Source organism: Arachis ipaensis, chromosome B2 (assembly GCF_059453495.1).
Source record: "Arachis ipaensis isolate K30076 ecotype BB chromosome B2, ASM5945349v1, whole genome shotgun sequence".
Classification (NCBI taxonomy): Eukaryota; Viridiplantae; Streptophyta; class Magnoliopsida; order Fabales; family Fabaceae; genus Arachis; species Arachis ipaensis.
This window is the reverse complement of record NC_142437.1, coordinates 119,091,830-119,219,273: the sequence shown is the minus strand read 5'-3', so window position 1 is coordinate 119,219,273 and position 127,444 is coordinate 119,091,830. Positions and strand designations below refer to the sequence as shown.

General features: G+C 30.9%; 9 protein-coding genes and 3 pseudogenes across 12 annotated transcripts; 5 read left to right on the top strand and 7 right to left on the bottom strand.

The window, feature by feature from the left end:
• Nucleotides 1-17,321: 17,321 nt before the first annotated feature.
• Nucleotides 17,322-19,694, top strand: LOC110269318 (uncharacterized; annotated as a pseudogene).
• Nucleotides 19,695-19,727: 33 nt separating this feature from the next.
• Nucleotides 19,728-21,662, top strand: LOC148575391 (uncharacterized; annotated as a pseudogene).
• Nucleotides 21,663-32,005: 10,343 nt separating this feature from the next.
• LOC107626079 (gibberellin 20 oxidase 2-like) lies at nt 32,006-33,856 on the top strand. Its single transcript, XM_088504034.1, has 3 exons — nt 32,006-32,633; nt 32,922-33,240; nt 33,390-33,856. The coding sequence occupies exons 1-3, from the start codon at nt 32,107-32,109 to the stop codon at nt 33,660-33,662; spliced, it is 1,119 nt and encodes a 372-aa protein (XP_088360160.1). The 5' UTR covers nt 32,006-32,106; the 3' UTR covers nt 33,663-33,856.
• A 4,253-nt stretch (nt 33,857-38,109) lies between these two features.
• On the bottom strand, nt 38,110-38,944 carry LOC107627914 (BES1/BZR1 homolog protein 2 pseudogene; annotated as a pseudogene).
• Nucleotides 38,945-45,472: 6,528 nt separating this feature from the next.
• Nucleotides 45,473-47,806, bottom strand: LOC107626077 (transcription initiation factor TFIID subunit 11-like). Its single transcript, XM_016328858.3, has 5 exons — nt 47,570-47,806; nt 47,015-47,408; nt 46,817-46,904; nt 46,348-46,447; nt 45,473-46,199 (listed from the first exon to the last, which is right to left on the bottom strand). Exons 2-5 carry the CDS (start codon nt 47,401-47,403, stop codon nt 46,072-46,074), a joined length of 705 nt encoding a protein of 234 aa, XP_016184344.1. The 5' UTR covers nt 47,404-47,408; nt 47,570-47,806; the 3' UTR covers nt 45,473-46,071.
• Nucleotides 47,807-48,114: 308 nt separating this feature from the next.
• LOC107626075 (CLP protease regulatory subunit CLPX2, mitochondrial) lies at nt 48,115-52,776 on the top strand. The gene is made up of 13 exons (XM_016328854.3): nt 48,115-48,825; nt 49,674-49,803; nt 49,928-50,007; nt 50,097-50,147; nt 50,278-50,352; nt 50,430-50,507; nt 51,069-51,125; nt 51,339-51,409; nt 51,494-51,593; nt 51,717-51,821; nt 52,036-52,098; nt 52,220-52,342; nt 52,438-52,776. Exons 1-13 carry the CDS (start codon nt 48,214-48,216, stop codon nt 52,591-52,593), a joined length of 1,701 nt encoding a protein of 566 aa, XP_016184340.1. The 5' UTR covers nt 48,115-48,213; the 3' UTR covers nt 52,594-52,776.
• Nucleotides 52,777-52,832: 56 nt separating this feature from the next.
• On the bottom strand, nt 52,833-58,629 carry LOC107626073 (putative disease resistance protein At4g11170). 3 transcript variants are annotated; one of them, XR_015904946.1, is made up of 8 exons: nt 57,959-58,629; nt 56,694-57,780; nt 56,288-56,593; nt 54,411-56,188; nt 54,062-54,144; nt 53,665-53,871; nt 53,424-53,523; nt 52,833-53,294 (listed from the first exon to the last, which is right to left on the bottom strand). XR_015904946.1 is itself a non-coding variant. In XM_021116432.2 (4 exons), exons 1-4 carry the CDS (start codon nt 58,456-58,458, stop codon nt 54,542-54,544), a joined length of 3,540 nt encoding a protein of 1,179 aa, XP_020972091.1. In that variant the 5' UTR covers nt 58,459-58,629; the 3' UTR covers nt 52,956-54,541. The 3 variants fall into 3 exon arrangements, 1 of the variants encoding a protein (XP_020972091.1); XR_002358059.2 differs by lacking the exons at nt 52,833-53,294; nt 53,424-53,523 and having other exon boundaries at nt 53,642-53,871; nt 54,062-54,124; XM_021116432.2 differs by having other exon boundaries at nt 52,956-56,188.
• A 7,607-nt stretch (nt 58,630-66,236) lies between these two features.
• Nucleotides 66,237-68,961, bottom strand: LOC107626072 (DUF4378 domain protein). The gene is made up of 3 exons (XM_016328852.3): nt 67,999-68,961; nt 67,118-67,223; nt 66,237-66,964 (listed from the first exon to the last, which is right to left on the bottom strand). Exons 1-3 carry the CDS (start codon nt 68,725-68,727, stop codon nt 66,462-66,464), a joined length of 1,338 nt encoding a protein of 445 aa, XP_016184338.1. The 5' UTR covers nt 68,728-68,961; the 3' UTR covers nt 66,237-66,461.
• Nucleotides 68,962-80,873: 11,912 nt separating this feature from the next.
• On the top strand, nt 80,874-84,553 carry LOC107627911 (two-component response regulator ORR26). The gene is made up of 6 exons (XM_021116431.2): nt 80,874-80,991; nt 82,069-82,215; nt 82,511-82,858; nt 83,144-83,217; nt 83,589-84,190; nt 84,299-84,553. Exons 1-5 carry the CDS (start codon nt 80,874-80,876, stop codon nt 84,183-84,185), a joined length of 1,284 nt encoding a protein of 427 aa, XP_020972090.2. The 3' UTR covers nt 84,186-84,190; nt 84,299-84,553.
• Nucleotides 84,554-84,657: 104 nt separating this feature from the next.
• Nucleotides 84,658-87,586, bottom strand: LOC107626071 (Protein kinase superfamily protein). 2 transcript variants are annotated; one of them, XM_016328849.3, is made up of 9 exons: nt 87,287-87,586; nt 86,658-86,817; nt 86,419-86,509; nt 86,255-86,329; nt 86,096-86,184; nt 85,808-85,926; nt 85,316-85,456; nt 85,046-85,122; nt 84,658-84,862 (listed from the first exon to the last, which is right to left on the bottom strand). In XM_016328849.3, exons 1-9 carry the CDS (start codon nt 87,381-87,383, stop codon nt 84,716-84,718), a joined length of 996 nt encoding a protein of 331 aa, XP_016184335.1. In that variant the 5' UTR covers nt 87,384-87,586; the 3' UTR covers nt 84,658-84,715. The 2 variants fall into 2 exon arrangements, with proteins under 2 accessions (XP_016184335.1, XP_016184336.1); XM_016328850.3 differs by lacking the exon at nt 87,287-87,586 and adding an exon at nt 87,128-87,284.
• Nucleotides 87,587-92,599: 5,013 nt separating this feature from the next.
• LOC107628568 (RING-H2 finger protein ATL5) lies at nt 92,600-94,552 on the bottom strand. The gene is made up of 3 exons (XM_016331201.2): nt 94,147-94,552; nt 93,901-93,998; nt 92,600-92,973 (listed from the first exon to the last, which is right to left on the bottom strand). Exons 1-3 carry the CDS (start codon nt 94,324-94,326, stop codon nt 92,646-92,648), a joined length of 606 nt encoding a protein of 201 aa, XP_016186687.1. The 5' UTR covers nt 94,327-94,552; the 3' UTR covers nt 92,600-92,645.
• Nucleotides 94,553-119,792: 25,240 nt separating this feature from the next.
• On the bottom strand, nt 119,793-120,960 carry LOC107628567 (putative xyloglucan endotransglucosylase/hydrolase protein). The gene is made up of 2 exons (XM_021114034.2): nt 120,690-120,960; nt 119,793-120,175 (listed from the first exon to the last, which is right to left on the bottom strand). Exons 1-2 carry the CDS (start codon nt 120,958-120,960, stop codon nt 119,793-119,795), a joined length of 654 nt encoding a protein of 217 aa, XP_020969693.1.
• Between the last annotated feature and the right edge of the window lie 6,484 nt (nt 120,961-127,444).

The following is a 127,444-nucleotide window of genomic DNA, read 5'->3' as shown; positions in this document are numbered from 1 at the left end:
CGGTGGAGTTTCTACACACCATAGATTAAGGTGTGGAGCTCTGCTGTTCTTCATGAATTAATACAAAGTACTATTATTTTTCTATTCAACTCAAGTCTATTTCTTCTCCAAGATATTCATTCGTTCTTCAAATTGATGAATGTGATGATCCGTGACACTCATCATCATTCTCACCTATGAACATGTGCCTGACAACCACCTCTGTTCTACTAGCAATGGCTTGAATGCGTATCTCTTGGGTTTCTAATCTAAGATTGGAACCTTCGTGGTATAGGCTAGAATTATTGGCGGCCATTCCTGAGATCCGGAAAGTCTAAACCTTGTCTGTGGTATTCCGAGTAGGATCTGGGAAGGGATGACTGTGACGAGCTTCAAACTCGCGATTGTGGGGCGTGTGACAGACGCAAAAGGATCAATGGATCCTATTTCGACATGATCGAGAACCGACAGCTGATTAGCCGATGTTGTGACAGAGCATCAGGACCATTTTCACTGAGAGGACGGGATGTAGCCATTGACAACGGTGATGCCCAACATAAAGCTTGACATGGAAAGGAGTATGAATGATTGGAAGAAGGCAATAGGAAAGCAGAGGTTCAAGGGGAACAAAGCATCTTCATACGCTTATCTGAAATCCACCAATGAATTACATAAGTATCTCTATCTTTATTTTATGTTTATTTTCATCACTTTAAACTCCATAACCATTTGAATCCGCCTGATTGAGATTTACAAGATGACCATAACTTGCTTCAAGCCGACAATCTCCGTGGGATCGACCCTTACTCACGTAAGGTATTACTTGGACGACCCAGTACACTTGCTGGTTAGTTGTGCGGAATTGTGACAAAGTGTGATTCACGTTTGAGAGCTCCAAGTCCTTTAGCGCCATTGTTGATGATCACAATTTCGTGCACCAACATCATACGAAGAACCCAGGGACGAGGTGGTGGTGGATGAAGGGCGAGGAACAAAGAAACTTGCTAAGACGGGTAGGAGAAGAGGCAAAGTGGGATATGAATGGAAGCGCGGAGGAGATGTGGAGGGAGATGGCAGAAGTTATTAGAAAAATAGCAAAAGAAAGTTTTGGTAAATCTAAAGGGACAGGACCAAGAGACAAGGAGTCCTGGTGGTAGAATGCGAGTGTACAAGAGAAGATAAAGATAAAAAGGGAGTGTTTTAAAGAATGGTATTTGTGCCGCAATGCGGATAATTGGGAAAAATATAAGGCGGCTAAGAAAAAGACAAAAGTGACTGTAAGTGAAGCAAGAACAAGAGCATATGAGGGTTTATACCAGTCTTTAGGCATGAAAGATGGAGAAAAAGGTATATATAGAATCGCAAAGAGTCGTGAAAGAAGAACGAGAGATTTGGACCAGGTTAAGTGCATAAAGGATAAAGACGGAGAGGTATTGGCTCAAGAGGAGAAGATTAATGAAAGGTGGAAGAGCTACTTCTACGAGTTATTTAATGAAGGACATAAGACTCTTCTGAGCCTTGGTCGATTATACACAAGGGAAGAAGATCAAAACTTTGACTACTATCAAAGGATTCGAGAATTCGAGTTAAAAGAGGCTCTAAAGCAGATGAAGAATGGGAGGACAGTGGGACCTGATAATATCCCGATTGAAGTTTGGAAGGGCTTTGGCGGAACAGGGTATCAATTGGTTAACCAAGCTTTTTAATGAGATTTTAAGGTCGAAGATACCTGATAAGTGGAGAAAGAGCACCTTGGTACCTATCTACAAGAATAAGGGGGATATACAAAGTTGCAAAAACTATAGAGGGATCAAGCTCATGAGCCACACCATGAAATTATGGGAAATAGTGATAGAACGGAGGTTGAGAAAAAGAGACACAAGTAACAGATAACCAATTTACTTTTATGCCAGACAGATCCACCACCGATGCGATATACCTGTTAAGACGAATAATGGAGAGGTATCGTAGTAATAAAAGAGATCTACATATAGTGTTTATTGATATGGAAAAGCGTACGATAGGGTGCCAATGGAGGTCTTATGAAAAGTTTTAGAAAAAAAGAGAGTAAGGATCGCATATATTCTTGCAATTAAAGACATGTATGATGGGGCCACAACTAGTGTGAAGACTCAAGGTGGGGTGACAGAGGAATTACCTATTGGTATAAAATTACACCAAGGATCATCCTTAAGTCCTTATCTTTTCATATTAGTCTTGAAAGTACTCACAGAGCACATCCAAGAACCTGTGCCATAGTGCTAGCTTTTTACCGATAATATCGTCCTTATGGGAGAGTCAAGAGAAGACTTAAATAAAAAGTTGGACTTATGGAGAGAAGCTTTAGAAGTGTATGGCCTGCACATAAGCCGTAGTATAAGACGGAGTATATGGAATGTAAATTCGGTTTGCGAAGAGAAAATCCTAATATAGAGGTGAAGTTCGGAAAAAACATCCTACGAAAAATTAAAAGTTTTAATTATAATGGATGTATCATACAGAATAATGGAGAGATTGAACATGACGTCAAAAAATAGACAAATTAGTGCTTGATTCTGGTTTGTTTCAACAAACTTCGTTTCTTTTTCAGAGTTTTTTTTTTTTTTCTATTTTTCTGTCTCTTCTTTAAATTGAATTTTAGTAATTTCTTCATATTATTTTGGTGCGATATCCCAATTTCTATCCTGGTCTCCCAACTTGTATTTCTTTCTCAACTTGTTGCTTTTTTATAAACTTTTTCTCTTCTTTAAATTGTTTGGGATATTTTTTATTATCTCCTTAACATCTGTTTTGACTAAGAAAAATCACCGTATTGACAAAACAAATATAAAAGATGCGAGTAACAGAATTTTTGTCTAAAGATAGCAGGTTTTTGACTTAGTTTAACAAAATGAATCAAATGTTAACTCATCACTATGAAATTTAACATAATTGTATAAGATTAATAGTCAAATTTGCTTTTAAAAAATTACTCATTATTTAAATTAATTTCCAAAAAATTAAATTAATCATATTAGTCTCTGAAAGATAAAACATAAGTCAAATTGATCTTTTCATTAGTTAGTTAGATTATGATGTGTCATGTTAAGTGCCACGTGACAAGGTAACGTGGTAGGTTAATGCCACGTATTACATAATGATTAGATGATATGTCAGGTAAGTGACACATGACATATTAGGTATTATATAACACACATAAGTCATTTTTATTTTTAAAATTTTAAAAATTATTCAAATTAATCCTTATATAATTTTTTCTTAATTTTTTTTATAATATTAAATTTTTAATATTTTTAATCCTACTAATTTTAATCTCATTTTTTACATCTTAATAAACAAATTTTTTTATATACAATAATAAAAAAAATCAAATTATTACAAAATTATTTTTTCATTTGTATTTTAGATTTTATATTTTCCAATTCTAGTCTTTTTGTAGTGGAATTTTTTTATATAAGAAATTGTATGATCAACTTATTATTAATTATATATTAAAAATTTTAATCTTTTAGATTTTACTAAATAAATATAATAATTATTTTAAAATTTTAATCTTTTGAATCTCGACCAAAATTTAGTCTAATCTATTACTTAGTTGTCCTTTTCATCTTTCTGTATCTATTTTAGTTCAAAATTCATTTTAACAAATTAATTTTTTAAAAAAAAATATAACAATTGAAAAGACATATAGAAATGACAATAACTATATATATATAAGTAGTAATAATATTTTAAAAAAATTACATTAAGATATTAAGATTCAACGTGATGTCACAAATCAGTTTTTTAATTAGGAGTTCTACCACATAAATTTAAACAATAAACAAATTATAAATTAAAAACAAAAAAAATTAAATTTTAAAATAACTATTATATTTATTTAGTAAAATTTAAAAAATTAAATTTTTAAGTATATAGTTAATAATGATTTGATAAAATTATCTAAATAAAAAATTTCACTAAAAACTAAAATTTGAAAAGACTTAAATTTTAAAATACAAATAATAAAATAATTTTATAATAATTTAATTATTTCTATTATTTTGTATAATGAGAATTTTGTTTATTAAGGTTTAGAAACTGATATTAAAATTAGTAGTATTAAAAAATATTAGAAATTTAATATTATGAAAAAAAAAGATTTATATAAGATTAATTTGATTAATTTTTTTAAATTTTAGAGATAAAAATAATTTATGTGTGTATTTTTAGGGACTAATTTGATTCTAAATAAATTTATGGCACATCAGATAACATATGATATGTTACTTGTCACTGACCTGACATATCAACTAATTATCTTGTCATATGTAATATTAATTTATTATGTCATCTTGTCAAATGATACTTAATATAATACGTCATCATCTAACTAATGAAACAACTAGTTTAACTTACTTTTAATCTTAGCTAATTTAATCTTTTAAAAATTAATTTAAAAAATAGATAATCTTTTAAAAATAAATTTGACCGTTGATCTTAATTGCATGTGTGGTGTGGCATGTTAATTGCTCACATAAAACATATATTATATAAAATCATGAATTTAACCTTTTGTTAAATAATTGCAAATGATTTATGCAATGATCCAAAAAATTTTCATTTTATGACCCATGATGGTGCAACAACATTTATAAACCTGAATCTCGCCTCTTCATTTTCATTGAAATATAAAAATATATTTAGTTGATTATTTTAATATTATTTTCAGTAAAAATATTTTTAAAAAAATATAAAATTAAAAATGATATTTTTTCGTTTTGAACTTTTTAATTAAAAAACAATTATATTTATTTTAGAAATTATGACAATAGTAAATTATTTATTCCATAAATAGTAGTTATTTTCTGTTAAAATAGTATTTTCACTTGGATGAATGTAATAAGAATTGGTTAGATCCTGAGCTAAATTGAAAGATTGATTATTCATTGTGAAAGGAGATTAAAAAAAAAAGCATGATAATTTTTCACCAAAAAAATGATAATTTCTATATCCTTCTCAAAGAGAGATACCATGATTTTGATATCATAATAAAATTATAAAAAATATAAAATAAAATAAAATTTTTTATTATATGTTATTATTGTATGGGAGAATAATGCTACATATTTATACTAATTACTAAACTGATTTTAAATTTTAAAATAAGTTAAGAGTTAAAACAATCTAAAATATTTCTAATTTAAAATACGACATTTTTCGATGAGAATCCATGATTTACCGTATTCGATCTTTCACCATTCTTTTTATATCTAACCTACTAAGATTAAATACTCACCTACTTATAGTAAAAAATACTAAGTCAGTGCCTCCAACTCTTTTTTCACTCTCTTTTACTGGTTCTTTTAACTCCTATAGTTCTTTTTCATCTCATTCTCTTCTATTCATTAAAAATAAAAAATTTCTTTCAAGTTTTCTTTTGTTGTTTATCTGAAGATTTTTGCTAATATTTTTTTTAAGGTGAATTTTAATATGGTATAAAATTTGAGTTCTAAAATTAGCATTTTTATCTCCTCTTTCAATTTCTACTTATGTTAACAATTGTCCTCTATTAATTATCTACTTATCGCTAACTCTCTTCTATTCAACGGTAGGTCTTCAAAATTTTGTTTAGCTGTACTTTTCTATTATTTTTGTAAATTAAATTGAAATATTAAATAATATAAAATTTGAGTTTTACTTTTTTTAGTATAATTACAATTAAATCTTTGAAGATATTGATTTTAAAATAATTTATTCTTAAAGAAAAAAAAAGTACCAATTAGGTCTTTTAAATAGTAAACGGTAGACATGTATGTCCTTTTATCAATAAATAGTACAAAACAAAACTGAATTGTGTATTTGTTATTTACAGTGGTACATGTCTTATTACTATCACATGAGAGAAAAAAGCGATATAATTTTGGATATTGAAGTAATTATTATCATTAAATTTTCATATATTTTTTTATCAACTGTTGTCTATTTATTATAAATTCTATTAAAACAAGTGAAGTTTTACTTCAAAAATTGTTGTTTACATTACTATCTTTTATAGATATACATATCAGAATAATTAACAGTATATATAAGTATCACTGGTTAGATTTTAGTTGATGAATTGATAGAAGGACATAATGTGTCTACGTTTATTATTTTAGAGAACCAAATTAATACTTTTTTTTAAAGACTAATTTGTTTGAAGTCAAAATCTTCAAAAGACCTAATAGTTACTCTACTTTTTTTTCTTATTACATTGAGGTATTTTTTTTAATTCCAATTTCATTTTTGTCTTCAATATCTTTTTTGTGGGTGTATTTTTTATTTTATATGAAGCTGGTGAATTTTTTGTTGTATTTCTTATTGTGAGCACGAAAATAATTGACAGGCGAAGATTTTAATATGAAGACTCATTTATTTTTTATCCAATATAATTTTTTTCAACCGTACTTCTATTTTAGAAACTAAATTCAAACGTATTCTCATTTAGTATGTTTTACTTATTTTGTATCTGTATCTTATATTTATATAATTTATTTTAAATATTTTTTATTTTATAATTTTTTTTACATTATTTTTTCAGATGACATGACCGTCTTTTGTTTAACAAAATAAAAAAATATTGTTTTAAAAATAATTTGTTTAATCAATAATTTAATAATAAAGTACCAGTCAATACAAAATAAAAGAATAAAAAAACTTTAAAAAAATCCTGATAAACTTTTTTTTAACTTTTTTTTATTTTTACAATGTATTCATTATTTTTAATAATTTATTTTTTATTAAAAAATATTTAAATAAAAATATATTTGCATATCAATTTTATAAAAATTAATGTTAATTTAATAAAAATTAAATAACTAAAATTATAATTGAATAAAAATATAATTTTAAAATTTAAAATATTAAAAATACATTTTGAAACTAAACTAACCATATATACATTTACTATTTTCAACTTTTGAAAATCAATTCTCTTTTCACAAATCAATTACTTTTTTTAAAATGTAAATATTAAAAATAAAAATCATTTTTAGAAAATAAAAATTAAAAATAAAAACAAAAAATATTTTCACAAACCAATCGATTTTTATTATTTCACCGAGATGATGCATTTGTTTAGAGGTAATAAGGTAGGATATTCATTCCATTTGGTCTTTTATTAAAGACCACGAATAAACTGCAACCCATCCCACCAAAGAAAAAATTAGCTTAAGGAAAAGGTTAAAAATTGATTTGTTTGGTAATTTTTATTTTAGTTTCAATAAAAATAAAAATAATTTTTTTATAAAAAATAAAAAAAAAATAAAAAATAAAAATATATTTAATGGAGTATTTTAATATTATTTTTAATAAAAATATTTTAATAAATAAATATAAAATTAAAAATAATATAAGACTGATTAGTTTGTAAAATTTTTTTATTTTTATTTTGAGAAAATAATTTTTATTTTCAACTTTTTTTTTATATTTTAAAAAATATGATTGGTTTGTGAAAAAAAATTTATTTTTAAGTATCGTCAATAATAAAAATATGTTTAGTTAATTCATTTTAAAAATATTTTTTTAAATATTTTTAAAATCATAAAATTATATTTTAATATTTTATTAAATTAACAATTAATTTTTATATAGTATCAATATGAAATAAATTATTATCTTAATATGTTATTTTAAAAAAACTTAGTATCTTTTATATATATATATATATATATATATATATATATATATATATATAGTTAGTTTTATACTTTTTATGACACTATATAATAATAAAAAATATCAATTAAAACAGAAAATTACAACTAAAATTAGTTTTACATTAAACAAATCAATTAATTAATATTAAAATTTATTAATATATATAAACATATTTTTAAACAAATAATTTATTACTAAAATAATGAATAAATAAATATTAAAGTTAAAAAATTTTAGAATAAAAGCAACTTTTTTTTTGTCAATATTTTCAAGTTTTTATGTATTCTTTTAGCTTTTATTATTGATACTTTTATCATTGGTTGTCGATTTAAAAATTATTTTTATAACAAAATTATTTTTTTAAAGGAGATAGTCTTGCTTCAGAATTTAGAGGGTACGTACTATATAAAATAAAAAACTCAATAAATATATATTTAATTTTAATTAGAGCTTCACTTTTTTTTAATTATCTCATTTATATAGCCAAAAAATTCAAAAAAAAAAAGCCTAAAATAAAAAAATAAAAAATTTAAATAAAATAAAAAAATAAAAAAATCATATTTTCAAGTGATTTAGGTATAAATTAAAGATAAATAAGAAATACCTTCAATTAACAACAAAACATGTAGAGAAGGGAAGAGTTGCGTCAATGTGACATGAGAAAAAAAATCTATAGAAAGGAGTAGAAGATGTTATAATGTTTATCTCAAAACAAAAAATACCGTATTTTGAATTTAAAACATTCTCAAGTTAAAAGAGAAAATAATGAAAACATGAAAATAGAGTTTTTTTATTTTGTTCTATTTTTTTAAATGTTTTTCTTCAAAATATTTTTAAAATGTCTAATAAATCATATTTTTATGTCTTATTTTTATTTTTGATGAAAATAAAAACAAAAACACTTAAATCAGTCTCATATTTTTTTCGTTTTCAGCTTTTTCAATTAAAAATAATAAAAATATTTCTAATTTAAAATACCGTGTTTGATCCTTCACTTTTTTTTTTTTTATATCTCACCCACTAATATTATACCATTTCTCTGTCCTATCGTGAAAAACACAAGCAGCCAGTGCCTCCAACTCTTTCTACTCTCTTCCATTGGTTTTTGGTTCTTTCAACTCTGGTAACTTTTTTTATTGGCATTTTTCAAACTTCTTACGGATCCGACTCACGGATCCCGCATATCCGGTTACTCGGGGACAACTCGTTTCGACCTGAAGGCCCAAAACCGACCCTTCAAAGCTCCTAACCAACTTTCGGATCCAAATATCTCTCTTATCTTAGCCAAATAAGATAAGATAAGATATTCACCATCACCTATAAATAAAGGACCCAGGTCCCTCCAGGTATTCATTCCTCACACTTTCTACCTCTTAGATCCATTCTGACTTGAGTGTCGGAGTGTCTTTGCAGGTACCACCCCCCATCGCTCCAGTCAAGCAATCCGGTTCCAGCCTTGCCCGCGGGTTCCCGATCCACCCTTCGATCCGTACCGGAGACATCTCGTACATTGGTGCCGTCTGGGGCGTGTAATTAGAGAATTTGCCTATTCTCGGTGGTCGGCTGGTCGGCCTGGGGTGGTTCCGTTGATTCTCTTTGGGTGTTGGGTTATGGTGAGAAGCCGAGTTGCCGCGTTGGGTGTTGCCGTGCTGCCGCTTGTTGGCTGCGACGACCTGGCTGACTTCTTCGTCGTTGATGTAGTCTTTGGCGACGTTCTGGATCTCATGCATGGTCCATACCGGTCTGGTGGTGAGGTGTTTGCGGAAATCTTCGTTCATTAGCCCATTGGTCAGGCAAAGGCTTGCGACGGAATCCGTGAGTCCGTCGACCGTTAGGCATTCGTCGTTGAAGCGGTCAAGGTATTTTCTTGTGGATTCCTCTTGTTTTTGTGTGACCCCTAGTAAGCTGATGGGGTGTTTGGCTTTAGTGATCCTAGTAGTGAACTGGGCCATGAACTTTCGTGTAATATCGTGGAAATTGGCTATGGATCCGTTTGGGAGGGCGTTGAACCATTTGATCGCTGGCCCGGCGAGGGTTACCGGGAAGGCTCTGCATCGGACCGCGTCGACCGCTCCTTCTAGGTTCATTCTGGCTTCAAAAGTCGTTAGATGTTCTTGGGGATCCTTAGTTCCATCGTACTTCATATCGGTAGGTTTGTCGAAGCCTTTGGGGAGTTTTGCTCTTAGGATTTTTTCTGTAAAGGGTGTAGCTCCCATTATTATATGGTCGTTTCTTGTGCGTTTGGTGTTTCGGTCCCTCCGATCTTCGTCTGAGTAGTGTTGATAACTCAGATCTCGAGAAGCGCTGCGGTTATGTTTCTTGTTGTATCGCCGTTCTGGCGATTTCTCGTGTCTGTGGTTGCGTGAGGAGCTGCGACCGTCTCTTCTGTCGTGTCGTCGGGTTGGCGACCTACCGCGGCGAGATCTTGATCTGGAGGTTGCCTGGCTTCCGTGTTCGTTGTTGTGTTTTTCTTTATTGGTTATCTTGCCTTCGAGTTCCTGAACCCGGAGGCAGAGATCCTGGATGATCTGCGCCGCTTTGTCCCTGGCTTTCTCAGGATGCCGTCGGTTCGTGACGTCGTGGTCGTTCGCTTTTTGGATAGTACTCGCTATTCTCGCTGGGTTTGTGACCTCTCGGTGCTCGGGGGTTAGGTTAATCGGTTGAGAGTCATCTTGGCTTGAAGGGGGTTTCCTCCAGGACGTCCCCCATCGGGCCCAGCTGGCGCAGGGTCCCCACAGACAGCGCCAATGTACGAGATGTCTCCGGTACGGATCGAAGGGTGAATCGGGAACCCGCGGGCAAGGCTGGAACTGGATTGCTTGACTGGAGCGATGGGGGGTGGTACCTGCAAAGACACTCCGACGCTCAAGTCAGAATGGATCTAAGAGGTAGAAAGTGTGAGGAATGAATACCTGGAAGGACCTGGGTCCTTTATTTATAGGTGATGGTGAATATCTTATCTTATCTTATTTGGCTAAGATAAGAGAGATATTTGGGTCCGAGAGATATTTGGGTCCGAAAATTGGTTAAGAGCTTTGAAGGGCCGGTTTTGGGCCTTCAGATCGAAACGGGTTGTCCCCAAGTAACCGGGTATGTGGGATCCGTGTCGGATCCGTAACAATACTCTCATTGTCGTTCAAAGGTAAAAGACTTGTTTTAAATTTTTTATTGTTTGGTTGAAAATTTCTGCTATATTCTTTTAACTTGAATTTTAATATGGCGTCAAATTTAAGTTCTAAAATCAGTGTTTCCATTTCTTTCTTCTGCTAGAATTGTCAATTCGTCTTCTAGCCGCTTGCTCCCTTTCCTGTGCTTCTACTGATATTTTTCATTCTCTCCCTTTTATTTAAAGATAAGATAGCTTTTTAATTTTTTTTTTAATTTAGATTCTTTAAATTTTAAATTTTTATTTTAGAGAATAAAGTAAGTTTTTTTTTTTTAATTTCAAGATCTTCCCATTCTCTATTTTAAATATTTTTTTGAAATTTTGTACTAGTTTATTTTTTAATTTGATAGAAATATGATAATTTTTCTACTAGTATATGATAGTACATTTTTTTATGTTTTTTCTTTAATTCAAAATTCCAAAAAAATTTCTACTAGTATATATTTTTTTTTATAATTTTGTTATAGGAAGAAACTTTTTTTTATGTTTCTTCGACAATATTGACAACAACCATAAAAATTCATTTGTATTTATATTCAATATAAAGATTCATTGGTATTCTTATTTAATATAATTCTCTATTTTTCAACCGTACTCTTATTTTTAAAATCAAATTCAATTTGTATTCTTGTCTTATTTGTTTTATTTATTCTGTACTTGAACGGTATCTTTTAATATTAATATAATATATTTTTTATTTAAAAATATTTTTTCGCATTATTTTTTCAAATTCTATCATTGACTCTTCTTTAAAAAAATAAAAAAAAAGTTGTTATGAAAATAATTTATTTAATCAACAATTAACTAATAAAATACTAATAAATAAAAATTAAAAGAATATTTTTTTTTAAATATTAATAAAAAAATTGTTTTTTTTTTCTTAAATTTTTTTTATTTTAACAATTTATTCATTATTTTTTTAATAATTTATTTGTTATAAAAAATATATTTAGAGTACAAATTTTAATATTATATTTTTATATTTTTTATTTTTTAGTATATTTTAAGTACTCTTGATAAATTTATTTTATTATATTCTATTTTATATATGCATATATCTTTCATTATTTAATTAAATAAAAAATATGTTTTTAATAAGAAAAATTAACAACCAAACTAATAATTATGTATAGTATAGTCACCAAAAAAATAATTATGTATAGTATAATGAATCAATAGCCAATTTTCATATGTGTAACTAGTGATTTTACTGATTTAAATTTGTATATACATGTACTACTTGGGTTTAGAACTTTTTTTTACATGGTTTATAGTCGTTGAGATATACCTTTTATAAAATGAAATAATATAACTTTCGATAACTTTGTATGTTTTGCATTATAAATAATATTTTTTATTATGCATGCAATTAACAATTTTAAGATAGTAATTTATTTTATATTTGATACTATATAAAAATTAATGTTAACTTAATAAAAAAAATTAAATAATTAAATTATAATTGAATAAAAATATAATTTTAAATTTTAAAATATTAAAATACATTTTAAAAATATGCTCACCAAATATATTTTTATTATTTTCAATGTTTTAAAATAAATTATCTTATAAATAATTTTATTATGCGGGTTCAATTTGTTACTAAAACTTAATTCTATTCTATTCGTGGGTGGAGAACAATCCAACCCTACCCTAATTCTACTTGTGGTCAACCCGCGAGTATCTGATCCTACATGCGGATTTTCACAAATATGTAATATTATTATATAATCTAATGAGTATGTAAATTAAAAATTCAATACAAATAATATAATCGTCTCATAAACAACATAACCATCAAATATTCAATTTTACATAAAAGTATTTACTTAACTTAATAACACAAACACAAATAAAATGTGATATAATGTTGTATTTATATATCATTAAAATAAAATTGATTTTTATATAAACAAAAGTGTTAAATTATTCATTAATGATCTTGACTCAATGATAAAGACTTTTTACACTAAGGTAATATTTGTTCTGAGGTATTAGGATGGAAATTGAAAGATTGGGACTCAATATCATGTTTATTGGCTAGAAATTGATACTAAAATTTCAGTCTCTGTCCCAAAATTTTAGTATTTCGGTACTTTTAAAAAGTAGAGACATAGAAGATTGAAATTTTTAGAGACGAAGACTGAAATTTTAATAACATTTTATACTTAAATACTCTTATTTCTATTAATTAATTCCAACTTTACTCTTTGTACAAATTAAATTAGAGTTTCATTCTTATTTTAATCTGTCTCCCACTTTACACCAAACACAATACTAATACTTATTTCAGTCTCAGTCTTTCAGTCTCAATTTTTCAATCTCCATCGCTCATCCAAATATAACTTAAGTGAGAGGTCATTGGTTCAACACCTACCTCTAACATATTTTTATAACATATACATATTGTTGTTATTATTGTTACAAATTCATTTAGCCACTAATGACAATGTAGATGAATACAATTTTATTTTTATTTTATGAAAATATTTTGTATTTTAAAAAACATTTTTTATTAGAATATCATATAAAAATATTTTATTAAAAATTATTGTAAATATATATTTTTTACATTTCCAAAACATTAAACAAATAAAAAAGTTCAAAGTATTTCTATTATTATATTTTTAAAATATCTTCTTAAAATATAAGATAACTAATTTTTTTTCAATTTTATTTTACCTTTTCAAAAGAAGTCATTTTTTTCATTTATAACTTTTATCATATATGATTTATTATTGGATTGTCTTAAAATATATTATGTACAAAGTTTTGTCAATAGATATAATTTTAGAATTTTGGATAATTTTTAGGATTTAAATAATTTTATTGATAGAAGTTTATCTTTTATAAATATAAAATTATTTTTATTTTTTCAACAGGTAGATTTATTATCATTTTGAATATTTATAAATAAAAATAAATTATTATTTTTAGTACCCTTAATAAATTCTGGAAATTATTGCTATTGATTGTTTTGTAGTGGCTTTTATAACCATATTCTCTTTCTCAATTAATTATTGAATTCGTCACTTTTTTTTTTCAATGCAAGTTTGCAACCGCTAGTCCGCTACATATTATTCTCTCTCTTCATTAAATTTGTGCATAGCAAAACATTTGAGGAACTTGAATAGTATTACACATTCATGAATCATGACAATTCATTTTTCTTTTTGATGAGCTGAATCATGACAATTCTGATGAATCTGTGCTGAGTCATCATTTTATCCGATTCGTTTTATTTGCTAAGTATCTTTTCACTTATTACCTTTTTTTATAAAAATTGGAAAAATCTTGGGTCAGCAACTTTGTTAAATTTTGGCCAACATGTAATTAATAAAAAAAGTGAGTTATTGAATAAAATTTCATACCAATCTCACACCATTAAAACCATCATTAATGACTATTTAATGACTACAAATCACAAAAGTTGTTAACCCCTAACAATTCTCATAAAGATTTATTGGATTCTCCCGAAGATTTAACTAATATGTATATAAGACTACTATTAATAAAATTTTTTATATTATACTTTTATTTTCATAGACATCATATATAAAGTATTTTATTTATTTTTTATGAATGTATGTTCTAATCTTTTGTTTATTTTTTCAATTTTTTTTCTTTAACTACCGTATATAATAATAATATTAATAATGTATTTTTTATTTTTATCAAAGTTTATTCCTTTTATATAAAAATTATAATTCCAATTCTTTTTATTAATCAACCAATATCCTATTTGACCTTGAGGTACTAATGTCTTTTGTTGTAGTCATTTTGTGTTTTTATTTTTATTTAAAGCACAATCAAAATTATTTAAATATTGGATATGTTTGGGTAAATTTTAAAAACAAGATTTCTTTTAAGTTATCTTTTTTTAGAAGAATATTTAAAAAATAAAAATAATTTTATATTTAAATATCTCATACAAAAAAATTCTTTTATTTATTAATTATATTTAGATACAATGATATAAAAAATATTTTTTATTTATTTATTATATAAAATTATTTAAAAAAAAGATTTAAATTATAGTTTTTCAAACAATTTTTTTTAATATTTTTACTTTTGTTATTAAAAATTTGTTAAATACACTTAAAAAAAGATTTTTTTGTTAAAAAACAATCTTTTTTATTAACTTAATAAAATCCAAACAAACACATTATATCTTTATGTATTATAAGAAATAATATATATTTGTTTGATTTTATGATAGGTGTGACTACATATATTTTTCCCAAAGAGATATAAGCATTTATGAGAGATTTCATATTTTTTATGATGTATGTGAATATTAATTTATTAATTTTTATTAACAAAAATATTAAATTATTCCATTAATACGTATAAATTATTATCATTATTCTAAAGTGTATAGCATGAATTTTGATGTCAATTATCGTGGTATATTCTAGCGGCGGTTTTTAATTTTTATACATCTTTCTCAATAAAAATATAGTTTATAATTATTCTCTTTTTATTTTTCAACATGACTAAATATTTTTTTACATATGTTCTTAAATAATTATTTAACTATTTATTATTTCTTGCTCAATTCTAAAATTTACTTGTTAATTTGTTATATTATTCATGGTATAAATAAATTTTTTTATTATATCTTAGATCAATTATTCAAATTTTAAAAAATAACATGCTAATAAAATTATAAAAATATAAAAACACAAAATCTCCTAATTTATTTATCTATTATCTATTATTAAATTAGATTTTTTCAATTAATAGTATAGTTAACGTGGCATATTATTGAAGGTGTTTTGTAATTTATTTTATTTGATTTATTTAAATACGTTAATTAATGAATCATTTATTTAATTTGATTGAGATAAATATCAAATTATTTAATATTTTGTTTGACCATATTAATTATAACTAATAAATTACATTAATTATTTGATTTAGCTGGAATAGATGAATTGATTTTATTTTAATTTGTATTAATTTTTTATCTTATGTTTTTTATTAGTGAGTTATATGGTAAAGATGTAAGTTTACAGATTTTTCCTTTTATAGAATGAAAGAGAGATTAATAAAGGTAGGACCTACATTTTAAATAATAATAAAATAATAAAAAATAACTATAAAAGGAATTATACTCTTTCTCTATACCACTTCAATCTGTACAGTAGAGTGCCCCTTTTTATTAATAATTTTTAAAACTATTATAATTTTTATTTAATTTAATTAAAATAAATATCAAATTATTAATATTTTATTTGACTATATTAATTAGCTAATTAATTATTTGATTTTATTGGAATAAAATAAATTAATTTTATTTAAATTTGTATTAATTTTACGTCTTATGTATTTTGATTAATATAGTTTTAAAAATTGTTATAATTTTTACTTAACATATTTATAACATATTTTTATTTATTTAACTTATTTTATTAAATCAAAAAATTATAATTAATTTATTATATCTAATTAGTTTAACAAAAATGCTATTCGTACATCAAAATTAAATACTAAAATTAGCCACCAATATATTTATATATAAATATATATGTGGTTTAATTTATTTTTAATGTGTATTTATATTTTAACGTGTATTTTATAACGATGGTTGATTTTTGTGTACATGTAATATAGTCATTAATGTAAATATATGTTATTCGATTCAGTTTATTATCGTGTTCGTTTATTAAGAGTTCTTCTTTATTTTTTTTCTTGAACTTAAATATTTTGATTTTAAATTTTAAATTTTTATTAATTATTTATATTTTTTTATTTTAATATCAAATCTAATATTTCTAACAATATTTTTTTATTATTTATTGTCTAATAGTTATATGTCCACTATCAATTATATTGTCATGAATATTTCTTCAATTTTAAAAAAAATACAATTTCATTATTTCCTTTTTTATTTTATCTATTTCAGTATTTCATAATTTATTCATCATAAAAAACCAATATACTAGAAAAGAATTTCATTTTTTTACTAATTATTCTTTTATTTGATAATTTTTTTTTTATCAAAAGTAAAGTTTCTTATATGTGCAACATCCGAAAAATCTATCTCCTCAAGAAAAAGAAGAAATATGTTTGGTAGTCTTTCAACCAAATCTCTATTCCGTCTAAAAAATAAGATTCCACAATTCTGTTGAAAATCAAATAAATTAGGTAAACCTAAGCAAATAAATCTTATAATTTAATAATAAGCATAATCTAAAAAGAATAATCACTACTAGAAAAAAGGTCTATAGCTACGTTTTTTTTTGCCACGCTTTAAAAACGTGGCAAAAAATGGTCAATGGCCACGCTTTTGTAAGGCTGGCAATTGATTAGAGAAACGGCCACGTTTTTTTCTGCCACGCTTCAAAAGCGTGGCCATAAAGAGAAATAGGAACTTTTTGAAAGCGTGTCAATAGGGTTTCATTACGGACACGCTTACAAAACGTGGCCATATCCTGGTACTCTTTTGGCACGCTTTAAAAGCGTGGCCAAAAGGTTTTAAAAAAAAAACCTAATGACCTGGCCCCCAACCCGGTCTCCAACTCAAAAGCTTCGATTGGGACACTCTTTCACCCTAATTAACGAGTCGAGTTCACACCCCCTGGTCACTCTCATCAATGGCTACCCTGGAAGAGCTCACATGCCCGCCGTCACCAGCACCACCCTTGCTGCACCGTTAGCCTCCCCTTCGCCTCGTCTCCTCGTCGCCGTTACCAGCATCCTTACCGTCAGCAGCGTCATTAGCCTCTCCTCTGCGTCGTCATCTCCATTACGCGCCAGCGTCATCGTTTCGCCTCCCTTGTCATTTCATCGCTCTCCTGCTATCTTCCTGTTCTTCTGTTGATGATGACCGAATTGATTTTGGTAGTGATTTTTCTTCTCCAAAAATTCCATTATCAAGGTTCACCTGCAAATTGATTTTGGTAGTGATTTTTTTTGCCTTTGTTATAGCTAGGTTTTCATGATAAATGACTATATTATTCAGAATTGGTAATTTCAATTATTTCACCGTATCTGATTTCTGTGTGTATTTTTGCTTGTCGTTTACATGAATTTTTTGATCTATTATTTGATCAAAAATAGAAAATTATGCTAAAAACTAATTAACAAAGTAATGTTTTTCTGCTTGTGTTTTGCAGTAACAACCACTAACAATGCAATAACAGCACTGAAGCTATTAAGAGAAAAGAAGAACAAGTTTGAAGAGGTTCCGCTGTTTCAGCTTTGCTCCTTCGTCCCTGCTGGTGCCTTCGTCTCTACCATTCCCTACTCAGCCTTCTCTGCCATTGGTCACTGATTCTGCAGTTTATTGGTTAGTTTCAAGGTGTACTTTAGTTTCTATGTTTTTAAGATTTCTATGTTGTTTCAAGAAAGCATGGTTTATTAGAGGGATAACTTCATTTACAATAATTATTACATACGTGCTTCCCCTGCTGCCAAAATGGAGCATCATGAGATGATGATGAATGAATTGAAGCCTTGACTGATGTGTATCATTCATTTATTTAGCTTATCATTAACGAAGAGTAGTTTATATGGTTTATATATATAAATATACCTTGCTTTTTCTGTGATATAAGGATTCAATCACCCAAATGCTATCTAATCTCATCTCTTATCTAATCAGATACAAGGATTCAATCATCAAACAAGGTCCTTCATTCATAATGATTTTCTAAAGCGTTAGACTTTTTATTATGGCACAGAGATACATAAATCTTGGTAGAATAGAGAGTCATTTTGTTTCTAGAATGCAACATACAAATCTTAGTTAATTGCTTGTGTTAGGTTCTTTTCTTAGATAACATTTTGCCTCTTTTGATGTTCATTAGTAGAATAAAAGATCCATATTTAGAAAAATAGACTTTACAATTTATGAAGGATACTTTAGATTTAAAATAAGATTTAGAATAAATGACCATTTGTACCCATGATAGATGAAAACGCTGACATTTGTACCCATGATAGCCTGAAACTAAAGTTATACCCATGATAGATGCCCTCCGTGTGACAAAAGTGTCCTGACTTGGATCTGAGCTTGGTTCGTGGGAATCTGATCTAGGTGGCACTCCTTCCCTTATCTTCAACCCCCCTCTCTCTCTCACTCACACACACACACTCTCTCTCTCTTCACTCCCCAATACCCAAGAAGAAGAAAGGCTAGACCTTTTCCCTTGCTGAGTTCACTGCCGCCAAAACCGACTACCAAGATCCCATCGTGCTCCCCACCGGTCCGCGCCAGCGCACCGCCGAGGAGCTTGACCGCGACCGCAACCGTCTTGGCAGCGGCTTCAGGAACTACGGCGATGACCGCGCCAACAGAAGCTTCGGTGATGGTGATGATTCCTCCAATTCAAGGTGGGGTTCCTCTAGGGTTTCTGACAAGCCGAGGCAGAACGGTGGGTTTAGGGATTCGAACCGTGAATTGGCTCCTTCCCGCGCTGACGAGATTGATAATTGGGCTGCCGCGAAGAAATCAACGGTCGGTAATGGTTTCAAGAGGAGGGAAAGGGATAGGGATATAGAAAGGAGCGGTTTTTTCGATTCCCAATTGCGTGCTGATGAATCCGATAGTTGGGTTACGAACAAGAGTTATGTGCCGTCAGAGAGTCGGAGATTTGGTTCCAACGGCGGTTTTGGTGGTCTTGGGTTTGAAAGAGAGAGGAAGGTAGGGTTTGGGTCTAGCGGCGGCGAAGATTCTGATAATTGGAACAAGAAAAAGGTTGAATTTAACGGTGAAAGTGAGAGGAGTGAGGGTGGTGGTGGGAGACCTAGGCTTGTTTTGCAACCTCGTACAACGCCTGTGAACAATGAGAGCCAGGAGGGTGTGTTTCTTTTTCTTCCTACATATGTATTGCTGCCTATTCTTCCTCTTCCTCCTTCTTGATTATCTTCTCGCATTATTTTTTCAAACCTCCACATGGGTTGCTGCATCAGCAAATCCCAGACCCAAAACCAAAATCCATATCACCAAAATAATCAAACCCCCCCCAACAATACCTTACACCCTCTCTCCCCAACTCAAACCTTAACCAACAAATACCACAGCGGCAACCACCACAAGTGTCAGAGGAAGAGTCTGTGAAAGAGGTCCTATTAGAAACATCCATTGCCAAACGAAATCAAGTTCCAATTTTGAAGCCAGAATCGGACACCCTTCTGCCTCCTCTTCAAAACCCTGATGACAAAATCGAATCAAAGAACCCACATCCCATTCCCAACCCCATTATCATCAACAAAAAAGAAGGTGAAGTCTCAGAGGTAGTGTCTCAGCTCTCAGAAGAACCATGCAGCATCAGTGGAAGCTTCTCCACCGCTACCACAGTTACGGAGAAGAGAGAAAAAGAAGTAACCAGTAAAAGAAGCATCAGGGAGGGAACAACAACAATGATGAAGAATCATAAGTGGAACAGCAACAGATCCCCGTCGATGAAGCGCCCTCACGCCTGTGATGGCAATGTCGCCTCCGGGAGGGAGCGGAGTGTTGAGGAAGAAGGCACCAGAGTGGGTATTGGAGAGTGAAGAGAGAGAGAGAGAGAGAGAGAGAGAGAGAGAGAGAGAGAGAGAGAGAGAGAGAGAGAGAGAGAGAGAGAGAGAGAGAGGTTGAAGATAAGGGAGGGAGTGCCACCTAGGATCGGATTCCCACGAACCAAGCTCAGATCCAAGTCAGGGCACTTTTGTCACACAGAAGGCATCTATCATGGGTATAACTTTAGTTTCAGGCTATCATGGGTACAAATGTCATCGTTTTCATCTATCATGGGTACAAATGGTCATTTATTCTAAGATTTAACATGTTAGCGATAAGTGTATTGGCATAATAGTAACAAGCATAAGCATTTTGCATAATTTATCTTATAGGAATACCACTTCAGGCTACAGATTATCTGGAACAGGCCGAGCATGATACTGGTAACCTTATTGAGGATCTTAAGACACAATCCTTGATAAAATAGCTACTTTACAACGCTAAACTTCAAGCTGCATGTCCAGTTCCATTTGATGAAGCTAAGTTGTGGAAAGGCCGAGTGATAAATATATTGGTTTATAGGTCTCTCTGGTAATTGAAAAGAAAAAAAAGTCAATAATTAACTTGATTCTATATTTTCCTCTCTGTTATCAACATCCATCTGTTATCAACTTCATCTCGACCAAATTCTTTTCGCCTTAATTTTTTCCCTATTGCTCCAGTAATTTACAGATTCTGTGTTCTTTTAATGTTTATTTCAAATACTGACTCTCTACTAATTTTGAGAAGCTTATTTGCAGGACTTCATTTTCAATTATGGGGGTTTGTTTGTAGCACTTGTTTTTGTGACTAACTGGGATTGCAACAACGTGTCTCTGATCTTCAGCAGGTAACTGAGCTGTTGGTTTTCAAGTCTTTAGTTGGGACTTTGTTATCTATTTCATAAAGAGATTTTCGAGTCTTATGTTAGATTCAATTCTTCTCATACAGAGTTCAGAAATTGAGAACACAATTTGCACGTTTTTGTGTTATCATCGCACTCCCAGCTAAACAGCAAATCGATTCATTTATTATTATTATTATTATTATTATTATTATTATTATTATTATTATTATTATTATTATTATTATTATTATTATTAAAAAGTTAATAATATAGCAATCATCTAATATTTTACATTAACATATTTCAGAAGTCCTCGGAGATTTATTTTTTCAGGCTTTAAAACTTTTCAGGATAAGCTGGATGAGTCAGCACACAAGGTATTAACTGATTATCAAGCTGCTACAGTGACTCTCTTAGCGCTATTATCAGCTGCACCTGGTGATGTGAGTATTACTTGTCATGCTTTCTTTCTTGTTGCATTTTCTTCATCTATTGGCTAAGCTTGATTTTAGAAGAAATTATTTATTAGTTATGCACATATACTTGTAATGAACTAAGCTCAGCTTATTTGAGGGAAGGGGTGTTTTATAAATCAAGCTTTACATCAATTTTGGGTGTTCTATTAGACTAGTTCAGCTTCACATCAATTTTGGGTGGTTCACAACAACAGATGCCTGGTTTGGAGCTTGGATTGTCGCAAAATAGACATATTGGGGTAATAAATCCACAGGTTTTGACTCAGATTTACCAGCAAATGGGTCAGGCTAGGGTGCACCAAGACCATTAAGAACACCAACACCACCACCACCACCAGGCTTAGAGGATGAAGTTGATTTCCTCACAGCTCAATCAGAGCAAGACCGACAGAAAAGGAATAATGTCAAATTCTGGCATGTTTTTCGATCAAAGGAAATCAGATTGGCTTTCCTTATTGGAGGAGGACTTCTGGTAATAATGCTTGTTTCCTTTTCTTTTATTCTTTAATCTTCTTTTAAAGTTTTTTTATGTAACACCCTACCACACGGAGTCTTATGCTTAAGTCATAAAGTTGAGGTGACAAGGTATTACGACCTCTAAAAGTAGAATATATACATAATAATAATTGAAAGGAATTTTATATCAAGGAGCCTTTGAAGGAAAGTGTAAAACAAAAGTCGTAACTCTCCTGTGGACAATAAACGTTAACCGAATAGGGTAAGAGTAAAATGGCAAGGATATATATACATACTAGAAAATTTTTGAGGATACAGATATCAAATCTCTTGATTCGGCTCGTGAAGTTTAAACCGGCTAGAGCATAGATATATACATATATACAAATAAACCCAAAAATAAGCTAAAATAGAAAACTGACAACCTATTTCTTCGAGCCAACCTCTAAGAGGGACAAACATAAAATAAAAGGTGGAGACCCTAAATACATATATAAATATAAATAAAAATACAACCCTAAGTCCCAAGAGTTCTTCGCTTCATCAGAGTCTCCAGAATACAGAGTGGTGCTTCTCAACCTGCATTTGAAAAACAATAATATCATATGGGATGAGAACCGGGGGTTCTCAGTATGGTTAAGGTGCCCACATACATAATAAATAAGGTCCCAGAAATCCAGAGGCAATCCTAGAACGCCGACAATCAGATTATAAGTCTTAAGGAACTAAAGCTGAAACCATAAACGAAGGTAGATCTCTAAGGTTCTAAACTTGATCAACATCTAATCAAAACCGTAAATCTCTTCGCCTTTCCTCCGTTCCTCCAACTCCGATGAAATTGCATAGACAGACAAAATAGACAAGTCAAACACATACAGAAAGCATATATAACAAGTAGGCAATTAGCAATTAACGTGAATAAAGAATTAAGCAAGCCAAGATAATGCATACTCAAACAAAATATACAAATGCACATGATGCATGCCTTTCTTAGCGCAGGTCATGAGCTCACGCGTCGGTTGTCTACCCACAACCCGACGTTACTCGGGATGAACCCCGAATATGGTTTCTTTACCGTGTCAGTCAGGCTCAATTATCATCATGGGTTTTCATGTCAGTTAGGATATCTTGGCATCACGGTAGAAACAGGCTATCAGTTAAGCGAACATTCCCGTATTAGCAATCTCAGGCTATCAGTTAGGCGAGCCTTTCGCATTAGCAGTTTGGCACAAGGACCATTCACATTCCATATGCTATTAGTTAGGCGGACATTCTTGCATTAGCAACCTTAGGCTATCAGTCAGGCGAGCACTTCTACATTAGCAGTTTGGCACGAAGCCCATTCGTCGTACACTCTTCATGATTCATTATCCATTTCAATTATCTTTTCCATTCATGGTTTCTCTTTTTCGTTCTTTTCATCAAACCTCCACATCACCACATTACTAAACATACCTCCACATCACCGCTTAACTACACATACCTCCGCATCACCAATTAACTTTAAAACTTCTTGGGGACAATTTACACATTTTCATTTAACTAAGTCCCTAAACTTTTATAGAAATTCGGACATAATCTCCCCTAAAATAGCACTAAATCTACCCTTACGGGTTCCCTTAGTCTTAACAACGTTCAAATTTTCCTTAACAATTTACCAGGTAAACATTATTAATTGGTCATTATAATCTCTTTAATCCCCTTAGTTATTGTAACATCACGGGTTTAGAAAATAAAACTTGGTTCTGGGGCATTCCGACCATAATTGAAACTTGTACAAATCTTTCAAAATTCTGCTATCATTGCAAAAAAAAATAGCAGCAAGCAGTAAATTTGTTAAATTCACTAAAAATCCAATTCTCACCCATTGCATTTAAAAATTTATGTCCTTAAAAAATACTCTTCCATCTTTCCAAAAAAATAAATTTCAGGTTATTACCATGTCACATGAAAAAGTATGAGCTTAGGAACACAGCCCTGCCGTTTAGAATTCTGTTTTCAAAATCCAGCAAGCTACCCTCACTCTTTGCAACATAACTAATTTGTTAAAAAACTTTTTGACACGAAATTTAAACTAAAGATTTTGGACACATAAGGCTTGAAAATGCCGTTAGTTTCAGCTCAAAATCTCATCACAATTATAAATTAAGTGGGTTGGAATTGGTGCTTCTGTAGCAGAGAAACAGAATTTCCTGCAGAATCTATCAATCTTTAAAAATTCATTTCTTTCAAACCACTCGTCAATAAATTCTGAATTTTTATGAGACGCTTATAACACATTAAAGTTTCATGAAAAAATAGTTTCATTTAAAAATAGAGCCTGATCTGCTCCCATAAACTGGTTTATTCCACTGTCAATTATGCAGAAAATTCTGCCTTGGACCTTTTCAACAACCTTACATACCATAACTCACATTTGAACTTATATCCCTTCTAAAATCATATTTCCAACCTTCTTTCAGTTATCTAGGGTTGCGTTCACAGCCAACATAACCCAAAAAGATCATCAATAATTCATTACATATATATATTCATTCTCATCATCCTCATCATTCATCATTAAAATCATCATGTATTAATACATTCTCACTACAATATCAGTTGCCAAAATTCATATTCAACCCAAATCAACAATTTAATTCAACAACCAGCAATCAATTCAACTTATCCTATGGGTCAACTAGCCTAAGTTTTCACGACACATTACATATTATATACGAGAAACCAAAACCATAACTTGGCCGATTCCTCGTAAAACCCAGAGCGTCACAATTTGTTACCGTTCCATGATACCCAAGTTTCTAAAGTCTCACCAAACAGGTCTCCAGCTCCCTAGAGTCCAATACCAAGTCTCCAACACCACCAATTTGTTTCCAAAATACAGAATCCAAACTAATTTCACCAAATAACACTAAAATTACCATAGGGTTCACTAATTAGATAACTTGAAAAGGATTAAATATTTCTCACCTCACCAATGCGAAATTGTGACAAGACCTGGCAAGTCCACAAAGCTAATTCGAACCTAAGACACCAAAATCATATAAATTCTCAATTTCAACACCCCTCAAATTTGAAAATGAGAAGGGAAGATTTGGATAGAAAAAGATGAATTTCTTACCAAATTATGGATTGAATTTCATAGAGGATTCCGAGACGAACATGTCGCCACTGACGGCTCATCAATCGAAACTTCGGATTGAAAGTTATGGACGATTGAATTTCCGGAGACGTTAGGGTTCTCTCCGATCCCCCATTTTTTCTCTTCTTCATTCAATCAACGTGAATTCCCTTTGCTTTAAGGGAAAAGTGGCTGAAGCCACTTATAAGCAAGTGAATGGGCTGAGCCTTGGGCCCAATACGGACCCGGTTCGGCCCGTTTGGCCTAATCTTGGGCCAAATTCTTTGAAACTAGTGTCAAAATTCTTATTTTAATTTGCTCTATCCTATTAAACTATAAAATTCTATTTTCTAATTTATTTGATTAATACTTAATTTATTAACTAAGTATTCCCTAATTACTCGGGGTTTACATTCTACTCCCTAATAGAAATTTTCGTCCACGAAAATTCGCTCTCAAATCTTCCTATATGCTCTTTCATATCCAACCGACCTCTTATCATTCATTTTGCTATTCTTCCAACCTGAATTCAAATACAAATTTACATTCTCTAGTCTCAGGTACAACATCATAATCTTAATCAAATTCAAGCCTAAGCTAAACAAGTGTATTTCATTCTTAGTTTTGTCTAACTCTTTCTCGATGACTGCAAACTTCCTTACTCTTTAAGAGTTCCATCTAATTCAAGTTAATCTCTAATCATTCTCAACTATCTCAAATACTAATCAATTCTTCAATTCCTTAAGTCAATCCTACAATAACCTAAACCACACACTCAAACTTTCCATCTCTGACCTTACGACAACCTTCGAAATCATTCCATATCCCAAGTCTCTTTTCTCTTGTCTCTACAATTCTAGGGCCACCAAATTCACCGCGCTTCCGCAACGTTACTCTGATTATAAGCCACTAGGATCTTGGTCATTCATATACTCTACCAGAACACTCCTTGAATCTCTTTATCTTTCTAACTAAACGATGTCGACCATTTATTCAGCTGCACGAGTTCTAGTCGTTGGTTTTCTCTCCACCTAATCCATCACCTCCTCCATCACAATTCTTAAGTTACCTGCTCCATCCTTTTTCAGCAATAGCTCGCACAACAGCAACCCTAAAATCAGCCGTATCATCTCGCTTGCGTCCATGAGATGCCATTTGGGTCTTGTCCACACCGAACAATTGATATTAAGGTGATCAGTCTTAATATCTAAAGTCTAGTGCTTCGAGTCTCCAAAGGTAATACTCATGAACATTTATGCTATATATGTCAAGCAGACATCCTAAATAGCATGTACACACAGCCAGATTATGCTCAAAAGCATAGTCAATCCATTTCCCAGGCTCTATGGGGACGAACTGCTCTGATACCATAATGTAATACCCTACCACACGGAGTTTTATGCTTAAGTCATAAAGCTGAGGTGGCAAGGTATTACGACCTTTAAAAGTAGAATATATACATAGTAATAATTGAAAAGAATTTTATATCAAGGAGCATTTGAAGGAAAGTGTAAAACAAAAGTCGTAACACTCCCGTGGACGATAAACGTAAACCAGAAAGGGTAAGAGTAAAACAGCAAGGATATATAAACATACTAGAAAATTTTCAAGGATACAGATATCAAAGCTCTTGATTCAACTCGCAAAGTTTAAACCGGCCAGAGCATATATATATATATATATATATACAAATAAACCCAAAAGTATGCTAAAACAGAAAATTGACAACCTATTTCTCCGAGCCAACCTCTAAGAGGGACAAACATAAAATAAAAGGTGGAGAACCTAAATACATATATAAATATAAATAAAAATACAACCCTGAGTCCCAAGAGTTCTTCGCTTCATCAGAGTCTCCAGAATACAGAGTGGTGCTTCTCAACCTGCATCTAAAAAATAACAATATCGTATGGGATGAGAACTGGGGATTCTCAGTATGGTTAAGGTGCCCACATACATAATAAATAAGGTCCCAGAAAGCCAGAGGCAATCCTAGAACGCCGACAATCAAATTATAAATCTTAAGAAACTAAAGATGAAACCATAAACGAGGGTAGGTCTCTAAGGTTCTAAACTTGATCAACATCTAATCAAAACCCTCAATCTCTTCGTCTTTCCTCCGTTCCTCCAACTCCGATGAAATTGCATAGACAGACAAAATAGACAAGTCAAACATATAGAGAAAGCATATATAACAAGTAGACAATTAGCAATTAACGTGAATAAAGAATTAAGCAAGCCAAGACAATGCACACTCAAACAAAATATACAAATTTTCATGATGCATGCCTTTCTTAGCGCAGGTCATGAGCTCACACGTCGGTTGTCTACCCGTAACCCGATGTTACTCGGAGCGAACCCCGAATATGGTTTCTTTACCGTGTCAGTCAGGCTCAATTATCATCATGGGTTTCCATGTCAGTTAGGATATCTTGGCATCACGGTAGAAACAGGCTATCAGTTAGGCGAACATTCCCGCATTAGCAATCTCAGGCTATCAGTTAGGCGGGCCCTTTCGCATTAGCAATTTGGTATAAGGCCCATTCACATTCCATATACTATTAGTTAGGCGGACATTCCCGCATTAGCAACCTTAGGCTATCAGTCAGGCGGGCACTTCCGCATTAGCAATTTGGCACGGAGATCATTCGTCGTACACTCTTCATGATTCATTATCCATTTCAATTATCTTTTCCATTCATGGTTTCTCTTTTTCGTTCTTTTCATCATACCTCCACATCACCAATTACATACACACCCCTCCACATCACCACATTACTAAACATACCTCCACATTACCGCTTAACTACACATACCTCCGCATCACCAATTAACTTTAAACCTTCTTGGGGACAATTTACACATTTTCATTTAACTAAGTCCCTGAACTTTTACAGAAATTCGGACATAATCTCCCCTAAAATAGCACTAAAACCACCCTTATGGGTTCCCTCAGTCTTAACAACGTTCAAGTTTTCCTTAACAATTTACCAAGTAAACATTATTAATTGGTCATTATACTTTCTTTAATCCCCTTAGTTATTGTAACATCACGGGTTTAGAAAATAAAACTTGGTTCTGGGACATTCTGACCATAATTGAAACTTGTACAAATCTTTCAAAATTCTGCTATCATTGCCAAAAAATAGCAGCGAGTAGTAAATTTGTTAAATTCACTAAAAATCCAATTCTCACCCATTGCGTTTCAAGATTTATGTCCTTAAACAAGACTCTTCCAGCTTTCCAGAAAACTAAATTTCAGATTATTACCATGTCACAGAAAAAAGGTATTAGCTTAGGAACACAGCCCTGCCGTTTAGAATTCTGTTTTCAAAATCTAGCGAGCTACCTCACTCTTTGCAACATAACTAATTAATTAAAAAGAGTTTTGACACGAAATTTAAACTAAGGATTTTGGACACATAAGGCTTGAAACTTTGGTTAGTTTCAGCTCAAAATCTCATCAGAATTGTAAATTAAGTGGGTTGGAAGTTGGTGCTTCTGTAGCAGAGAAACAGAATTTCCTGCAGAATCCATCAATTTTTAAAAATTTGTTTCTTCCAAACCACTCGTCAATAAATTCTGAATTTTTTATGAGTCGCTCATAACACATTAAAGTTTCATGAAAAAATAGTTTCATTAAAAAATAGGGCCTGGTCTGCTCCCAGAAACTGGTTTATTCCACTGTCAATTATGCAGAAAATTCTGCCTTGGACCTTTTTAACAAACCTTACATACCCTAACTCACATTTGAACTTATATCCCTTTCAAAATCATATTTCCAACCTTTCTTCAGTTATCTAGGGTTGCTTTCACAGCCAACATAACCCAAAAAGATAATCAATAATTCATTACATATATATATATATATATATATATATATATATATATATATATATATATTCATTCTCATCATCCTCATCATTCATCATTAAAATCATCATGTATCAATACATTCTCACTACAATATCAGTTGCCAAAATTCATATTCAACCCAAATCAACAATTTAATTCGACAACCAACAATCAATTCAACTTATCCTATGGGTCAACTAGCCTAAGTTTTCACGACATATTACATATTATATACAAGAAATCAAAATCATACCTTGGCCGATTCCTTGTAAAACCCAGAATGTCACAATTTGTTACCGTTCCATGATACCCAAGTTTCTAAAGTCTCACCAAACGGGTCTCCGACTCCCCAGAGTCCAATACCAAGTCTCCAACACCACCAATTTGTTGCCAAAGTACAGAATCCAAACAAATTTCACCAAATAATACTAAAATTACCATAGGGTTCACTAATTAGATAACTTGAAAAGGATTAAACGTTTCTCACCTCACCAATGCAAAATTGGGATAAGACCCGACAAGTCCACGAAGCTAATTCAAACCTAAGACACCAAAATCATATAATTTCTCAATTTCAACACCCCTCAAATTCAAAATTGAGAAGGAAAAATTTGGGTAGGAAAAGATGAATTTCTTACCAAATTATGGGTTGGGTTTCGTAGAGGATTCCGAGACGAACGCGTCAATCAGAACTCCAGATTGAAAGTTATGGACGATTGAATTTCTAGAGATGTTAGGGTTCTCTCCCCCGTTTCCTCTCTTCTTCATTCAATCAACGTGAATTCCCTTTGCTTTAAGGGAAAAGTGGCTGAAGCCACTTATATGCAAGTGAATGGGCTGGGCCTTGGGTCCAATACGGACCCGATTTCCGTTCGGTCCAATCTTGGACCAAATTCTTTGAAACTAGTGTCAAAATTCTTATTTTAATTTGGACTATCCTATTAAACTATAAAATTCTATTTTCTAATTTATTTGATTAATACTTAATTTATTAACTAATTATTCACTAATTACTCAGAGTTTACATTTTACAAGATAACACATGTTTTGGTTTGCAACTTTGAGTAATAGGATAAAAGAAAATAAAGCTAGTGTTGCCTAGAATGGAAAGTGAAGCTTCAAAATAATTTATCAATTTTGTATCTGTTTTTGCCATCTTTAATAGGTAAAAAAGTTCACAAATATTTCCGAAACAATTAGGTATGATCTAAGGGAAGGAAGTTTAAGCGGGCTAGAGGAAGGAGGAACAACAAAGGACTTAGGATTTAAGTTGTATTGTTTCTGTATTTTTCTTCAGTTTTTAGTTTTGGAATTTGAACTCGATATTTATTTTGTATTTGAGTATTAGTTTTTTAATGTATAAAACAATTATAGAAAAAATTATATATGTCACTAATTATTATTTGATTTGTCATGTAATAAAAATTACATACTATATTTATAAGTTTGGTAATATAAAAGAACTGAAAAATTTATATTTTGTATCGATGAAGGTAAAAATCAGAAAAAGAATATATTTTTTAAATTTTATAAGGCTATTGCTACGCTTTTAAAGTGATAGAGAGATATGGCGAAAAGCTTTCAAAGCGTGGCCATATCTCTCTCTATTGCCACGCTTCAAAAGCGTGGCCATATCTCCCATATGGTCACGCTTTTAAAGCGTGGCCATATCTCCCACATACGGCCACGCTTTAAAGGGTGGCTATTTGTAAAAAGCGTGTTAAAAGAAAAAGCATGGCGATAGGTCACCAAAAGCATGGCGATAGAACAACCACCATGCTTGTAGACGCCACCCTTTCAAAAGCGTGGCGGTAGCTCAAAAAGCGTGGCGAAAAGCTATTGTCAAACTTTTTTCAGCTTTTCGCCACACTTTAAAAGCGTAACAATAGAGCTATTTTCTTGTAGTGAATATAATATATACACACTCTTGATAAAATTAATAAGTCTAATTCCTAATGTTTATTTTAACATAAATTTAAGCAATAAAAAAAAAACTAAATAACCATGTATACTATGTAACATCCTTGCCACTAAAATATCAAGCTTTTGGTTGTGCCACTCTGATAATAAGGATATTACACGACTTCTATATAATAATAATAATAATAATAATAATAATAATAATAATAATAATAATTAGGAACTTTTACTTGAAAACCTTATTGACTTTTCTTTAAAATAGTGTTGGTCATATTATTTTAATTCCAAGAATGAATTTAATACTAAAATATTAAATAGTAGGTAGATTTTAATAAAAATAGTTTTCTATGATATTTTTTTTACTATGATAATTAAAAAAGTAATTCAAAGACAAATTTTATTTCATGTTAGACTGTACTTAGCTTGATCAAATCAATTTTAATATAAGAGTAACGGAATTTAAAAATTTTATTCATGAATCATGATAAAATATCTATATTCAATCATTAATATTATTTAAAATATCTTTAAAAAAATAAGATTTTAGTATTTTAATTTAATTACAAACTATATATTACTATTAATAAATAATTATAGAATTTATCTATCATATGTCATAAGGACATAGGTTAAAATTACAAATTAAAAGGTTTTTATTAAAAATACAAAAAATTTAAATTTTTAATGTATTTATTTTATTAAATGAAAAAATTTAAAATCTTCTATTAATAGTAAACTTATCATGTGTCCTTATGACATATGTTAACTAAATTCTTATTATACTTTAAAAATAAATAAAATTATTACTTATTAATTTAATTATTTTTAATATTAAAAATAATTAAATTTTATATTTAGTTAATTTTATAAAATTTTATAACAAAAATTATTATATATTTTTTATTTAAAAAATAAAAAATACTTTACAGAATTTTAATTTGTATATGATCCCGTGTCCCCTCCACCTTGAATTTGCGTCATTTGCATGTACCCTTCTCTGTATTCTATATATATGGGTACCGAGTATCCCAAAACATGATAGTAATCCTCAAATAACATTATTATTATTGTAGTGAGTTCACACTTCACAATTGTCTTCGCATTTCAAAGACAAAAATGGCTCAACCAGTGTTTGTTTCATCACCCCAAATCCCAAAAGAAGATGAAAAGATAGTGTTTGATTCATCTGTTATGTCATATGAATCCACCATACCCGAAAAATTCATATGGCCTGATGAGTTTAAGCCAAGGCAAGACATTCCAGAACTTCAAGTTCCAGAAATTGACATGAAAGCCTTTCACTCTGGTGATCCAAAAGTTATATCAAACCTTTGCTCTAAGATTGATGAGGCATGCAAGAAGCATGGATTCTTTCATGTTGTTAACCATGGCGTGGACGCCGAACTCATAGCGAAAGCTCATGTTTTGATGGATGATTTCTTTGGCATGTCGTTGGCAGAGAAACAGAAGGCTCAGAGAACGCTTACAGATTTTCGTGGGTATGCTAGCAGCTTCACTGGCAGATTCTCTACCAAACTTCCATGGAAGGAAACACTCACTTTTCCTTACTCTGCTGAGAATTCATGCAAAAATGTGGAGGAATATTTTGTTAATGCTCTTGGGGAAGATTTCCGTCACTTTGGGTGAGTTAGGATGATTTTTATTTTTATAATGAGTGTAATTTTGATAGAACAGGTAAAATGTTTTAAATTAATTATATTTATATTTTAAATGATTATTTATGCGGTTAATATAATATAAAAATCAAATCAGTCATTAGATCCGTAAAATTAGTGGTTTAAAGTTCAAAAATTTAATCAGAATTGATGATATAATAAAATAATATATTTATATATAAAATATATATTTTTTAAAAAAATAATATTTTATATTTTATTATTTTAACTCACGCATATTTTTATAATTGATAGGGAGTTCTACGAAAAATACTGTGATGCAATGAGCAATCTAGCCCTTCAAATCATGGAACTTGTGGGGATGAGCTTAGGAGTTGGGAAATACTTCAGAGATTACTTTGAAGAAAATAACTCTATTATGCGACTGAATTACTACCCGCTATGTCAAACACCTGATTTGACCTTAGGAACTGGGCCCCACTCTGACCCTAATTCCCTTACCATACTTCATGATGATCAAGTTGCTGGTCTTCAAGTGTTCTTGGATGGCCAATGGTACTTGGTTCCTCCAAGACAAGGTGTTTTTGTTGTTAACATTGGTGACACATTTACGGTAACAAATCTTTATATTATAATGTTCTTAGATGATATTCGGTTTATGTAAACACGATAATTAAAAATTATTAATATATTTTATTAAATTATTTAAGGCAGTAAGTGTTTACATTTTAAATACTACTTTTATTTTATTTTTTTTTTCAGGCTCTATCAAATGGAGTTTACAAGAGTTGTTTGCATAGAGCCGTTGTGAATGACAAATCAGCAAGAAAATCGCTTGCTTTTTTCCTGTGTCCTAGGAGGGATAAAGTTGTCAATCCACCAAAGAAACTCATCACCGAAGAGAATCCAAGAAAGTATCCAGATTTCAAGTGGCCAACCTTGCATGAATTCACTCAGAAGCATTACAGGGTTGACGCAGGAACTCTTGAAACATTCTCCAAGTGGCTTTTAGACAATAAAACTTCAACCAATTAATTAAGGGTGTCTCCTATATAATCGAACTTTAATTTATTTTCTTATGTTTGGGTATGGATGATGATCATATATAGTCATAGAAATAATACAAAAAGTGTTTGAGTCCTTATAATAATGTGTATGGCCTCTGGTGCATCACTCTGTGTTGAACTTGGATAATAAAAATTCTAAATAAAAATATTATCGTTTTTAAACTTTTCACTTTTCTCTTTTTTGGTTAATTATTAATGGCTTCATTATTTGTTTTTTCCTGTTAATTGAAACAATAAGAGAAAATTTCACTCCCCTCCTCTACGAGATATTAAAATGACACTTTTCTCTCCTTAATTTATAAAATGTACATTTCCCTTTCTTATAACTTTTAAAAAATTTTCTCTTTAATCCATTTTAAATTTTTTGTGTTAACTAATGTTAACTTTATCTATTTTTCAAAAAAAAAAAACTATTTTCTACAAAAATACCTTTTAGCAAAACTTTTATTTTTTATCATTAAATTTTGCTTATCAAAATATCATTTAATAAATTATTTTTTATTGATTAAATTATATTTTTATCAAAATTTTTTTTAAAAATTTAATAATTAAATTATTTTTTTTCTAAAATACTCTTCAATAATTTTTTTATATTTTACTATTAATTTTTCGATATCAATGTATATTATTTTAACATTAAATTAAAAAATCTTACCATTGTTAATATGTATAACAATTAATATATATTAATATTGAAAAAAAATTTACTAAGATTTTTTTTAATATTAAAATAATATATATTGGTATAAAAAAATTAATAGTAAAATATAAAAAAAGTTGTTAACAAAAATTTTGGTAAAATCATAATTTAATAATTAAAAATTATTGAAGGGTATCTTAGAAAAAAATAATTTAATTATTAAATTTTTTAAAAAAATATTTTGATAAAAATATAATTTAATAAAAAAATAATTTATAAAAGGGTATTTTGGTAAACAAAATTTAATGACAAAAAAATAAAATTTTTATTAAAGGGTATTTTTGTAAAAAATATTTTTTTTTGAAAAATAGATAAAATTAACATATATAACACAAAAAATTTAAAATGGATTAAAGAGGAGGTTTTTTAAAAATTATAAGGGAGGGAAGTGTACATTTTATAAATAGAATGGAGGAGGATGTCATTTTAGCATCTCACAAGGGGAGGGGAGTAGAATTTTCTCAAACAATAATATTATCGAGTTAACTCTCAAAATGCGTTGGACTCAAGAGTTGATTTTCAGTATAAATTAAAAGACAAAAATATTATTTGTATATTAAAATCAGTTATTAAAATTAATCACTAATATATTTATGTATAAATATATGTGTAATTTAATTTATTTTTAATGTGTATTTATATTCTTAACAAAATAGAATTCACAATACATCAGAAAAATATGTATAAAACTGTATTGGTAAATAGTAACAATACAAATAAACAGTAATAACCGTCTAGAACAACAATACTGTATATATAAACAGTATAATACTAACAATTATGAGTAATACTAGGGTGCTGAACAAGAAATTTTTCAGCAAATACTGAAAATAGATGGCAGAGTAAAAGAGTTAAGCGTGTATAGGTTGTCTTGATGATAGTTGACAATTCCTGCAGCGTGGCCAGAGAATGATGGAGAAAAACTCTTAATTAGATGTCATTTAATTTAGTTATGATAATGTTGTTGGGTTGTTTTTGGGAGTCCAACAAATATTAGATGCTGGCACAAAAAAATGTATAACAAAATTTAAATTTTTGGCTGCTTCTTCTGTATCAGTCATTTTAAATAGTTTCTAAATTTTAGATAGCCCCATTTTCAGTTTTTTTTATTCTCTTATAATATTTTTTTGACTTATTTTTTATAGCAAATTTTAAATTTTAAAAATTTAAATATTAATTTTTAATTTTTTTAATAAATTAGACAATTTTTTTAAGTATAATAGACAGTGATGAACCTAAAAAAATTTAGGAGTGGAGAAAAAAATATATATACTAAAAAAAATTTTGTTGAACATTATTGATTATATGGAGATATAAAATTTAAAAAGAGTTAGTGAATATTTTTTATTTTAAAATACTATTCATTATATATATTTTATAAAAAAATATTTTTTTTATTTCTAAAATTTGAACTTAAAACATTTTAATTAAATTATAGATAACTTGTTATCCTAACTAATTTTTTTTATAATTTAATAATAAAAAACGAAATTATTTGGCACATTAGCACTTAATGATATACTAATACTTATAATTTAAAATTACAATTATATATAAATACTAGAAAAATTAAATCTGTATATGAAAAGTATATTTATATAAAATAATAAAAATTTAATTTATAATTTTTTTCCTTTCTTTTCTTTTAAAATAATTAAATTTGTTATATATTTTTTAATTTAATTTTGGTATAATGTTAGATAAAAGATTTTATGTATATGTTTAATTATGTATTGTAATTAAAATATTTTTTATTACTATTTCTAAAAATAAAAAATATATTCTAAATTAGTAAATTAATTAATTTATGTTAAAATTTTATATGTAATATAGGAACATATAATAGAACAAAAAATAAAAAAAATAGTAAGGATGAATAAATTGAGATTAAAATAAAATATATAAAGTCATAAAGAAAATAAAAAATTAGATTAATACATAAATTATAATTGTTTGAATTAAAATTTATAATTAAAAATATTAAAAAGAGAAACAATAAAATTAGAAGATACATAGAGTTATGGAGAGCTATATAAAAAAAAGATAATTTAAAATTTACCTTTTGATGAAGAGAATATGACCGCTAGATAAGAAATAGAAAAAGAAGGTTAAAAACATAAAAATAAGAAAATAGTCTAAGGGAATAAAAGAGCGACAAATGAGAGTATATTATATATAACTATTTTTTAAAAAAAATTAAAAATACAATGGGACAAATGTCCCCTCATTTTTGTTACCAGAGGTCTGTGTGCCTGACAATAGGTCAATAACAATCACTTTTATTTACTTAAAAAATAGAGAATACAATACTCTTTTGTTTCAGACAATAATAAAAGTGCATATATACTTCTCAATAAATAGTACTATACAATATACGTAAATAGTACTATACGGACATTATTGCATAAATAGTAACTTGCACCGATAATTAACGTAGAGAACTCCAAAATCAGATAAAAATTATGGATTAAACTTTGACAAAAATTCTACTATATTCGGAATAATTACACGATATCCTTTCTATATTCTTACACTTTCAAGAGTCAAGATATTATAACACCTTGATTTTTTATAGGATTATTCTAAAAAATTATATGATAAGAAAATTCGATAAATATTTGAGAATTACTTCATTATAAAATAATAAGATGGATTTAAACTTGATAAGTGAAAAGAATAGATATACCGTAAGAGATAAAAATATGTTCTAAACTAAAAATCGTACCAAACAAACTCCATCCTTTCATAATCAAACCAGTTTCTCCTCCATTATAAAGTCACCGTTTTCTTTTTTCTTTCACTATATTTTTCTATCAAACATCACAAAATAATATATCTTTAATTATTCATTAGAATTAATTAAAGAACAATATAGATATATAATTAAGTTTAGTTAACTATGAACCAACACGCATTAAACCGCTTTCTTTTTTTTTTTTGTTCAGCCGAACCAGAATCAAAATCCCATCAATCAAGAGAACTTAACTATGATTAGCCTTAATTTTTTCTTATTCCTTATTCCTTTGATGTAGGGCTGGCAATGGGTAGGGTATGGTAGATTTTAGACTCTACCCTAACTATCCTACTCGCGGGTTGAGAATCTCTCAATTCTAACCTTACCCGCACCCTAAAGTTCTAAACCCTATTCTACCTGCAGAAACAAAAAATTTCAAACAAATATAAAATTCAACCATTCCAAATTTTATATATATTAATAAAATAGAAAATAAAAAACTAAGTTCAAATTAAAATTAAAAACAATAAAATCTTAAAGAAATCCAACATAAAATTACAAATAATATGATCATCAACTAGTTTAGTGATTATTTCAATTGTTTATAAGAGGAAGATTGTGAGTACAAGACTCACTTTCTTCACTACATATATATATATATTAGAGGTGCTGATAAGGTAAAATAGGGTATACCCTAAACTCGTACCCTACCCTATCCGCAGGCAAATTTGTACCCTACCCTACCCTATTCGCAACGGATAGGGTAGACAACTCTACCCAAACAAGTTGGTCCGAGTTAGATATCTGCGGATAGGGTATATATTACCAGTCCTACTCTGATGACCGAACTTGAGAAGGAACCCCAACCTCAGTTCCATCGAGTAAATCCCCAAAATGGTCCCTCAGATTGAGCCCGTGCATCAATATTATCCCTGATTTTTAAAATGCTCTAATTGCACCCTTCAGATTGAGCTTCGTGCGAAATCCTGGTCCTTCCACCCATTTTCGGCGTGACTCAGCAGCCGGAGCGCTGAGCTGACGGTTTGTGGTCCACGTAGGCAGCTTAAACGACGCCGTTTTACTTGGAGGTAGCTCTAAACATTATTTTCAACATCAAGCCTTTCCACAACCTAGAGTAAGTTTCAACTCATCCACTCCCACCTCATGTATCCTCTCACCCTCCCATGGCTTCACTCTACTATTCTCAAAGTCAAAATTTGATGGTCTTCCTCTCTCTGCAGCCTGGCCCCATTGCATGCCTTCATTCATTTCCATGGAACCATGGGGAGTGATTTGCTACATTGCTGGTTTCACAAGGTTAAAGGTAGGCGATGGAGGAGCAGCCGAGGTAGTCGTTGTCTGAAAACTAACCCAGCGATCGGAATCCACAGTAGAAGCATCAGATTCATCACACTCAGGAATGGTGGAAGTAGCCAATTGGTGGCGGCAGGAGGGGCTGGATGGGGCGGATACCGCGAAGAGAGGATGGCGGAACGAATTAAGAGAAAAGACATTGGAGAGGGATTCGAAATCCGCCTTCCTTTTAGAACCCCTGGAGGTTGGGGAAGAAAGAAGAGGGGTAACAGGGACACTATTGGATACTCTAAGAGGAGGAAGGTTTGTGGGGATGGAGGTGATGTTATGAATAAATGGTAGGAGGAATGAAGAGGGGTTTTGAAGGTTGGGATCAATGCGAGAGGGGCTGGGGAATGATGAGGAAGTTGGGCTAGCATGGTAGAAAGGAACAGGGCTTGGGAACGCTGATGACTGGGCCTGGCTGTAGTGAAGAACAACCACTCATGTTCGCTGGAGTTCCTCCAATCTCACCTTGCGGCCTCTTGCATCCCTGTCATCAAAACACAGATCTCAATCAAGATTTCTAGGGTAAAACTAACGGAACATAATCAATCATCTAGAACTATCACAATGACACCTGATCTAGAACTTTTTAGCAAGATTAGAAAGTGGATCAACAAAGCAAGCAAGAAAGAGCAAGTAGATTTGAGAGAAAGAGAAGTAGAAGAAGAAACCTTGCGGTAGGTAGTACCGTCCTCTTCTTAACAAGCAATGGAAGTATCCTCCAGACAAAACGGCGTCGTTTAAGACTGTCTACGTGGACCACAAACCGTCAGCTCAGCGCTCTGGCTGCTGAGTCATGTTGAAAATAGGTGGAAGGACCAAAATTTTGCACGAAGCTCAATTTAAAAGGTGCAATTAGAGTATTGTAAAAGTCAAGAGTAACATTAGTACACGAGCTCAATTTGAGGACCATTTTGGGAATTTACTCCAGTTCCACCTCTTGGTTACTTCTTCCATTAAATGCTCATCCTTATGTGTCTTATTGAAAAGATACCAACGAAGCCTCTGCACCGCCTCATCCCACCTCCTCTTCTTCTATCTAATAAACCCAGTGCTCTTCATCCTCTTCAAAATTAAAACACACACAAACGGAGGAAAGAACAGAGAAAAGAACGAAATGAAGCTGAGGGAGAAGGAAGGAGCTATCCGCAGCAAGAAGATAAACTGCATTCCTCATCATTCTGAATCTTTGAAGCATCCTCGCTGGGTGAGAACCAGCAACTCTCTTTCTCTTCTTCTTCTTCAAATTCAAAGAAAGAAATCCTATTATTTCCCCTTGTTCCATTTCTGCCATTCTAATTTCAATTTCTGCTAGAACAGTTGTAACCATAAGTAAAGGAGGAGTGAGAACTCTTCTCTTGCTCAAGCTTGAATCGGCCATTTGTTCGTAAGGGGAGTGACCGAAGCTTCAATTTCGTGTGGTTAGGGTTTCTAATTCAAGAAAAAAGCACAAACAGAATTTTGAACTTCAAAAGAGGTAAGGGTTAGGATGTTTAGAAGGATATGTTTGTGATTGATTGATGGTGCTGTTAGTGACTTGTGGGTCTGATGTTACTTAAGGTTTTATGTTGCTATGTGCAGAATTTCTTTGAAGGCTAAAGGCTATGTTTTGTGAATGAATTAGTTGGTAGTATGAGCTGCTGTGCTTGAAATGGGTTCTATTGTAACTAAATCTAGTTGAATGATGATGAATGATAACTTATGTGATTAAATGATGACAAGTGCTTGGGAAAATTCTGTTTTAACGTGATGCAGAAAAATAAATGTTCATTAGTGTATAAGCACTTGAAAACTTGAGAAATATTGGCTCTGGATTTTTGGGGATCTGCTAATCACTCTTTAATTAGTTAAAAGAAAGATAGAATTATGGTTTTAGAAGAGTGATAAGCTTAGATATAAAACTTGGTAGGTGAGGTTGTTAAGTTACTTGATGCAGAATTTCTGCATATTTGGCGGTGGCTTAAAATAAATGCTGGGAGCAGTCCGGACCACCGTTTTGGATGAAATTATTTTTCTTTGAAATACCGGTGTGTCTTGAATATTTCATAAAAATTTCAAGGAATTTGGCTAAGTGGTTTAAAAGATATGAATTTTTGAAAACAGAAGCTGCTGCAGAATTTTTCTGGTTTTCTAGTTCTGCAATATCAATTTCAAACCACTGGAACTTTTGTTTTACTTAACATTTTAAGTTGCTACTAAAAGGGTTTTGAAGATCTGTATCTTAACTTTAATTGAGTACAAATTTCATGTTCATATCTATTTTGTAGACTTAATTAAGTCACTTGGAAGTTGGATTGCTTGCTGGAAATTCTGAACTGATTTATGAAAACAAGGCATCACTTCCAAATGAGAATTAATTAATCAAATGAAGTGATATGAAACTGAAACTTGTTTGTTCTGAAACTTATGGATGTTGAGTGTATCTTCACCAAAATATAGAAGCAACAGATTAGAATTGAATTTACTATGGAATTTACGAAAACAGAGCTGCCTGCTGTTTTCCTGAATTTTTATGAGTGCAGCAACAGATTTTCAAAGTTTGTTATCAAATTCAATTCTAATCCAAATGCAGTAAAATCTAATTCAAATTAAAGATTAGGATCTCTAGAATGAACTTACTAAGAGAGATAGTCCGTGCATAAGCTTTCTCAACATAAAACCACATAACAAGACAGCAAGGTGCTGTTCCAAGAATCTAGAATAAGAGTCTCGGTTTTTTTTCAATATCTAGCATTAAGCTTCCCAGAAAAATACGATTCATAGTTCTTTAGAAATTTGAGTTCAATACGAACGCGTGGACATAAAGTTTGCGCAAATCTAAGTCCGTTTGTTATATTAATTATTAAATAGAAGATTGGTTGTCCAAAAAGGTAATAAGCTAGACAAGTCAAGAAAATAAATAAGAATGCAAGTTGTCCCTAGGAAGGTTTAAAGTTAAAAGGTGATGCAGAAGTATGCTTAGTAACATGGTGATACGGAGGTATGTTTAGTATCATGGTGATGCAGAGGTATGCGTATTTATAAGGTGATGCGGAGGCATGATGAAAAGAAAGAAAATGAGAAACTATGAAAGGATAACGATTCTTGAGAACTGTTTGTTTGAATGGGCCTTTGTGCCAAATTGCTAATGCGGAAGTGATCGCCTAACGGATAGCCTAAGGTTGCTAATGCGAGAATGTCCGCCTAACTGATAGCATAATGTATGTTGAATGAGACTTGTGCCAAATTACTAATGCGAAACTGTTCGTCTAACTGATAGACCGAGATTGCTAATCCGGGAATGTTAGCCTAATTGATAGCTTGTCTCTTATCGTGATGCCAAGATATCCTAATTGATATGAGTTTGCCCATGATGATAATTGTGCCTAATTGACACGGTAAAGAGACTATATTTGGAGTTCGCCCCGAGTAACGTCGGGTTGCGGGTAGACAACCGACGCATGAGCTCATAGCCTGTGCTAGGAACAAGCATGCATCATAAATTGTTTGCGCATTTGATTGTGATTGTTTACTGTTCATTCTTTCTGCTACTTGCTATCTGCTTCTTGTTAATTTTTTATTCTCTGATTCCTGTTTGTATTTAAAGTTGTATAATCACAAGTTCTACAAAGCTTAGATTAAGATAATAAAACTAGGAACAATAGCCATAGAGAATAGTATAAGGAGCGGCATTAACCCCAACGGAAGATGTCAAGATAGAGTTATGTCAGAGACGTGATATGGAAGTAGCCGAGAGACGTAGCAAGCGAGTTGTTACGATAGAGCCGGAACTCTAGGCTTCACGAGAGAGACGTGTTTTCACGGTATCGCCTTACTGGGAACCATAATGCTACAAAATTACTTGGAAGTAGGAAATATTTTTCTGTGTTTGCAGCAAATTTGGATGTAACAGGAAGATATTTGGCTGTGACAGAAAGATATTTGTGTGTATTTTAAGAATTTTGGGTGTATTTTTATTCTAATAAGTTCTCCATAATTCAAAACTCTTTTTCTTCCTCCTCCTAATCTTCTACTACTTCTTCTTCCCTATCTTCTTATTTTTTTTTCTTATAATGCTTCTTGGGAGAAAAAATCAAACAAAGAAGAAAAAAATACATAATGTTGTAAAATCAATAGAAAGAGGAGGAGAAAAAAATTGCAGCAACAATAACAACAATAAAAAGAACTACGATGAGGATGAAACACGCAAAGAAAAAGAAGAAGGAATGCGAAGAAAAAAGGAAAAAAAATGCAAAGAAGAAGGAGAAGAAGAAGGAGGAGAAGGAGAAAGAAGAACATGAAATACAAACGTTGAAAAAGAACCGTTTGTCATTTCGCACTATTCAAGGTTGAGAAAGCGCGTTTACACGCTTTCTAAATTGAAGACTTTTTTTAATTGAATTTGAGTTAACTTATATAGATTTATATGCCAAAAAAATTTGTATATATAACAAGTCTCATATAATATTGTTTGGAGACATCTGTGTATAATTAAGGTAAATATAATAACTAAAATATTTTTATTAATTAATAAATGTTATATAACTAATAATGCGTGTATAGCAGGGAGAATAACTATGTATAAAGGAATTTATTTTTAAGTTTGTCTTTTTTTATTGTTCATTTTAATTAATTAACCGTAGTCGGTAAATACATGCATCCAGTTGAATTTTTAAATGCATTTTTTAAAAATAATAGTTGCATTATTGTTATTCATAAATTGTTTATTATAACACAATAATAAAACATTACATTTGTGGCAAAATAATAAACTTATCAACAGATGCCTTTGGTGACACCTTTTGGATAAATTCTTTGTTAAACTAAGAAAATATATAATGAAATGTTAACAAGGTTATAATAGATAGATTAATATTATATAAGTTGTCTAAATTAATTTTAATCCTATTATAACAATTCTAATGTAATTCAAATAATATAAAAATCATGGATACTACTATTATAAAATATTTTTAAAAGTGTGGTTGTCAATTGTAAAAAAAAAAAATTAATATAATTCTGCAATTAGATTTAAAATTTAGACTTTACCCGTTAGTTATGGAGTATCTAAATTAATATCTTTGATATGGTTTATTACAAGTCCATAACCGTGTAAACAAGTATTATGTACATTCGTTTCTCATTTGCAACCCAAAATTTTCTATGTTCCTTCCTTTCATCTCATTGTTCAAAAAGTTACTTTAGCATGATTTTTTCAGTGCAAAAGTTGCTATGGAATTTGTGAAAAAAAAAAATTGGATAAACGTGTAGCTCTAGATTTCCTTATTTCTTTTTCGGTTGATAGCTACAAAAAAATTTTTAGGCTAGAGTATTATATTGGTTTCTTACATTTGAGCGTAATTCTGTATTAGTCTTTAAGGTTTAGAGTGTCCAATTTGAATTCAAAAAAGTTTCATTTAGCTTCAATGTAGTTCCAGCGTGAGGTTAAAGTTAAATAATTAACGAAAGTTAAATAATTAACGAAATGTTTTACATGAAGAACAAAGTCAATAATCTGAAGAACAAGTACAAGCTCCAAAGACACAAAATCAACCGCGAATGCATCAATACATTTATTTATCATTTTTCTTACAATTTATATGAAATATTTTCTATAGAACTAAAGAGAATGATAAATAAATGTATTGAGGAATCTACGGTTGATTTTGTATCTCTGGAACTTGTACTTCTTCTCTAGATTATCGACCTTGCTGTTATATAGGACATTTCGTTAATTATTTAACTTTGACCTTACGATAGGACTACATTGAAAATAAATGAAACTTTTTTGGATTCAAATATAACACTTTAAACCTTAAGAACCAAAACAGGATTACTCCCAAACGTAGAGGACTAATTTAATACTTTACCTGTTCTTTTAATTTATTTATTTTAGTTAGAGGTAGGGGAAATGTTTGGATTTAGTTTTTGAGACAAAATTGCCAATAAAAAAATGTTCTATTTAAAAAATAAAAGTTGAAAATTTTAAAACTTGTTAAATTGGTAATTTGGCAAGATTTATAGCAGAGGGGGAGTGAGAACTGATCTCCACCAACCTGAAGAATTGAAGCATGACTATATTGTGCATAGAACTTTATGTTAAAATGGTATGCATGTTTTAATCAGTAAAAATAATTATCCGAATTAGCATCTTGTGTTAAAATTAGCACGGAAGTATATTTTGATATACAATAACTATCCTAATGGCAATCACATTTGCCTCCTAAAATTGCCACGAGTTTGAATCTCTCTTGGTGAAAAAGAGAGTATAAGATGTGTGTGTGAGTACTGGGTAGGGTGTGTTGTGTGTGTTGTATTGACAAAAAAAAAAAAAAAAAAAAAAAAAAAAAAAAAAAAAAAAAAAAAAAACTGAACAAAATATATATGCAAGATCAACATTTAGGTGAAGCAAACCTAAGTGAACAAACACGAACAAAATTTAAAAGCAAAAGTTGTTTACAATAGATAGTGATTAACCAACCACAAATTAAAAAAGATTATTAATTACTTCTATACCAAAAATATTAAGATATAGATATGTTTCTTTCTTCTATTATAAATAATTTAATTAAACTTGTTATATTTTAGTTTGTCATTTATTAATAAAACAAACATATATATATATATATATATATATATATATATATATATATATATATATAGTATTTTTTATTGAAAAAGACACGAAAAACAAGTTTTCCTTTATTTTATTCATTTTATCTAAAATAGTTGTTTAGATTCAATCTCAAAGATAACCTAAAATGGACAATATATTAGAACCAATGGTCAGACTATCAGTTCGAGAAGGCATTTGTTTGGCAGAAAAGGCTTTTCTTTCAATAAGGAAAGCTTTTATTTCAATAAGGAGCACAAAATTCTTTGAAACATAGTCACCGGTAGCTGAGGTGAAAGGGGAACATATGCCTTAGAAAGCAGCCAAAAGCCATTTTAATCCATAAACCCTAAACAAGCAATAGTATCTCAACCCAACAAGTAGAAATCACAAATCAAACAAAAAATACCAACATCCAGAATTTCTTTTAGATAGTTCATAGATAACTCAACCCAAATTTGGGGAGTAAGACATTACATCATTCAACTCCAGGGACATATAAGTATACTTACTACCCAAAATTTAATTATTCAACTTTAGCATTAATAGGGAGTAAAATAGCTTGGACAAACTTTTACTTTAGAGGAGCAAAACCCTAGACTATACATTAGTTTGACCCTAATAGTTAACTGAGATCTCTTGCAACCAAGCTCAAATCCTCTTCTAGTTCTCCTTCTCCCAAGTTATTCAAGCTAGCTATCTATTTAACACAGTAAGCTTTGCAATGCAATATACAGCATGTCATGGCAGCACAGATATGCATTTCAACTTCAACATAGATAGAACAGATGTTGAGGCCTATAATTGTTGTGTTCACAAATTTAATATTTGATAAAGGAATGGGAAAATATTCTAAATTTACCTACAAACAGTAACAAATATCAGGATGCACGAATGAGGCCATGAAGGTACTGAGTAGCGAGTACCAAATCTACCTACAAGACACTGCTGCAAACCAGTGACATCATCCACTACATTCACAATTCATACATTTACCGGAAGAGCCTCGACATTGGTCTTTTAAATATTTTTCCTTCAAGCTTTAATCGTCTATATGCTTCTCTCAAGTGACATGGACGAATTGGTCCTGATTCCTTCCTCTCTTGCATCACTATTCTAGCTGCAAAAAAGTAGTAGTTTTTATCAACGGGAACTTTTGGAATCAGAATATTGGCCTTCTTAGGACCAAGAACTGCGAGATTTTGACCTTAAATACATCGTGCATGAACCATCTCATGCTTGAAGCTATAAATGGAAACTTCCCATACCTGTTTCAACAACTTCACCAACAAACATTTTTGCGATCCCCGATACTACGATCGTCATCGGCACGGAAATTTTCTGCGTCCCAGTGATGCTTGCTAATAACTGTTTGAATGTCAAGAGAAGAAAGAAGAGGCAAGTTGTAAACAATCTCGTCTTACTATGATATAAACTACAGTGCAAATTACAATGCAAAAATAGCAATTTGTAAACTACTATACAAATGCATAAGCCCAAAATCAATAATTCAGAACCAAGGTAATATGTAATAAAAACCAATCTTGAAGATTAACCAAGGAGAGAATGCAAATAAGGTTTCAAGAGTCTAAGTATTGGGAAAAAAGAACCCAACCAAACTAATACACTCAATCAGAACAATTTAAAATTTAAATTATTGGATAGCACAATAGTTTAAACGTTATATTTTTAGCAAATCAATTTGGGAGATGGCACATAGAAGTTGAGGAACCATACTCTTTTCATGTTAGATTTCTGAAATCCGGCCCTGCGGAATGATTCATATCTGCTCATCTGTTCCTCAGTGAATTGTGACAATATAGCCCTAAAAGCAAAAAATAATAATAATAATAATAATAATTAAGCCCAAAACAAATAGATGCAATGAAAATGGTAAATAAAAGCAAGATCAACAAAAAATAACCAATAACATACTGCATCTTGGCCATCTTATCAGGATCGCCGCTCGAAGGGAACTTTCCGAGCTCAACGTCCATGTTCTCCTCCTCCTCTTCCTCCTCCTCTTCTTTGCTCTTCATCCCAGTGCCAGCACCACCGCCTCCAGCGGTGGCAGTGAAGGAACCACTGGCACTGGCATTAGCACTGCCGCTGCCACTGCCAGGGGTGAATTGTGAAGGACCCTTTTTGGCATTGTCGTCATGAGGGAGCTGGAGCTGGTCTTGAGGTTGGGATTGGGAACTATGAGCGGCAATTGAAGAATTAGGGTTTTGTCGTGCGTCCGCGGAGGCGTCAGCTGGGGATTCAGGCGGAGAATCCTCTTGCTCCTCGAACGCTGCTTCAAACGGATCCTTTGATTGCTTCATTCTTTCTATATATCAATCAACACATAAATTTCTTCATCAGCCAATAACATTCCCAAATTCAAAGTTCATACAAATAATTATAACTGGTCAAAGAATACTGATTTTTCCTTTCATTTTGCAAACTAACTAAATTAACTGGAAAAAAAATTGTGTGCATAAGCATCACCTCAGACAAATCGAAACTGAGTGTTGCAGGCGGCACTTGTGTTGCTTGGGTGCGGGAAAGACAGCCAAATGTGGCGGGAAAATGGAAGATGTGGTGATGTGGCGGTTGAGATATGATGGAAGGGAAGAGAAGAGGGAGTCAAGCTTGTCTGGGTTTTCAAGCTTGTTAGGGCCCTGAGCCTTAGGGGGTCTCTATTTTTTCCTTTCCTTTTGGGCTTTAAGCCCTCTACTGCAAGTCAAAAAAAAAAAAATTAACGTTAAATATTAATTTATAAAGATAACTAACTTTAAATTAGCTGAATAATCAGCTTATTTATCAAACCTAAGTGTTTAAATATCTTTTATGTATGTAATATAATAATTTACTGGCCAACAACAAATATTTTGGCTTGAACTGGAGATAACATGAAAAGAATATATATATTACAAATATAGTTTCCATGTTTTTATTAATTAACAATATAAAACATGTTAATATTATTAGTAAAATGATTATTTTTTCATAATTAGTTATCTATTTCCGCTTATCATCACTACTTAGCTCAGCTGCTCTCTTCCCGAACTATTTTTGCAAGCACTAAAATTAAGGAAGCCATGTTATGAAAAAGGAAAAGGAAGAGAAGAAAAATTTCAGAAACTGAATCCATGTTTTCAATAGCCGGAAGGATCATCAACAACAATGGAACAACAACCATCACGATGAGACTGATTCCTCGCCTCCTATCACTTCATCGTCACTCTTGGAATTCTGTTAGTGGCGGTTACAAAACCCTCGATCACAGAGCCCCCAAGTTCTGCTGTGTACGGCACAAATCAGAGGGAGGAGGAGGAGGAGGAGGAGGAAGGAGGTGGTGGTCCGGAAACGATGACCGTTACGACCACATAAGAACTGAGGCGAACTGCCCGCGCTGCTCAAAGCCTATCACAGTTGTCTTCTCCAACAGACCACTCTCCATCTCGGCCCATGCGGCACCCCCGGGCCTATACCAGGCCCTCAACCTTTGCCCGTCTTGCAGGACCGCCTTCTATTTCAGGCCCGTCAAGCTCTCACCTCTCCACGGCGAGTTCTTCGAAATCGGTCGGGTTAACGCTCCTCTGAGACCTCCGGTTCATGATCATGATTGTAATCGTCATCGTGCTCTAGCTGCTTCTTCTTCTTCTCACGATTCGGCGAAGAAGAAGAGTGATTTGCCAACGCCGAAGCAGATATTTGAAGCACTCAATCGCTATGTTGTTGGCCAGGAGAAAGCGAAAAAGGTTGCAACCTTCAGCTTTTCATTTCATTTTATTTGATTTCAAATTTAATTAAGGGTAATGCTACATGTACACCAAAATCAGCCATCAAAGTTAGCTACCAGTATAAAATACATGTTTAGCTACCAGTATAAAATACATGTTGAAATACAAATACATATTGAAAATAAATTAAACCGCATATGTATTTATACACAAATACATTGGTAGCTGATTTTAGTGGCTAATTTTAGTGTACAAATAGTATTTTTGTTTAATTTATTTAGTTTTTGATATGAAGCTATTCTTTCATATACTGGTAGTAGGGATAATACTAGTTCGAGTGTAGTGATTAGTCATTAGGAAAATGCTTCATAGCAAGAAAATTTTCTGGAAAATGTTTGCCGGAGTAGTGTGTGCTGAAATAACACTTATCCCATGATTTGCTTTTATCAAACCACTCATAAGCTGCATTTGTATTGCCATTTATTTGCAGCAACCTGTTTTTGGCAATGTAGCTTCACTTTATTCATTGGCTGCCTATGATGCATAAATGCTTGAATTTTGCTTTGGAATATGTACTATATTCATGATTGCATATATTTATGAAATTCTTATGTCTTAGATTCTCTCTGCATGACACTAATGTTTTGAAATAAACGATAAGATTTTCAACTCCATCCATTGTTTTATTTATTATATGGGAGTTATCGTCATGTATAGGGTAATCATTGGAATAGTTGTCTGTATTAAGTAAATCGACATAATTGTGTAATATATAGGTTCATGAATTCTCTTCTTGGTTATTTTTCTTTTTTTTCCCCCTTTTTACCCTGATATATATTAATGTAGTTTTTATTCTCAACTCAAAGGTTCTTTCGGTGGCTGTTTACAACCACTACAGCAGGATTCATCTTGCTTCCCTCAACCAATCAGAAGATGGAGATGATGTGGTTGAACCAGAGAAAAGCAATGTCATGCTTATTGGTCCAACAGGCTCAGGTATCACATTGCTATTTCACTACATCATTACCCTTCCAGAATAGAAAGAGAGTGTGTGTTTCTCTGTAATTTGTAATAATGGATTGTAGTGAGACTCAGTTGCCACTTTTGCTGGGAATTGTAGGCAAGACGTTGCTTGCGAAAACACTGGCACGTGCTGTGAACGTACCATTTGCCATAGCAGATGCAACAACACTGACTCAGGCAGGTCCCACAATATCTTCTTGTGTATGTGTTCTGTATCATTTGTTTTATGGACTTTGTTTTACTGATAAATGCATTTTCTTTTTCAGGCGGGTTATGTGGGAGAAGATGTTGAATCAATATTATATAGGCTTCTTGAGGTATGTCCTTGAACTCTCTATTCACCTACTGTTTGCTCTATATAGATTATTGTCTTTTTCATTCACAGTCTTAGTGGTAGATACAGATTTTTCAACTTTTCTGAAACTTTTCTTGATGGACTCTTTTTAGGAAGCGGATTTTGATGTGGAATTAGCTCAGCGGGGAATTGTCTATGTTGATGAAGTTGATAAGATCACTAAGAAGGTTTCCTACTTCTATAAAATTTTGATTTAATATTTTTCTGTAATTGCATAAAATATTGATTTTGGCTAGTTTGTCAGGCTGAGAGTAGAAATATTGGAAGAGATGTATCTGGAGAGGGTGTGCAGCAGGCCTTGCTAAAAATGCTGGAAAGCACTGTGGGTAAATTTTATATTAAGACTCCCTTTTGGCTTTTGATAACTACTTTATTTCTTCCATTTTGTCTATCCTGTGCTTTTTTATAAATCTTTACATAGCAGACCCAAGTCCCAACCCAGAAATTTGGCAGTTGGTAATCAATATAAAAGTTTGTTGAATCGTTGTGACATAGTCCAGCAGTGTGAAACCTTTATTCGTTGTGAATAATCCAGCAGTATGGAACCTTTATTTTTCCTCGTAAAACTTGTACACAAAAAAAAAAAAAAAAACAGACAACCTGCAGATTGCATATGATTTCATGTCATTGTGTTTTACATTGTCAATAAAGAAACATTGTTTGGAGTAACATTGCATCAGATCTAGGTAGCCCTAGAAAATGATTAGCAATTGGATGAAACCATTGTACACATTTGCATAAGCATTAGTCGACTGCAGGGGAAGTATTTAGAAAATAAAATAGACTTGCATCCATATAATTTAATGATTTTAAAACTTTGAAGTATGCTTGTGATCTTCTATTTATATATTATATTCTTGTATTTTCTATCTTTTCCTTTCAGGTAGTGAGTGTACCTGATAAAGGAGCTAGCAAGCATCATGCTGGTGATAACATTCTGGTGTGTTCACACAAACAGAATTTACATTTATTCATTATTGACATAGATAAGAGAAAGTACCACTAATGGTTGAAATTTAGAATTGAGGATATTCTTGTCATGAGAAGATAAGAGAGTTTGTTTCAAAAGAAAATTAATATAGAATTGAAGAGTTTGAAATCGCAGACTTTCTGTTTTCTCGTGTATCCGATAACCTTGCATGATGTTTTTCAGATTGATACAAAGAATATTCTTTTTATATGTGGAGGGGCCTTTGTTAATTTGGAGAAAACTATCTCTGAAAGGTGAGGCCATATTCTGCTACTATGTGGCATGCATCCCTGTAGATTGTGATTGGGAATTTCAGTTGAAGTCGTTCCCCTTTCCAGGCAGCAAAACTCATCCATTGGGTTTGGAGCACCAGTTTGTGCAAACATGAGGACTTCTGGATTCACTGATGCTCTAGTCACATCGTCACTTCTTGAGAAGGTGAGATCTTATACTTAAATATTGTATTTTGGCCATGCATTTTTTTTCATTTTTTGTGTTTGTTACTTCGCTGGGTACTAGCATAAATTTATGTAGATAATGCAGTAATATTTGGGCTTTCAGGTAGAAAGTGGTGATTTGATTGCATATGGCCTCATTCCTGAATTTGTGGGGCGTTTCCCAATTCTATCTGGTTTGTCTGCTTTGAACGAGGAACAACTTTTTCAGGTATCTAGAATGTCTATGGCAAATGCATGTCCAATTTCTGCTTTGGAGTCCATTTTTTCATTATATTTAAATATGAATGTGAATACATCTAGTAGCCCTTAAAATATGAGGCAAATACTTCATCGTTGATTCTTATAAAATATGTGAATACACGTAGCCCTCTATCAGCTTTGTGAATTCCACTGCTTCTCACAAAACTTTTTATGAAACACAGGTCCTTGTTGAACCTAAAAATGCCCTTGTTAAACAATACAGAAAGATGTTCGAAATGAACAATGTAAGCTGTTAGTCTTTTCCCCATTCATGTTTTATCCCGATTCTTATTGTGCTTAAATTCTTCTCCAACATACCTCATTGGGTTGTTCAATATTGTTGGCATGTCTGATCCAATGTTTCAGGTCAATTTACATTTCACTGATACTGCTCTGAGATTGATTGCTAAGAAAGCCATGGCAAAGAACACTGGTGCCCGTGGTTTAAGAGCCTTGTTAGAAAATGTTCTTACTGAAGCAATGTTCGAGGTACATTCTATATATTTTAGTGTCAGATTTTATTCTGTTTTCATTTTTATTAATATAAATGTGTCTTTTCTGAATTTTGATTGCCTTATCCTCAGATTCCAAACAAGGTGGATGTTGACAATGTAAAAGCAGTGCTGGTTGACGAAGAGGCCGTCGGTTCATTGGATGGCCCTGGCTGTGGCGCAAAAATCCTGTACAGTGTTGATGATGGAGCGTTGGAGGATCAAACATCAGCATATGTTTGTACATAGATAATACTTGTCAGAATCTTCCTTACCATCCTTTTGTTTTTCTTTATTGCATCTTTTTCTTGTTATTATCCTTATGGTATATACCTCCCCACCCTCAAATAAAAAGGAGGGGAAAAAATAACTAAGAGCAAATATGAATAATATTCTGTACAGCTAATGAGCATGGTATAATGTTAAATTCAATCTCTCTATAATAGGGTTCTCATTAGTCACAACACATCATATATTCTTTCTTGGTTGGATTAAACAAGTAGTTATATATCAAACACTGTTGTGTACAGCTGAAGATGGGGAAAATATGCAATAGGATAGGAGTCCTTCACGGAGTATTACTTGCTCTTGATGGATCAAGAAAAGTTATAGGCAGCAGAACTATTTAAAGATTCAGAATGGACTTACAAATTTTAGGCAACCTCACCTAGTGCTACAAAACTTAATAAATTGACTATTAAGTATTAACATTACTAGCACCAACTATCCACGGGTTGGTGAACATAGATGCTCTGAGTTCCAACGATTTTCACACCATTTTTCGAAGCATTTCCCTATCCATTAAAGAAGAGGCTACAAGCTAATATCTATCTCAACTGAACAAACTTCTTGTTTTGCAAATAACCAATCATGATGTCACTTCATGGAGGCAAGCTGAATTGTCTCCGGGGAAGCAAACATAAAACCAAATCCAGGAGAACAAGAACTCCCTATAATGAAACTTAATTGGATTAGGTGAATCAACATCTACTTCATGACCGTAGTAAGAAATATCAACTAGATACATGAAAGCCAAGAATGTATACTTACGGACAAGTGTTGGTGGCTTTATCACTTACATTTTCCATAGTGTTACTACTTTCTATGTATCACTTTCAATTTTCACTCTTCAATGGATTAGATGAACAACATGCTGAGAGTCACAGTTCAAAAGGGCATCTGCAGAATAAGAGCTGTCTCTCCATTCAAATATAACACTATCCAACAGTTTACAAATCAGATGTACATCGACTTAAGTAATTAATAAACATCAAAACTAATTGAAAAGACACAATTCTGATGAAAGATTAATAAGATTACCTTAATTTATTAAACAAGTATGAATTAAGTTAAAAGCATAAATCACTTTATTGCCAAAAGCAACAACCATGGGAAGGACTTGCCCCTTAGATACTCCAATATCAAAATCTAAAGCAGCATGAATATTCCAAGCTTTTTATCACAACATGCAATAGAAGAGGACCGAAGTAGTAATCTCTCGACCTTCACCTATCAAGGAAGTGATTTCTGCACCAAGATTAACCTTAACCACATTAGCACATTAGTCAGTATGACATTCTCATATACAAGTTGTTCTGACTGTGATCATTTCTTGGAAGGATGGAAAAATTCATTCATAAATCATAATTACAGACCAATATATATTAAGACATGAATAAGACAACGAAAGAGAATGAGGATGGAAATATGAGATTACCTTGGCAGCATTCCTCACACCAAAAACTAATTAAGCTTCCACTGATCAAAGAAGTAATTTACTCTGTCCAAGTATTGAACTCCCTGTTAGACTTGCTTACATTAAAAATTGCTTCAATTATTTAAGATAAATTTATTTATTTATGGACGAAGTTATGATATACCACCACCTTGGTACATCATACACTAAGGTGATCCAATAGTGCAGTTTGAATCTTGATTAATGTCATTCTTTTATGATCCAAATGTGAACATTGGATCACATTGTTGCATCTTTGACATTTTTCTAATTCTTGGAAACAATTTTTCGGTTTAAGTAAGAAGCAATGAAGCATGGAATACATTCTCACCTTACTATTTTCGGAAATGTTTAGTGTTTATTTGGGTGAACTTCTAAGAAAATATTTTTTTTCGAGTTATTTTTTTTAAAAGATTTTATGAATAAATAAAAGTAATTTTTTTATTGAAAAAAGACATCAACTTAACAGCACCCATACAAGCACTTAAACATCTTTGTTACCAAACGCCAAGGTAATGGAGAACTGTTTCTCTGATCGACTTGGTTTTCTTCTTCATTCAAGCGTTGAGATACTTCTTTTGGTTTTAAGGAAACCATTGACATCCTGGTCCTGTTATTAGAAATTCGACAAATCCTGGAAACCGATGAGAACCTTTTTTGGTCTGCTTCCATCTTGTGAATCATCCTTGTCTTGACTTCCTCGAGAGTGTAAACCGATTGAAGATCAGTCCTCCCAATCCCAGATTTCCGTTCCCAACTGCTTCTATCTTTAAAAAACTGGAACTGAGGATCCACTTTTTGAAAGACATCTAGGATGTCTGAGGCATATATTGGGTAAACCCCACACCCTATGACCTCCCATTCCTCTATGACCCTCCATACATATGGGATACGTTTATTCCATGGCGTATAATCTTCACATCGAGTTTCAACTTTGAATTCAGATAGAGTTTCAGCTTTGAATTTAAATGTGGCATTGTTGCCATGCCATTGACGATTATGAGCAGCATGAAACCATATGCAAACATGATCTGAGTTCCATCGACTCGTTTTAGCAAACTGTTTGCTATACCCAAAACCACTGTATTGACAACGGATTTTGGGAGGCCGTTTTGAATAAAAAGCACGACTAGTGGTGGGAGACTCTATATGGGAAGGAATATGATAAACAACACAACAGAGAATGAAACCAACTAGCTGGTTCAATGGTTGATCTGCAGGAAGGTCAATAGTTACTGAAGCCTCTCTTGTCTGATATATGAACCATGGTGGAACCTTGCTTCCGGGATAAAAAACCTGATTGTTGGATTCAGGGAAGAACGTAGTATCGTCATCATCAGCATGAGGTTCAATTTTGTATTGCAGCATGTCAGCCAATATATCTCTAATTGCTACTCCCATCATTGTAAGATGCACATATTCTAAGAATGAATGCTCATCAAGCCTCTCGCAGTTTTCAAATGAGATGGATTTTAGATTTAAACTGAATAGTGTCTTTATATTGAACAATTTCTCCAGCGATCTGCAGTTTGTGGCAGATAAATGTATAAGAGACGGTGGAAGCTCCGGTAAAGATCCAAGGCTGCAGCAACCTGTTATGTTGAGATCCTGTAACCGCGACAGGGCTTTCATATTGTGAGGGAGTTCAATCAACTGTTTGCATCCTTCAAGATTTAGTTTCTCAAGGGATACTAAGAGACACAGCTCGTTTGGAAGAGTTTCAAGTCTCACATTACTCAGATCACACTCTACAAGTTTGCTGAGACGGCCAACTGATGATTGCAACATTTCAATTATTGTCCCATTGAAATTCAAGCTCATTAATTCCTCTGATGACACTGAAAATTCCTTCATGCTTGAGCAGCAACGAACATCGAGTTTTTTAAGAGATTTTAAATGGATATTGCTTTTAAGACTCTTTAGTGCTTTGCAACCCCAAACACTTAAATTTTCGAGCTTGTGGATGGATAAAATGGATGGATGAAGTTCAAACAACCTTACGCATTCAATGAGGCATATTTCTTCAAGGTTTGATGCACGAGAAAAATCTGGAAGCTCCACTAGCTGCTTGCATCCCCTAAGGTTAATCTTCTTTAAATTTACAAGATCCTATAACAATAAGGGGACCATCATCACATGTTAACATACTTAATTTTCTATTAAGAGAAGAAGGCTAAAAGATGCTCTTATACATGTAGATATGTATACCTGAACTCCATCCCAAAGTTTAGAAACTTGGCTATCTGGCATAGAAAGCTTAACAAGCTTCTCAGCACAAATATTTGGCGGAAGAGACTTCACAGGGCAGCCACTCCACTCCAAGTATCTTAGTTCCTTTGGAAATGAATCAAAAGTTGAAGAAACGTGCACATTTGCTGATTCTTTTTGCCTCCATGAATCATAAAATTTAAGAAACCTTATATTAGGCATCCTTTTAAAAGTGTCGGCATCTAAATGTAGATCTCTTTTAATTTGAGACAAGTCCAACATAATGCCTTCAACTGAGTCTGTTCCCTGCAAACAATCCAATGGCCAAACATGTTATCATGTTAGTCGCATTTCCTGCATTAACACATGCAATCAAGAAAAGTAATTAAATATGTGGTTTTCTTACCTTATTATTGTTCAGTACATTGTAGACATCCTCATGGTTACTTAAGCGGCTACGTCTTCCTGGGTCTTTAATTGATTCTTGACGAACTATTTCTCGACCCATTTGCCCTATCAAATCATGCATTTCTATTGTATTACGATTTGAAATAGTTATGAGAGCTTTACGTGAAAGGTTGCCTATGCCAATAGCAGGAAAAAAACCACAGGATTCTAGAAATGATATGACAACATCCTTATCTTCTCCTTTGAAAAAAAATGCAATGTCAAGGAATATGTCCTTCTCTAAATCATCTAGCCCATCATAACTCAATTTTAAGACATTAAAAATGTCTATATTAGGATAAATCTTGAGTTTTCCCAAAGCACTTTCCCATTCTTCTATGGTTTTAGAGTATAAAAAAGAACCCAAAACTCGTAAAGCCAATGGGACGCCATTTGCATAATTGACTGCTATTTCAGAAAACTCTTCATATCCAGTTTCAGGATAGACTTTGTCAAAAGCATTCAAGCAAAATAGCTTAAGGGAATTTTTAAAGCTCAAGCCCTGGACTTCATATATTCCATGAACTTTTCTAAGGACATGCTTGTCTCTGGTAGTTATAATGATCCTACTACCTGGTCCCAACCATTTTGTAGCAAGATGTTCAAACTGTTCTAATGTATCCATATCATCAAGCACTATGAAAACTTTTTTTCGACTCAACTTTCTCTGGATAAAAGCGGATCTTGCTTTGGATGATCCTTTCAAAACAAGGCTTTCTCCGGCTAATAACTCAGAAATAAGTTTCTCACATAAATAAGGCACACCAAACTTTTGTGATTCTTCTCTTACATTTTTCAACATACAACTGCCTTCATATTGGGAAGAATATTTGTCAAATAAGAATTCAGCAATAGTAGTTTTACCTATTCCTCCCATCCCCCAAATTCCTATGATTCGGACCTTGACGGATTCAATTTCCAATAATGATTCAATACTTGTAAAATTATCATCAATTCCAACAAGACATTTGGATTCTATTGAGAAAATATATGACAATTTCTCTGAAATATCATTCACAATTTCTTCAATGAATTTAGATTCATCCCTGTTGTATAAAAAATATAAGAAAATATTACACATTACAACTATAATTGAAAAGAAGACAAGTATAACTATGACAAAATAAAAAATAAAAAGCTTAGCAGGTATGCATATGCATATGGCAATATAGTTAAGTACTAGAGTAGTGGATTTAGTAATTAGTAGTAAAAGGAAGAACTTACTGATATTTTGATGGATAATGAAATCCAGATAAATTAGAAGCTTCCTTTAAAGCAAATCTCCAACTTTGCACCTTCATCATATTTCCCTTCAATCTGTGTTGGTGTTTATCAAAAGCCTCCTTAAAGGAATTATTCTGATGCCGCACATCAGAGGGAACAACGTTGTAGAAAACAGGTATCACAATCCTTCGATCTTGTTTCATGCATTGAATTACTTTCACAAGTTCATTCAAGCACCAAGTGGAAGAAGCATAGTTTTCCGAAAAGATGACCAAGGAAATACAAGACTCTTCAATGGCTTGAATAAGCGTGGATGAAATATCATCTCCAGGGTGCAGTTTTTCGTCGTCCACGAAGAAATCGATATGGTAACGATGCAACTCTTTTCTCAAATGGCTAAGAAAAGAAGTGCGGATATCTTCTCCTCTGAAGCTGATGAAGACATCATGTTTGATTCTGGGAGCATCCAATAAAAAAGAAGAAGAAGAAGAAGAAGCCATTGAAAATTAGGAAGAGACTGTAGACAGTGGTGAGATCTTAACACAGTGATGTTGTGAGTGACTATGAGTAGAGTGTCAATGTACATACATAGATACATATGAATCTTCCTGGTTGTTTCTTGGCTGGTTCCTCCTCCTTTCTTAATTAGAAGACCCTTTGTGCACTATTCTTTTCTTAAAGCTCTCAATTCTTAGTGTTATATTATATAATAATAAAAGTGGGATTGAAAAACCAAATTGAAAATTTATTTTGTTCACCTTTCATGTTCAGCAAACGCGTCTGGAGCAATGTTATAAGGTCTTTCTTATACTTTTTTTTTCACGAGACATGGAACTTTTTTTGTCTTCGCTTTTGTTTTGTATGTAACCCCACCATGTGACACGCATATAGATATAGACATCTTGCATGGGAATTTGTGAAGTAGGTCTAAAATTCGATGGTTGCATGTATGCATGTTGTTATTAAATGAGTAACATTGTTGAAGTAGGAATTTTTCGTTGAATATACTCCTTTTACGGTCAACATTATTGAATTATATACAGAACTATTAAAATTTAAGAAGACACAGATAACTTTACAACTTTCTAGCATTATGTAGTTGTGCTCATGAAGATTTAATTTGTGGATGTTGAAAACCCATCACCGTCATGACATTCATATATACTTTAATAAATGAGTCCTTCTCTTCACTCATTCAAATCTGAAGAAAAAACACCAATGGCAATGAATATCATACTATCTAAACATAAATGATACAAAGATTTCATTACACTCATATTTGCATGGTTTACACTCATATTCAATACTTGTTGAATTAAACTAATGATATCTGAGACATATATTGATGAAACGCTTCACTCTAGGACTGAGCAAACATCATTTGCATTTCTTTCTTCATAGAAATAGTTTGATCTTGTGTATATTCATATTCAACTGCTGCTTGCAACAAGATGAGATAAGATTGTTCCGTTATATCGCGCTCTGAACGCTCATCCAATCTCATAAAATTTCTAAAGGAGACGTAGATACTGCTTAAACTAAATATTGCATCTAAACTAAATATTGTTTTCAGGTAAAGATTGAAGGCTGCAGCAATCTTTAAGAAACTGAATTGCCCGATCGATGAGTGCAGTATATCAATGAGCCATCATTATTTGCATAATTATTAATCAAAGGAAAATTGCTAAAATTAAATATAATTTCATTTCAGATATGAATAATACTGTTCTGTACAGCTAATGAGCATAGTAGAATGTTAAATTCAATGTTGCTATAATAGCTCTCTCGTCACTCACATCATGTATCCTTTCTTGGGTGGATTAAACAAGTTGTTATATATCAAACACTGCTGTATGCAGCTGAAGATGGGGAAATATGGAATAGGATAGGAGTCCTTAACTGGATATTACTTGCTAAAGTTAAAGGCAGAACCATTTAAAAGATTCAAAATGGGTTTACAAATTTTAGCTAACCTCACCTAGTGTTACAAAACCTAATAAATTGACTATTAACATTACTAGCACCAACTATCCAGTGGTTGATGAACATAGATGCTCCGAATTCCAACGATTTCCACACTATTTATCAAAACATTTCCTTTTCCAGGGAAAAAGAGAGGCTACAACCTAAGACCTATCTCAATTGATCAAACTTTTTGTTTTGCAAATAACCAATCACCATGACATTTCATAGGGGCAAGCTGAATTGTCTCTGGGGAAGCAAACATAAGACCAAGTCCAACTGTCCAAGACAGCAAGAACTCCCTGTAATGAAAACTTTATAAAAAAGTTGGATTAGGTGAATCAACAACTACTTCAAGACCATAATAATAAGAAATATCAAGTAGATGCATAAAAGGCAAGCATGTATAGTTATGGACAAGTGTTAGTGGCTATATGACTTACATTTTCCTCGGTGTGACTACTTTGTGAATATATATCACTTCCAATGTTCACTCTTAAATAGGGTAAGATGAACAGCATGCTGAGAGTCACAGTTCAAAAGGACACCTAACTGCAGAATAAGAGCTGCTCCATTCAAATACATCACCATCCAAAAATTTACAATCAACATAAGTAATTAATAGACATAAAAACTAATTGAAAAGAGACCGTTCTGGTAATAGATTAGCAAGATTATCTTAATTGCTTTAAAGAAAAGTATGAATCAAGTTAAAAAGCATAAATGACTACATCGCCAACAACCTTCGGAAGGACTTGCCCCTTACATCCACCAATAGTAAAATCTGAAGCAACATGAATATTCAAAGTCTTTCCTCACAACATGCAACAGAAGAAGACTGAAGTAGTAATTTCTCAGCCTTCACTGATCAAACAAGTGATTTCTGCACCCCAAAAATTTACCACATTAGCATATTTATCAGTATGGCATTCTATCAGTGTTGCTAGAATAAAGTTTGTTAAAGCTGAGTGGAGGTGCCAAAATTGTGTATTTTATTAACTGATACTAGCATGAAAGGGAATCAAACATTGTATAGAATTTCCTATTAACTTTAGAATGAAATGCGCCTTACACTTGTTTCAATACCTATCTAATTGTATACGTCTTTGGACGATGATTCCTCTTCGACTTCTTCCGACCATGACTCTTCTTTTCTTCTTCTTTCTTCTTCAATCTTACGAATCAGCCGTGTTTTCACTTCGTCGAGAGTGAAAATGAATTTATCAACACGAAGCTGAGATAAGCTGCGTCTATCAAAAAAGAACTGGAACTCCGGATCCACATTTTGAAAAACATCCAGGATGTCTGATTCATATACTGGGCGAACTCCGCATCCTATCACTTCCCATTTATATTGCAACGCCTCATTGACCGTCCATCTTTCGTCATAATAATTATCTGAAGCTACAGCACTGAATTTAAGTGTAACATTCTTGGCGCGCAATCCATGGTGACTACGAACTTTTCCAAACCATATACAAACATGGTTTGAGCTCCATCCCGTCGCCTTAACAAAATGTGTGCTGCTCACTAAATCCGAAAGACATCTGATCACGCGAGGAAACACTCTTTGAGAAGGAATATGAGAAACAACACAGCACAAAATGAAACCCACTATTTGGTGCCAAGGTTCATACGCAGCGTTAATAGTTAACCAACTCTCTCTTGTCTGATATTTGCACCATGAGGGTACCTTGTTTAATATAAGGAATCAATTCTAGATTGGTGTATTACTATTTTCTTAAATGACTTAAATCCGACATATAACTATTTTCTTAATAAATCGAAACTCAAATAATACAGGTTCTCAAATTCAATATTTTTCTTCTAAATAAAATTTCAAATAAATTCTTAAGACTTAAAATGTCATAAAAGAGGACCTTCCTTAGATTAAGGAGGGAGGCAAGAGGAAAGAAAGTGGTTGGTGCTGAGGAAGAAGAGGAATTCTTTGAAACAAACATGGAAGACAACATGGAAAAACTTCACCGGTGCACTTGCCGGTGAAGTTGTGCGAGTTCTAATTTTGCAGATCGAGTTTTTGGCACCGTTGCCGGGGATTGTTCGAGATTGACAAACTACTGGTTGTCTTGCTCCTTATATCAGGTACTTTTTACTGTTTTTCTTTTAAATTGTGTTCTTTATTTTCTTTTTTTCAAAATTTTTCAAAATTCTTTTTCATCTTTAGTCATATTTTTTTTTGTTTGAGTCCTGTGTCAAATCTTAAGTTTGGTGTCCTTTTGATATTTATTGACTTTTCTTTTTTTTTTTTTTTGAGTTTCTTGAAAAAAAAATTGACCTTGGTTTCTTTTCTTTTTGTGTTATTTTCCTTTTTTTTAATTTTTAAAATTTTAATGTCCTTTAGTGTTTCTCTCTCTAATTTTTGAAAATTTTGTTTGATTCTAAAATTTTAATGTTTGGTGTCCCTCTAGTGTTTGTCCTTTCTTTTTAATTATTCAAAAAAAAATTTTTAATTCGAAAATTTTAAAAATCTTTTTCTTATCTTGGTTTTAAATTTTAAGTTTGGTGTATTTTTAGTGTTCTTTTTGTTTCATTTGATTTTCTTTAACCTTATAAATAAGAAAGTGTATTATTTGAGAGTAATACACTTCGAAGCCATATCTTATGATGCTGGTTGCATTTCCTGCATTAACAAATGTAATCAAGGAAAGAAATTAAATATGTTATTTTATTTCTTACCTTATTATTATTCAACACATTGTAGACATCCTCATAGTTACTTAAGCGGCTACGTCTTCCTGGGTCTTTAATTGATTCTTGACGAACTATTTCTCGACCCATTTGTTCTATCAAGTCATGCATTTCTATTATATTATACTTTGAAATAGTTATAAGAGCTTTACGTGAAAGGTTGCCTATGCCAATAGCAGGAAAGAAACCACAGGATTCTAGAAATGGTACAACAACATCCTTATCTTCTCCTTTGAAAAAAAATACAATGTCAAGGAATATGTCCTTCTCTAAATCATCTAGCCCATCATAACTCAATTTTAAGACATTAAAAATGTCTATATTAGGATAAATCTTGAGCTTTCCCAAAGCACTTTTCCATTCTTCTATGGTTTTGGAATATAAAAAAGAACCTAAAACTTTTAAAGCCAATGGAACGCCTTTTGCATAAAAGAAGACAAGTATAACTGACAAAAAAAACATAAAAAGCTTAGCAGGTATGCATATGCATATGGCAATATAGTTAGGGAACTACTCAAATGAAGATGCAAAAAACATCTTTTTATGAAGATGCTTTGTATAAAAGTGTGATTTATTGATTTGGCCACACTTTAAATAAAAACAACATTTTTATAACATATCAAAATCTAACCCTACAATCCATCATCTAAGGGTCAAAAAGAAAAATCATCACATGATGACAATTATAATATCTTCATGGGAGTATCCACCATATAGTTAAGTACTAGAGAAGTGGATTAAATAGTAAAAAGAAGAACTAACTGATATTTCGATGGATAATGAAATCCAGATAAACTAGAAGCTTCCATTAAAGCAAATCTCCAACTTTGCACCTTCCTCATGTTTCCCTTCAATCTGTGTCGGTGTTTATCAAAAGCCTCCTTAAAGGAATTATTTTGATGGCGCACATCAGAGGGAACAACGTTGTAGAAAACAGGTATCACAATCCTTTGATCTTGTTTCATGCATTGAATTACTTTCACGAGTTCATTCAAGCACCAAGTTGAAGAAGCATAGTTTTCCGAAAAGATCACCAAGGAAATAGAAGACTCTTCAATGGCTTGAATAAGTGTGGATGAAATGTCATCTCCAGGGTGCAGTTTCTCGTCGTCTACGAAGAAATCGATATGGTTATGATGCAACTCTTTTCGCAAATGGCTAAGAAAAGAAGTGCGGATGTCTTCTCCTCTGAAGCTGATGAAGACATCATGTTTGATTCTGGGAGCATCCAACAAAGAAGAAGAAGAAGAAGCCATTGAAAATAAGGAAGAGGCTCTCTAGCCAGTGGTGGGATCTTCAACACAGTGATGTTGTGAGTGCAGTGTCAACGTACATACATAGATTAATCTTCTTGGTTGTTTCTTGGCTGGTTCCTCCTCCATTCTTAATTAGAAGAACCTTTGTGCACTATTCTTTTGTTAAAGCTCTCAATTCTTAGTGTTATATTATATAATAATAAAAGTGGGATTGAAAAACCAAATTGAAAATGCATTTTGTTCACCTTTCATGTTCAGCAAACGCGTCTGGGGCAATCTTATAAGGTCTTTTTTATACTTTTTTTTCTACGTTTTTGTTTTGTATGTAACCCCACCATGTGACACGCAAATAGATATAGACATCTTGCATGGGAATTTGTGAAGTTGGTCTAAAATTCGATGGTTGCATGTATATGTATGTTGTTATTAAATGAGTAACATTTTTCATTATAGTCTTTTGCAATATAATACGCCAAGCAATTAAGCTTCCTACCATTGGCAAAGAAGTAACATTATTGAATCATATACAGAACTATTAAAATGATATTCAATTCATCATTACCCTCATTTGTATGGTTTAATTATGACCAATCTCCATCTCCAACTCTGCTTGTTGAATGAAGTTCATGATATCCGAGACATATATTGGAGGAAATACCACACTCTAGGACTGAGCAAACAGCATTGCCTTTCTTTTTTCATAGAAATAGTTTGATCCAACCATGAATTGAAATAAAATCTTGTGTATATTAGTAGTATCTGTCTAAATTCATATCCAACTGTTCCTTGTAACATGATGATATGGGATTGTTCCATTATATAGCGCGCCGAATCATCCAATCTCATACAATTTCTAAAGGAGATGCAGATACTGCTTAAACCAAATATGGCATGTGAAGTTCAATGAGTTTCTCAACACAAAAATTGATGGCAGAGACTTCAAGGGGAATCTTTCCCACTCAAAGTATCTTAGCTCACAAGAAAATAACTCAAGATTTGAAGGAACACACACATTTGATGATGTCTGAAGGTATTAGCTAGCATTCAAGTGTAAATCTCTTATTTGAGACAAGTCTGACATAATGCCTTCAACTATTTCTCTACCCTGGAAATTAAAGTAGTGGTAAGAAATTCTGTCATACTAGCTACATTTGCTGCATTAACATAAGCAATAACAAAATAAGTACACCATTTTCTTACCTTGTTTTTCTGAAATATCTTTCACAATTTCTTCAATAAATTTAGATTCATATCATGTTGAATAAAAAATATAAGAGAATATTACACATTACAGTTTATAATTAAGTAGAAAACAAGTATAACAATGGGCATGAAAATGAGAATTAAGAATATGATTGTCTAACCTGCTAATGTTATTTTTCAAGACATTTCAATTTCTTGGAAAATCATAATCAAATATTTTTTTATGGTGTCAAAAGCTGAAGTTGAGATGAGTAGCAGTCCAAAACTTCCTCAAAGAAAGAAACAACACAAATACAAACAGAAAAAAACAATATTATAAAAAAAATAAAAATCATAGAGTAGCAGTCCAAAACTTCGCCGCAGTTTTATTTTTCATTTTTGTTGAAAGTGCTAAAAATTTAATCCCCAATTGTTTAAAAAAAAATTACATATGTCGATTATATTCTTACATTAATAGTACGAGTTCATTTCATAGTGCTTAAATCATAGAGTAAGAGTATGTGATTGAAAAAAAATTATCATTTTTTTCTAACACTTGATCAACAAAAATATTATACTATATATTAACTTTTTGAACCATAAACTTTAAATCATAAATTCTAATAATATAAAAATAAAGTGTTATCTCAAAGTGTTTGTTAATATTAATAAAAAGTGTTAGACTCCTTAAAAGAAAAATAGGAAAAAAAAAAACTCATCACCATTAGAAGAATAAGAAAAATACAGGTATGAGAGGAAAAGAAGAACATTGATTTTTTATAGATGTATTTTATCTTTTTTTAATTCTTTTGAAATATTTGGTTAAGAAATTTGTTTGCCAATAACTTGTTCATTTAATATTATTATTTTTATATTAAATATATAATTATTTATATATTTTGTCTAAACATTTATTAGATTTTTAATATAGATATTTTTTGAAATAGTATCAAAATTTTTATGGAGAAAAGAATTAAAAAAAAAATTCAATCCTTATTGTTTTAGAATCTGTATCTCTACCTTTTATTGTCATCTTAAATTATTAATACGTCTAATGGATTGACATTTACAACAAATTACTGTGAAAAAATTTTATAAATATTCTTAAAATTTTTGTTAGTAAAAATCTAATAACGATAATAATACCTTTCAAGTTTCAACTATAATAATGGGCAAAATAATACTGATAATTTACTAAATTCTCGGTAGATACACGAAACAATTACATACTTATAATATCCTTAAAAAAAAAAAGGCATGAGTTATGCCTAAGTAAAAAACTAAACTAACCCCAAAAAGAAGGGTCATTAGCTAATTAAATTTTGGCACATTTACATGGATTAAAGAACTACTTGTCTACTTGGACCTAGCTTTGAAAAAATAATCTCCATTATTTAATCATGTAAGTCCAAAAGTTCAGCAACCAAACTATGCAATATCTCCTTTTCAATCTCCAAAACCATTTCTTCTTTCTCTTTCTCAAACTTGCTCCATTCACCTCTTTTATCCATGTCTTTGATACAAACATAATTATTCACATGACCTATGTCATAACCAAATGACCCTTTTACCCATTCCTTAGCTATTCTCAACATCTCTGACTCACTTTCACACTCCTCATCATCAATATTCTTACTTAATTCCTCCTTGAAAAAATCTAACAATAGAGTATCAAAATCATAGCTTTGGAATGAACATGTTGCCTTGACACAATTTAGTAGCTTCATTGCCCTTTGCTCAACATAATCTTGTTCTTCAACTTCACAATCATAATTATCACAATCTTCATTATAACTAAAGTTCTCATCCAATATGATATATTGGTCTAAGTTTGGTAGGTCAAATTTTGCAAGGCTCTCAATTATTTGAAAGGTGTCCATGACCTTTTGTTTTCTTCCTGTTTAAAAAAAATAACATAAAAATTGTTAGCATCATTATATTATATTCTCATATATAATTAAGCATAATTGATGAATATAAATATTGTTATTTAATTTAATTTGAGTAATGAAGAAAATGTTATATTAATGATGGAAAAGGAGGAACTTACTTTCAATATCGGCAAGGCTTTGATTATAGTGTGGGAATTCATCTTTTCCAATTTGAAGAACTGAAATTGGACTATGTTGTTCATCTTCTTGGAAACTTGAAATTTCCTACACAAGATTACAAATTGTTTTAGTCATCGGTAAAATACTCCATAATATTAACAATTTCTATCAAATTAGCATTAAATTAAAGTAAACTAATTATAATCTACAAGAGCAACTAATCCCGAGTAACATGGATAAACTTGCTTGTTCTTTAATTTTCGTTTTTTTCTTTCTTTTTGAATAAGGAATAATTTAAGAAAATAAATTTGCAAAACATTTGTTGAGAATTTAGTTAACAATAATTAGTCCCTACCAAAAATTAATTAATAATTATTTAGTATTTATATTTTTTTTAAATAGGCATGTTTTAGAATAGAGCATGTCAAAATTCAAAAGCAAGATCACGAATATATTATCTTATTAAATATATATTATCATGTAAATGAAAAAAAAAGCTGGAAAACATTATCTTAATAACTACTATAACTATGAATAATTATCAGAATCCAAATAAAAAACAATAGTAATATTGCAAACTGTCCCACCGACAGAATAAAATAATGATAGAAGGGAAAGGGAAAAGAAGCAGCCTAATCAACATGAAATTAATTGAAAGTCAAAACGAAACAAAACAAAATAATATTTTAACAAACAAATATACATATTAACCCTCAGCTGCAGACAAAATAATATTTCCTGAAAGATGCCAAGTTATAAAAAAAAATTTCCTTGTCACGTTTCATATTTAATTAAAATCACCGTTAAATGTATTTTTGGGTTTCTTTGGGTGAAATACTGAAAACTTTTGTTTAAATAAATTAAATAAATCATTGCTCACCTTGGGCCCCGCCATATTTGTTTTTTGTTGCACCAAATCCTTGCCGACAACAACATCAAGGGGTGAAAGTGGAAATTTCTCACTTATCAAAACGTCGTCGTTTTGTGGTTCCCATGAAGACGAGTACCCTGAGGCTATTGAGGTAAAATCACTCTCATTCCAGCTAGACCCATTGCTGCTACTACACGTGGTAGTGGTTGTCGTAGTTGTTGTAGTAGTGGACCCCATCATCATGCAACGGTGAAAATCCAACGGTTGAGATTGTGACAGTGGATATTTGTTATTGTGCTCCTCCTCCACAGTAACATCCTTGAAAGATCTCCACCGTATGATGTCCTTGATCTTGACGGTGCTGATTTCAACTTCATCAGTGCTTCCTTTGCAAAATGTTTGGTTCCTTAATCTGCTTGACCTTCTTGATGACGAAAGCTTGCGTGAGATGCTACGTGGCAAGATCATAGAGGGTGATTTCTTCACTAAGATGGTCTTGAATGTGTTTATTAGGGTTTGAAAGGTTGAGGGATTCTTCATTTGGGTTTGCATGCTACTTTTATTTGTTTGATTAATCCTTCTTGGTAGTGATTTGAATCCACTTGAAGAACATGATGATGATGAGTTTGAACAATAATAATAACTATTATTATTATTCTCACTCAAGAGGTCCCTTAGGGTTCTAAGAGGCCTTCTCTCCATTGTGTTGAACCTCTTTAGTTGCATTTCCCCACTCATCTTCTAACTATATAAATAAATAATAGCAACAATATTTTTCCTTTCAATAAATATGGAGATAATGGAAGAGAGGTTGTGGAGGAAATGTGATGTGATGTGAAAGTGAGGAATTGGAGTGAATGAATATAAATAGAAGGGTGAGACGTGAGAGGGATATAAGAAGATGAATAAGAAAGAGGGTGGTAGCTTCTAGGGGGGAATCTCAATAATCCCTAAAGATATGGTGAAATGTATGGTGAATATAATGTGGTAAGGGAAGTACTAACTAGTACAATAGTAGTGGTGGTTGTGTAAATTATTATTAAATCTAAAAGATTAGAGTAATGGGGCAATGTTGTGTTGTAGGGGGAAAGGGACAAAAATGTGTAGAAGCGTGGATGGTTCTCATGGTTTATTTTAATGAGTGATGAGTAGTGAAGAAGGAAGAGTGAGAAATAGTAGCTAGTGACAGTGAGGTTCAAGTTGGAGGTGATAGAAGCATGTCCTTTTGTAGACATATTTAGTTGACTCAAATCAACTTGCTCTTATAAAACCATGCATGTTATGATATTTTAATTAGTGTAGACTTGGTTTATGTTTTTATTTTTTATTTTTTATTTTTTATTTTATCTTTAATATTTTTATTTTTAGAATTTTATAAAAAATAAAATAGTTATAATAATCATAAAAGTTTATTTTTTGTTTTTTGTTTTCCTTCATAAAACTTTAAAAATACAAAATATTGAAAATTAAAAAATAAAAATGTAAATCAAATATAGTCTTAAGATTCCTCAAGAATTTGATATTTAAAAGTTATTTTCCTATTATAACATTTTGGAAGATTTATATTAAAAGGATATATTCCATTTCTTTTTACTAAAGTTAATCTTAATCATTTAAAAATAGGAAAATTAAAAATTAAAAACTAACTTGACAGTTTTAGTTTTTTTTTTTTTAATAATTCTTTTATCCAACACACAAGAATTGTTTAAAGACCATTATTTTAATTAAGAGTTTACACATGTTTTTTATTTGAATGTAGTTAACAGATTAAAAACCCTTTATTATATAAATGGTGTCGTTTCATCACACATGCATGTATCTTGGGACATATACCAGCCTATGGATACTATTGCTACGTATATAGACACTAATAATTTTGCACTTTTTGTCCACTTATAGGAATTATATTCATATGTAAGAGGACCATGCATCTTACTATAAAATATACATATATAAAGGTACCAATTTTCACAAACCAAAATGATGATGAATATATTTTATAAATTAGAGTGTTGAATTGTTGTTGTGTTAACCGTAAACCCAAAGAGGATGAGTTCTTAAAATATAAGAGGAAAAAGACAATTATAAAAAATGAGAATCAAGTTTAATATCAACAATGTTCCCTAGCTACCAATAAAGTGAAAACAGCTAGAGTCCTCGCGTCTTGGCAAGAGTGCACCTAACTTTGGCTATATGCATGCTCTGCTGATTTATTTTACCTGTTAATTTTTTTTTTATCCATTTTTGATGAATTTATTTTAAATATTTTTTTTTATAATTTTTTTTGTTATCAAAATTTTACCATTTATCTTTTCTGAGATTATAATTTATTGCATTTGCTTCAGAAAATAGGACGACTAGCTAGACGCACTTTATAATTTTTTAAAAACAATTCATTATTTCGTTCAGCAACAAGAAAATAAAAAATTAGTTTAAAATATTTTTTAAATTCTTTTTTTCGATACTGCTATTGTAGTAGCACATTCAAGCTAAGACATGAAAAATCGAAAAAGTTTTTTCTGATACGTCATAATCCGTTATCTTTTTTCCACATAATTTTATTCGTGAGGTAATTTAGAATATTGCTGAGTTGTATTCATTTATGGATTTAAAATTCTGTAAACGCAAGTGTATCTACTCATATTGAGCTTGAGGAAGTATTACTATATTTTGATGATTATATCTTTCTTCAAGGTTCTTCCACATATCTTCAAAATCTTTTAGTGTGAGATATATATTTATTTTTCAATCCTTTGTCAAGATGACGATGAAAATCATGAACGAAAATCATGGCTTTAGCTTTATTCTTCTGGGATGTCTTATTTTCACCTTTAATGGTATCTCCAAGATCCAATAAATCAAGATAAATTTTGACAACTAATATCTATGATAAGTAATTATTTTCAGATATATCAAGAGTACTAAATTTAAGACGAGAGAACTTTGACATAATAAAAATTTATTATATGTATCTTCTTAAATTTTGATCAAAGCGTCGTGCTGATAACGTATTGTGAAATAAATAAAAAATAAAAAAATATAAAATAAAAAAATATAAATAAAAAACTCTAATATTAATATTTACTAATATTGTTATTTCAATATAAATGAGATGATATATATATATATATATATATATATAAACTTTCATATTGAATCATACAGATAGAAGTGTTTATATTATTATTGTGTGTCTATTGTTTGATACTTAGTCCTTTATTTGTTAGGTAGACAAAAAAAAAGGTAGTACTTGTCTTATTTAGCATTAATTAATTGTCGCAACAATTAATAAATGTTAAATAAGGTAAGTTATGGCTGTTTTTGACTTATTTTCTTTGGTTACCAAACATTTTCGTTATATTATATACGTATCCAATTTTTTATGGGTAATGCTAGGTAGACAAAAAAACAGGCAGAACTTGTCTTATTTAGTATTCATTAATTATCGCAACAATTAATAATGCTAAATAAGGCAAGTTATAGCTGTTTTTGGCTAATTTTCTTTGGTTACCAAACATTTCTGTTTTTTATTTTCAAACTCTATTAATGTAATCTATTTTGAGAATTTAAACTCTTTTTTTTACTGAGAAATTGAGCCGTCCAAATTATTAAAAGATAGACATCTATTTTTATCACAACATAAATATCCATAAAAATATATTTCGGTGCAAATTTTTACTATTTGCAAATAATAATAAAACTCGTTCCATATAAAATAAAATAGGGTAGATTTAGGATAGGATCGGATAATACAAAAATTTGCCTTAGTTTGTAAAAAATGACAAATGTAGGTTGTGTTTTAGTTTGTAGAAAAAAAAAGTTGAAAAATGATTGAACTTTATAGAAATATTAAAAAAATAATAAACTAAAGCCATCTTGTTTAACTTAATATTTATAATTATATATTTATTATATATAAAATTATTTATTTATTTCAACAATTATTAAAAAATACAAAATACAAAATACAAATATTTTTAAATTATTTTACAAGGTCTCTCAAGGATTTTTAAAACTTTATCACTATAATTAACAACCAACTTAAATGGAATTAATTTAAGTCTTGTAGACTCTAGATATTAAGGTTATATTTAAAAAAGAGACTAAAAATAAGAGATAAAAATAAAAAAATTAATATTAAATTAAATTTTTGTATTATATTTAGTATAAAATATATATAAATGAGTTATATTTTAATATTTTCTTTGATTTAAGATAAATATAAAAATAAATAAAAATATTTATTAAAATATTTTTAATTTTTTTAAAAATATTATTAAAATTTTAATTTCTATTTACAAAAATTTTAACTTTTTGTGTTTCACTTTTTAAAAATATTGAAGATCAAAATTGTGTTCCAGTAATAAAATTTTAATCTTAATTTCTAACCATTAAACACAAGACAATCTGAGTCTCCTAATTTTAATTTCAATTTCCAAAACCAAATACTATCTAATAGTTTATACCAAAAATCATAAAGCAAGGCATTAAGTTATTACTATAAAGAGAGTATATTCTGATTTTATGAATAAAATTGAATGTGAAAATCTTCATGGAAAATATTCTAATTTTTTTTCGTATGCGGTGATTAATATCTTGTTGACTTTTATATAATACCCAAAAAAGACAATGCTAAACTAATATTTGATTGGTTTAACGGCTCATTTGATAAGCATCAATAATAATTTATATAATTTTTTATATGTCATGTCTTAAATAAAAGTCTTTTGAATATTTTATTTTGTAATGAATATAATTTCGTTTATGAACAAATTTATTAATAATGTAATTTGTATTAATTATTTTATAATTAATATTAAAAATTAAAGAGTTAAATGCCCCTTACATATTATTCATTATTTAACTTACTCTTCAAATTATATTAGTTTGTGTACCTTTTAACAAATACAATAGTTACAATATAATTTATTTATTATATATTATTAATTTTACAACTAAAATATGTTAAATGACACTTTTTTATTATAATTTAATTATTTTTTTTCAAAATTTAGAAGGCCTCTCCTTTTTTCTCTTCTCTTTTTTATTTTTATTTTTCACTTACTCAATCTCTCTTATACATCACTACTAATTAGTAATTATTAATTTGACAATCAAAATATATCATATGATATTTTTTATTATAATTAAAATTAAAATTTATTAAATATTATTAATTTAACAATCAAAATATATTACATAACACTCTACATTATTACAATTAAATTTTTTTTTCTAAAATTAAAGAATTCTCTTTCTTCTCCAATCACTCTATTTCTCTTGGCTTTTTAATCTATATACCATAATTTTCAAAACAAAATCAAAATGTTACTCTTTTTAAATTATTTATTCACATGCTATCGTTTTGTCACTTAATGTTCTATTTTAGGTTTTTTACTTAAATAAAATAAACAAATACCAAAATTACTGGATTTTCCTAAATCAAATTTTAAAACGTATTCCTCTTTCTACTATTATATAAATCGTTCCAGGGTACGAGGATTATATAATATGTTAACCATGCCACCCAGAAACGATTTATGTATAGATGACCTAGGTGAATAGGGAGTAAATCGTTGCAGGGCACATAGGGTTATAGATAACGCATAAATCGTCCCACCCTATAAGGATTCACGTTATTTTGAGCTAAAACACAAAGACTTGGCACGATTGATAGAGTGAAAGAAGATATTGAAAATGAACAAAGAGGGCCAGTTAGTTAATCAAGTTTATCTAGCTGTTAAGTTTGTTAGGAGGTTAGTTAAGTCTGCTGATCTGGCATCTTCAGAAATTTCTAGTGTATGTTATATAAGTCTTGTACTGCTGTAAGTCTTAGTCAATGCAATGAAATCCTTCACTGATCAAATCACTCTTCTGTGAACTCTCTCTTCTCTCTCACTCATTCTCCTTGCTGTCACTCACCAGTCTCTAATTCCTTCATGGTATCAGAGCTGGTCTTCTAATGAAAAACGAAACCCTAACCATGGCAGATTCAGGAAGCACCCACAGCTCAGCACAAACGGCGAGCTCACTAGGCTTTACTGCAACCCCGATCTACATGAAGCTCGACAGCGACAACTTCTTGCAGTGGAAGGATCAGGTTGAGGCAATGATCGAAGGAAATGACCTATTGAACCACATCACTTGAGTTGGAATTCCGCATCAATTTCTTGAAAATGGCGACATTAATCCAGAATTTCAGAAATGGAAAAGGCAAGATGCCTTGCTTAAATCTTGGCTTCTGGCGGCAATGATGAAACCCTACACTACTCGGATGGTTGGTTGTGTATTCACCTACCAGATCTGGAACAAGTTAGAGACTCACTTTGCCTCTCAAATTAAGGCTAGAATTATGCAATTAAGGAACAAATTGAGCAACACTCGAATAGGATCCTCCATAAACGAGTATGTACTGTCAATAAAAGGCACAATTGATGCGTTAGTGTCAGTAGGCGAGACAGTGAGTGAGAGCGACCATGTTAATGTACTCCTTCATGGCCTAACCGAAGAGTATGCACCTTTGCTCACCTCACTGCTAACAAGATTGCAAGGTATTACAGTTGGAGAGTTAGAGGTTGTGCTTTTTTCCAATGAAAGTATGTTAAAAAGATTTAGAAAATCTGAGGTGAATCAAGTAGCTTATGCACATGTAGCACAATCCAGTTATGCAAATCAAGAAAGTTTGCAAGAAAGCCCTCAGTATCAAGCTAACTGGACTCAAACAAGAAATTTTCGAGGAGGCTTCCGAGGCAGGGGAAGATTCGACAGAGGAGGAAGGCATCCCTCTGGTTTTAGAAAACAGCAACAATATGATGATAGGTTGAGAAATCAGAATTATGAAAGAACACAGAGTCAAAACTATGAAAGATCAAACTATGAGAGGCCTCAATGTCAGCTATGCAACAAGATTGGCCACACAGCCAAAACTTGTTGGTATAGGTATGAAGAAGACTCACAGCCGTATGGAAGAAGCACCAACAAACCACATCAACTTGAACAACCAGGGGCTAATTACAGCACTGTGATAGCAAATCCAGCAACTCTCACTGATTCTGTTTGGTATTCGGACTCAAGTGCAACACATCACATGACTCCCGACCCTCACAATGTAGCTGAAAATGAGAATTATAACGGTGCAGAACAAGTTGTTGTTGGCAATGGAACAGGTTTGAGCATTAATTCTGTTGGAAAAGCCTATTTTAAAACTGAATTGAGCTCTAAACATCTCATTATGCAGAAATTGTTGCTAGTACCCGATATAACTAAGAACCTATTAAGTGTGTATCAATTTTGTTGTGACAACAATGTTCTCTTTGAATTTCATTCTCATGGCTGTTGTGTCAAATCCCATGATTCTAAAGAATTACTTTTGAATGGAACTGTTGAAAAAGGCATGTATAAGCTGTTGAATTTCCATCCTGTTTAAGCACCTGCTGCACTGCTCAGTTCAGTGGAGTCACATTCACAGTCAACTTCAGATTAATTCATGTTGTGGCATTCTCGTCTTGGACATGCCTCACATAATATAGTTTCAAAAGTTTTACAGCATTGTAATCTTTCTTTTCCTATAAATAAGCCACTTTGTACCTCTTGTTGCATTGGCAAATCTCACTCTTTACCCTTTCCTGAGTCTCAAACAGTGTATAATGCTCCTTTAGAGCTTGTGTACTCTGACATTTGGGGTCCAGCTTCAATGTCTGATTGCAATGGAAACAATTACTTTGTGAACTTTATTGATGCATATTCTAGATTTACTTGGCTATATCTGATCAAAAGTAGAGCTCAATTAAAAACAGTTTTTGTGCATTTCCAACACATGGCTGAGCTTCAGCTTAATGCCAAACTTAAGGTTTTTCAGAGTGATAATGCTGCAGAGTATGTTAGTTTGTCAAAATTATTGCAGGAACAGGGTGTTATTCACAGGTTTTCATGTCCACATGTCCACCAGCAAAATGGCACAGGTAAGAGGAAGCATAGGCACATTGTGGAAATGGGGCTAACCATGCTTGCAGCAGCATCTATGCCACTCAAGTTCTGGGGTGAAGCCTTCACTACAGCAGTCCAACTGATCAATATCTTGCCAACTCCAGTGCTGAATGGAGTATCCCCAACTGAAAAACTGTTCAACAAGAAGCCATCCTATGAAAACCTCAAGGTCTTTGGTTGCTTGTGTTTTCCTCACCCGAGGCCCTACAACCGAAATAAGCTTGACTTTAGATCCTCACCAAGTGTATTCCTTGGTTATGGCACCTCTCACAAGGGCTACAAATGTCTCACAAATTCTAGAAAAGTGGTCATTAGAAGACATGTTGTGTTTGATGAAGCCACATTCCCCTTCAAAGATCCTTCCTTCGGTTTCTATTGCCCACCCAGTCTCGAATCCTCACCTGCTATTCCACAGCCACTACCATGTATTCCTATTATCCCTCAACAGGCCAAGCAACTCTCCTCACAACCAACCTCAGCTTCTGCCTTGCCTATAACAACAGCCTCACCTACCATCCCATCTTCAACCCCAACACAAATCCCTCCAAATTCTACTGTCCCTTCTTCTCCTCTGCCCCCAGCCCCTATAATCCATCTCCTATATTGTCTTCCCACAGGGCCCCATCAGATGTCCCAATTCCAATTCCAATAGCTGATTTGAAAACAGTTCCACCTTCTGTTCCTGTTGTTAACACTCATCCAATGGTAACTAGAAGCAAGGCAGGTATTGTTAAGCCTCGTGTTTTTGTTGCAAGTATGGAGCCAAGGTCTGTCAAGCAAGCATTAGATGACCCAAAGTGGAAGAGTGCCATGGAGTCTGAATTTGCAGCTCTTCTAAGGAATAATACCTGGTCCCTGGTTCCTCTCCCAGCCGGCAGGGAAGCTATTGGGAGCAAGTGGGTCTTTCGCCTCAAGTACAATGCTGATGGAAGTCTTCAAAAGCACAAGGCCAGACTAGTTGCTCAGGGTTTCTCCCAAAGACCTGGCTTTGATTTCACAGAGACATACAGCCCTGTTGTCAAGCCAACATCCATCCGAGTTATACTGACCATTGCACTGGCAAATTCGTGGCCTATACGCCAATTAGACGTGAATAATGCCTTTCTCCATGGTGAATTGCATGAAGATGTCTATATGAGACAGCCACAGGGATTCACTGTTGGTGATGGTTCACTGGTTTGCAAGCTTACCAAGGCTCTCTATGGGTTGAAGCAAGCCCCAAGAGCTTGGTATTTCAAGCTCTCCACTGCTCTTCGAGATCTAGGATTCACTGCCACCAAGTCTGATGTTTCGGTCTTTGTTCGGCACACTTCATCCTCTCTTGCTTATGTTCTCATTTATGTTGATGATATACTCATCACTGGTAGCTCAGAAAGTGAAATATCTGATGTTATTCAACGGCTGAACTCTGCCTTTGCTCTAAAGGACATGGGTCCTCTGCATTATTTCTTGGGGATTCAGGTTACTAAAAACAGTGATGGAGGACTGCTCCTGACACAGAGTAAATATGTTCAAGACCTGCTGCTCAAAGCAGGAATGTCAGGGTACAAACTATGCCATACACCCTTGTCCTCCACCTTGAAAATTCAGGCCACAGGGGAGCTGAGTTTGCAAACCCTCATATGTATCGCTCAATGGTGGGGAGTCTGCAATACCTCACCATTACCAGACCTGAACTAGCATACAGTGTGAACAAAGTAGCACAATTTATGCAGCATCTACTAGAGACACATTGGAAGCTGGTCAAACGAATCATGCGATATGTTGGTGGCACTGCAACCTATGGCTTGAAGATTGACAAAACTTCACCCACTTCCTTGCTGACACTAAAAGCCTATTGTTATTCCGACTGGGCAGGGGATCCCAATGATCGCAAATCAGTTGGAGGCTTCTGTGTCTATTTGGGCAGGAATTTAATATCGTGGCAGTCTAAGAAACAAGGGACAGTAGCCAGATCCAGCACAGAGGCTGAGTACAGGACATTAGCAGACTTAGTTGCTGAACTAATCTGGATAAAAGGATTGTTAAGTGAGCTAAAGTGGAGTGTTCCTGAAGCCCCCATGGCTTATTGTGACAATCAGAGTGCAGTCTTGCTGGCAGCAAATCTCATTCTCCACTCAAAAACGAAACATTTTGAGATTGACTTGCACTTCGTAAGGGATTATGTGACAAGAAATGAGGTTCAGGTAAGTCATATACTAGGCTCAGCTCAAATTGCTGACACTCTCACCAAGGCTCTTCCATCAGCAGCGTTCCTTGATCTCAGAGGCAAACTCAAGGTGCAGAATTCTGAAGATTCAGCTCCCTTGAGTTTGAGGGAGTATGATAGAGTGAAAGAAGATATTGAAAGTGAACAAAGAGGGCCAGTCAGTTAATCAAGTTTATCTAGCTGTTAAGTTTGTTAGGAGGTTAGTTAAGTCTGCTGATCTGGTATCTTCAGAAACTTCTAGTGTATGCTATATAAGTCTTGTACTACTGTAAGTCTCAGTCAATGCAATGAAATCCTTCACTGATCAAATCACTCTTCTCTGAACTCTCCCTTCTCTCTCACTCATTCTCCTTGCTCTCACTCACCAGTCTCTGATTCCTTCCACGATTAACGTGTTAAAGCAAACCCTCTCAAGCCTGTCACGATTTATGTATAATAGGCTACTTTTATTTATAATATTTTAATTTAAATTATATCTATTTAAATTTTAACTTAAAAAATAAAAATATACTTTTTATAATTTCAATTACTAATTTCATTAATAAGATTAATTTAAATTAAAAAAAGAGAACAAATTATAATAAAAAGAATACTAAATTTTAATACATAAATTTAAGTTTTTTCCTTAAAAAAAATGTCAAAAGGTGTTAAAAAATATTAATTTTGTATAATATAAATTCATGTTGTTTTAAGTAACATAAATTTAAGTTTTTATGAAATTTTTAGTAATCGTTGTTTATATGTTTTTTTTAATTATTTTTATTGATGCATATTTTTTATAGAATTTTTTTTGTCATTTTTTATTTAGCTTTGTATAAATTTTAATTATTAATTCTATTAAAAAATAAAATTAAATAAAAAATAATACTAACAAATTATAATAAAAAGAGTATTAAATTTTAATACTTAAATTTAAGTTTGTTTTTAAAAAAATGTCAATGGGTGTTAAAAAATATAATTTTGCATAATATAAATTTATGTGGTTTTGAGTAGCATAAATTTAAGTTTTTATAAATTTTTTAGTTTTATTATTTTTGTAATTTTTTTAATAATTTTTATCGATGCATATTTTTTATAGAATTTTTCTTTGTCATTTTTTAATATATAAATTATAAAAAATATGAATCGATAAAAATTATTAAAAAAAAATTACATGAGCAACAAATACTAAAAAGTTTATAAAAGCTTAAATTTATGTTACTTAAAATCACATAAATTTATATTATGTAACATTATAATTTTTTAACACCTTTTGACTTTTTAAAAAAAAAACTTAAATTTATGTATTAAAATTTAGTACTCTTTTTATTATAATTTGTCAGTATTCTTTTTTATTTAATTTGGTTTTTTTTAATGGAATTAATAATTAAAATTATAAAAAAATAATTAAAATTTATACAAAATCAAATAAAAAAATGACAAAAAAGTTCTATAAAAAATATGCATCTATAAAAATGATTAAACAAAATTATATGAACAAAAAATACTAAAAATTTCATAAAAAATTAAATTTATGTTACTCAAAACAACATGAATTTATATTATTTAAAATTATATTTTTTAACACCTTTTGATAATTTTTTAAAGAAAAAATTTAAATTTATGTATTAAAATTTAGTATTCTTTTATTATAATTTGTTAGTATTTTTTAATTTAAATTAATCTTATTAATGAAATTAGTAATTGAAATTATAAAAGGTATTTTTTTTATTTTTTAAGTTAAAATTTAAATAGATATAATTTAAATTAAAATATTATACATAAATCGTGCCAGACTTGAGAGAGTTTGCTTTAACACGTTAATCGTGCCAAGTCTTTGTGTTTTAGCTCAAAATCATGTGAATCCTTATAGGATGGGACGATTTATGCGTTACCTATAATGTAGCCCTGTGTGCCCCGTAACAATTTACTCCCTATTCTCCTAGGCCATTCATGCATAAATCGTTTCTGGGTTACATGGTTAACATATTATATAATCCTCGTGCCTTTGGAACAATTTATAATAATAAAAAGAAGATATTTATGTTTCAAAATTTGATTTAAGGGAATTCAATAATTTTGGTATTGATTTATTTTATTTAAGTAAAAAATTCTATTATTTTTTTTATTCATTTGATAAAATCTTTAATATTTATTACCAGAATGTTAGATATCTATTTTTAAAATTTTATAAAATATATGATATATATTAAAAATAAATTAAACAATACATATGTATACAAATACATAATAACTTATTATGATGTATACATATATAGTATTTTTTTTAGATTATTATGTTTGCTACACTGAATGAATTGAAACTCATAAATATTTCTTCATTACAAGGGAAAAAGGTTCTAGTCATTCTAGATAGATTATGGTTTTCTTTGTAATTAGATAACTAATTTATCATCAATAAGGTTATGATCTTTAATGAGGTCTTGTTTTGACTAGACTGCTGAGTCAGAAAATTGAAACTACTAAATTTGTCATTACCTTATATACAATTTCTTTTATTTATTTATTTTGTGGGGTGATTTTGGTTAATTAATGTTTTTCAGGGGCAAGAGTTATTGCTGGAAACATTTAATAATATTTTACTTGAACTCAATTAGTTAAATGCAGAACTTGGGCTTCACTAATTCAACAATATTTTGTTTTGCATCTAGCTAGATTCAATTCTCAAAATTACACCCTCTCTAATACCATGGATTATGGTAATAAGTACACTATTCCAACACCTGGAATCAAAGTGTTGGTGGTGGATTGTGATTCAACATCTCTAACATTGGCATCTAAAATGCTTCGTATCCTTGGATATGAAGGTAATTTGGTTCTCTTTTTTTTTTTTTTTTCCGTTCTATATGTACTATATACAAAATCTTTTTTCAAAAATCATCTATAATTTAATGAATTTAATTTTGATGCACTGACCATATAAAAAGTGTTTTATACAGTCACACAATCTTTTGGATAACTATTGACGTTGTTAATGTAAAAGGTGGTTATTTTTACTGATGTGACAATACGTAACTATATACACGTATAAAACTACTTTATAATGTACATCAAAATCAAATTCTAATTTAATTACAAATATTTTATCAAAACGAACCAAGCATTTAGAGCATTTCTAATTCTATTTCTAATTTTATTTTATTTTGGATCCAAAAAAAAAAAATTTGTAGGACTATATATCATAAATAGTAATTTAAAACTAAAAATAAAATTTGTTCTTTCAATGTTTAGTATCAGTTCAATTAGAAATTTATATTATTTTAAATTATTTTATCAACATAGTTATACGAGTGATAATTTTATTGGTTCTCCATTAAGATAATATGTATCTTTAATACTGATTTAATTTCTTAAATTAACTCTAATACAGATTTTAATTAAATAAATTCTCTTACGCTTTTATGCAATTATGTGTCACTAATTTAAAAAAAAAAATAATATCTTTAGTAATGGTGGTCGAACCCCTCATAAAATTTTAATTTTATTTGTGTATATTTCTGTTTTGACCAAATTTAATCATGTATCATATTTTTGTACTTTTTTTAGTAACGTTTTCTTTTTCCTATTTAATAGTACTCTTTTTTTAAGAGTTAATTATCAAAATAATCTCTAAAAGGTTGAAAATTCAATGCCTCAATTTAGTGTTGAAAGACAATTCAACTTGACTCGTATTGATATTATTTTGGAACTAGACTGAAGAATTAAATATTTTAAGGAATAAATTGACTCATAATCATTTTAAGATCAATCTAAAACTAACCATTTTTTAACTATTGTACTTGGTACAAAAGTACAATGTATTTAATCTTTACTTTTTTATCTCTGTAATTTCTCATTTTTGACTGATTTTAATTGGATCTTATATTTTTTTTTTTCCCTATCAGTTGTGACTGCTAAACTAGGTTCTGATGCTTTATCAATTATTGAGAAGAATGAGCTTCACCTTGTGCTCATGGAGATTCATTTGCCTGACATGAAAATGTTTGAACTCATTGACAAAATCAGAGAAAGCTATGACATCCCATCTTTCAGTAAGTTCTCATATTACTTTTTTAATCTGTCTAATTAAACTCTTAAATAAAATAAAATTCTTTTCGTTTATTTTAATATTTTTTTACAATAAATTATGAAAATAGAATATACAAAAAATAAAATTATAAAATGTTTTTATAAACCAAACATACCATAAACTTCTGTTATTCTACTATTTTCTTTTCTATTTCTATAAAATCCTAATAATAATTAAATAATAATAATAAATATTGAAAAAAAAAAAAAATAGAAACCAAAATCATTGACCAAAGTATATGTTTGATTGCATTGTAGTTATGAGTGCTGATGAAAATCAAACTTCAAAGTCAAAAGCACTAAGCAAAGGAGCTAAACTCTATTTCATAAAGCCACTTCTACTTTCTGATTTAAAGGGCCTCTGGAAATTTGCATCATGCAACACAAAAGTTTCAACAGTAACCACTGATCAAAATGGATCAAAGAGTATCATAGTGAACAAGGATCAAGAATGCAAACCACTGAATAATAATAACAATAATAATAACAAAGAGAAAAAACAAGAACTTGTTGAATCATCAGTGGTCCAGAGAAGGAAAAGGATTAGGTGGACTGATCATTTGCATATGAAGTTCATGGAAGCTGTTATATTAGCAGGATCTGGTGGTAAGATTTAACCCAAGTTTATTTTTTCTTCATTGACTCAAATAAGTTTTTTGATTCCTTTAAAATTAGCAATTTATGGTTTTGGTTTCTGAAAAGATATTCAGAAACAAATGAAATTGATCTCTACCATCATCTTCAATAGTTCAAAACTATAAACCACTAAGTTTACAGAACCGAAAACTTATTTAATCCTTTTCGATTTCTTGCCATGGCTACTTGCTACATGCTTATAGTCTTGTACAGTAATGATAATGGTTGCTGTTTTCTTTTTCTTATGATGATTAGCTGGTCCTAAGAAAATACATGAGTATATGAATGTGCCAGGAGTCACAAAAGAGCATGTTTCAAGCTATTTACAGGTTTGTTCTTTTCTAAAGTGCAACACTCTTCCTAAGTTTGTTTTTAATATGCAGAATGTTTTTGGAACATGATTTATGCATATTCAATCAGTTTTGGTGCATTAAAATTGCCAGTGTTAATATGGCGATGCTAGATGCTAAATAGTGTTGATAATCTTTCTGCATTAACATTAGCATTATCATCTACTCCTTCTGTTGAAGAAAGAATAAGTGTTTAGTTAAAAACTTTTGTTCATAAACATCTGTCATCAGCACTATTTCTTGAGTTTTGCTTAATTTTAATTTCTTATTATGCATGTTAAAACCTTAAAAGACACTTAATTTGGACAAAAAAGTAGTGCATAAAAGAGAAATTTGTTTGATTATTTCAGAAATATCGCCAATCTTTGAAAGCGCAAGATAGTGAAATTCAATATCAAAGGAAAATTCTATCATCCGAGTCAAATTTAGGATCATACCAATCGAAGGATCTCTTCCATTGCAAGTCAGAGCAATTTCTTGATGCTCCTGCACATCTTCCTTCCACAGAAATTCCAACTGTTCATGAACCAGCTTTGAGCCAAAACCAATTACTCCCAGGGACACTGGTGCAAGGTGAGATGAATGGCAATGGTGTGGAATCTGTGATTAGCCAAGAAGAAAGTTATACTGATGGAAGAGTTTCTGAAGAAGATCAATTAGACCCAACTGAAGATTTTGAAACAATGATGACAAATACTGGGTCTTGTTTCACTAGCTGGAGTCGGCTACTTGATCCTGAAGAAACCTCTTACGAGGTTTCCTCTAAGGATTATACTGCTGAAAACAGTGATTTGAATCGTTCGATGTCGATGGAGAATGACATGTGTCAACAGTTTCCTGCATTTCCTTCAGTACCATCAGGAAATGTTGATGAGATCTTCAATATTTCAAAGGAAACTGAGAATGCCTGTGATGAGGATTTAGATAGTTGGCTAAAAAGCTTATAGTCCAGGTATTATAAGTCATGCAAGTTTATCATTTTTCTTCTATATTTTTAAGGATATTTATTCTTTATTATTATTTAAGGTGATTCTCATTATTATTTTGGTGAATTTTGTAGCTAACAAGGATTCTGAAGAGGCTACTCTGACAGTGGAAGGAATCACTCTGAATGATGCAGTTACTTGAAAATGTGGAAAGGGTTGGAAGAGTATAAAAAGTTAATCAGTAGCTTATGATTTTTCAATGTTCATTTGTTATTATTTTCATTAATTTTGTACTTTGGAGTCGACAAAATTGTCATAAAGACTCAATGCTGGTTTTTACTTAATTTTGATCTTTAAATATAACTTTCCTATTATTATCAAGAACATCTAAACATACATAAGTTTTATTTCCTTACATTTTCATTTATATGAAACAGCATTCAGCATTCTTATATACTGAGACCTGAGGAAGGGAAATGTAAGTAGTGAAATGTACAAGAAAAAAAGGATCTTATATTCACAAATCATCCTTGACAATTATGCAAGCAATCCTAAGCTTTTAAAAGTGCAAGATAATCATCAATTATGGACATAGCTGATGATCTGTATCCAGAACCAAAGAGATTATAGTGATTTAAATAATGATACAGCATATACAGGTCTCTTCTCTCCTCAAAACCTGGCTGTTTAGGCATCACCTGCATACCATAAGGAAACTATTAGCATCAGAAAATTTCTTCATGAAACTGATAGCAAGACATTAATAGTTAAAACAAGTTCATGTCATCATGGCAAGTCAAGGTATACAATAATTTAGCTAGGATAAAATGTGGTGCAAGATAGTTATGAATCATAAGTAGATGTCAGCTAACAAACATTACCTCAAAATATGAATTATAGAATGATGCTCCAAAGCCGGCACACCAAGACATTCCGAATTCTGCCTCACTGTGTCCATCTATGGAACAGGAAAACAGACACCACAATCAGTCCAATTTATTCTTCAAAAAACTGTGTAGCTAACATAATCTTAACAGGTTCAATTATTAACCGAAATTACAGGGTTTTGCTTGCACCTACGCCTCAATTGATCTGAGCTTTCATACTTTGCATTCTTACCTACAGAAAAAACTTTTAGGATTGCAACTTACAGTAGCACGCTGGATCCAATATGACAGGCTCTCCATTTTTGTCAGAGCTGATGTTTCCGCTCCATAAGTCTCCGTGTAGTAAGCATGGTTCTATCGCCACATTTTCAAATAGTTTTCCTATGCTTTTCACCAGTCTTTGTCCTATTAAGCAAAGAATTATACTACATTCAAAATATTATTAAGCTAAAGTAGCTCCACAATAAAAAATGTTGATGCTTATAGATAATCCAAACAAGGATAAGCAAAGTTCGCGAGCTAATGACGAGTTTGACAAATCTTAATAAAATATTTAGGCCGTTGTTATCTTGGAAAAGACTCGTGCTTGTTCTTGGAAAAGACTCGTGCTTGTTCGGACAATGTTGCATAAATCTACCCTCTCTAGAACCCCACCAAGTGAGAACCTTGTGTACTACATCATCTTTTCTTGAGTTTGGTAAAAACTTATACCACAAAGGAACCATATTTCTATTCTGTTCCCAGATAAAAAATTACCTCTTTCATAAATGAGACTGTCGCCATATTGTCTCGATGCTAGCTTCAACTGGTAACCCAATCTATGCTCTCCATAAAATTGAATCCAATCCGATGACCACGTGTTTATTTGTGGAGTACTACAGCGTAACAAAGATTATCTCATCAGATATTAATTAGTACAGAGTGATCTCTATTTTAGATATTTATAAACGCTGAAAATGGACTACTTGGTCACATGAATGATAACAATAGCAATTGCAACAAGCCAATAACAAAGCCACATTTGATGAAGAGAGCCTCTTATACCTGCCAATGGTGTTATCGACATCAAAACCAAAGCCTTTGCTAGATTTTCCGGCTTTATGCATCTCAGCAAGTTTCCTCCCTAGAACAGACTGGGAAGCAATAAATTACAACTAGGCTTCATAAGTTTTCCTAATTAGCAGTAATTTGGGTGCAGCTCACTTGATTGCCTCTGGAAGCGCCGAATTCTATGAATTCCATAATGATGTAGGAACCACCAGTGGGAAGCTCTCCAACCTATAATTTCAAGCAACAAGTTACCTCAAGCTGGCATGTTACAAATAACAAACAACAGTATTCACATCTCTAATGTTAAACCATCTGACCTTATATGGCCTAGGCACACGGATTGTCCTGGTTTCATACATAGCCCCTAAACCAAGAGCCTCTGCTTCAAACATTGATGGTCCAATACTCCTGACATAGGGTTTCAACTTTCAATAGCATAATAGTTGGAAACAGTTCAAAATCAATTTAGAAAAGGGGTAATTTACACCTATCCCCTAAACCCTAAACCTGAGCATCATATACCATAAACCTCAGGGAGATTAGGGTATACTTTTACCTGTTTGTTTTAACAAAGAAAGAACCAGAATCAGTGTCATAGCGACTAGCAAGGTTGATGCAACCACCACCAACAGGACTAATCTTGGTTATCTTTGTGGCTTTCCCTTCAGAAAGAATCCATTCACGAACTGGATCCATACTCATGCTAATGCTGCAAACTATCACACAACCATAAGAGTACAATTAAAAACCTTGGTTTATCTTCTCAGCTATAAATCTAACTAAATAACTCAAAAAGAAAAAAAGGGAACAAAAATTTTGCACACTCCATACCCTTACCATTCAACTTAGAACAAAAAAGGCTAACCAAACAGAAAAGTTCAACCACTACAACAGTGCCCCAATTACAAAACTCACAAATGTGGAGATAAAATTGAACTAAATTGCATGCAATAGAACAATTTAACCCAGTTCACAAAAATCATAATTTATGAGGCTACTTAATCTTTGAAGGGAAAAATGCCAAACCCGAGAAACAAATTGGATAGAAAGAAGCAAAGCAATTCAGCTACACAGACATTACTACTTTACTAGCATTGGAACCGAGTGAGACTATATAAATATAAAGAAATAGTAATATAGATTGCAATAACAAAGTGTATGAGATGAAATTTGATTGATACTTACCAGGTGATGTGTTGATTTTGGTTTTGGTTAAAGAAGTTGGAGGAAATCGAGGGAAGAAGGTGGAAGGTGATATGATTCCCACGTGTGCACTCATCATTGCTTCTTCCCTTTCTCAACACGCCCACCACTAACTCCTTACCTTGCTTCCTCTCTTACTAGTTACTACTTTCTTCTTCTTCTTTATTTTTTTTTTCATCTATGATAACAATAATAACTGTTTTTCTTTTGTCACGTGTTATGAATTTATATATCTTTATGCAGTTTTCTTGCCATCATATCTGGATTCTCTTTCAATACTTCGGTAAATGAATTTAATTTTGATATATACCATCAAATGTTTTTGGGATGCTACACATCTATGTAAGTATATATAACCATGTAATTAAGTTGACCTAAAATTAAAAAAAAAAAAAAAACTCAATACTATTAAATGAAACGTGAAATACATGCGTCTAACACACACGAAAATCGCTCTTGTCCAACGCTTCTACTCCCCCGCTTCTTCTTTTCACACTGGTTTACGCACGGAGCGTCTTCTTCTTCGCCTTCTTCTTCGCGTTCCTCATTCTCCTCCTTTTTTACGTTCCTTCTTCTTCACGTGTTTTCTCTTTATCGTCATTCTTTTGTTGTTGTTGCTGCTGTATTTTTTTGTCTTTTCCTCCTTCTCTCTGGTGAAGAAACAGTAGAAGGTGAGGAAGAAGAGTTTTGAATAGTGCAGAATGAACCGAACACAGTACTCATGGTGAACCGAACACAATACAATTGTATAGTACTGAGTGAATAAAACATAATCTATTATATAAAATCAAATTCAAACAGCTTTCGCGTTCCTTCTTCTTCACGTGTTTTCTCCTTATCGTCGTTTTTTTGTTGTTGTTGCTGCTGTTTTTTTTTTTTCCTCCTTCTCTCTCTAGTGAAGAAGCAGTAGAAGGTGAGGAAGAAGAGTTTTGAATAGTGCAGAATGAACCAAACACAGTACTCATGGTGAACTGAACACAATATAATTGTATAGTACTGAGTGAACGAAACATAATCCATTATATAAAATCAAATTCAAATAGCTTTCTGCAGAATGAACCGAACACAGTACTCATAGTGAAACAATTGTATAGTATTGAGTGAATGGAACATAATCCATTATATAAAATCAAATTCAAATAACTTTGCCTACAATTTACATATTATCAATTTAATTCAATTCAATTCAGTACACCTCGGTCTATTTAATTTAATTCAAATTAGCAATTGCATTCCATTCAATTCGATTCAATCCTAAACCCTAAACCCTGAACCCGAACACTGAACTCTGAACTCTAAACCTTGAATACTAAACTCTGAACCCTGAATGCTAAACCCTAAACCCTAAACACTGAACCCTACCGTAAACCTTAAACCCCTAAAACCCTGAACCCTGAACTCTAAACCCCAGACCCTTAAACCCTAAACCCTCAACCATGAACACGGTGAACCGAAAGTTTGAAACACACTAAACCCCTGTAAACTGAACCCTGAACCCATAAACCCTAAACCCTAAAACCCTAAATCCTGAAACCATGAACCCTAAACCTTAAACCCTAAATCCTAAACCCTGAACTCTAAACCATGAACCAAAAAACAAATTCTAATTATTCAACTTAGAAATTAATACACTAGACGAATCGAAAAACGGCATATATCAATATAGAATTTCACAAAAAAAGTCACTATTCATTAAAGACTATCAACATTCAGAAATTAAACCTGCTATAACCATGGTGAACTGAAATTAGCTCATGGGTGAACAAAAATTTACATTAATAAAAACTAAAACTTGTACGATCCTCTCTTGGAGAATTCATATATGGTGTATTGTAGTCACAAAAAAAAATATGGTGTATTGTAAAGAGTGAAGCTTGACTGAATCGATGATCCAGACAATTTAACCCAACTGAAGGATTTGTCTTCAAAGTTGGAGATATCTTGGATTTTCACCTCCCCTCTCTGGTGCATACAATTAGTTTATTCTTAATTTTGTCTCCATCCCGAGTCGTGTTCCTTATTTTCGTAGAAAAACCGACAAGTTTGAAATAATGTTTGTAGGACTTTCTAGATTCTTCTAGTGTCTTGAAAATTATTCCCACCTTTGGGACAAATTTTTCATCCACAACACAGCTGGTCTGCACGGTGAACCGAAATCTTAATTATGGTGAACCGAAATCTTAACTATGATGAACCGAAATCTTAATCACAGTGAAACAATTATATAGTACTTAGAGAAGAAAACAGAACATATTCGTCTAATTTTTTTAGACTCCTTTCTGCGGACCGAACCGAAAATATGCACGTGATGAACCACCTCTTTAGTACTTACCGAACCGAAAAGTTACTCACATTTACTCAGAGTTACTCTCAGTTACTGACACTCACAGTTACATATTATCAATTCAATTCAATATTCAAATGTAGATAACCTCATTCCATTCAATTCACTTCAAATAAAATTAGCAATTTCATTCCATTAAATTCGATTCAAAATTCAATAATCCAAACCTCATCAAATTGATGCATTTCAAAAGAATCATCAAAATCACACTCATTCAACTGATTTGAAGTTGATTCATTCATTGTTTCAGTTCAAAAGTGCAGATCGAAGAAGAAAACGAAGAAGAAGATGAATGACGAAACTAATTGCGTTGAATCAATCCAGATCCATAATGCAGAGAAGAAAAACGCGAAAGAGGAGAATAACGAATTTAATTACGTTATAAGAGGCGCGTGTAAAACAAACAAGTGTGTGAGACGTGGAGTGAAAGTTACTTGGATATCATCCATGTAATTTTTACATGGACGTAGAGTTTTTCCCAAATACTTTATATTCTTATTCGATCACTTTTATTTTATAGATAGTTTATTAAGTCAAAGAATATAAAAATAGCTATTATTATTAGTATGATAAAAATTATTGAAATATCTGTATAAAATATTTTAAATACGTAAAAATTAAATTAGTGAAGAATATGTTTTTTTTTTTAAAAAAATACAAAAAATAATTCATAAAATTGAATAACCCAACTTAATCAAATTTTTTTTTACTTAAAAGAAAATAAACAACAACTAAAAAAGAAAAAATAAACAAGAAATTGCTTAAGAAAGACAGTCTCGCTGAATACCACTCTCAAACTCCTTTCAAAGCAACGGAAGCTCCACTTGGGGAGAAAGGATCCTCATTGCAGTCTTTGCCATAATGTCTGCTATTGTATTTGCATCTCTCAAGATCAACTGAAGATCAGCACGCCATTTCCAAGACATGATATCTCGGATTTTTAACATCAAAGGATTAATAAACCCAGAGCAATCTTGTAAATTATTGACAATAGTGAAAGCCTCCACACAGTCTGTTTCACATATAATGTCTCTTTGTCCCGAGTCCCATGCTAAAAGAAAGCCTCTCCAAATAGCAAATAACTCTCCTTACAAAATGCTATGACTCTCAATTGTTCCCAGACAACCTCGTTGCCACCTTCCCTTCGAATCTCTGCTAACACAAGCAAAACCAACTCGAGCACCATTGCCAATCTTAAAGGTACCCACTGAGGGAGGAATCCAAAAGCCACTAATGGTGAAGGGGATAGATAATTGTTACAACTCAAAAATATTTCAAAACTACTTTTCCAAGGACAAAGCCATACCCAACTTAATCAAGCTTCAATTGAATATTTTGTAGTTTTAGGATATCTAGTTATATATAGACCTAGCTACATTGTTGTGAGATTAGTCTATTAGCATTTTCTTTGAATCTTTTTTATAATTAGGGTTGGCAATGAGTCGGGTAGAGTAGAGTTTAGACTCTATTCTAACCTTACCCACGAATTGAAAATTTTCTTAAAATTTTACTCTACTCAACCCTAATTCTATCCACACCCTAAAGTTTTAAATCCTACCCTACCCGACTCGACCCTACCTGTAGACAAAATTTTTTTAAATAAATATAAATTTCAACCATTCCAAATTTCACACATATTAATAAAATAGAAAATAAAAAATTAAGTTCAAATTAAAATTAAAAATAATAAAATCTTAAAGAAATTCAACGTAAAATTACAAATAATATGATCATCAACTAGCTTAGTGATTATTTCAAGTTTTTATAAGAAGAAGATTGTGAGGACAAGACTCACTTTTTTCACTACATACATAATTTTTACATATATATTATATAATATATTAAGGGTGCAAGTAAGGTAGGGTATGGTATATCCTAAACCCGTACCATATCCTACCCGCAAACAAATTTGCATCCTATCCTACCCTACCCGCAGCGGATAGGGTAGACAACCATATCCAAACGAGTTGGTCCAAATTAGATACCCGCGGATAGGATATATAGTCAGCGTAAAAAATTATTATTTTTAACTACAAAATATATAATTTAGATAAAACTAATCACAAATTAATTAAACTAATCTTATAATACCTACAAAAAATTAAATTTGTTTTACAAAACTAGCCAAATCTTATAAAGCCAACCACTTCTTTTTTTTCTTTTCCTCTCTCTTTCTCGCTCTCTCTCTCTCTTCGAACCATGTAAACTCTTATTTATTTGTTGAAAGGATTCAATCATTTATGAATATTAAGTTAGTTTTAATATATCATAACCAATGTTAATATTAATTTTTTTATCAGAAATAATAATTTATTTTTCTTAAAAATACAGCATATTGACATGTCAAGGTTGATTGCATCATCTAATTAGATTAAAAAATTGCGTTAACATAAACTAAGTAAATCTATATTTTACATTTAGTTAGTTTTATTAAATGGATATAACTTTTTAGGTTGTGGTTGGAAAAAAAAAAAAACTGAAACCGAGAGATTAAGACGAGTAGACAAAAATTAAAAGGCAAAACTAAATTAAGTGTATATATAATCACCAAAAAAAAAATTAAGTTTATATATTGTGTTTTGTATAAAATATATTGAACTAAATTATGTGTTAGTATTTTATTTAGTTTAAGATAAATATAAAAATTAAAAGATAAATTTAAAATTTAAAATTAAACGAGAATATTTTTTTAAAAAAATATTATTAATTAAAATTTTTATTTTTATTTTAAAAATTTTAGTTTTATTTATCTTTTATATTTTTAAAGTAAAATTTTATATCTTAAAATTAAAATTTTAGTTTTAACCTCTAACCACTTGTTATAATACTGAATTTCAATTCTTAAGTCTCTAAAAACAAACCTATATTACAGATATCAACTTTAACGTCTAAATCTTTTGAAGTAATTAAAATTAAAAAAAAAAAAAACCTTAAAAATTAGAATTGACTACTAAGTATAACTGTAACTGTAACTATAATTGTAATTGAAAGATGTTATCAGGGTCTTATTTCAGGTTCTCCTACAGAAATTGGAAGTGAGGTGTTACTAGAATTAGAATCAACTACTGGCCTCTCATCATCACTAATGTTCCTTTGTAATGAAGCATTAGACTCATCATGAAGAGAGTGGTGGTGGCTTATTGTGAATGCCACACTTGTCACATTCTTTTGTTCAAGAGCATTTCTAAGTGGCAAACGGCATACAGGGCATGTAGATTGCTTTCTTAGCCACATATCAATGCAAGAGACATGAAAACAGTGCCCACATTTTGGTATGATCCTCAACAATTCTTGCTCTTTGTAATCTCCCAAACATATCACACACCTGTAGTTGGAAATGTCCAATGTTACAAGTTCAATGCTTAATTTATAAACATGCTCATGTTATTATAAGTTGGTTAAAAAGGTTTAATCACATGGTCCATACAAAGTTATATAAAAGTTGTGGAATGAATAGTAAAGTGAATTATAAACATTTCATTGTCAAATAATCATTTTCATATATAGTCAATATATTGAGTATTGACCCATGCCTTATCTTCGTGAACTTATTTTTCAACTTATAAGAATATAAAATGCTTGTTCTACATCATTTCTTATCCAAAACTTAGAAATTATGAAAAATTGTTAGGTTATTAATAGTGGGTTAATAATTAAAATAATTTTTGAAATATTACATGTTCTTTAATTTAGTTTTTAAAAAATTAAATGACTCAAATTGATCTTGAAAGATACAAGAATAAATTTGACCAATTTTTTTACTATTTTCAGATTTATTCTTATATCTTTCGATATCAATTTAAAACGTTTGATTCTTTAAAAACTATATTAATGCACATTTGATCGTTTAGGAAATATTTTGATTATTAACTTAGATAATATTTTTTGATTGCACTAACTTTATATTTGTGTCCATATTAATCAATTTTCTATTTTTTCTACTAAAACTATTGTTCCTAACATTATCCTAATTTTATTGATAAATAAGCTTTTCTTCCTTTTAAATCTCTTGTAATTTATGATTTTAATTTCTATGAATTGATTTTCGTGGTTATGACCCAAATATTTTCGAAAGACATGATAGTAAAACATTTCACTTATTTCTAAAAATTATAGACCAAACCATAAAATAATAATAATACAGAACTAAATTATATATAAAACTAATTTATGTACAGAATCAAACTCTATTTAAACCTTCACCTTTTTATAAATTTGATTGAATTGTTCAAGAAGAAGAAGTGAACTTAACTGTGTACATTCAACGGAGCTGAAAGCCTCTTTGTTGAACTTTAAAGTGGGGATTGCAGAAACAAAAGCAGGTACTCCCTCAACAACATCATGTTCTCCCTAACAATGAAAAATACTTAAATTAAATTAAATTAAAATGGATATATAATAATTTCACCAAATAGATTGATGAAAATGAAACATGCCAGAGAGAAATGAGAAGAGTTCATGATAGGAGAGGTGAAATTAATTATTAATTTATCATTACCCGTTCTATGTCTGGTCTTGATTGAAATTCATATATAGTCCTTGATGATGAAGATGATGATGATGCTATATACCTTTGAATTCTCCCACAAATGATTCTTGTGCACACAAACACTATGAATGTTGCACTCAATCCAAAACCAATTATTGTAGTCACCAAGTTCGTACCTGAACTCCCCATGACATCAATCTTAACATAATACAAACATATATGTTACACAAAAACAAATGACAAATTAAGAACACAAGAACTTTTCAAAAATTGAAAAAAAAAAAAAAAAAGCATTATATTTATATAGTAGACAAGTCACAACCCCACAAGTTCTAACAAGAGATAAATAAAAAAATAGAGAGAGAATAATTATGACTTATGAGTACTTGGGAAAATATTGTGGTATGGAATAATCGAAGTGGATTTGTGGAAGAAGAAGGTTTAAATCTCTTACACACCTTGAGAATCATTTTCATGGGGTCCACTTTTCAGTGAGTTGACCCACTCATATCAAACTGTTTTCATGGTAGTTAGTTGATTCTTCAAATTTCTTTTTTTTTTTTTTCAACAGAAATTTGGAGACACACATATTGTAGAGAGGATAATTCACTTATATCAATATACGTATCTGGATACATAAGTTAATTTATTAATAAATATTAAACTACGATCAACTATGTATAAATTCAATCAAATACCAATACCATCTATAAATTCAGGCTTTATATTTTACTTTAGATATAGATTTTGACTTTATGATAATTTAATTACAAAAATATTCAACTAATTAATCCATTAGTGAAAGATAATAATTAATTAAAAATTTCTTCTATAAAAATAATTATCAGGAATTTGAATATTTTAGACTAATTTGTAGCGAAATTTGAACTCTATTTTAAAGTCTATCGTTGATTAATAAGTTGCTGTATGGATAAGGCAAGATCGAATTTTTGACATTTATTTAAGCAAACAAGTGAATTGGCCACTTGATCGATCTAAGTTGGTTATAATAAATTGACTTTTGTTATGTGATTCTGAAGTTATAATGAAAAAGAAAAACAATATATATATAGTTAGTTGCAAAAAATAAAGTTCTATAGGCAGGGAAAGAAGTCTGGTGGCCACTTTAGGATATGGTCAAATGTATTGAGTTTTTGGCAATTTTGTAGTAAAAAATATAATAACAAAATGATGTTTGAAAACCATGGCCTTTAACTAGTCTTATCTCGTAAGATAAATCTTATTACTCAGGTATTTGGTGGCATAATATATTTTTATCTGAAGCTGATGAACCCTTTTTTTTTTCTCCTATCTTTAGGTGGATGGATTATGATAACAAAACAAAAGTCTCACCTTAATTAAAATCTATTGACATCACCATAAACGTAACACTTGGAACTCTGACAAAGTACGTTTATTATTTAATTGAGTGACAACAAAGTACTTATTCTGTAATAACCTACTAGCGAAGTGGTTAAGGAATGGAGGAAAATTTTTTCCTCTTGTTAAATTATTTTATTTGTCAAATTACAAACAATTTCTTGACATCACCAGCTTTTCAAATGAACAAGGAACAAGTTCAATAGCTTAATAATCGAGTTAAGTTCTAAAATAATTATTGAGATTATCCGTTTGTACTAAAATAATTTTTAAAATTGGTAAAAATATATTATGATAATCCCTAAAGACTAAAGTCGTAATAAGTCACTTAATAAAAAAAATAAAGAATGATTAATACACTATATTTTTATTAATTTTAAAAATATAATTGACAATTAAAATTTTAAAAATTATTTTAATGCACGCAACCAATTTAAACGACTATTTGGAGTCTAATACGAAGAGAAATAGCGCGCAAACATTAACAACCTGAAGTGAATATGCTTTTTACATCTTAGTTCTACAGATCCCACATTAGAAAGCTAATGAAATATAAACGACGACATAGAAACAAATTCAACTACTATTTCATTTCTTTCCCTGCTCCATCAATGCTTAGTTGACTGAATCAAAGTCTTTGGTTTTTTTTTTTAATATGCTTACAGAAAACATGTAAATTGTTAATTTTGCTCAAAGAAATATAGGTGACTAGGTGGAGAAAAAGAATCCACACCAACCTAATGTTTCACATTACCTACTTAAATCAATTAAAATTCATTTACGATTGTATCTTTCAATATTTGGAATTATCTATGATGTACGGATAACATAAGATATGATACAACATGAAATTTATAGACACAATTTTAAATTTTTATATGACATAAGAATATATATATAATATAAAGTATTTTTTATATAAATTTTAATAATATTTGAATATTTTATTAATTTTAAAATATAAATTAATTTTTAATTAGTTTTAATATTTTTTTTAATTATATAAAGTATTTAAAATATTTTTTATTTTAAAAAATAATAATATATGCTATTTTTTAAATTATTTTAAAAATACATATTAAAAATAAGACTAGACACGTGATAATATTTAGGGATGTCTAAATATGCTCGTCGAAAAATTTTTTATTTTTTATTAAGACACAGTAGCATGTCGTATTCAAAATGTGTTCGATATATAGATTCAAAAACTAAGCAAAGTGTCCATACTTCATAGACAATGAGAGTAATCGCAGCCGCATCATTGACCGTTACCAACTTACCATAATCCTGACGTTAATTGGAGTTTAAGAATCTTGTGGAGAAAAAACGAGCATAAGCATGATTTTCAAAGTTTCTTGTATGTATAGTTACTACAGCCAAGTCATACAATGTAATATAATCAGAGCTATTAACTGCATCTACATTTGATGTATGAAGCAACTTGTCAGAGTCAAACGCATGCTCTCTTACACTATAGCCAGGTTTAGTTTAAGTCTAGTTGAAAATTGTTCAATTCATAACCACTTTCTTTCTTATTAGTTGATCTGTCAGATGCTGCTAAGTCAAAATCTTCAACACCATTTTGGATGGAGGGATTTGAAGGTAAGGGAAGAAGACTAGTTTCATATTCTATTTTGTAGGCTTGTCTAACAAAAAAAAAATGACTAAGTGCTCCAATAGTTTTTATGGTGATATTTTAACAATTCGACCAGATATCCTTTAAAAATAGTATAATATTCAGTTTTTTATTATAATAATTAAAAAAATAAAATAAATACATCTAAAAATTATGAATAAATTTAGTGTCTTTTTTAAATTAAATACACATCCAAAATACAAATTAAATAAAATTAAATTTTAAATTTTTGTTTTAGATTTAATATATTTAATTATTAATATATTATAATTTAAATACACATCCAAAAATCAAATTAATTAAAATTCAAATTTTCGATTTTAAAATTCTAAAATAAACCTTAAACCATCTAATTATTAACTAATACCATACAAAATCCTAAAGGAAGCAAAGCAGTCACATTCACCGCACATCATAAATTCAGAGGCGCACGTCGTCCGTGATTTGACATCCTCCGCCGCCGTTCATCCGCGCCACCTTCCTCCTCGACGCCACCTTCCTCCTCCTCGTCACCGTTAGTCTGCATCAGCGTCGTCGTTCGTCCGCGCAAAAAACGTACCTAAGGTTTGGATGGGTCGTCTTTGTTTATAGAGTTTTTCTTTGCGCATTCTCTGACACCATTGCTTTTCTTATTATTCTGTATAATTTTTTTTTAATTAAAAATCGAATAAAATAGCCTAAAAAGATTCTCATATATATTACAATGTTAAATTATTTTTGCATGTGCAATTTTTGTATTTTAAAAGTGTTTACGTTTTTCACTGTGTTTTGGATGTGTTTATGTGAGTTTTAGTTGTCTACAGGAGAATATTATATGAATTTTACTGCTGCCTGATTGTTCTATTCTCATACTTGTGTTGAGAATTTATTTATTTTTATTGGTAATTTTTTGTTGAGGATTTTTCTTTTAAAATTTCAATCAGTAGTCAAAAAGCGATTAATCAACTTATCATTGATCATTTATTGATTTAGGTACTATACAGCTAATCATTTTCTTCTTATAAAATTTGAGTAGTTTTGAAATAGAATACGGGTAATCAAATGCTCAATTATTGAGGCATTATTCTTTTAAAAATTTTGATGATGACCGAGAGTTCTAGTGGTTACTAACTTTGAATATGCACGTCGTGTTTTCTTTAACCATTAATTTAGTTATTTAGTGATTTGGGTTGTGTAAACATATAATTTTAGATGTGTAATATTATCAATTTTGGATATGTAATAGATATAAATTTGAAGCATCGTCTTCAAGTTCTTAAAGTAGAATTATTATTACGACTACTACGTAGGGAGGTAATTTATACAATATAATTGGTTATTCTGTATACAATATTTTTTCTTGTTTGTACAGTGTGTCCAACGTAATTTGAACGATGTTTATTAAATTTAGAAGCAGTTTAGCGAGTTAAGAATCTTGTGGAGAAAAAACGAGCATAAGCATGATTTTCAAAGTTTCTTGTATGTATAGTTACTACAGCCAAGTCATACAATGTAATATAATCAGAGCTATTAACTGCATCTACATTTGATGTATGAAGCAACTTGTCAGAGTCAAACGCATGCTCTCTTACACTATAGCCAGGTTTAGTTTAAGTCTAGTTGAAAATTGTTCAATTCATAACCACTTTCTTTCTTATTAGTTGATCTGTCAGATGCTGCTAAGTCAAAATCTTCAACACCATTTTGGATGGAGGGATTTGAAGGTAAGGGAAGAAGACTAGTTTCATATTCTATTTTGTAGGCTTGTCTAACAAAAAAAAAATGACTAAGTGCTCCAATAGTTTTTATGGTGATATTTTAACAATTCGACCAGATATCCTTTAAAAATAGTATAATATTCAGTTTTTTATTATAATAATTAAAAAAATAAAATAAATACATCTAAAAATTATGAATAAATTTAGTGTCTTTTTTAAATTAAATACACATCCAAAATACAAATTAAATAAAATTAAATTTTAAATTTTTGTTTTAGATTTAATATATTTAATTATTAATATATTATAATTTAAATACACATCCAAAAATCAAATTAATTAAAATTCAAATTTTCGATTTTAAAATTCTAAAATAAACCTTAAACCATCTAATTATTAACTAATACCATACAAAATCCTAAAGGAAGCAAAGCAGTCACATTCACCGCACATCATAAATTCAGAGGCGCACGTCGTCCGTGATTTGACATCCTCCGCCGCCGTTCATCCGCGCCACCTTCCTCCTCGACGCCACCTTCCTCCTCCTCGTCACCGTTAGTCTGCATCAGCGTCGTCGTTCGTCCGCGCAAAAAACGTACCTAAGGTTTGGATGGGTCGTCTTTGTTTATAGAGTTTTTCTTTGCGCATTCTCTGACACCATTGCTTTTCTTATTATTCTGTATAATTTTTTTTTAATTAAAAATCGAATAAAATAGCCTAAAAAGATTCTCATATATATTACAATGTTAAATTATTTTTGCATGTGCAATTTTTGTATTTTAAAAGTGTTTACGTTTTTCACTGTGTTTTGGATGTGTTTATGTGAGTTTTAGTTGTCTACAGGAGAATATTATATGAATTTTACTGCTGCCTGATTGTTCTATTCTCATACTTGTGTTGAGAATTTATTTATTTTTATTGGTAATTTTTTGTTGAGGATTTTTCTTTTAAAATTTCAATCAGTAGTCAAAAAGCGATTAATCAACTTATCATTGATCATTTATTGATTTAGGTACTATACAGCTAATCATTTTCTTCTTATAAAATTTGAGTAGTTTTGAAATAGAATACGGGTAATCAAATGCTCAATTATTGAGGCATTATTCTTTTAAAAATTTTGATGATGACCGAGAGTTCTAGTGGTTACTAACTTTGAATATGCACGTCGTGTTTTCTTTAACCATTAATTTAGTTATTTAGTGATTTGGGTTGTGTAAACATATAATTTTAGATGTGTAATATTATCAATTTTGGATATGTAATAGATATAAATTTGAAGCATCGTCTTCAAGTTCTTAAAGTAGAATTATTATTACGACTACTACGTAGGGAGGTAATTTATACAATATAATTGGTTATTCTGTATACAATATTTTTTCTTGTTTGTACAGTGTGTCCAACGTAATTTGAACGATGTTTATTAAATTTAGAAGCAGTTTAGCGAGTTATAATAGAATGCCACCATTATATGCATGAATTTTGGCTAGGTTTGAGATTTTTTGTTCAATTCGCTATGTTTTTCTGGAGCTAACTGGTTGTGTTTGGATTTTTTTTTAATTGTGTTGTTAAATCTTCTTTGTTTTTAATGACTCGTATTTTGTAAAAAGGGTTGTTAATTATATCATTATATGTTAATTATCATGCTTTTAGTGGAAGTACGTCCTTTTACTATATTATTACCCGTAGAATATTTAGGGTCCATAGTCTCCTATGATATATGAATTTTGGATGTATTGATGAAATAATTATTGTGGATTATTGTCATTCGAGATGTGTTTATGTTGTCCCCTCAATTCTGGATGGATTTTCGATCAAACTTTATGTTTAACCTTATGATATGAACACTGAACTTTGTCCTTTTTATATGACTTTTAGATGTGTTAATGAAATACGTAAGAACCATTTTTAATAATTTTAGATGTGTAGTTGAGTGTAATTTTTTCTTGTATCCAATATGAACTAAATTTTCAAAGTTATCCCTGAGTGTAGTTGAGTGAAATTTTATTCAGTTACTCAAGTGTAAAAGACTAGTGTGAAATGATGCTACTAAACGAATTGATAAAAGCAACAACATAATGATAATCTTGCTCTTTTTTTTTTTTAAATTAAATGCTGGATGACATTGTTTTGTATAATGAGATTCTTGCTCTATTTATATTAATTTACTATTGTTTTCAGGAGAATATTATGTGACTTTTAGTGCTGTCTGATTTTTCTATTATCATACTTGTGTTGAGAGTTTGTTGGCCTTTTTTTAGGTTTTTTGCTTATTATCAATTATTTGGTGCGCAAAACATGTGATTTAGGTTGTGTAAAGAGATCATTTTGGATGTGTAATCTTATAAATTTGGATTTGTAATCTTATCATAGGTATATGAAATAATTAGCGTGGATTATTATTGTTAGAAACAAGAGACTAAACTGGAGAAAAGATTTGTGTATTATTGAGTATATTCAAGTTATCTATTCAAATTGTCTGAAATGATACAATATAGAAGAGTATTTATAAGGGTTAAGAGAATCGTAATAATAAAGACGTAATATTCTATAATAAATATTCAGATATACTAAATAATTCTAATTGATCCTAATTATATTCTAACAATTATGATTCGGGATGTGTTTATGTTGTTTCCTCAATTCTACAAGTATTTCAGTCAAAACTTTATGTTTAACCTTATGATATGAATAATGTGCAGTCTAGAATCATAATGCCAATTAAAAACGTACTTTGTCTGGTCAAAAGAAAGGAAAATCAGCAGCTAGTAAGACTTCCGATGACAGACTTAATGAATCTAATGATAACAATGTCAAAAAAAAGTTGGAAGGCCAAAGAAACCAGAGAGTTCTAAAAAAGTAGTTTGTTTCTCACTTTAAGAATTTTCGAAGTTAGCAAGTGACATATACAATTTCACATAAACTAACTAGTGTCTCAATTTTTTTAGAAAATACTTGATACTCGCTGCTCTCCAACTGCCATTGCGGATATGATGGAGCATCTAAAAGATAAAGATTCGATCAAATACCAAGTGGTTGAGAAAATGAATTTTGGATATTTGAGGCACATTCCAAAGTGATCGATGAACCAAATTTATTTCAGTATGGTATGGATGCTAATAAATATTTATCATAAAAACTAATTAACAATTAACTTAAAAAATTTGCATATCCTAAAATTCAAAACTTGAACAACCCAAATCTATCTATCTATCTACTTATTAATTATGATCTATTTATCAATCTATCCATCTACTTCTACTTAATACAGTAAAACTATATTTATCTCTAAACTATTTTCTTCTACTTATAGCATTGAAATAAGAAAGAATACAGGTGTGTCTTCACCGCACCGAATATATGCATGTTGTTACGTCTTATGTCAACTAATAATGAAATGAGATATGACATTTTATTGTGGAATTTTATATTTATTTGATAAATTTTTGGATGTGTTCTAAAAATATTTTGAGTACGATTGTATTATTTTGTATGTGTAATAAACTTACGAAATAAACTAATTTTAAACATTAGCTAAAATACTAAACAATAACATCAATAAAAAAAATTAAAATGAATAAATACTAATGCTCAGATAAGTAATAACAATTTCAACTAATACTACAATAATATATGTTAGATATATTTTTATTCATAAGATTTAAAAAATTTAACTTAATTATTGATTTTAATAATTTTGAAAAGAGGCCTGCTACACATATAAGTAACAAAAAAATCCAACTAATAATAAAATAATAAATATTAGATGCATTTTATCAAATCAAATATCAAAAGATTAATTGTATTTTTAATGTTTATATTTAAATTTTAAAATTTATAATTTTGGATGTGTTTCAAAAATATTTTGTATATAATATCATACTATTAGATGTGTTATAATTAAAAAAAATTTATGAACATAGTAACATACCATCTACATCTTCTTACTTAAATTTTTTATTTTTCGTGTATCTTTACTCAAACTAATTAAGTATAAATTACTTTGTTTGTAACATCTCTAATATTAAAATAAAATAAGATCAACCTAGTTCTAATTAAATAAAAATAAATTATTATGTTTATTTTTAAATATAATTAAAGATGTTTGTAAGACCCCAAATTTTTGAAAATTAAATAATTAACTAATGAGTTAATTATGATCTATTATTTTATTTAAAAAAAATTATTTTTTTAAAAGTAATTAAATTAAATTTTATTATTATTATTATGGCCGAAGCCTTTAAGAAATGAAGAAAGAAAATTTAAAACTAATCTTATATGCATTATATATATATATATATATATATATAAAACGTGGATTCATTCACAATATGAAAGCAAAATAAAGATGTGAAACGTGGAGGCATGCAAGCATATATATGTATGGTAATGACATATATATATATATATATCCATCTTCTTATGACACCTAACCTATCTTATAAAAGTTAATCATCATCATCAGTCTTAATCTTTTCCATTTTCTCTTCCCTCATCCCCAAATCATACAAGAAAAAGAAAAGAAAGGACCGAGAGAGAGAGCAACCAAGAAACTTCCATGGAACCGTGACTTTCAACTCCAATTTTCTTGTGATCCGTAACTCCAATAAAAAATCTAATCCGGTAAAAGTGTTCGTATCCTCCTTCTCTACACGTTGACGTTACTTTTGTTCAGTAGAAGTTGACGGTGACGTAGCTCCTCTTCTCCTTGAATTTGGTCAACTGGAGTTCTACGAGGTACGGAGGATTCCGGACGTTTTTCCTTTCAGTAGCTCGGTCAGAAAGTTTCTCCGGAATTTCGAGTATTTCGATTACGTACGAAGGTAGGGAATTTATTTTTAAAGATAAACGTTTTTAATTTAGAATGCCTACAAAATTAATTGAATAATTGCAAATATATATATATATATATATATATATATATATATATATATATATATATATATTAATAATAGTAATATTATTGAGTATGGATTATTGCTGTGAATGTGACTGTTTTCTGATTGTTAAGAATTTTCGCTGATTTGAGAATTGTTGAGAAAAAGGCTGGTGAATTGTTGAGAAATAGGGAACCCGTAAGGGTGGTTTAGACCGAATTTTAGAGAAAATGCCGCCGAAATTTTACAAAATCTGAGGTTTTATTTGAAAAGTTATTTTTAAAAGATTTGGTTTTGGAAAATTAAATTATTAAAAATATATTTAGTTAAGAAAAGATTTATTCTATTTTAAAGTTTGATTTATTAAGAAAAATATAATGTTTTAAACCCAATCTTTTAAGGAGAGATTTTGTTTTAAGTAAAGATTTGAGCTTGGTTTATTAAAAAAAGGAATTTCTGCCACAGGAGAGCAGAGAACAAGAATTTAAAGAATATATTAATTAATGAAATGTCTGCCACAGGAGAGCAGATGTGATATTGTTTGGGCCTTAGTGCCAAATGTAAACTGGGGACGCCCACACACTGAGAACTGTTTTCCAGATGTACGCTTATTGATTTGGAAAGTCACACTGATGCGGCCTAGCCGTACGACTTATAAGCACACTGATGCATCTGGAAAGCCATATCTGGGACTTGTGCCCGGGTAATGTCGGGAGCGGGTAGGCAACCAACACATGAGCTCATGGCCTGCGTTAGGGATAGACATACATCATGTTGTTTGCACATTTGCATTTGATTGCGCTTGCTTGTCTTATTACTTTGTGATTGTATTGTTTGTCTTGTTGTGACTTGCTTGTACATTGAATTGAATCTCTTACTTGCACTACTTGTTTGTGAGTGTATTAAAGTGATTACGAGTTGACATTTGACGGAGGATTAACTATGTGGCTGAGAGACAAAAAATGTGACTAATTTTTTATATTTAAGTTTTGTTTTGAGTTAAGAGATTTTAAAAGGAAGTAATTAATTATCTAAAGTAGAACCAAGAGTATTTTCAAAGGGTTTGATAAAAATATTTTTTTATTGAGTAAAGTTAATTATTTGCACTTTATATCATTACTTTTATGGCATTTCCATTCCCTATTGAGAACGTGTGGTTTGTTCTCACCCCAAATCTTCCACCCTTTCAGTGACACAGGTTCGGAGATTCAGTAAAAAGCTGCAGACGATTCGTAGATTTACTTGTGATCCCTGTTATTTTTATAGAGTTTCCTCGTCCTTGTTGCTTTAGGGTTTTTATTTTATCCAGAGGGATAGGTATTGTATTTAAATTTTACATTGAATTTAATTGTATGGCATCTATTATTATTAATAATTATGTGATTATTGTTATTCAAAGACCTTTTGTTATGTGATTTTAAGTACTAAAATCTATTTTCTGAAATTTTCTTAAAAATGGAAATGTGATATCGACGTAAAGGCTCAATAGTAAATTTATAATAAAGGAAATCAGGTCCGTAACGCCTTACTTTTGGTACGATCATGACGTGCTAAAAGTTAGGGTGTTACATTATGGTATCAGAGCAGTTCGTTCCCGTTAGAGCCTTGGGAATGGACTGACTATGCTTTACTGCATACTCTGAGTGTCTGTCATGCAGTAGGACTTGTCCTAATGACAAGAATTTGAGTTTTAGATGCATGACTGTCTATTGATTAATGTTGTTAGTCGACCGTTGCATTTCTCATGGTATTAGGTCTGGCCAACTTAATACTAATGATTCATGTATATGGAAACACTAATGGATTATCATAGACGAGATAGAAATAATTGGTAACGTGAATCATGGGGTTTGAGAACGTTAGAAGTAAAGTTTTAGAAAAACGTATACTCCTTATTCGTGCTAAAGTAGTTTGAAGTCATCTCTTCCTTGCTTGCTTGCAGAGAAATTTTTGTTTCGAACTTCTTTCTTGAGATATGTTTTGAATAACTCCCGACCATATCTTGTCATTTATAAGATATGATTTCCTTCACATGAACTGGATATGCCAAATCTTTTTCTTTCTTTTTTTGACGTTTTGAAAGTGAAGTTAATGCAAACCTTTTCTATCTTATATCAATTTTCGAGGACGAAAATTTTTATAAGTGGGGTAGGATGTAAGACTCCAAGTTTTCGAAAATTAAATAATTAACTAATGAGTTAATTATGATCTATTATTTTATTTAAAGAAAATTATTTTCTTAAAAGTAATTAAATTAAATTTTATTTTTATTATTATTATTATTATTATTATTATTATTATGGCCGAAGCCTTTAAGAAATGAAGAACGAAAATTTAAAGCTGATCTCATATGCGTTATATATATAACGCATATGAGATCAGCTTTAAATTTTCGTTCTTCATTTCTTAAAGGCTTCGGCCATAATAATAATAATAATAATAATAATAATAATAATAATAATAATAATAATAATAAAATTTAATTTAATTACTTTTAAGAAAATAATTTTCTTTAAATAAAATAATAGATCATAATTAACTCATTAGTTAATTATTTAATTTTCAAAAACTTGGAGTCTTACAATGTTGATCATGATATTTGTTAACATACTAGGATAAAATAAAAAAAAAATACAAAATAGATAATCACATAAACAATGGGACAAATAATAATAATAATAATAATAATAATAATAATAATAAAATATAAATTTAAAATAATAAATTTATTGGAAAAAATGGAGCACCTTTGACTTGAATTAAATTGAAGGTCACTCTCACGGGTGGAGCTTAGTTGAGACAATAGAGGTCATGGTTCTCAATTTTTTTATAAAAAAATTAGTAGTACTTTTTCAAAAAATAAAAAATAGTTCAGTTGGTTCAAATAATTTATTATGAGTTAAAGCACCTAAAGCACCTAGATTCAATTTTCATCTTTTTCAACAATAAAAATAAAGAAATTACTGAAAAATTTAGTTCTGATTCAATTATTAAAGGTTTTAAATCACTAAGAATTCGAAGAGTACTTGTTATAAATTATTTTATATTTTTTATCTGTAGAATTATTTATTTATTATCTTATTAGTAACAAATTTAAAAAATAATTATATTTATAAATTTTATTTTAATATATATATTATTATTAAATTGTACAAATAGCATTTTCTGTTTTTTTAATGCAAAGCATGTCCCATGTTTGTTTTCTTTTATCTTTCTTTTAATTCTCTTTATGTTTTCATGAAGTTTTCTTTGTAAATATGGAGAACTACTCATTGTCATTGAAATAGTTTGATGGTAAATCTTACCTAGATTATATTTTTATTAGTTTAATATTATTGGTAATTAATTATAGTAGAAATACATAATGAGTATATAAGATTTTTTAATTTTCTGTTTTTTATTATTGGAAATTTTCAAAAAATAAGAAATAAAAAACTGAAAAACTTTATGTATTCTTATTATAATTAATTACTATCAACATTAAACCAATAAAAAAATAATATAAATAACAGTAAAACTGAGATGAAATGTTACATAAAATTTCAAAATGATCCTAGCAAAATCTCAATATCATATAACTATTGAGAATAAGACTCCATAATTTGAAGTTTTCATATTTCAGCTTGAAAGATTCTATTCCTACTAAAATAAAAATAAAATTTTGCTAAATTCAATCATGTCATCGATACGTGAGATTGCTCAAGTTACGGCAAATAGAGTTAAAATTTAGATATTATATTAAAACTGATATCATAATTCTCATTATGTTCCTTGAGTCAGAGGCAACCATTGAGTCAAAGCTCAAACGGAAGACTACCATAACATCAAGACAATATCCAAACAATAACTAGAGATTTAATCTATTCCGAGTATTAAGTAGCATCAAATCCGGATAAAAGAGCAGAACTTAAAAAATTAATAAAACTATTTTTTTGTTACTGTTTACTAACGACTCAACAGGTATGGCTGTTCAGTCACTTTTTTATTGAGTTAAAAGAATATTTTTATATTTTTATTTTTAAAATTATAAATTTAATATTAATAATTAAAAAATAAATTATGAAAAATAAAATATTTTAAATTATTTAATATATATAGAAAATATAAAATAAATAAATTTAAATTAAAAAATAAAAAAATAATTATGTTTTTATTATGTGTAACAAAATTAAGATAAAGATTTATTAATATTATTTACAAATTAATTATTTATATATTAAATTTTTTTATTTTCTCAATCCTATTTAATTTGGAATAAATTTATAAATTTATATTCATATTCAAAACACTCTTTTAGAAAATACACAATTTTGAGCAATGCTAGGGAACTAAAAGGGTATTAGCCAAAAACCAGCCAAATACCTTTGGGTGAATGTAAAATCTCTACGAGTTAATATATATGGATGTTTCTTCTGCTAAGTATCAGAATGTTTCTTTTTCATACTAAATGGATGTTCTTTTATATATTTTTCGAATTTTTTTGTATTGTAAATGTGAATGTCTCTGTTTCTTTAAGAATTTCATACTTTTTTAAATTTTATAGATATTTAATTATTTTTGCTAAAATATAATTGGATGTTTCTTTTGTTAAGTATTAGGATGTTTTTTCATATTAAATGAATGTTTTTTTTATAATTTTGTAATTGTGTAGTTTGCAATCTCTTTAATCATCAAAACGGCACCTAATATCGCAAAACGCAGAGAGCAACATCTGCAACAAAAAAAATATAAAATAAAAATAAAAAATAAAATTTTATTATTTTCACTTTTTTTTATAAAATTTAAAAATAAAAAATACTAAAAATAAAATAAAAATTCAATTGAACTCTACGAATCAAAGTCAACATTTTTCCTATACACTTGCTACTTGGATTGAATACAAAACACCTAATCAAGTGTTTAAAGATCAATGAAACTCAATTGTTTCATCTTTCTTCAATCTTCATTGATTCAATTGAAGCATGGCGGCAACTGTGTCGGAGAGTGGTGGCTCCTCCTCGGAATCGGCATTGATATTCATGGGGACAGGCTGCTCCAGCGCCCTCCCCTATCCGAGGTGCCTCATCTCTCCCTCCCATCCTCCCTGTCACGTTTGCTTCCAATCGCTCTCTCTCCCTCCCAACCGAAACGTGGAGCGCGTCATCGCGATGGAGCTTGCAGAGGCGCGTAATGAGGGAATTGAACGCGTTCTTGCGAGTGACGCCACGATTGAGGGTGGATAGGGTTTGAAGGAGGTGGTTGAGGAGGGAAGAGGAGAAGGTTTTGTCGGTGACGAAGTCGAAGGTGGACTTCGTGTTGAAGCAGTTGTCTTGGATGCGCTTGTTGAGGACGTCGCGGAGAGCATGGAAGTCGCCGGCGTTTCCAGCAGTATTGGTGAGAGAGAGATCTATGTGTGTGATTGTTGGAGGTGGGTGGGTTAACGTGAGAGAAAAGAGAAATGCTTTTATAGGTTTTAATTAGGTTTACCTAATTAATTTTAAATTTTTAAATTTTAAATTTAAAAAATTTAAAATTAATTATTAATATAAATTAATAGGATTTTATTTGATTTTTGGCTGATAACCTCTTTGTTCCATATACTGCTCCAATTCTAATAGATAAAAAATTATTTTTTTAATCTTATATTGAACATCGTTAATTATCTTAAATTTTATTATTATTTCAAAATTATTAATTTTTATTTTGATTATATCATCTCATCATATTATACACTATTATTTTCTCTTATTATTTTTTTATATATATAATTATTATTGTCTCACGGTCACTATTATGTTGTCTTGTTTTATTGTCCTTCCTTATTTTCTTCTTCTATTAACCCCAATTGCAATTAATTATCACCATACCATTATCGCAGCTCTATCTCATTTTTGTTTATCACTTTGATTCATACATATCCATTGTGTTAACTTTTGAGTTGTTAAAGATTCGTTAAAAGAAATATTTTCTTGTTTGATTTAGATATCTAGATCTATAACTATTATATAAATAGTTACTTATTTTTCATACTTACTTGTTAAGTCATATTTTATCATTTTAAAAAAAATTTAAGATATCGAACATTCAAAAGTTTTGTATAAAATAATAAAATAAAAAATAAAAAAATTTATAAGTTGTTTAATTTTTTTAATATATAAAATAATTGAATTTAAATTAATTTAGATATAATACTAAAATCATTACGTTGTTACTATGTATAACAATGAAGATATAAATTTATAAATATTTGTAATTTTATTCATTTCTCAATTATAAATTTATAAAAATTTATATTTAAATTACTCTTTCTTTCGCATAATTTTAATAGCTAAAAAAATTTTATTTCTTATAATTTTATATTCAACATTTTAAATTATCTTTAGTTTTATTATTCTTTTAGAATTTTTAATTTTTAGTTTCATTATTTTTTTTTCTTACCATTATCTATCTACATATGCCTCACCACTATTCTTATATTAGTTTATTCTCTCTTTTTTCCTCCATTTTTTATTCTCTTTCTATCTTCTCTTCAATTGCAGTTAGTTACCATCATATATTAGTTCATAATTATTATACTCAAAAGTGAATACTAATTTAAAAAAATTAAAAAAAAATTTCATAACTCTTATGTGAATCATCTACACTCCTATAAATGTAACGAATGAGTAAATTTAACTTTTTTTTTATTATGAGTATTTTTTTTTATTATCTAATGCATGCAAAGTCATATATTTTCATTTATGATAAAAGTTAAAAGTTAAAATTAAATGACATTAGTATTTTTTGGTTTAATAAAATTAAAATAAAGTATAAAAATAAGAATAAAAACTAAAAAAAAATAGATGACTCTAGAGAAGGATAATGTTAAATTTTATGTCATTATGTATGAGAACAGTGATTTATTTTATTATATTTATTTTTGTACTAAAAAAACAAAAAATATAAATTTTATATCCGTTTTTTATTACTTATTTTACTTATCTATAGTTGTTTAGATTAGACTTTATAGTTATTGAGTCATATTTCGTTCCAACAAAAAAAAATAGTTAAGAAATTATTTTCACTTTTTTTTATTAGAGTACATCTATTGTATCATCATGATTTTAATAATTGATGTAAAATTTAAAAAATTAAATAAATATATATTTATTTTGATTAAATCCAAGAGTGAATTATATATATTTCTATAGTCAAGAAATAGACTTAATTTTTTTTATAATAAATAGTTTTTTAATCATCTAATTTATAAAAAAAAGTCTCATCTTTTTATGTATCATAAAGATTAAATATTAAAACTAATATTAATATTTTTTTATTAATAAAACTAAAATAAAACATAAAATAAACCTTGAATAAAAATAAAAATACAAAATTTTGAATCTCAAAATATAAATTGATTATAAGATAAAAAAATTACTTAACTTTTTTTCAGGCAAATTATATTAGGTTTTACTATATATTTAAGTGAAATGAGAAGGATGCAAGAGAAGATGGGTATGAAGTAGTGGAAGTTTTTTTAACCTACTGACATATAGTGGGGTAGATTATTAAAAATGGCAAAATTAAAAAAAAATTGGACACCAAAACAGGTTTTGCCATTATATATTGTTATAAAAGATTAAATATTAAAACTAATATTAATATTTTTCTTATTAATAAAACTAAAATAAAACATAAAATAAACCTTGAATAAAAATAAATATACAAAATTTTGAATCTCAAAATATAAATTGATTATAAGATAAAAAAAATTACTTAACTTTTTTTCAGGCAAATTATATTAGGTTTTACCGTATATTTAAGTGAAATGAGAAGGATGCAAGAGAAGATGGGTATGAAGTAGTGAAAGTTTTTTAACCTACTGACATATAGTGGGGTAGATTATTAGAAAGGGCAAAATTGAAAAAAAAAATTGGACACCAAAACAGGTTTTGCCATTATATATTGTTATAGATATTTGAATTCTTAATTTTCTATTGTAACTAACACTCATAATGTAATTAAATTTGTTACACACCTTGAATCAATAAAAACTTCTAAATCTGACATTAAAATTGTAAAAATTTAGCCATTACCTTTTTATTATAAGAGAAGGAATAGAATTGAGGGTAAAATGAAAAAAAAAGTGACAACCTAACTATCTGCATGTCACAGAGGGTAAAGGTCGTGTGCAAAAGATAGAAGAGATCTCCCATGATTTGGAGAGAGAGAGTAGTCGTGTGCAAAAGACAGAAGAGATCTCCCATTATTTGGAGAGAGAGTAGGAAGGGAATATAGGGGGCAGTAGAGGGAGGAAATGGGAAAAAACAGTAAAAATTGAGAATAAGATTAGAAGGGAGGCTAATTCTCTATTTCAGCCATTGCATTTTTTTCATCACTTGCTATTTTTGTTCAATCATACAATACCAAAGGTAGATCATTTTAGTCTACTCCTCTTTTTACCTGTATTCTATTTTTCTGAATTGTTATTGCAGATACCGATTGTTACAACTGGTATCAGAGCAACGATCTGTGAGTGTAATGTGTATGGTCTCCACGCGTGCTGTCACGATGGAGTCGAGAATAGATTGATTGGAGCATCGTATGGATGCGGTACAGGAGGAACAGACCAGAAATACAGAGTTGATTTTAAAGAGATTAAAAGATCTGGTGCATCAGGTGAGGGAGAGGGGAGAGGTGAACGCTGGAGGGGAGCAACCACACGGTAATTTAAATGGAGGAGACCATGAGGAAGCCTCGGCGGAGAGGAGAGATGAGAATTTGCTACCTCCACGAGTGGAGGTGAACCGCAAGCTAGAACTCCCAACATTTGAAGGCAAGGACGTATGTGGTTAGTTGATGAAGATGGAGAGGTATTTTCGGAGGGCTAAAATTGTGCCGGGAGAAAGCTCGATTATGTGATGCTTGCATTTACTGGTGAGGCTCTCACATGGCTAGAGTGGTGGAAGGAGCAAACCCCCTTCCTCACATGGTTGCGGTTGAAGCAGGATCTCCTAAAGAGATTTCAACCAGAGATGGTAGCAAACCTTATGCCATCTGTGCTGGAAGTGAAGCAGACAACGACAGTGAGCCAGTACCGGCGCGACTTTGAATTGGCAGCTTGAACTCAGAAGAATCTAGGTCACGATACTTTGATGTGAATCTTTATAAATGGGTTGAAAACAGATGTAAGGGCGGATTTAGCAATTTTACAATTTGAGAGCCTCCAAGAACTCATGGACCAACCAGTAGCCATAAAAAAGCATAATGAAACTTGGCGTGATATGGGGACGTTCGTAGGAGGGAGAAAGATGGAGATGATGACCCGCGTGAGTAGCCTGGGAGTGGGGCAAAGCTTCAACTGGGTTCGGCTAAGCCCAGGAAGATTCCAGGGAAGTGGAACCCAACCCGAAGGTGGAATCAGTTTGCAAAGAGCCAAATCCGAAATTAGGCCATACTCTATTTCAGCCTAAAACAAAACTGGAGCCAGCAACAGTGTGGGATCAACTAGATCAAAGAGTAATGGGCCTAGAAGGTTATCCCAAGAGGAATGGGCTGAGAGACAAAAAAAGGGGATTTGCTTCAAATGTAGAGAGAAGTGGGTGCAGGATCATATCTGCCAAACGAAGCAATTTCACATCATGTTGGTTGAAGAAGAAGAGGGCGTTATAGCTGAAGAGGAGGAAATAGACCTAACACTAGAAGAGAAGGAGCTCAAAATGCTTGAATTACAACTTTCATCTTATAATTTTTGGAGGATCTGACTACTCATAGGACTTTTAAAGTGAAAGGGGAGATGTGGGCCAAGAAGTGGTGGTGGTTTTAGTGGACCCAAGGGCATCAACAAACTTCATTGCAACCTAAGTAGTGGAGAGATTTGAGCTGCCAGTAAAAGAACTTTGCCAATTTAGAGTAAAATTGGGGAATGGAACCTTTGAGCATGGTAAAGAATGTGTGATTGGCGTTTTGATGTATATCCAAGGTGCCACCATTAACCAAGCTTATTTTGTTATGGAATTAGGGAGTTTTAAGTTAGTTTTGGGGTCGCGGTGGTTAGCCAGCTTGGGAAAATTTTAGAGTGACTACAATGAGATGGTGCTATGTTGGAAGGAAGGGGAGAAGAAGCTGCGAATACAGGGTGACCCAACGCTGTCACGACAGAGAGCATCGTGGAAAGCTACTCTACAGTTGCTCAAAGGGGAGGATGAAGGGTATTTGGTAACATCGTTATTTGCTACAAGTTGCGAAGTTGGTGAAATAGAGGATAGTCTGAGCTGGTTCAAAACCTATTGCAGCAATTCAATGATTTATTTTAGAGCCTGGAAGGCCTGCCTCCAAAACGCGAAAGAAACCATGCAATTATACTTAAAGATTCTCCATATCAAACCCTATCGATACCCACATTACCAGAAGAATGAAATCGAGAAGATTGTTAAGGAGATGCTGCATTCCGGTTTCATTAGACCCAGTATCAGCCCATTCTCGAGTCTAGTTATTCTAGTCAAGAAAAAAGATGGGGGTGGTGATTTTGCATGGATTACATGGCATTGAACAAAATCACCATGGCTGATAAGTTTCCAATTCCAATAATTGATGAACTGCTGGATGAGTTAAGTGGTGCGAAGGTGTTCACTAAGTTGGACCTAAAGTCAGGCTACCATTAGATAAGGGTGAAGAAGGAAGACATACACAAGACAACATTCTAAACACAAGGGTCATTACAAATTTTTAATCATGCCATTTGGACTTACTAATGCCCCTTCAACCTTCCAGGTACTTAGGCCCATTTTTAAGTAAATTTATATTAGTTTTCTTTAATAATATTCTCGTGTACAGTCCGGATTGGAATGAGCATTGGGTGCACTTGTCTATTATATTTGAGTTACTAAGAAAGCACAAGATGCGTTTGAACAGAAAGAAATGCCACTTTGCTCAAGAGAAAGTGAAGTATATAGGTCACATTGTTTCGGCCAAGGAAGTGGAGGCAAACCCCATAAAGGTGAGAGGCATGGTAGATTGGCCCCGCCTATTTGATGCTGCAGTTTTTTTACAATCTATTTTTTATGATACATTTTACAACTTTTGTTGACACTAACACTCATACCTATTTCGTACTTGTGGATTGCATATTGAACTGTTTTTGTGTGCAGGTTTACTATTCTCGATAACAATAGGGGGAGTAAGCACTGTGTGAAAATAAATTGAAACAATTATAGTGAAATAGTTGAACTTATGATGTTTGAGACTGGTTGCAATTTTCTTTGTTTTACAATATTATTTCACGCATCTATGAGTATGCATATTGGTCTTGTGAATATTGCTTATACTTATTATAGTTTTTGTTTTGTTATGGTATCTGAGTTTTTTTTTTCAAGGCTGCTTCATGATGTTGCTACTGAAAAACTGTTTCTGAAATATTGGTTTATCATTATTTTTGGATTTTAGTTGTTGAACTCTGTTGGGTGACTATAACTTGGCTTTTACTTTTTTACCTGCTCTACACTTTTTGCATATATGTTGAACTATTTTTTCATGTAAGTATCCCTCCTTAATGACAAAAGGGGGAGAAAGAAAAATGACTTGAGAGGCTGTTGTTTATTTTTATTTTTATTTTGATTTATGATGATGATGTTTGAAACTGCTGTTTATTATTTGAATTTGTGTTTAAAAATTTGCAGTTTGATCCGGTTGTGAATATTGTTTATAGCTTAGCATATGAGCTTGTGAATGAGTAGCATTTAATTAATATTTGGTTTAGCTCTGATTCATGCATGTTTCAAGGCTGGCTGATTATTTTTGTGAATTAATAAAAGCCTTACAAACTTTGACATATGATGTGTCCCTTCTTGATGAAAAAAGGGGGAGAAAAAGGAAAAAAAAAAAAGAGAAAAAGGACTGAATTAAAACTATTTTATGTTATTGATTAGTGCTCTGTTTGATGCTCTAATTTGCTCTATTTTTAGCACTCTGTTTCAGTGGATAAATTTCAGCATGAGCTTTGATTGTTATTGATAAACTTATTTGCTCAAGTGCAAATGTGATGTCTGGACTATAGAATTTCATTAAGGTGTTTGAGAAGCATATTCTTGTGAAAAACAGGCTCGGTTTTAAAAGGTTTCATTGTTTAAATTTTTTATCTTTAGGAACCTGTTGGAGCTTGTATACAATATTTGCTTCCTTGAAAATTTTGTTTATTAGGCACACATTAAGGGGGAGCGCATTGAACAAAAGAAAGGAGGAGATTTTTGAAAATCTTCAAAGGAAAGTGCTCTATCCTAACTCTTTCAATTCAATTTAATAATGTTTGTCATCAAAGGGGATATTATTAAGTTTGGAAACAAATATTAAAAATGATGATCAAACATTATTAAAATGTTAGTTGAATATTTATTAAAATATTACAAATTGTTTGTTTGATGAATTTGGTTTAGTGTGCAGGTAAGCAAATTAATTGTGGCCCAAATTAAACAAGCCCACCTTGATCAATAAACAAATTCAGCCCATACCAAATTGATTGAAAATAAGTGGTTGAACCAAGAAAAAGAAAACAAGCCACATGTTATGTGTAGGAAATAAAAAGAAACAAGTTGGCCCAAGGAACAAATGCCTAAAGCCAAGTCAACACTCTCTTTAGTCAAACTCCATAAAAAATACTTGATCCAAAACTTAGTGGCTGAAATTTGAGAAAGAAAAGACAAGTCCAATCACAAGCCCGTGAAACAAACTTGATAAATTAAAAGGAAGAGAACCAAAAGTTGCCCAAAGCCTTCAAGAACCCATACGGTGATCACAAAATCAAAGGGTCCCATTTTCCCAACATCTATTGATTCAGATAGGGACCATCTCTTCATGAGTGCCTTCTAGTCTGAAGTGTTCAAGACAGCGGGAACCTCTCTTAAGATGAGCTTAGCGTATCACCCAGAGACGGATGGCAAAGTGAGGCGGTGAATAAATGTGTAAGAATCTATTTGAGGTGTTTTGCAAGGACGAAATCGCAACAGTCACACAAATGGCTTAATTGGGCTGAGTATTGGTATAATACCACAATTATCATGGGTCAATTAAAATGACTCCATTCAAGGCACTTTATGGGCGGGAAGCCCTGGTTATGTTGCGGGGAGGAGGGGAAGCTACAGTGGAAGCGGAAAAGGTATTGATGGAGGAGATAAATCAGATATTGGATGAACTGAAGTATATCAATTAGATCGAACTCAAGGATGCATGAAATAATATGCGGAGAAGAAGAGGAGGGAGGTTAAATTTGCAGTCGGTGATAAGGTTTTTTGGAAAATTTAGCCATACAGGTTGAAGTCTCTGGCCAAGAGAAGCAATCAGAAGCTCAGTGCTAGATATTTCGGTCCATTTGTGATTTTGGAGAGGATTGAAAATGTAGCCTATAAACTACAGCTTCCGAAATGTTCATGGGTGCATTCTGTTTTTCATGTCTCATTGCTGAAAAAGAGCCTAGAATGTAGGTGAAATCAGAGAGCGTTAAGGCTGTGCGGGTGAATGATGCTGGACAGCTTGAAATTTGGTACAGCAGAAAGATCTGCTTGATTTTAAGACTTCATGGGAGCTGGCAAAGAAAATTCAAGAAGTATTCCCATCCTTCCACTTTGAGGACAAAGTGAATCTTCAAGGAGTGGGTATTGTTACAGACCATGAATTAATAGAAATTTCTAAATCTGACCCTAAAGCAAGAAAAATTCAATCACTACCCTTTTATTATAGGAGGAGGAACAGAATTGAAGGTAAAATAGAAAGAAGTGATAATAACAGTAATTTTGTAACTAACTACCTGTATGTCACATAGAGTAAGGGTCATGCGCAAAAGGCGAGGGGATCTCACATGATTTGGAGAGAGTAGGAAGGGAATATAAGGACAGTAAAGGGAGGAAATGAAAAAAAAATATTAAGAATTGAGAATAGGGTTAGAAAGGAGACTGACTCTCTATTTCAGCCGTTGTATTTCTTTTTATCACTTGCTATTTCTGTTCAATCATATCGTACCGAAAATAGATCATTCTAGTCTATTCCTCTTTTTATCTATATTCTATTTTTCTAAATTGTCATTGTAGATACCGATTGTAGATAACGATTGTTACAAAATCCCAAAAAAACATGTACACTCGGCGAGTTAATACTCAAAATAGCCCCAACAATTTGACCTCGATTTGATTTAGCCCTCAAGGTTTCAATTGACTCTAATTGTACCCTGAAATTTTGATTCGCGCCTCAATTTGTCCTTTCTGTCGTTTTCCATCATTGGAGAGCTTGACCTGGCAAATTTGGTTGACACCTGGCACGATCAAAACAACGTCGTTTAACTCTTGGCTCCCAAATTGTTTAGAAACGACGTCGTTTGACATGAGAAAGGGGTTAATACCAAAACCCAAACGTTAACCACTTGAAAATACAACCCCCAACTGATCCTCCTTCTTCCTCCTCCTCCCCTCATATACGTACCTTCAGAGAAGAACCATGGGTGTCGTTGTAACTAAAGCTTGAAGCTTCTTTTACTTGTTTCGCCCCCCATTGTAAAGACTAATTGCTTGGGAATCACCATCTCTTAAAAAACAGGTTAGTAACAAAATCGTTGCTATCAACATACGATGCTCTGTTTTTTGCAAAATGTTGCATGAGGTTTGTTCTTCATTTTTTTCGCTCTATTTCATCAGTGAAACTTTAAGGGACTTTGGTTGATTACGGTTGTTGATGATGGTAGAGTTCTTGTATGCTAGGGTTTAATTTTTTTGTATGTATGTAGCTGTGATCAACTGAATCCTATAATTTTTTGTAACGCAGTCATTGATTCTTCATATTCTATTTTAAAATGACAATCTTACTCCTTCATATAATCATATCCCATTTTAATTGAGAATTGATTCTATTATTTGTTGCAAACTATTAGCTTTTAATTTGACATTCTAACTACGCAGTTTAGTTTTGGTTAGTTTGTTTATTTGTTCTTTTTAATTGATTTTTTATTGGAAAATTATGTAATTTTAATGGTAGACTCATGCTGTATGTCATTCAATATGTTTTTATTATCTTTTAATCATTTTAAATCTAATAGATACAATAATCTATGCGGTAAAATTTATGAGATGTGGTATAGAACAACCGAACAACTTTTGTATATCTTTGAGAAATTGCATTGATCTATGAAATTGCATTGATCTATGAAAATACATGTGAGATTTGGTGAGGTGACTGAAAATGTTCCATTAGCACCACATTTTACTGTTGATGATGCACAAGTTTCAGAGATTATACTCACCTAATCCACTTACTCAGTCAGAAAATCAAAAACAGGTAGTGATTGATTTTTAATATTTGATGAATTGTTGACTAGTTTGTAACCGTTTATTATACACGATTAAATATTTTTTGGATCCAATTGATTGATGTTATTTGGTTATCTTCGAGAAACTTGCGATTTGGGAAAATTGAGGCTGCTAGGTTTTATTTGAAATTTTTAGAAGTTAAATTGATGCTTTCAAATATTTTGCCACGTCATCTAACTGCTTTGTTGCCAGGTGTCAACTAAAATTTTAGGATACAATTAGAATCAATTAAAACCTTGGGAACTAAATTGAGTTGGAAGTCAGATTTCAAGAGCCATTTTGAGTATTAACTCTACACTCATCTAGTATTTTACATCATTTATCCTTGCATCATGGTATAGGTGTATAGTACTAGTAACAACAATAGAACTTTATTATAGTAAAGCAGAGTTATTAGTATTCAATGACATTATCCAAGTCATTGATCCATATGATATCAATTCAACAAAGTTTTTACATTGGTTAATGAATAATAATAGCTTTAACACATTCCTCAATTATTGTAGCTCAGGAGCAGCAAGGTAAAGATTAGCAATAAAGCATACCAAATCAAGCAACAACTTTTGAATACTTCAAGCAACAACATACTTCCTCCTTTGAAAAAAAAAAGGTCACTTTTGGAATGTATATATACAACAAAATTGCATCTAAATACATCCCAAAAGTGACTAATATTTTTGGACAGGAGAAGTAATATACAAAGCTGAATCAAATTGAAGACAGAATGCAAAGCTTTAAGACCGGATCATCATGAATCACAAGATCATTTAACTGCAGTGCTAGTAGGGACATGAATGTCCTTATAGAGACAAACATAAGGTGCATCACTCCCATCATACTTCCCTGCCCACATCCCATTAGCAATGCAGCTTGCATCCCAAATGGAAGCATACAAGAACATAGGCTTCTGAGGGAACCCTTTACCTTCTTTCTTCTCCTCTCTTCTGACTACCTTCCCATCAATGAGCCACTCTATCACGTCACAACTCCACTTGATCACATACTCATGAAAACCATCAGAGGCATCAAAACCCAGATGGTGAATCTTCTCCTTGTTGCCATTGCCACCACTGAAGTAGTTTGTCTGCACAATGGTCCTATCCTTACCCAAGAACTCAAAATCTATCTCATCTTGGGACTTTTCACCTGCATGAAATAATAGGAGAAAACATAACTAACAGCATAGATAATATAGAAATTAAAGATAAGAATATTAGAAACAAATTTGAATTGTGGCTTAAATAATAAAGAAATATTTCTAAACAACTTCACTAAGTAAAGTAACAAATTAAACTTTATAATCCTTGATCCATAGCTAGAACTCAAAGCATGTTTCACCGATTATGCAAGAGTAATCCCTTACTTCCTTCTCCAAAATCCAATTCTCTATTGAATTTCGTTAATTTCTCTAATTCTTTAAGATATAATTAATTTTATACCAATTCAGTAAGGTCACAAATCTACCATATTAGAATCACATAACTTGTAGTATAAGCTATTAGAATCACATTATAGTATCGAAATTTATTAACTTTGATAATTAGCAATATAAGATATCATCAGAAGTGTAATTTGAAAACTAATCATACAAAAATCTATTAGATCAAACTTTGAAATCATAAATCAGTGTAAAAAAAAGCGTATATAATTACATAAATACCTTCTAAGGAAGAGAGGTAGAGGTTGAAGTTGAGGCCATTGGTGTTACCCTTAGGGCACTGGATGAGGGAGCTGAAGGTGCCATAGTGGAAGCGAGTGGTGGTGCGCCACCTGGCGCCGCCGCGGTGATCGAAGGTGAGGGTGATGGTGTTGGAATTAGGGCAATGAGAGCATGCTTCTGGTGTGTAGTCAATGGCGATCTCTTTGAGAGGTTGCGTTTGATGGTGATGAAGAGGGTTTGTAGTGTCTGGGTGAAGAACTGGATCCGCCATTGTTGATTCGTGGAGTTCTCTGCATTGTTTGGAACTTGGAAGGTGCAAAGTGGAAAAGCCACAGAGAGAGAGAGATTGTAGGAGTGTTGACTGTTGAATGAATTGTGACCGTTGATGTTGATTACCTTTTTCCGATATGATGATTGTATGGTCGAGATTAAGGGGCAGATAATAATATGATGTGTCTTATTCGGTTATTCCTCGTTTTCATGTGCAGCAGCATCCACCGACCACCATTCATGTTTGGATACGTATTTTATTTTATTTTATTAAAAAATAAGGATTTAGATCCTCTAAAGTTTGAATTTCACTTTATAGAGTAAAGTGTGATCTTCTCCCATTGAATAGTTTCTCTTTCATATTTATTATTGGTCCCACCTATGAAATCAATGATGAGAGATTACATTTTACTCTCTAAAGTGAAATTCAAACTTTAGAGGATCCAAATCCAAAAATAAAGTACTTTTCATTCTTAATTTTTCTATTAATTCTAATTTCATTTTTATGTTAAATATTAAAATTTTTCTTCTAAAAAATTTTATCTTACCATATATTGACATATATAATAATCGATGTTATCTTATATATTTTTAAAGTATGAAAATGGGGAATTTAACTAAAGATTATGGAATTTGAAAAAGAAAAAAAATTACTAATGCATGTTATTATTTTCGAAATATTTTTATATAACACTAATTTTTATAGTATTTTCGATAAATCAAATATTAATTCGCTGTTGAATTCTATAAAAATAATTTAGTACAAGACCTTATGAAGTGTGTTTTCAAACTTATAAAAGTTCTAATGTGTTGTTCAAGTATGTCATTTTCATACATAAATTTTAGCGGTTTAGAATAAACGACACATACCCGGATAATTTTTTGTTGGGGACTTGGAGTAATTAGTACACATGAGAGTTCTTTAGGAGCTCTATAAAACACTCTCAATTGGAGTGACAAACGGCTGAAATCTTTTTGGTTGGTTTACGTAATTCACTAAAAAAAAATGGATTGAGTTAAATATTTAAAATTATTTTAATAAAAAAAATTTATTTAATTCGTACAGTTTAATTTATAGGTTTTGGCAGGTTTTAATAGAGTAGAGCGGACTTATTCAACGAGCTTATCATTTTATTATTTTGTTTCAAAAGATTTGGATGAGTTTGGAAAACTCTAAATTAATATTTGTGATGACTAAACATTATTAAAATAATTAATTACAAAATTATTAATTTGATTTTCATTTAATGCTAATTAATAATTTTGTGTTGCAGGTTTTATAATTGGGTCGAAAAATAAATCTCTGATGCAAGTCCAAACAACATTCAGCCCTTGGTTTTGATAATATATGATGAATATAGCTGATTTAAGTTTTTATATTACTTGGGCCAATTTAATCTATTATGGCTACAAGTCCAAGTTGAGAAATGCCTTCCTATTTGCTTTATGCATGTTCCAAAACTCATCAGGAAAGCAAATGTTATTAATTGGGCAAGATTTAACTATTATTGCAACTAAGCCCAATTCCATTTGAGATGAGAATTCCTCATGCTTTGTCCGAATCCATGAAGCAAAGAAAAACAAAGCTTCAAATGCTTCCAACGGATTCCATTACACTTCCTGAAAAGATTTCAAAGTTAATTTAAGCATTGGGAACATAAGCAAGTGAGAGAAGATTGATTTGACTAAATGCATCATTGCTACACGCCACACTAAGGGAAGCAAAAGCAAGCTATTTTTAATTAATTAGTTTAACCACTTTAAATTGCTTTTCTTCATATTCTTTTTTCTCTCTCATTCTTTCTTCTTCTTCGGTCATTGTCCAGGAAACAATGGAAGCTATGTTCAACTATCAAAAGAAAGAAGAAGCTGCATGCATCAAGACCATCATGCTAATGATGGCAAGAAAACATACTAAAATAAAAATGAGCTGTGGCTAAGATTGTCACCAAATGTGGTTAGATTTGGTAAGGTAATCTTGAGCTCTTCATGCTCAAAAAAAGGAAGAAGAAGATCTCGGCCAGCAAGGTGAGATTCTTGGAGGAGATGGCTTGTCTTTGATTCTGCTCAACCATCACAGGAAGTAGCTAGAGTGGTGAAGTGATGGTAGAGGCAGAGATTGAAGCAGATGAAGTCATCATCATCATGAAGCATCAAGGGCCAGAAATCCATCTTGGAGAGCAAGCCAAGGATGAAAAGCTCGGATTGATGAAGAGTGATGACCAAGGAAGGACTAGAGGTAATTGCATGTTGGTTATTGCATGATTATCTCTTCTCTCTCTGTGTGGCCGAACCGGTTTCTTGAAGGAGGAAGAAGTTGGCTTGGATTTTTGGCTTCAAGTGTGGAGGCTTCTCTCTTCTATAAAAAGGGGGAACAGCCACTGGTTGAAGCAAGGAGTTAGAAGTAAGCAGTGAGAGTGCAAGGCACAGGATTCTCATAGCTACCTAAGCTTACAGATTTTCTTCTCCTTCAATGAATTCTGTTTAGTATTTTTCTATTTAATTTTGTCATGTCTTGAGTCTCATGGAAAAAGGCAAATAGTGAGGTTTATATGAAAAAGCCATAAAGCGGAAAAAGACAGAGAGTGCAAAATTAAAAGAAAAAGCCATAGATGTCTTAGAGTTCCTTTGTTCATCTGTGTTGTGTTTCATGATTCTGTGGGAATCCCCTTGTAAGTTGGGTTAGCACTTTACAGTTTGTAATCAAGTTGATTATAGTGAAATTCCATCATTGTTGTGATGGAGACTGGATGTAGGCTGCACTGCACTTAGCAGCTGAACCAGGATATATCTGGGTGTAATCTTTCTTCTCTCCTACTTCATTTCTGTTTTCTACTGCACAGGAGCAAAAACAAAAAATGTCTCGTGCCAAGTGACGAGACAAAATGAAAAAGTCTCGTGGCTATGGACAAGCTAAAAACATAAAAGTCTCCTCTAAGACCAGCAAGTGTTAGCAAGCAAAAAAAGGGGGCTAAGATTCAACCCCCTTCTCTTAGCCACTGAAACCATCAGACTTGATTAATGATTATATTTATTTGATATAAAATTATAAAAATTTTAGTATTTATGAATTTAAAAATTATAAATTTTTTTTGTTTTTAGAAATTATAAATTTATTAAAATTTTTGTGAAATTATATATTTTTTAATAATGATTAAAAAAATAAAAAGGAAAACAAAATTTGACGAGTTTAGCCCCACTAACCCACCAATCCATTATTAAGTAGAACGGAGTAGAAATTTGAGATCGCCTCGTTAAATAATGCGGGACAAATTAATTCGCTAAATAACAAACTTTTAACAAGATAAGATAAGATAAGACGGATTAACCATTTGCTACCTCCTATATTAAAGTATACTCATACAAAATAAATATTGACTCCACACAACCATATAGCTAAACCCCATTTTGAATTCATAGGATTCCCTCCATTATTATTAATTAACCACCCTTATTATATATTCAGCCACTTCATATAATAATAAATTAATAATCATAACCAAATTGAATTGGTCTAATAATTAGTTTACTAACCTATTTAAGTAAATGTTGAGAATTTGAATGAGCGACAAATTTTTAAATGAAGTTCAGTACTGCAGTGAATTAATCTTTAGCCTGTCGAACTAAAAGATACTATAAAAATTTAAAAAAAAAATTAATAATCATTCTGATAATTATTATATATGTATAAATATTGATGACTATTAGTTAGTAGTAAAATTTGCATCCTATAAATTAAAGCAGGAATACAAGCACATCAAATACATATATATATATATATATATATATATATATATATAGACAAAAACAATTAACGTAATATACTTTTTGTTTCGGCTAAAAATTACCAATCTTAATCTTTTTTGTTTCGGCTAAAAATTACCAATCTTAATCTTTTTAAGACAATAACTTAAAGTACATTTATTTGATTGATTATCATAGGAATTTTATTTGTATATCTCTATCTATCTAAATATATAAGTTTTAGAAATATAATACAAAATATGATCATTATTTAACACATTTATGATACTAATTAAACATTATTGGAATGGATTTGATGATAAATAAAAGCTTAAAGTAGTATTTGAAACATATTATAGCACTGCTCATCTATAATGTACCACGTATCATTCTATTATATATGTCTCTATGGCATAAATCAACCTACTAAAGTACAAAGTTATTCTCAACCAAAATTGACAAGAAGGGAATTGAAGGAATCTCAAGGACGCATTATTTAGGTGATTAGTCCTAATTCAAATGGACCACGTCTTCAATAATAGGACAACATAGCCATCTCAAATTCACTTATATTAAATTTAAATTGCACCAAATTATTATTATATTCCCTAATTGTAACATATAACAAAATGTATGATGAAAGCAATAAGGGTAAATGGGAACAATAGAGAGGACAAATCTTATGAAGAAGTGGAGCCCATAAATCATTCTATCATCATTCATCAACTACTACTAAATTCCAATACGTCAATAAAAAGCTATAATTAAACTTTTTATCAATTAAATAAAAAAAATATTTGAGTTTGGTTATGTGATTTAACGTTGCAAATGCCCATTAGTTCTTCGTTTTCTAAGAAGACAAAATTTGACCGCCCTTAATTTTGTATGAATCTATTTGTATTATTCTATGCTTATTAATGGCTCGGCTCAATTAATTAGCTTAAGCCACAATATAACTATCAACTAACTTAGCTTTTCCTATATGCTAGGGTTAATACTTTTAAGGTGGCATTTTTATTTAGCATATATAGTACAAATGATTAATGATAAGAAGAGATAAATGACAAAGATTAACTTTTGAACAGAATCTAACTAATTTGAAATATTATTGAAGTGGTCTTTGTAACTGTATGTGAAAAATGTTAAGTATGGTGGCATATATATGACCTTATTCTTCCTTTACTATATGGTAATATATGTAGGATTTTGTTCCTAGCCTTAGTCCTTAATTAATTACTACTAAATTTAATTTATAAAATCATCATTCATGCATCTATTTTCATCGAACAATTTATATGTTTTTTAAGGTGAGAATACTTTTATAACATAATATCGGATACTTTAAGATAAAAAGTTTGACATTATATTTGATTCTTATTGCAACCATTTCTCTAAATAAAGATAATATTTTAGCACAAAAGGCAAAAATATACTTGTACATATACATATATAAATTTTTAATATTTAATACTTTATACTTGAGGTCGAATTGGTAAAATTTATTATAATAATAAGCTTTGCTTTCACTTATAAGTTATTTTTTAGCTTGAAAGTTGAAACTATTAGTTTGGATTGTAATCTATTTTCAAATATTTTACCCAAACATTTTTTTTAAAGGTATTTTTCCTATGATTCCCAAACATGCTCATAATGGTACTTTAATTTTTTAACTTAAAAAGATTTTTATATAAGGGCTTGTTTTGCTGTTTTTATTTCTTATTTGAATGTAAATTATAAAAAATATACTAAGTTGTTCATTGTAACATTTTGTGAAGGAAATAGCAGAAAGAGAGAAAATATATATATATATATAAACTAACTTAGGTTTATCGAGTAGTCAGTTCATCACTAGTCTGTTTAAACAAGTGTTAGTAGTTCGAATTTAGTGTTGTATATGCAGCAATAGGCAACCAAAATATAAGGTTTTCTTGTTTTAATTTGCACAATTTCTCTCATAAAATTTCAAAACTAAAAATAAGCTGATGATCATATATTTTTGCAAATAATTAAAACTGTAACAAATGTAAAGTAAAGTGAACTAGAAATTAATATCTCAATCTTATGTATAATCCTACATAATAGAATGCATAATATAAGTAACTCAATGTAATTAACTTTACCTAAAACAAACAGAGAAGCAAAATGTCAAAGTATTAAAAGTCAACTACTTTCAAATAAAAACTAATTACATATAGTTATGGAAAATTACAAACACAAAAATTTGCAAAGGCATGCAGCATTACTCAAAAATTGGCCGATATATATGTTTCACAAGCAGGTATTGCAGGCATGCAATAATGTAAATAATTTGAGTTTGGATGATTTTGTGGCTACTTGTGATCAACACGGTTCAATTTGGAGTTTAGCAAATTTTGACCACTGTTAATGTACTTCAATTCCTCTAAGCATGAAATGTTTAGAGTTCTTAAATTCTAGTACATACACCATCACTCACCAACCTAGTTATCCTTAGGGCATATTTAAAAAATTGTTTTGATATAGGAAAATTATTATTTTAATAGTCTCTTAAGTAGCGTTTGGTAGAAAGACAAAGACTGAAAGACTGGGACCGAGAGAAATAGAGACTCAGAGACAGAGAATGTAATAAATCTTAGTATTCTGTTTGGTATAAAATGGGAATAAGAAATTGAAACAAGAATGAAGCTCTAGTTTAATTTGTACAAATGGTAAAATTGAAATTAGTTAATTGAAATGAGGATATTTTAAGTATAAAATGTTAT

Excerpts from the sequence above, each read along its gene's own strand:
- LOC107626079 (XM_088504034.1), top strand. The coding sequence starts at position 32,107 with ATGGCTCAACCAGTGTTTGTTTCATCACCCCAAATCCCAAAAGAAGAT. Across the intron at positions 32,634-32,921 it reads GAAGATTTCCGTCACTTTGG|GGAGTTCTACGAAAAATACT; the intron begins GTGAGTTAGGAT and ends TATAATTGATAG. Across the intron at positions 33,241-33,389 it reads ACATTGGTGACACATTTACG|GCTCTATCAAATGGAGTTTA; the intron begins GTAACAAATCTT and ends TTTTTTTTTCAG.
- LOC107626077 (XM_016328858.3), bottom strand. The coding sequence starts at position 47,403 with ATGAAGCAATCAAAGGATCCGTTTGAAGCAGCGTTCGAGGAGCAAGAG. Across the intron at positions 46,905-47,014 it reads GATAAGATGGCCAAGATGCA|GGCTATATTGTCACAATTCA; the intron begins GTATGTTATTGG and ends TTTTGCTTTTAG. Across the intron at positions 46,448-46,816 it reads AGAAATCTAACATGAAAAGA|TTATTAGCAAGCATCACTGG; the intron begins GTATGGTTCCTC and ends ACATTCAAACAG.
- LOC107626075 (XM_016328854.3), top strand. The coding sequence starts at position 48,214 with ATGTTTTCAATAGCCGGAAGGATCATCAACAACAATGGAACAACAACC. Across the intron at positions 49,804-49,927 it reads TATTGGTCCAACAGGCTCAG|GCAAGACGTTGCTTGCGAAA; the intron begins GTATCACATTGC and ends TGGGAATTGTAG. Across the intron at positions 51,410-51,493 it reads GAGAAAACTATCTCTGAAAG|GCAGCAAAACTCATCCATTG; the intron begins GTGAGGCCATAT and ends TCCCCTTTCCAG.
- LOC107626073 (XM_021116432.2), bottom strand. The coding sequence starts at position 58,458 with ATGGCTTCTTCTTCTTCTTCTTCTTTTTTATTGGATGCTCCCAGAATC. Across the intron at positions 56,594-56,693 it reads ATGTACTGAACAATAATAAG|GGAACAGACTCAGTTGAAGG; the intron begins GTAAGAAAACCA and ends GATTGTTTGCAG. Across the intron at positions 56,189-56,287 it reads AACTTTGGGATGGAGTTCAG|GATCTTGTAAATTTAAAGAA; the intron begins GTATACATATCT and ends TTATTGTTATAG.
- LOC107626072 (XM_016328852.3), bottom strand. The coding sequence starts at position 68,727 with ATGAGTGGGGAAATGCAACTAAAGAGGTTCAACACAATGGAGAGAAGG. Across the intron at positions 67,224-67,998 it reads CAAATATGGCGGGGCCCAAG|GAAATTTCAAGTTTCCAAGA; the intron begins GTGAGCAATGAT and ends AATCTTGTGTAG. Across the intron at positions 66,965-67,117 it reads AAGCCTTGCCGATATTGAAA|GAAGAAAACAAAAGGTCATG; the intron begins GTAAGTTCCTCC and ends TTTTTTAAACAG.
- LOC107627911 (XM_021116431.2), top strand. The coding sequence starts at position 80,874 with ATGGATTATGGTAATAAGTACACTATTCCAACACCTGGAATCAAAGTG. Across the intron at positions 82,216-82,510 it reads CTATGACATCCCATCTTTCA|TTATGAGTGCTGATGAAAAT; the intron begins GTAAGTTCTCAT and ends ATTGCATTGTAG. Across the intron at positions 83,218-83,588 it reads ATGTTTCAAGCTATTTACAG|AAATATCGCCAATCTTTGAA; the intron begins GTTTGTTCTTTT and ends TGATTATTTCAG.
- LOC107626071 (XM_016328849.3), bottom strand. The coding sequence starts at position 87,383 with ATGATGAGTGCACACGTGGGAATCATATCACCTTCCACCTTCTTCCCT. Across the intron at positions 85,123-85,315 it reads ATTGGATCCAGCGTGCTACT|ATGGACACAGTGAGGCAGAA; the intron begins GTAAGTTGCAAT and ends CCTGTTCCATAG. Across the intron at positions 84,863-85,045 it reads TCTATAATTCATATTTTGAG|GTGATGCCTAAACAGCCAGG; the intron begins GTAATGTTTGTT and ends TATGGTATGCAG.
- LOC107628568 (XM_016331201.2), bottom strand. The coding sequence starts at position 94,326 with ATGGGGAGTTCAGGTACGAACTTGGTGACTACAATAATTGGTTTTGGA. Across the intron at positions 93,999-94,146 it reads CAAGACCAGACATAGAACGG|GGAGAACATGATGTTGTTGA; the intron begins GTAATGATAAAT and ends TTTCATTGTTAG. Across the intron at positions 92,974-93,900 it reads AGCTCCGTTGAATGTACACA|GTGTGTGATATGTTTGGGAG; the intron begins GTTAAGTTCACT and ends TTCCAACTACAG.
- LOC107628567 (XM_021114034.2), bottom strand. The coding sequence starts at position 120,960 with ATGGCGGATCCAGTTCTTCACCCAGACACTACAAACCCTCTTCATCAC. Across the intron at positions 120,176-120,689 it reads CTACCTCTCTTCCTTAGAAG|GTGAAAAGTCCCAAGATGAG; the intron begins GTATTTATGTAA and ends TATTTCATGCAG.